Source organism: Durio zibethinus, chromosome 25 (assembly GCF_047325235.1).
Source record: "Durio zibethinus cultivar Kanyao isolate XHJ-2024 chromosome 25, ASM4732523v1, whole genome shotgun sequence".
NCBI classification, from domain to species: domain Eukaryota; kingdom Viridiplantae; phylum Streptophyta; class Magnoliopsida; order Malvales; family Malvaceae; genus Durio; species Durio zibethinus.
The window spans coordinates 13,160,757-13,303,113 of record NC_143186.1 but is presented as its reverse complement, the minus strand read 5'-3'; the positions used below and the strand labels follow the sequence as shown (position 1 = coordinate 13,303,113).

General features: G+C 31.0%; 14 protein-coding genes, 3 long non-coding RNA genes and 1 pseudogene across 26 annotated transcripts; 5 read left to right on the top strand and 13 right to left on the bottom strand.

Annotated features, from left to right (window-relative positions):
- Positions 1-21,053: 21,053 nt before the first annotated feature.
- LOC111276282 (receptor-like protein 7) lies at positions 21,054-24,243 on the bottom strand. Its single transcript, XM_089754501.1, has one exon. The coding sequence runs from the start codon at positions 24,218-24,220 to the stop codon at positions 21,185-21,187; it is 3,036 nt and encodes a 1,011-aa protein (XP_089610627.1). The 5' UTR covers positions 24,221-24,243; the 3' UTR covers positions 21,054-21,184.
- A 3,521-nt stretch (positions 24,244-27,764) lies between these two features.
- On the top strand, positions 27,765-31,039 carry LOC111276283 (receptor-like protein kinase BRI1-like 3 pseudogene; annotated as a pseudogene). Its single transcript, XR_016333714.1, has 2 exons — positions 27,765-30,559; positions 30,672-31,039. The product of XR_016333714.1 is annotated as a receptor-like protein kinase BRI1-like 3 pseudogene (transcript).
- Positions 30,931-37,602, top strand: LOC111275932 (uncharacterized). The gene is made up of 4 exons (XM_089754368.1): positions 30,931-30,961; positions 32,229-32,990; positions 33,997-34,287; positions 37,247-37,602. The coding sequence occupies exons 1-4, from the start codon at positions 30,931-30,933 to the stop codon at positions 37,600-37,602; spliced, it is 1,440 nt and encodes a 479-aa protein (XP_089610494.1).
- Positions 34,710-37,239, bottom strand: LOC149511652 (uncharacterized). Its single transcript, XR_016333469.1, has 2 exons — positions 35,512-37,239; positions 34,710-35,423 (listed from the first exon to the last, which is right to left on the bottom strand). It is a non-coding gene; the product is annotated as an uncharacterized LOC149511652 (long non-coding RNA).
- Positions 37,603-39,174: 1,572 nt separating the features above from the next.
- On the bottom strand, positions 39,175-43,432 carry LOC111275935 (BES1/BZR1 homolog protein 4-like). 2 transcript variants are annotated; one of them, XM_022861577.2, is made up of 3 exons: positions 42,756-43,432; positions 39,709-40,466; positions 39,175-39,636 (listed from the first exon to the last, which is right to left on the bottom strand). In XM_022861577.2, the coding sequence occupies exons 1-3, from the start codon at positions 42,969-42,971 to the stop codon at positions 39,633-39,635; spliced, it is 978 nt and encodes a 325-aa protein (XP_022717312.2). In that variant the 5' UTR covers positions 42,972-43,432; the 3' UTR covers positions 39,175-39,632. The 2 variants fall into 2 exon arrangements, with proteins under 2 accessions (XP_022717312.2, XP_022717313.2); XM_022861578.2 differs by having other exon boundaries at positions 39,175-40,466; positions 42,756-43,404.
- A 1,567-nt stretch (positions 43,433-44,999) lies between these two features.
- LOC111275936 (craniofacial development protein) lies at positions 45,000-49,628 on the bottom strand. 2 transcript variants are annotated; one of them, XM_022861579.2, is made up of 4 exons: positions 48,852-49,628; positions 46,469-46,586; positions 46,131-46,371; positions 45,000-45,603 (listed from the first exon to the last, which is right to left on the bottom strand). In XM_022861579.2, the coding sequence occupies exons 1-3, from the start codon at positions 49,478-49,480 to the stop codon at positions 46,156-46,158; spliced, it is 963 nt and encodes a 320-aa protein (XP_022717314.2). In that variant the 5' UTR covers positions 49,481-49,628; the 3' UTR covers positions 45,000-45,603; positions 46,131-46,155. The 2 variants fall into 2 exon arrangements, with proteins under 2 accessions (XP_022717314.2, XP_089610188.1); XM_089754062.1 differs by lacking the exon at positions 45,000-45,603 and having other exon boundaries at positions 45,882-46,371; positions 48,852-49,626.
- A 291-nt stretch (positions 49,629-49,919) lies between these two features.
- On the bottom strand, positions 49,920-50,715 carry LOC149511651 (uncharacterized). Its single transcript, XR_016333819.1, has 2 exons — positions 50,528-50,715; positions 49,920-50,405 (listed from the first exon to the last, which is right to left on the bottom strand). It is a non-coding gene; the product is annotated as an uncharacterized LOC149511651 (long non-coding RNA).
- Positions 50,716-56,915: 6,200 nt separating this feature from the next.
- On the bottom strand, positions 56,916-57,619 carry LOC149511650 (uncharacterized). Its single transcript, XR_016333844.1, has 2 exons — positions 57,455-57,619; positions 56,916-57,299 (listed from the first exon to the last, which is right to left on the bottom strand). It is a non-coding gene; the product is annotated as an uncharacterized LOC149511650 (long non-coding RNA).
- Positions 57,620-68,281: 10,662 nt separating this feature from the next.
- Positions 68,282-71,870, bottom strand: LOC111275937 (G-type lectin S-receptor-like serine/threonine-protein kinase At4g27290). 2 transcript variants are annotated; one of them, XM_089754754.1, is made up of 7 exons: positions 70,364-71,870; positions 70,109-70,213; positions 69,794-70,008; positions 69,485-69,674; positions 69,124-69,361; positions 68,875-69,022; positions 68,282-68,758 (listed from the first exon to the last, which is right to left on the bottom strand). In XM_089754754.1, exons 1-7 carry the CDS (start codon positions 71,673-71,675, stop codon positions 68,447-68,449), a joined length of 2,520 nt encoding a protein of 839 aa, XP_089610880.1. In that variant the 5' UTR covers positions 71,676-71,870; the 3' UTR covers positions 68,282-68,446. The 2 variants fall into 2 exon arrangements, with proteins under 2 accessions (XP_089610880.1, XP_089610879.1); XM_089754753.1 differs by having other exon boundaries at positions 69,464-69,674; positions 70,364-71,866.
- A 1,565-nt stretch (positions 71,871-73,435) lies between these two features.
- On the bottom strand, positions 73,436-79,650 carry LOC149511649 (uncharacterized). The gene is made up of 4 exons (XM_089754367.1): positions 79,058-79,650; positions 78,968-79,001; positions 78,734-78,884; positions 73,436-74,491 (listed from the first exon to the last, which is right to left on the bottom strand). Exons 1-4 carry the CDS (start codon positions 79,141-79,143, stop codon positions 74,292-74,294), a joined length of 471 nt encoding a protein of 156 aa, XP_089610493.1. The 5' UTR covers positions 79,144-79,650; the 3' UTR covers positions 73,436-74,291.
- Positions 79,651-80,446: 796 nt separating this feature from the next.
- On the bottom strand, positions 80,447-84,691 carry LOC111275938 (LEAF RUST 10 DISEASE-RESISTANCE LOCUS RECEPTOR-LIKE PROTEIN KINASE-like 2.1). The gene is made up of 3 exons (XM_022861581.2): positions 83,571-84,691; positions 81,899-81,931; positions 80,447-81,775 (listed from the first exon to the last, which is right to left on the bottom strand). The coding sequence occupies exons 1-3, from the start codon at positions 84,379-84,381 to the stop codon at positions 80,622-80,624; spliced, it is 1,998 nt and encodes a 665-aa protein (XP_022717316.2). The 5' UTR covers positions 84,382-84,691; the 3' UTR covers positions 80,447-80,621.
- A 1,713-nt stretch (positions 84,692-86,404) lies between these two features.
- KU70 (ATP-dependent DNA helicase 2 subunit Ku70-like protein) lies at positions 86,405-98,140 on the bottom strand. 5 transcript variants are annotated; one of them, XM_089754755.1, is made up of 19 exons: positions 98,028-98,140; positions 97,860-97,937; positions 97,476-97,592; positions 96,615-96,729; positions 96,270-96,375; positions 96,028-96,145; positions 95,818-95,901; positions 95,666-95,724; positions 93,694-93,827; positions 93,553-93,596; positions 92,932-93,008; positions 92,085-92,232; positions 90,788-90,849; positions 89,653-89,713; positions 88,519-88,611; positions 88,326-88,446; positions 87,613-87,715; positions 87,326-87,503; positions 86,405-86,907 (listed from the first exon to the last, which is right to left on the bottom strand). In XM_089754755.1, the coding sequence occupies exons 1-19, from the start codon at positions 98,091-98,093 to the stop codon at positions 86,794-86,796; spliced, it is 1,878 nt and encodes a 625-aa protein (XP_089610881.1). In that variant the 5' UTR covers positions 98,094-98,140; the 3' UTR covers positions 86,405-86,793. The 5 variants fall into 5 exon arrangements, 3 of the variants coding, with proteins under 3 accessions (XP_089610881.1, XP_089610883.1, XP_089610882.1); XR_016333807.1 differs by lacking the exon at positions 87,326-87,503 and having other exon boundaries at positions 87,613-87,707; XM_089754757.1 differs by lacking the exon at positions 87,326-87,503.
- A 1,902-nt stretch (positions 98,141-100,042) lies between these two features.
- LOC111276559 (gamma-glutamyl hydrolase 2-like) lies at positions 100,043-106,336 on the top strand. Its single transcript, XM_022862306.2, has 10 exons — positions 100,043-100,616; positions 101,427-101,513; positions 101,740-101,829; positions 102,367-102,461; positions 103,450-103,510; positions 104,184-104,273; positions 104,399-104,461; positions 105,630-105,718; positions 105,871-105,963; positions 106,052-106,336. The coding sequence occupies exons 1-10, from the start codon at positions 100,155-100,157 to the stop codon at positions 106,101-106,103; spliced, it is 1,182 nt and encodes a 393-aa protein (XP_022718041.2). The 5' UTR covers positions 100,043-100,154; the 3' UTR covers positions 106,104-106,336.
- A 1,646-nt stretch (positions 106,337-107,982) lies between these two features.
- Positions 107,983-113,885, top strand: POLD3 (DNA-directed DNA polymerase). 2 transcript variants are annotated; one of them, XM_022861587.2, is made up of 8 exons: positions 107,983-108,181; positions 108,877-108,932; positions 109,053-109,177; positions 109,903-110,062; positions 110,516-110,949; positions 111,161-111,676; positions 112,154-112,277; positions 113,609-113,885. In XM_022861587.2, the coding sequence occupies exons 1-8, from the start codon at positions 108,113-108,115 to the stop codon at positions 113,745-113,747; spliced, it is 1,623 nt and encodes a 540-aa protein (XP_022717322.2). In that variant the 5' UTR covers positions 107,983-108,112; the 3' UTR covers positions 113,748-113,885. The 2 variants fall into 2 exon arrangements, with proteins under 2 accessions (XP_022717322.2, XP_022717321.2); XM_022861586.2 differs by having other exon boundaries at positions 113,606-113,885.
- Positions 113,886-114,748: 863 nt separating this feature from the next.
- Positions 114,749-118,383, bottom strand: LOC111275942 (uncharacterized). The gene is made up of 4 exons (XM_022861590.2): positions 118,060-118,383; positions 117,005-117,127; positions 115,163-115,282; positions 114,749-115,005 (listed from the first exon to the last, which is right to left on the bottom strand). The coding sequence occupies exons 1-4, from the start codon at positions 118,094-118,096 to the stop codon at positions 114,941-114,943; spliced, it is 345 nt and encodes a 114-aa protein (XP_022717325.2). The 5' UTR covers positions 118,097-118,383; the 3' UTR covers positions 114,749-114,940.
- Positions 118,384-119,445: 1,062 nt separating this feature from the next.
- On the bottom strand, positions 119,446-123,365 carry LOC111276560 (uncharacterized). Its single transcript, XM_022862307.2, has 7 exons — positions 123,137-123,365; positions 122,784-122,852; positions 122,526-122,693; positions 122,154-122,324; positions 121,802-122,011; positions 121,013-121,101; positions 119,446-120,538 (listed from the first exon to the last, which is right to left on the bottom strand). The coding sequence occupies exons 1-7, from the start codon at positions 123,219-123,221 to the stop codon at positions 119,894-119,896; spliced, it is 1,437 nt and encodes a 478-aa protein (XP_022718042.2). The 5' UTR covers positions 123,222-123,365; the 3' UTR covers positions 119,446-119,893.
- Positions 123,366-128,086: 4,721 nt separating this feature from the next.
- LOC111276284 (receptor-like protein 7) lies at positions 128,087-131,577 on the top strand. The gene has a single exon (XM_089754505.1). It carries the CDS (start codon positions 128,278-128,280, stop codon positions 131,254-131,256), a length of 2,979 nt encoding a protein of 992 aa, XP_089610631.1. The 5' UTR covers positions 128,087-128,277; the 3' UTR covers positions 131,257-131,577.
- Positions 131,578-134,795: 3,218 nt separating this feature from the next.
- LOC111275943 (DOMON domain-containing protein / dopamine beta-monooxygenase N-terminal domain-containing protein) lies at positions 134,796-137,969 on the bottom strand. The gene has a single exon (XM_022861592.2). The coding sequence runs from the start codon at positions 137,756-137,758 to the stop codon at positions 135,092-135,094; it is 2,667 nt and encodes an 888-aa protein (XP_022717327.1). The 5' UTR covers positions 137,759-137,969; the 3' UTR covers positions 134,796-135,091.
- Positions 137,970-142,357: the final 4,388 nt, after the last annotated feature.

The window sequence follows — 142,357 nt, the reverse complement described above, 5'->3', positions numbered from 1 at the left end:
CCTATCCCAAGGATGGTATCAATTTGATTCCAAATCATCCAAGCCTTAAAAATGTTTATATTTTACTAAAATATTAAATATTGAAAATTAGTCTTAAAATTATCCCAATAGTTTGGTAGCAATTTAAGATAATTTTCTCACCTCAAGAATATTTATGGGGACTAGTGTCATACTTTGAAAAGGCTCATCGTCAGATTTATTAATTTATTTTATTTCATAAAATTAGTAAAGTCTCTCAATAGTTTGGTAAAACTTACTTTGAAGTAGATCTCCCAATATTTGGATGAGATTTTATTGTAAAAAGATTTGTAAAATTTTTTTGAGAAATTCTTTAAATCTCGAAATAGTTTACTATGACTCAATTTGAAGCAATCATTTAATAGTTTAGAGGATAAAAATTATTATTCATTATTTATTTGCTTTTTTTTTAAAATTATTTTATGAAATTTTTTAATAGTTTGATGAATTCCATAACTTATTTGAGAAGATTTTTCTTTTTTTTCTTGGTTTCTTTGTTTTTCAAACTTATTTGAAAATATATTTTTTAATTCTTCCTTTTTTTTATTTGAAAAGATTTTTTTTATTCTTTATTCTTTTTTTTTGTTTTCCAAAAAGAAAAGAAACCTTTTTTTAATAATTATTGAGTTATTAAATAAGGTAAATAAATAAAAACCAGTAAAAAAATAAAATAATAAAAATTGAAAATAAAGCAAAACTTAAAATATGAAAATAAATGAAAATAAAAAAATGAAATAAAAATGGAAAAAGAAATCTTTGCAATCGGGTCGGGTCAAAGTGTGGGCTGGCGCGTGGCGGGTCAGCGTGTGAATCCTGGGTTGTCCAAAATGATTCCATTTTCAACGTTTTGCCTAAAAAATACCCTACTCTCTCTTTCTCTACACCGAGAAACTTTGACTTCTCTCTAGAAATTTCCTAAGAACATGCTAAAAACTTCAACAAAAAATTGAAAAACCTATCAATTTCTGAAAAAGTCGCTAGAAAATTTAACCGAAAACTAGAAAAACCACCAGTTTCTAGAAAAGTTATTGGAATCCCACCGAAAAATTCATCATAAACCCAAAATTTTTCAAAAAAACAAAAAAAATTTCAAATTCTTTCAGATTTTGCCCAAATTTCTCTGAAAATTCTCCAAAATCCTAATTCCAACTTTAGAAACCTAAATCCAAGCCCAAAGATTTCAAATCAAACCCCAAAAATCCCTAGTAATCGAAACTCACCCTTAAAAATTTTCAAAAAGTTTTCCTTTCACCCTCCAGTTAATCGTGTCCATTCTTCTAAGTTCAATTTATAGTTGTTCTTAGGAGAATATTTAGGAAACGAACAGAACCAATCCATGCTTGCATATTGGGATTAGATTTTGTCCGAGCGTAATTTTAGGGGTCTAATTTAATCCCAATAGTTACCTTGATTTGATTCGGTATTAAAAATTTTGACCATGGGATTCTAATTTGATTGATTCGAAATCTCAGTTTTCATATCTCAGTTTCCAAACTTCTCATCATTGATTGAACAAGAAATAAAATAAAATAAAAACAAAAGGCTAATAATAATAATGATAATCTAATAATAATAGTAATAACTATAATAATATAATATACCATAGTATAATAATAATAATAATAATAATAATAATATGATATAATACCATATAATACATTAATAATAATATGATATAATAATACTATAATAATATAATAAATGTAACAAAAATAAAACTCAACCCGATTGACCCCGGACATAGTTAGGTATCTATAGTTACCCCACTTTGCACATCACTGCTAGACAGAGATGATACAAAGACCTAAACACCCACTATGTTCAAGTCAAATCAATGAGTGAAAATGATCGGGGCTGAATCGCAAGTTAGGGAGATGATTTGGGCTGAATCAAGATCAAATGATTGAGATAATGTCATGAATCTGAAAGCGACCAAGACCAAGTCGAGGTCGAATATGAATGACTAGGAAAAAACCACGGGTCAAGAAAATGATCTGGATTGAGCTGAGATTGGGTGATTAGGATGACGCCGCTAGTCTAAAAGCAACCAAGACCAAGTTGAGGTTGAAAATGAATGATCAAAATGAAACTGCGGATCAAAAAAATGATCTGGACTAAGCTGAGATCAAATGACCAGGATGAATCCATGAGTCGAAGTGACAAGGATCAAGTCAAGATTGAATATGGCTAATCGAGATGGAATCGTGAGTCAAAAAATGATCTGAACTAAGTTGAGATTGAATGACCAAGATAAAATTATGAGTCAAAAGCTAAAGTGACCAGGACTGAATAGAGGTCGAAGATGGTTGATCGAGATAGAATCGTAAGTCAAAAAATGATCTAGATTAAGTCGAGATCAAAATAAGTAATCGGGATTGAATCGCAAATCGAAAAAATTTAATTCAAAATTTCACTCTAAATCCAAAGATTCATAATTCGGACATTCAAAAATTTGTGAGGTTCCATAACATAAGTTGAAAGATCTCCATATTCCAAACTTAACAAAATCATAGAGATTCAAGATTTGCAAAGGTTTTCAAATTTGAAAGCATGAAAGATTTGAAAGATTTCAAGTTTCACAGAGGTTTTAGATTTGCAAATATCTCAGATTTGCAAGGACTTTCAAATTTTCAGGAAAGAAAGATTCACAAGATTCTAAGTTTTGTAAAGGTTTTAAATTCACAAAGATTTCAGGTTCGTAAAGATGAAATATTCATAAGATTTCAAGTTTTGCAAAGGTTCTAGATTCACAAAGATTTCAAGTTCATAAGAATTTTAGGATTCGCAAGAATGAAATATTCACAAAATTCTAAGTTTCGTAGAGATAAAAAAATGATCTAGACTGAGCCGATATCGAAATGAGTAACAGGTATTGAACCGCAGGTCAGGAAAAAAGTGACCAGAATTGAGTCGAGATCGAAATTGAATGATCGAGACGATGTCGTAAGTCAGAAAATGACTAAGACTGAGTCAAGATCAAAGATGAATGATCGAGATAATGTCACGAGTCAAAAAAATGATCTAAACTGAGCCAAGATTGAAATGAGTGATAAGTGATAATGCGACACTATAATGCATGTCCTATCTAAAATGTAGATGTAAATACAATATATATAATACTAATGTCATGAAATTTCAATTATGATGACAAGGTTCTCAAGACTCCACTAGTTCTTCTCAGTTTCTTGGTATTAATAATCTTAGATTAAATTTTATCAACTGATTCATGTCGTTCTTCTTGTTTGGTCATAATTTATAAGTTGTGTCAACCAATTTGTCAATAAATTAGATCATCTTGTTTGCCCCTTGTAAATCATTTTCTCATGCTTTTTTCATTTATCTCATCTTAGATTTCTTTCAAAAAATAGAAAACTCTTTATGAAACATGTCATTCATTTATTTGCCATCATTCAAATCAGTGACAAACATGATACATTTTTTTCGTTCATTTAAAGAATGTTCATTTAGTGAAGGATAAGAAAAATGAGTCTTTATTATTAAAAGAACAAAAGGTATGGTGAATAACAACTCCAAAGGTAAATAAAGGTAAAATGCTATGATTCATTAAAATAGGATATTAACATCCAAAATAATGATTGTTCAGATAATTTTAAACTCAAACTTAAAAATCTCATTCAAAAACATGATTTCATCAGTATTATCCTCATTCCTGAAATGCTCATACAGAGTTATGTTTCTAAGTTTTTATCTTTACTTAAACCGTTATTTTGGGTTTTTGATCTAAGTTTCCCTTGTTCTTTTTTTTTCTTTTTTACTTCTCTTTTTTGTTTCTTTTTTTTTTTTGGTTTTTTTGTTTACTTTTTTCTTTTTTTTCTCTATTTTTTTTATTTTTTGCACACTTTTTTCTCTTTTTTTTTTCATTTTTCTTTCTCCTTTGTTCATTAATGACACTTTGATCAAAAGTTCAAACAATCCAATGATAAATCTACCCCAGTTCAATTCATGATTCTCCAGATCAAGTATTCACATTCAATCGAAATGGACTTTTAAGGGACGTGACGTAAGCTAAGGTAAAGGTTTCCAAAGAAATGGATAAAACAGGCCCAACTTGTATTTACAGAGTAATCAAACCAAGGATCATTTCTTCATATAGAGCACATTGGTATTTTGCCTTAATAATTTCTCTTTATTTTCTATTCTCTTTTTTTTGTGTTTTTTTTTTATGAAACATATTGGCATTTTGCCATTTCAATTTTTTTTTTTTTAAGAAAAACAAAAGGGCTTTGCCCTTGAAATTATTAAGGGTAAACAGACTTTTCAACTTTACCCTCCAATGTGAGGGTGATCCTTGGTTAGGGTTTTTCAAAAAAAAATTTCAACAGGCTTAAATGGGATAACAAAGGATAATTTTATTTTTTGAAGGATAGAAGGAAGATGGTCATTTCTCATTTTGAACATGAATACTCTCAATGAAGAACATTTATTAATTAAGTGCGAATTTATGAATGAACAATTGCAAGAATTATATGTTGCATCACTTTCGAAAATCTTTTTCAGATTTGTTTATTTATTCAACAGCCTCAATAGACCAACAATCTCAAATTTAATAATCAAATGATGTTCTTAAAGCCGAATCTTGAATTATAATCATAACTATTTGAACGTTCAATATTCAAAACTAAGAAATAGGTATGAAAAAATGTATGAGCAGATAAAAGTAAATAATGGGTATTTACACAAAAAAAAAATCATAAAAATGTATCAAGCATTTCACTTTATTAAAATGTTGAAAAACAAAACGAAATCTAAGTTTATAAAATAAGTTCATATTCTCAAGTAGTCTAAGATGATAAGTAGTTCCAATCAACCTCTCCTAAAATTATGCCCCTGGATGATTGGGCAATGAGTTTCTACTGACATTAGACATTGTGTTTCCACTAGTATCGAAGTTTATCAACCCTTCATTGATCAAATTTTGCACCATATATTTCAAAAGGATATAATTTTTAGTGGAATGGCCCGTCACCTCAAAATTATAGTCACAGTGAGCAGTTAAATCATACCATTTAGGATAAAGAGGTTTAAGTTGTTTTATAGAAATGGCAGCAATTAAATGGTTCTTATAAAGTTCTTGATATAGTTCAGTATAGCTCATGGGAATAAGGTCAAATGTATGCTTTTCCCTATTCTATGTTTTTATGCACCACTTGTTGGGGTAATAGGATGAATAAAGGGCCTAAAAGGGGATGGATAAGAAAGTCATGGAGTCGATTGGTAGAGTACAACAAAAATATGACTTATAGGAGAATGATATGTAAGATAAGCTGGCTGAAGGTAGTTTTTAGATTGCTACCTATCAAAACTCACAACTTGAGTCTCACTTTTTTTTGGTATCTTTTTGGCAACAAATGATTCTCCTTCTTTCAGTTTGTTGCTCTTGATTACAATTTTGATGATCTCCTTAGAAATCATCATGTTGATAAAATTCTTAGTCGCATTCCTTATCATCTTCTCATAATATGGCGACTTTAGAATGCTTACAAATAGCACTATTATTTTTTTTGTTAGCAGAAGTTATACTTGAGCAGTGACATCTCATCACCTTTAGGCATACTTCTTAAAAGATTCAGATGTTTTCTTCTCTATTCCTTACAATGAGAGACGATCATGAGCCATGTCTATGATATGGCAGTACTGGTTAATGAAAGACTGAGTCGAATATTTTCATGACTTAATGCGAGTTCTATCCAACTGAACTTACTATCTTGTAACGGACCCAGTTAAGTTATCATAGAACACATGCATTAGCAATTTCTCATTATTGGCATGTGCTATCATCTTACAACAGTACATTGTGATGTATATAATGGGGTACTTAATGCCGTTGTACTTTTTAAATTATGGTATTTTGAATTTTAGAGAAATTACAACATCTAAAACTAGATAAAAATTGGTAGCATCCATGGATCCATAGGAATCAATGCCTTCTACAACCCGTAATCTTTCTTCGATCATGCTCATCGTTTGATCAATTTTAGAGTTTTTCAGGGATACATCCACCTATAACTTCACTTCTTCTTTAGTCTCATCCATTTTAGGCATTTAGATGGGCTTATCTCTTTTTTAATGAAGACAAGATTAGTGTAGTTCTAAACATTCCCTTAATTATAATTTGGAAATGTGGTCGGTTGTTACTGAAAGGTAGGAATAGTTTGGGTTTGATGCAAGGTAAAACTTAAAGGATACAGTGGCTCAATATCTTCATGTAAGATGTTTTCTTCTACTGCTTTCCTTTTATTTATTTTTTTCAAAGCTTATAGAATCATGCTTAATTTTTCTTCAAGTATCTCCTAGGTTTTTTCTATCTTTTTTAGACGACTTACATTATCTTGTTCCATTTTTCTGGCTCTAGCTCAAGTTTAGTACTGGTGTTGATCTATCCTTGAACTTTAATTTCCCATAATGTCTAAATTTAAAATAATGTTTATGGAATCTTCAGATTATGCATGAGAATGAATGCAGTGACGCATGAATTCATGCATACATAATAAAAAAAAGGTTAGTATGCAATTTGCGTGTATGTTTATGAATATGCACAAAAAGAAAAAAATAAAAAGAAGACAAGAAAATCAGTTAGTTACCTCAAAAAAATAAATAATAAATACTATAAGGCAAGTAAAATAACAATATGACCCTAGATTTAGGTTAACTATAAAAGGTGGATGGACATAACTCTATCTATAGTTAGGCTTTTAAAGTTAACTATATGCGATTTGGATTACCTCTAAAAGGTTTCCAAATTATTTCTTACAGCATTGTCCATTACAGATTAGTAAAGCACCCTGATCTTCACCCATTATAGGCTACAAGCGAAAAAGATTCAATTTGAGTGAGAGTGTTTCACAGGCCCATACGAAGACACAAAATCTCATGAGGGCATATGTATTTCACCCCTCCTAAAGGTAAAGCTCAGATGGAAAGCTTATGTTATGCACATGCAAATGAATGATAGATATATACGGTGAATAACTAAACAGAATATAAACAATGAAAAGAAAGAAATAGGAAAGAAAAAAAATAATCTTGAATTTATTAAGTAAAGCTTGGATAATAAAAAATCATTTACCTGTCCATAGCGAAGTTGCCATACTATTATAATGTATAAATTCATGGACCTACCGCTAGACATAGATAAGAGGAATCGCTACCAATCTTTTTTGTTTAGATGTGATTGGCCACCTGATTGAATTTGATATGCAAAACCAAATTTTATGTTCAGAAGTATGGTTACTTGTGAGAAAGGTCATAGTGTCCATCCTAAGGATGGTATCAGTTTGATTCCAAATCATCGAAGCCTTAAAAATGTTTATACTTTTACCAAAATATTAAAAATTGAAAATTACTCTTAAAATTATCCTAATAGTTTGGTAGCAATTTAAGATAATTTTTTCACTTTATAAGTATTTATGGGGAACAGTATCCCAATCTAAAGAGGCTCCATCGTCAGATTTATTAATTTATTTTATTTCAAAAAATTAGTAAAATCTTCCAATAGTTTGATAGGACTTACTTTGAAATAGATCTCTCAATATTTTAGTGAGATTTTATTGTAAAAAGATTTGTAAAAAAATTTTAAAAATTTTCTTAAGTCTCATAATAGTTTGATATGACTTAATTTGAATCAATCCTCCAATAGTTTAGAAGATAAAAATTATTTTAAAAACTTATTTGAAAAGTTTTTTTTTTAATTCTTTCTTCTTTTTTTTTATTTGAAAAGATTCTTTTTTAATTCTGTCTTTTTTTTTCTAGAAAGAAAAAAAGCATTTTTTTAATAAATATTGAGTTACTAAATAAGGCAAATAAATAAAAACTAGTAAAAAATAAAAAAAAAAGTTGAAAATAAAACAAAACTTAAAATATGAAAATAGATGAAAATCAAAAAATGAAATAAAAATAGAAAAAGGAAACCTTGCGATTAGGTCAGGTCAAAGTGTGGGTTGACGCATCGATCAGTGGGCGAATATTGGGTTGTCTAAAATGACACCATTTTGGGTCACTATATAAACCATTTTTTAGCATTTTACCTCAGAAGCACCTTATTCTCCCTCTCTCTAGTTCAAGAAGCTATAACTTCTCTTTAGAAATTCCTCAAAAAAATGTAAAATTTTAACTGAAAACTAGAAAACTCATCAACTTTTGGGAAAGTCACCAAAAAATTTAATCAAAAATTGGAAAAACCATCGGTTTCTAAAAAAGTTACTAGAATCTCACCGAAAAATTTAAAGCCTGCCGAAAAATTCAACCAAAAAATTCATCCTTCGTCAAAAAATTCATTCCAAACCTAGAATTTTTCAGAAAAACCCAAAAATTTCCAAAAAAAACCCAGAATTTCTAGATTCTTTCATATTTTGCCAAGATTTCTTCGAAAATTCTCCAGAATCCTAATTCCAACTCTAAAAATCTAAATCCAAGCCAAAGACTTCAAATCAAACGCCAAAAATCCAAATCCAAAAATTCTAGAACAAAAAATCTCGAGTGACTGAAACTCACCCTTAAAAATTTTCAAAAAGTTTTCCTTCCACCCTCCAGTTAATCATTTCCGTTCTTTTGATTTTAAGTTCAATTTATAGTTGTTCTTAGGAATCTTTAGGAAACAGACAAAATCAATCCAGACTTGAATTCTGGGATTGGATTCTGTTCGAGCATAATTTTAGGGCTCTAATTTAATCCCAATAGTTACCCTGATTTGATCCGGTATTAAAAATTTTGACCATGGGATTCTAATCTAATTGATTCAAAATCTCAATTTCCATATCTCAATTTCCAAACTTCTCATCATCGATTGAACAAGAAAAAAATTAAAAAAAAAAAACAGAAAGGCTAGTAATAATAATGATAATCTAATAATAATAGTAATAACTATAGTAATATAATATACCATAGTATAATAATAATAATAATAACAACAACAACAATAATATGATATAATACCATATAATACATTAATAATAATATGATATAATAATACTATAATAATATAATATAATGTAACAAAAATAAAAATCGGCCCGATTGATCCCGAACACAAATGAATGTCTACAGTTTGGTAAGACTTAGTTTAAAAAATAATCTTCTAATAGTTTGGTAGGATAAAAACATTTCTATTTGGAAACTGATTTATAAAATTTTTTAATAGTTTGGTGGATTCCATAAATTTTAAATCCATAAAAATCCTCCAATAGTTTGGTAGGATCATGAATTTATTTGAAAAGTTTTTTTTTTATTATTATTTTTTAAAAATAAAATAATAAAAAAATTATAAAATATTTAATAAACAATAAATTGCTCAGCAAAAAAATCAACAAAATAAAATAAATGATAAAAATGAAATAAAAAACTTAAAATATAAAATGATAAAAAAATAAAAAAAAAACTACGATCAGGTTGGTTTGAGCATGGTAAAAGACGCAGATCTATGTGCCTCAAATTTCAGGCTTTTGTTTAGAAGTATTTGAGTATGCCTCTCTTTTTAAAATGATTACTCTTTTGTCTTCTCTCTAATTGATTTCCAAAAATTGACAAATAAATGCCAAAAGCTGACAGAGAATTTTTAGAAACCCAATAAATTGTCTAGAAAGCTAAACCTAAATATCTATAAAATGTAAAACCTTACAGAAATTCAAACTCACAAACACTAAATCCCAATTCTAGAAAATCTAAACAAACCAAACCCAAAATCTAAAACATTTTGGTTGCTAAGCAAATTTCACTCTTTTTCTCTCAAAAGTTTCTACATAATCTTTTTTTCTTGAATGTCCCATTTTGCGTTGATCACAGATTTATATAGGAATTCATGTTCAATCAATTCCCCTTAAATTTATGATTTTGTTTGATTTTCGTTTTTAATGAGAATTGATTTTAAAATTAAATAATAAAAATCTCTCCCCATCAATTTTAATGCCAATTGATTCTGCAATTAAATCCTAAAAATCTCTTAATTATGGTTTAAGCCTATTTTCAATTCTGAAAAAATATTTTCGAACAAAATGGGAGGTCTACAATTGCTCATTTTTCTGCATTTTCTATGGAACAGGAATTGCACAAAGATAAAAAGACATCCATTTTGTTCAAGTCTAAAAGTTGAGATTTAAAAAGTGATCAAAATATGCCAAAATGATTGAGACTAAACTACAAAATAAGAAATAAAATGATCTAGACTAAATCTAGATCAAAATAGGTGATCGAAATTGAAATGCATGTCAAAAAAATAAAGTTCAAAATGTCAACTCTAAATCTAAAGATTCATAATTTGGACATTCAAAATTTTGTGAGATTCCATAACAGAAGTTGAAAGGTCCCAATATTCCAAGTTTAACAAAATTGCAAAGATTTAAGATTCACAAAGGTTTTCAAATTTGTAAGAATGAAAGATTTGTAAGATTTCAAGTTTCATAGAGGTTCTAGATTCGCAAAGATTTCAAGTTCGTAAGGACTTTCAAATTCACAAGAAAGAAAGATTCACAAGATTTTTAGTTTCACAAAGGTTTTAGATTCGCAAAGATTTCAGGTTCGCAAAAACTTTCAGATTTGCAAAAATAAAAGATTCGTAAGATTCCAAGTTTCACAAAGGTTCTAGATTCGGAAAGATTTCTAGTTTGTAAGGATTTTCAGATTCCTAAAAATAAAATATTCATAAGATTCCCAAGTTTCACAGATGTTAGAAAAATATCTAGATCGAGTCAAGATCAGATAAATGGGACGATGTTGTGAGTCTGAAAGTGACCAAGATTAAATCGAGGTCGTAGATGAATGACCAAGATAATACCACGAGTCGAGAAAATGATATGGAGTGAACTAAGATCGAATGACCGGGACGATGTCGCGAGTTTGAAAGACGATCAAGATCGAGTCGAAGTCGTAGATGAATGATCGAAATGATATCGTAAGTTAAGAAAATGATCTAGACTGAGCCGAGATCGGATGACTAGGATGATATTGCAAGTCTAAAAGCAATCAAAATCGAGTGGAGGTCATAGATGAATGACCGATATGATGTCACAAGTTAAGAAAATGATCTAGACTGAGCCAAGATCAGAATGAGTGATAATTGATAATAGATAATTGATAATGCAACAATACAAATGCATATTCTATCTAGGATGCAAATGTGAACACAATGTATGTAAAACTGATGTCATAAAATTTTAATTGTGGTGATAAAGTTTTCAAGACTCCATCAGTCCTTCTCAGTATTAATAGTTTCAAAGTAAATTTTGTTAGCTGATCCATGTCGTTCTCCTTATTTAGTCATAATTCACAGGTCATGCCAATCAATATATCACTGAATTCATTACTAGCTCATCTTGTTTGCCCCATTTTCAATCATTTTCTCAGGCTTTTTCACTTCTTTTATCTTGGATTTCTTTTAAAAGAATGAAAAAATCTTTTACGAATAATGTCATTCATTTATTTACCATCATTCTAATTCATAATAAATATGATACATTTTCTTAATTTATTAAGGGGATGCACATTTGGTTAAGAATAAGAAAAATGGATCTTTATTATTGAAAGAACAAAAGGTATGGTTAAGAACAACTCAGAGATAAATGAAAGCAAAATGCTATGACTATGTAAATAGGATATAAACATCCAAAATAATGGCGTTCAGATAATTTTAAACTCCAACTTAGAATTTTCTTTCAAAAATACATTCCATAAGTATCCTCGATCTTTTAAGCCAATCATCCTTATTTATAGGACCTTCACATAAGGTTATTTTTCTAAGTTTTCATCATTACTTAAACTGTCTTTTCGGGTTTTTAGTCTAAGTCTCATTTTTCTTTTTTTTTCTTTTTTTTTTTTTACAATTTTTTTACAATTTTTTTTTTACCTTTTTTTTAACACCTCATTTCTCTTTTTTATTCATTTTTTTCTATCATCAGTGACACTTTCATCAAAGTTTCAATCTGATAACAAATCTGCCTTAATTCAACTCATGATTCTTCAAATCAAGTATTAACATTTGATCAAAATAAAACTTTTAAGGGATATAACATAGGATAGGGTAAAGGATTATGAAAGAAATGGATGAAACATGCCCAAACTGTATTTGAAAGGTAATCAAATCAAGGATCATTTTTCAAATATAGTACATTGGAGTCTTGCCTCATCAATTTCGCCTTCATTTTCCTTTTTCTTTTTTTTTTATAGAGCACATTAACATTTTATCCCATCAATTTTTTTTATTTTTTTCTTTTTTCATTTTTTCATTTGTCAAAAAAACTTGATCACAAAAGGGCTCTACCCTTACAAGTTTTTCAAACTTTGCCCTCCAGTGTGGAGTGATCCTTGGTTAGGGTTTTTCAAAAAACATTTTTTACAGGCTTAAATGGGATAGCAAGAAATAATTTTTTTTGAAAGGTAGAATGAATATGGCCATTTTTCATTTCGAATATGAATAATCTCAATAGAAAATCTTTATTAACTAAGAGCAGACTTGTGAATGAACAATTGTAAAGATCTTGTGTGGCATCATTTCTAAAATTCTTTATTAGATTTATCTTTTTTTTTAACAGTCCCAATGAATCAACAATCTTTATCTATCATTCAAATTATCATAAATGATATTTTTTAAATCAAATCCTGAATTATCATCATGATTGTCTGAACATTCATTATTTGAAGATAAAGAAATGATATGAAAAAAAGGTATAAAGAGGTAAAGTAGATAATAATGATTCACACAAAAGAGGAATGTCATAAAAATGTATCATATTTGTCATTTGTATTAAAATGATAAAAAATAAGATGAAATCCAAGTACATAAAAGAAATTCATATTCTCAAAAAATGATAATCAGTTTCAATCAACCTTCCGAAAGTCATACCTCTTGATGATTAGGTAAAGGGCTTTTATGGATATTTAGCTCCCCTAATTCATTAAAGCTCATTAAGCCTACTTGAATTAAACTTTGTACCTTATGCTTGAAAGTATGGTAGATTTTTATGAAATGACCCATATTCTCATTATAGTAGTCACATGTGGCATTAACATTGTACCATTTAGGATAAGATGGCTTTAATAGTTTTGAAAGGACTAGGGATACTAGGTTATTCTTGACCACTTTTGAAAATAGCTCAGTATAAGTTATAAGAATAAGATCAATGCGAGTTCTTTTTTTATTGCTTCTGGATCTTTTCAAACTACTTGCTTGATTATTAGGTCTTGGAACTAGAGTAGTAACATGATTATGCTTATATGTAGGTGCTTGAAAAGCTGATTGATGAATACTTAAAGTAATGTTATTCATGGTTAAGAAATAAGGCTAGTAAGAAACTTGTGCAACATTGTTGGTCGCTGGATGGTAAGTAGGATGAGCATATAGTGGATATAAAGCATAACTTCTGGGTTGCTACCCCTAAAAACTCATCGCTTAGGCTTTATCTTCTTCTTTCTTAGGCATTTTACATTTCTCGTCATTGTCAATTTTTTTTTCCTTAAGCTTGCCACTCTTTATGACATTTTCAATAATCTCCCTTGAAATCACCATATCAGTAAAATTCTTTACTGCATTCTTTATTATCTTTTCATAATAAGATAACTTTAAAATGCTTACAAACAGCACTGTCATTTTTTTTTAGTTAAAAATGGCTAAACCTGAGTAGCTATATCTCATCACTTTTGAGCATATTCTTTGAAATACTCAAATGTTTTCTTTTTCATTCCTTATAATGAAAGGCGATACATGGTCATATCTATAATGTGATGGCATTGGTTAATTAAAGATCGAGTTAAATCCTTTCATTACTTAATATGGGTTTTATTTAATTGAACATACCACCTTACAGCAAACCCAGTTAAGCTATCCTAAAACACATGCATTAAGAGTTTTTCATTACTGACATATGCTACCATCTTACGATAGTACATTGTGATATGTGTAATCGGCCACTTGGTACCATCAAACTTTTTAAAATTTGGTACTTTAAATTTTAAAGAAATTACAACATCTAAAACTAGACAAAGGTTGGCAGCATCCATGAATCCCTATAAATCAATACATTCTACAACCTGTAATCTTTCTTCTATCATGTTTATAGCTTGATCGGTTTTAAAATTTTTTAGGGACATAATCGTCTGTAACTTCACTTCTTCTTTTGTCTCATCTATTTTGGGAATTTGGATGGGTTTATATGCCTTTTCAACGAAGATAGGAATGATAAAGTTCTGAACACTCCCTTGATTGTAATTTGAGAACATAATCTATTGTTGTTGAAAGCTTAAAATGGTTTGAGCCTGATGCAGAGCGAAATTTAAAGGATATAATGGCTCAGTATCTTTATGTAAGATATTTTATTCTACTACTTTCCCATTATTTATCTTTTTTAAAGCTTTAAAAATCCTACTTAGCTTTCCTTCAATTACTTTCTGAGCTTTTTCTAGTCTCTCGAAACGGCTTGCATTATCTTACTCTATCTTCCTAGCTCTAGCTCAAGTGTAATACTAGTATTGAGCTATTCTTGCACCCTCGTACCATAATCTAGAATAACTGATCTTGACATTATTTGACATGATGAATAAATAGTCATGAATGAATGTAATGTAATGCATGTATATTTATGAATATGAACAAGAAGAAAAGAAATAAAGAAGACAAGAAAATTAGTTAGTCATCAGAATAAACATTAGAGAGCAAGTAACTAACAATATGACCTTAAATTTAGGGTTAACTACAAAGGGTGAAAGGACATTGTTCTATCTATGATTAGGCTCTTAAAGTTAACTATATGCGATTTGGATTACCTCTAAAAGGTCTCTAAATTGTTCCTTACATCATAGTCCATCACAGACTAGTAAGGCACCTCAATCTTTACCCATCATAAGCTACAAGCAAAAAGATTTCAATCTGAGTGGGAGTGTTTCACAGGCCCATGCGGAGACATGTAATCTCACAAAAACATAGGTACTTCACTCCCTCTTAAGCGTAGAGCTTGGGTGAAAAGTTTTATGTTATGTACATGTGAATAAATGACAGATATATATAATAAATAAATAAATAAATAACTAAACAAGTATAAAAAGGAAGTAAATAAGAAAAAGAGAAAATAATCCCAAACTTATTTAGCAAGGCTTGGATAATAAAGAATCATTTACTAGCTTGACTCTGGATAATTTGTTATCATTTACTGGATAATAAAGAATCATAACTTATAAATCTGTGGACCTATTACTAGACATGGATTAGAGAAGTCATCATTGATCTTTTTTTGTTTAGGTGTGATTGGTCACCTGATTGAACCTGTCCTATTTAAAAAAAAAAGTCCCAAGATTGACTTAGGTATCTTTAAATAGTAGATTCTGATATATGAAATCAGAGTTTAGGTTTGAGAATGCGATTACATATGAGAAAGGTTATAGCACCCTTACAGCGCCCATCCAAAGGATGGTACTAGTTTGATTCCAAATTATTCAAGCCTTAAATGTATTTATAATTTACCAAAATATTTAATATTAAAAATTAATCCTAAAATTACCCCAATAATTTGGTAATAATTTAAGATAATTCTCTCAGCTCATGAGTATTCATGAAAATTAGTGTCTTACCCTAAAGAGGCTCCGTCATTAGATTTATTATAGTATTTTATTTAAGAAAATTAGTAAAGTCTCTTAATAGTTTGGTAAGATTTACTTTGAAACAGATCTCCCAATAATTTGGTGAGATTTTATTATAAAAGTGTTTATAAAATTTTATTTTTTAAAAAAAATTCATTAAATCTCTCAATAGTTTGTTAAGATTTAGTTTAAGAAATAATCCTCCAATAGTTTGGTAGGATAAAAATATATATTTTTTAAAGCTGATTTATGAAAATTTTCAATAGTTTGGTGGATTCCATAAAATTTAAATCCATGAAAATCCTCCAATAATTTGGTGGGATTCATGAATTTATTTGAGAAAATTTTTTTTGTTTTTTTTTATTTTTCAAAAATAAAATAATAAAAAGGATTTTTATAAAATATTTAATATATAATAAATTGCTCAACAAAAAAAATCAACAAAATAAAATAAATAAATAAAATGAAATAAAAAAACTTAAAATATAAAATGATAAAATAATCAAAAAAAAAAAAATCTACGATCGAGTCGGGTTGTGCATAGTAAAACACGTGGATCTGGATGTATCAAATTTCATGCTTTTCTTCATAAGTGTTTCATTATGCCTCTCTTTTTAAAATATTATTCTTTTGTTTTCTCTCTAACTTATTTTCAAAAATTGATGAATAAAATACCAAAAGCTGACAGAAAATTTTCAAAAACTCAACAAATTATCTAGAAAGCTAAACCCATAAATCTCTAGTATGCAAAACCTTATAGAAATTCAAACTTAAAAACAACAAATCCTGATTTTAAAAAATCTAAACAAACCAAACCTAGAATCTAAAACCTCTTGGTTGCTAAATAAATTTCTCTTTTTTTCTCTCAAGAGTTTTTACATAATCTTTTTTTCTTGAATATCCCCATTTTGATTTGATCACAGATTTATATAGGAATTCATGCTCAATCAATTCCCCTTAAATCTATGATTTTTTTTTATTTTCGTTTTAATAAAAATTAATTCTAAAATTAAATCCCAAAAATCTCTTTCCATTATTTTTAATGCCAATTGATTCTAAAATTAAATCCAAAAAATCTCTCAACATCATTTTAATGTGAATTGATTCTAGAATTAAATCCAAAAAATTTTTCAATTACGGTTGAAGCCTGTTTTTCAATTCTGAAAAAATATTCTCAGATAAAATGGAGTGTCTACACTATCAATACTTATTCTATTATATAATAATGCATGTGTCTTTGGTTTCTATCAAATTATTTCATTATTTTTTTCTATGGTTATTTATGTTCATTTATTTTTTTAATTCACGTTTCTTTGTTCTTGTCTTCTTATTTCTATTTTTTATTTTTATTTTTTTTATTTTTAATTATGTTGAACAATTTTGCTATTAGTTCTATTATTTTTATCATGAAGTTAATCTTCATGATAATTTTATACAATAATTAAGATATTATTGATTTCATATCATTAATTTATTTTTCTAAGTATATAAGTTCTTCCAATGATGAAATTAAGAGGGGAACGTAAATGATGATCTCCTTAAGAATTTAAGGGTGAAGATCTGCCAAATTAATTTTGCCAAGGTTATTGAGAGGATTTTTTTTTGGAGATTTTTTAATATGTGAAATTTTATTTACTTTTTTCAAAATAAATTTAACTAAATTGTAATTTTAAATTGAGCCATATGATGGAATTAAGAGGGAAACATGAATGGTGATCACTTTGGGAGTTTCGAGATGAGGAATTTTTCAAATTAATTTTACCGAGGTTATTGAGTGAATTTTTTTGGAATTTTTCAATAAAATAAATTGTTCTAAAATAAATTTAGATTAATTAACAAGCAATGGTAAATAAATAAGATCGTTAAATTATGACCAATGTTTGGATAATATAACATTAATAAGTCTTATCTTTAGGATAGATGTTGTAGTAATGCTCTAACTAAATTTATAGATATAATTTTATTAGTAAATCATAATTTATTCTTTTTAAAAAATTTTAATTAAGTTTAAGATATTTAAAAAAAATAAATTTATTAGGTGACAATCACACCTAATCATACCTAGTTAAAAAGAAATTAATCACAACTCCTCATGTCCAATAGATTAGTTGTCACTTGGTTATCACATAATCATGAAAGATTTTTAAGGAATATTCAAAGCAGATATTAAAAGCTTGTGATATCCCTCATTTCCATTCCAATTTCCTTGATTTAATAATAACTTCCACAGCGCGTTTCCATTTGGTGACCTTAAAGAAAGCTTGAAATTGCTCGATGGAAAGCAAGCATAAAAAGCATCATAGATTCAATCCCAAGCTCATCAAGTAAATCTAAAAAGAAAACAAAGAGAAGTGGTCATATTATATATTAGCGTCGCTACCTCATTTTGTTCGAAGTTTAAAATTTTTATTTTATTTATTGTTTATTTATTATTTTAATAAACAATTTAAAAAAATATTAAAATTTTAATTGAAGAAAGATTCTTCGATTGGATAAAAATTTTTTAAAAAATAAAATTTAATTTTAATCTAATTATCAAATAGACTCTTTGAAGAATTTAATTTTAATTGAAATACTGTTTGAATTTATATTCTCATCTATAAATTAATTCCAATATACACAGAAACCATGCAGGGAGAAACAAAAAAGATAATAGTGAGGATATTCTGGAGAAAGTTGTCAACAATTCCCAACAGCTGTTTCGTGACACAGCCAAAGCCATATTCCTCCTATAGTCCCGAAACTACCATTGACCCTAAAGAAAAATTGACTCGCTAGAAGAGCAGAGATAGTAGAAGAAAGATTGAAGCTCAAAATCTGTCAACAACTGAAGAGAATCTCTTATAAAAAAATTAGGCGTTGCTGGTCCGGGGAGGAGGGGCTAGTTTGCTACAAAGGCATGAGAAGCAGACAAAGAAAGGGATAAAGATTTTATGAAAGCATCCAGACTTGAGGATTTGGTTCAAGTCCAACAATCAAACATTAGTTTGGCCCAAGGAATATTCAAGGCCCACAAACCTAAACTAAAAAACTTTCAAGCCCCAAACCCGTTGTTGGAGTTGGGTTTTAAACCCAAATTTCAGGTTCTTGTTTAGCTTTCCTTTTAGTTTCATTTTATTTATTTATTTTATTGACTTATTTTTGAAATATTTTGTAAGATTAAACTTTTTTTTAAGAAAAATTATCAGGGTAAGTTATTTCAAATTATAAAAAATTAATAAAGGTTAAAATAAAATTTTAATAAAATTTGATGATAAATAATAATTATTTAACGATGAAATTCTTAAAAATTACAAATGATTAATTTTTAAATGAAATTTTTTTAAAATTTGATCCAAATAGAGAAAAAATTTAGATAAAATTTCAATAAAAATATTTAATTTTAATTTTAATTTTAAAAAATAAAAACGAATAAAAATTTGAGATTAAATTAACATTTATCCAATGATAAGATTTTTAAAAATTTCAAATGATAAATTTTTAAAAAAATCTCTAAGTGAGAAATTTTTTAAAATTTAACCTAAATAATGGAGAATATAAAAATGAAACTTGCAATGTATTTCTAAATAAACCCAAATAGTAAAAAACTTAGAAATGAAATTTGTAAAATAAAATAATAAATTTCGAAAATAAAATTCTTAATAATCGTAAATGGATAATTATCTAAAAAAATTTTAAGTGAGAAAATATTTGTAATTAGGCTCAAATTGTGAAAAAATTAGATATATTTTCAATAAAAAAAATTTAATAAAAAATGATTAAATTTTTTCAACTATAGAACCTCTTCAAAAAAAAAACAAATGAAATTTTTTAATATTCTTGAGGTGATAAAATATTTTTCAAAATTTTATTAGATTGATGGATTTAAATATTAAAATAAAGACTATTAAAACTAAGATGATTGTTAGGATAATTTAAAATTAAATTGTACTATCTTATAATAAACATTGTAGAAATTTTATAACTTTCTTCACTCATAATCAAACTCTTAAATCTAGTTTTGTTCAAAATATCAAGATCTATTATTTAAAGACTCTTAATCAAGCTTAAGAGTTTTTTAAAAAGATAAATTCATTACGTGATAAATCACACTTTTTAAATTGTATCTAAATATAAATCTAAATACTCTTAATCAAATTTAAAATTTTTTTAAAAAGATAAATTCATTAAGTGATAAAATCACGCTATTTAAATTATATCTAATTATAAATTTACAAATACATAATGATAATTAGTAGCATGTGTATTTTCTTACCTTAAATTTTCTAGAAATAAGCACCCGTTAAGGGAAGCAAAATATATTTGGTATATATATATATATATATATATATATATATATATATATATATATATATCTCGGTGGAATCAAAACCAAGTACGTTCAACTTGAATTGGTATTTTACCGAACATGATTATCATCTTCATTATTGTGAGCTATGAGCGCTACAGATGGTCTAATGAGAGAAATGGAAGTGATTGACACGAGAGCTCCACTAAGTATTCCAGTCGGCGGAAAGACCCAAGGATGAATTTTTAAAGTCATCCACTTATCAATTAAATATTATATACTTCTGAAAATCCAGCAATGACTATTCTGAAACCCAATCTGATCAGTTCTTGCAACAATTTCATCTTCAAACCAGCAATGATGAAATTCTGTTATTATAACTCATATAAATTAAATAGCAAAATAAAAAAAACTTTGTGATCAAAGTTCAATTAACTTGGAGCAAACTTTTGCTTGTTCTCCTTCTGGACGGTCATCTAATTGTTATCATTGCAGGTTCAACGCAAAATTTCATAAACAGAAGAAGAACGCAGATGATGGTGCAACCAAAGACTTTGACTCATGATTGTTAAGAGTCAAGAACTCCATCCACCTATGCATCCTAATTGGGAGCAATTAAGTGTCACTGGGAGGGTTATATATTTTGGAAATAAGAAATATTACGGGGGGGGGGGGGGGGGGGGGGGAGAGGGTTGAAAAGTAGCTTGCTTGGGTTCTAACTCTGGTTTTGTGCCCCTCACAAATGGTGAAATATTGCTTTATACATGGTTAAGAAGGATGATCATTGACTTAACTTTTTAATTTTTTATCTGGTTTTATAGATTTATTGTCACATTTTTTTCTGACGAATTTTGTTAAATTTTAGGACGAAATTCCAATAAAAAGAAAACGGGTTACATATAGAGAGGGAAATTCTTGTTAAAATAATAGAATTTAACTGCTTTTAAGTAATTTTCTTTGATTAATTATTTCCTTTATGTTGATATTTCATTCACATTTTTAAAATTTTAGTTCTTTCCTTTATTCTCCAATCCTTTCTATTCTGCCAAACATGGTGTTGATATGACCAAAGATCGGAAATTAGCCTTATGATATAATTAATTAGCTGAACAATATATTGATATTGACCATTCGAATCTAATTGACATTGAATTCTAACCAAATGGCAAAATTATTTAGAACAGAACAGTAGGAGGATTAACCTTGTTCCAACATAGAAAAACATAACATGTCTAGGAATTATAGTCATCAAACAGGTTCTCCAAAAATTACAGCTAAATCGAAAGCAGTTAGCAACTTGAATCATCTTCCACTTCTACCAGGAGCTTTCTTCTTTAACCTTTCGGACTTCTTTTTTTGATCACCTTCAACCAACTTCACAAACCATTTGGGCTTCCCAGTTGTGAAGACAATATATCCCATGGAAACACCAAATATGATTCCACATCCATACCCCATGAACACAACTTTCCAACTGATGAATCCTTTCTCGGCGCCTGAATGGTCTTCTTCGGGCAAGGTTGATGATGGTGGCTGTGTCTCATTGTTGTTGTTGCAAGTTTTTGACAATGGGAAGCCACATAGTCTCAGGTTTCCTTCGAACGAGCCGTTTGAAAATGTATTGAACTGTTTACCAAGAGGGATCCTTCCGGTAAGATGGTTGTGAGAAACGTTTAAGACGGATAAAAACGTCAAACTTGTTAATTCTTGGGGAATGTCTCCAATCAAATTGTTTGAAGAGAGGTCTAACCATTCAAGATTTCTCAAATTTCCCATGGAAGGTGGAATTAGACCATCGAATCTGTTATGAGAAAGGTTGAGTCCTTTAAGTGAATGAAGTTCTCCAATTACTCCTGGAATATCGCCTTGGAACTCATTGAGAGAAAGATCAATACTTGTGAATATGGTTGAAATTTTCATCACAATTACCAATGATTTCATTGTCACAGTCATTGAATATTCATATGGATTAAATTCTTCCTTCATGTATTGAAAAGAACTGGCACCTTCACTGGCATTCATCATAGCTTTCATTGTTTGGAACAACCTGACTGGCAATGTACCAGTGAAGTCATTGTTGGAGATGTCAAAAATTCTTAAGCTAGAGAAAGAGTGTTCAACCCCGAAATCGGTTATGAAGCCATGAAGCTTATTAGACCTTAAAACAAGAACTTGTAGTTTTGGTAGCATTTCTAACCAAGCAGGATATGTATCATCTATTTTGTTGTTGCCAAGATCCAAAACTTCCAAGTTCTTACATTGGGACAAAGACTGTGGCAATGGCCCTTCCAATTGATTGCCATTCAAGTTGAGATTCCTTAATTCACAGCCCTCTGCAAATCGAGGAGGAATGCTTCCATAAAGCCTGTTCATTCGTAAATTCAACACTCCGAGGCTTTTGCTTAAGTTTCCAAAACATTGTGGAATGGTTCCACTGAAATTGTTATGAGACAAGTCCAGAACCTCAAGATAACTTATATTGCATATCCGAGAAGAAATTTCCCCACTAAAACTATTGTTTGAGGCTACAAAAAAGTTCATGGATTGTGGAATTGGAAGAGCTCCCCGAATCAGATTGGAACGGAGATCAAGAAATTGAAAAGTTTTCCAAGGGAGTTGCTCTAAATTTGTCAACAGATTGTGAGAAAGATTTAAGTACTCCAAATAATCGTTTCCCATATGCAACATCCATTTGGGAATTCCTCCACGAATTCTATTGTTGGAAAGATCTAATCGGCTCAAATTGTTTGAGCCTTCTAAAAATATTGGGAATTCACTGATATTGCAAGATGAAAAGTACAACTCCTTGAGATTTGGCAGGGTAAAATTGGCCCTGATGTTAGAGCTCAAGGAAAGACTGTTGTCTGAAAGGGAAAGGAAACGAAGATTTTGGAGCTTCAGAAACATGTCCAACTGAACAAGACCACTCAAGTTATTTGATGACATATCGAGGCGAGTAAGGTTTACAAGTTCAGATATTGAGCTTGGAATTGGACCTTGGAGCTTATTGTTCTCTAAGGAAATTTCTCTCAACGAATTATGTTGGAATTCATTGATATGAGTCATGAGTTGGTTATATCTGAGATTTAGGTACTGCAAGGATGGAAGACTATACACCCAAGATGGTATTGTTCCATTAAGAAGGTTTGCAGATAAGTCTAAATCTATTAAACTCGGAAAAGCTGTGACCTGACTAGGAATGGAACCTACTAATTGGTTTTCTGAAGCATCCAAAACTTCAAGTCGTGTTAGGCTTGCAAGTGAGGATGGAATTTGACCGCTGAATGAGTTATATGAAAGGTCTAGATAAGTAAGGAGTGAAAGTTTGCCCAAAGAACTCGGAATTGAACCCGAAAATTTGCAGAAAGCAAGATCTAAATGCCTTAATGACAATAGATCACCAATCGAATCCGGTAATTGTCCAGAGAATGATGTTATTGGGAGAATCAGATTTTCAAGAGGTCCACTCCAGTTGAACTTTGGAAGATAACCAACGAGGTCGGGATTTCTTTTCAAATTGAGTGACTTGAGATTTGGCAGGCTGAAAATATTATTAGGGAAATTTCCTCGAATACTACAACCAAACAGATTAAGAGATGTCAAAGAAGAAGACAGATTCATCAAGCAGCTAGGATTAACTGATGACATGTTTATTCCATACAGAATAAGCTCTCTAACCTTTGTCAGATTATGAACAATTCCTTCGACAGTTGGATCATCAAGTTCCAGCGTGCGTAGTGGGAAAGGTATTGAAGCATCATCACTAGAAAGATCAAGTGAAACCAATTCTGTCAAGTGGGAGATTTCGTTTGGGACACTTCCAGAAAACCAAGAACGGGAGAGATTAAGATGGCTTAAATTTGCAAACCGACCGAATTCGGATGGAATCCTGGATCTCTGGAAAAAATTAGCTGCTAGATTTAGCCTTTGCAGATGTGAAAGAAGGAAAAGACTGCTGTTGGAAAAGAAGGGGCCCCGAAGCCAGCTGCAACTTAAATCAAGGCCAATTACATGACCTGTGCTTTTATCACAAGTGATCCCATCCCATGAGCAACAGTCTGTACCTTCCTTCCAAGAATTGGTCTTCGGATACGATTTAACAGAGTGAAATTCACAAATCCGAGCAGCAGTCCTGTTGATAGAAAAGCTGTTCTTGAATTGCATCAAAGCAGCAGCTTCTTCATCAGAGCATAAATGTGTTGTTGAAGATAGTAAAGAAGCATGAGAATTCAGGAAAAATAGAAGCCACAGACATGGATAAAACCTTGGGACAAAACCCATATCTCCTTCCAGGGGGGAAAAAATATTGGAGTTAAGGATATACGATGGGTTCAGCATATAAGCAAGCTGTTATTGCAACCAAATTTACCCCCTCCAATTTTGTGCAATCAAGGATTATGTCTTCACAGAGCCTTTTAGAAGCTCAAAAAATAAAAACCAAGATAAAGGAGCCTTTGACAAATCAAATCCAAAGGAATTGACTGGTAGTGTTTGACCTGTAAAACGCAAGCGAATGTACGTTATGTTTATCTGATCGGTTCCGGTACTGCCACATGAAAGTCTTACTTGGACGGCCTTTTATTTTTTATTTTTTATTTTTTTGGGTATTGTTTGAGAGTTAACGTGTTAACTATGCAGGTAGAGAACGGATCACTTTAGGTTGAAAAAGAATTTGGATATTTTGAGTGTGAATTGCTTTAAATTCCGTCGTTTGGGTTTAACATTTAGATTATTTTGATTTAGAATATTCGGAATCAAATTGATGAATTTTAACCTTAAATTAATTTATTTTTAGATTATTTTAAATTATTTTGATTAAATATTTTGAATTCAAATTAATTCATATTTGAATTTTTTTAGATTTGAATTGGACCGTCGATATTTACACTTAATTTGTGAAATATTATTTGTTTTAATCCAAAAGTTTTACGATATTGTTTCATAAAAAATACCTCACAAATATATGTTTAGATCTCTAGGTATATGTTATATCATGTACTTACATATTTCTAATCCGAGATTGGAGGAATTAAAATTTTATGAAAATTGACACTCAACTCGAAGAATATTATCTACTTTAACTTTAAAGTTATACGATTTTATCTTACAAAATGTATTTAACAAATATACCATATCAAATTCTCATAATATTTCGATGTAAAATTGAGATATCATAAACTTCTCAAGTTAAAACTTGATATTTTCATTAAGCTCAATATAAAACACACAAAGAATCACATAATTAGGACTATATCAGACGTTGAAATTTTAAAGATGACTTTCACTATTTAGCATTTAGTTTTCTCAAAATTTTATATGTGACTTCTATCATATAATACTTAATTCTCATCTAATTGATAACTGTTTTAATATCACTTGTGAACATTCGTATCTAACCTACAAGTATTAAAAGTACTAATAATCTCAAGTCTTTTAATAACCATAATTTATATTCTGATAGCCTAAGTATTAAAAAAAATTCAAACCCAACTTTATCATTTGAAGAGGTGAAAAAAAAAAAGAAAATTATGCACGCAGTTTGACTCTTACCGAAAGAAAAATAGCTTAATATTCTTGATAAAAGTGCACATTTTTTTTATTTGTCTAATTATATGTAAATTTGTTGTTTGATTTAATAGTGATTGTTTAATATAAATGTAATATTTATCATGATTTTTTTTTTATATTTGCAACTTCACAAAAAGAAATGCACATTATTTTGCTTGAATTAAATAAAAAATAAAAAAAAATTTATACATAAACAAAGCTGAATTAAGACGAAATTCACCTTAAACCTAATTTCAATCCAACCTCAAATTTTTTTTTAAAGATTTAACTCAACTCAATCCAAAATTTGATTTTAAAAAAAAATTAATTTTATAAAATCGGATCAATTAGACGAATTCAAATATATTTACCATCTTATACGTAAATACAAACAATTAAGTTAAAATTAGCGTTTTGAGAGGTGGTTTTCAACTGCCATCGAATTCAAATCCCAAAAATGTGATTGATTAGTATTAAAAGAAACGTGCGTGGAAATTAACAAGGGTCATTCGAAAAATAAAGTTCCACGTTGTGGCACATGGAAGATTTTCCACAACTTGAGTTCCTAAAGTCAGTAATAGTACCGTCATGGCTTTTACTTGGAACCCAAGATTTTGTCCATCTTCAACCGAAAGTGTTGGAAAAAGAAGATTAGAAATTTGTGGACAGTTGAGGAGCAGATGCTTTTCTTTTTCTCTTTTTGGAGGAAATTTGGTCATCCACAACTAAAAAAGAAGGAGATGGATTGACTGGAAACGTTGATAGGAACGTTGGTGGAAAAAAATTCTTCTTCGATTTTGTCAATGGCGTTATGCACTAGTTGTTTGTGTTGACAGCAATTGGTGAATACCAAACTTCTCGTTTTTATTTTAGTTCAATATGAAATTTGTTGTTTTACTTTAACAGATAAATTTTATCATTATAATTTTGTTCATTTGAAATTTGAATGAAAATTAATGAGATAGCGTATGTTTCTATTATTATTATTATTTATGTATTTTTATGAGATTTTATATCGATTTAAATTTGATTAAATAATTAATAAATCAAATTTAAATTTTATTTTATATAAATTTAAATAATTTATGAATATTAATATATTATTTATATTTTTAATTTATAATTAATTTAATTAAAATTTTATCAGATATAAAATTTTTTGTTAATTTTTACATGAGTAAATAACGTAATATTAATTTTTAATTTTAATGATTAAATATAAATCTTTGAAAACCTCGAGAATAAAAAAAGTTACGCAACTATTTTGACTTCTCTAAAACTTAATTATTTATGTTCTGAAAATAAAACATTTTAGAAATTATTAATTCGCCGTAAAAATTAACCAAGGCGAAGTCTTTCAGCTTTGAGTTGTCAATGACGTTATGTGCAAGTTGATTATGTTGGCAGAACTTGAACCCAAAAGGGCAAAAAAATAATAATAAAACAAAAGCAAAGACAAAACTGGGATTTGGCCTCATTGGGTTAGAAAGTCTTGGTTTGCCGATAGCACATCGTTATCACAAGGCTAAAGCCTGAATTAAGATTCATAAAAAAAGAAATGGGAAAGCCCGATGATTAATTTAATTAGTTTATGTAATTAATTTTTTTAAAAATTGTTTAATTAATTTAAATTTAACTATCTATAATTTTTTATCTTATTTTTCTTTGTGATCCCAATTTTTCAAAATAAAGAGAAACCAAAAAAATTGAACAGTTTTTTACCTGTTAAAGCTCTTTTATTTTTCAATAATTTTATTTAATTTTGATGTTATGCCACATCACCATTTAAAAAAAATTAGAAAATGATATTAAAATACATGTCCTGTTGTTAATCAGTCAAGAAAAATATTATGTAATATGAACATAATATATTTTTTAATCAAGAAAACGACTTGAAGCTTTGGTTTTTCAATAAAAATGTACGCTCTTGCAATACGGTAACCTATTTTATAATTCTAGCTTATGTTGTTCTGAAAAATGGAGAATAAGGAGTCAATATCTCGGAACAAATTTGAACATTTCAGCAGAGAGTAGGTACTTTCCGAATACTTTAACCTTTTTAGAAATTCAGGATCATTGACTTGAATTACCCCAGACATGGGGTTTGTTCGTTTCAGATTCTACTGATCAGACACATTTGCTGACTAATCAAAAGATATATCCAACAATTCTCCTTTTTTTGGAGCATTTTCAATTTTTTAAAACTTCCACTGAATAATATGTGACGATAGAATATTGATGTTACAGTCTTAATGAGAGTCAAATGAATGTGACATTTCAAGAAGAGAAATTTCCTAGAAGTCTATAAACACTGCCACTGTAAATGAGAAATCCTGTTCATCCAAAATCTTAAAGAATGAAAATGAGAAATTTCTCGTCAGTCCAGAAGCATTGGATGCATTTCTTCTGCTCCTTTATTTTCATATTCCTATCTGCATGTTTCTCAGCTTTGGAGGCTAGCAATCAATACAACCTCTCGTTGCAGCAACAGAATCGTAGCAATGAAGTGATGGCACTGTTGGTTTTCAAGCAAAAATCTGTTGATGCTGATCCTGAAGGTTTCCTGAACGATTGGAGATCAGAATCTTTAAGTCCATGTTCATGGCGAGGTGTTTTCTGTTCTACTTATGGAAAAGTTAGCATGCTCAATTTCACTTATGCGGGTCTAATTGGTCATTTGCATATGGATGATCTCATAGTCCTGGAAAGTCTCCAACATCTCCATTTGAGTGGAAATTCATTCTTTGGTAATCTCTTCCTCAACAAGGCTTCTTATCCTTCCTGCATTATTGAGACACTTGATTTGTCATTCAATAATTTATCAGAGCCAATTTCTGAAACTTTTTTAGATTCCTGTGACCATTTGGCTTCTTTAAACCTTTCACATAACTCTATCCCAGGAGGTAGTTTCAACTTTGGAACTTCTCTTGTAGAGCTTGATCTCTCAAGCAATCTGATTTCAGATTCCTCAATATTGGATTACTCTCTTTCAAGTTGTCAGAATGTGAAACTGTTGAATCTCTCTCATAACAAAATGTCTGGGAAATTGGGTAACCTCTCGTCTTGCGAGAATCTATCGGTTTTGGACCTGTCTTATAACATGTTGTCTGGAGATATCCCTGCTGTTCTTTTTTCCGATTTCTCCAGGTCCCTTAAGGCTTTGGACCTTTCCCAAAACAACTTATCTGGTAATTTCCCAATTCTTGAATTCAAGAACTGTGATAAGCTTATGGCTCTTAACTTGTCTAATAATTCTCTTTATGGCATTGGAATTCCTCAAAGCTTGGCTAACTGTCAGCTTCTTGAGAACCTTGATGTCTCCCATAACAGCCTGCATGATAAAATTCCAGCTGCTTTGGGAAATTTGGGAAATTTGAAGCACCTGAATTTAGCTCACAACAACCTTTCTGGTAATATCCCCTCAGAATTGGGTTTGACTTGTGGGACTCTAGTAGAGTTTGACCTTTCAGGAAACAATCTTTCTGGGGGATTTCCTGAGACATTTAAGTCTTGCAATGCTTTGCAAAGGCTCAACCTTGGAAACAATCAGCTTTCAGGAAATTTCCTCTCTGAAGTTATTAGTACTCTTCCTAGTCTGCAAATCCTCCAAGTACCATTCAACAACATCAGTGGTTCCATTCCTTTTTCTCTAAGAAACTGTGCTCAGCTTCAAGTCCTCGACCTTAGTTCCAATGCCTTCACTGGAAACATACCCTCAGGACTTTGCTCAACCTTTCCTTCCTCCCTACAACGACTACTCCTTGCAGACAATTTTCTATCAGGAACAATACCTTCAGATATTGGCAATTGTAAAAACTTGAAGACAATTAATTTTGCACGTAACCACCTAAGTGGATCTATTCCATCAAAAGTGTGGAAGCTACCAAATGTTTATGACTTTGTTATGTGGGGAAACAACTTCACTGGTGAAATTCCGAATGACATATGCTTTGGCACTCGGAACTTGCAGAAGCTTATTCTCAGCAACAATCTCTTCAGTGGAAAAATTCCAGTATCACTCACTAAATGTGCAAATCTTTCTTGGTTGTCGCTTTCGTTTAATCAATTAACTGGAACTATCCCTGCAGCTATTCGGAACCTTCAGAAACTCAGTATTCTGCAGTTAAGTTATAACTCATTTTTTGGTGATATCCAAACCGCTGATCTTGGTAGTTTCCCGAATCTCATATGGCTTGATTTGAGTAGCAATCAATTTGCAGGTCATATTCCATCAAATCTTGCCACCCAAACACGCTTTGATCCCATATTTAGTTCAAAAGGGGGGTATTTGTTTTTGAGAGACAAAGGGAGAAGTGATTGTAGAATGAGGAATAGTTTGATTTATTCTGAGGGAATCAGTGAAGAAAGGTTGGCAGAAAGTTTTGATTCGAATTCTTGTTCATCAATAACAATATATAGTTGGCCAAATCACTTGGTAAAAAGAAGTAATGGCACTATTGTATTTTTGGATCTTTCTTTCAATCATCTTTCTGGAACTATTCCTGACAGCTTGGGTTTAATGTCTGATTTGCACGTTTTAGATTTGTCACACAACAGATTAACTGGAACTATTCCAAATACATTTGGGGGCTTGAAAGAAGTTTGCTTGCTTAATTTGTCTTATAATTCTCTTCAAGACAGGATTCCAGGATCATTGGGGCTAATCTCATTTCTCACAGACTTGGACGTCTCGAATAATAACCTCAGCGGTCCTATACCTTCAACAGGTCAACTCACTACATTTCCAGCATCCAGATATGAAAATAATAGCGGCCTATGCGGAATCCCATTGCCCCCTTGTGGCTATCATCCCAAAACAGACCCCATACAGTCTGACCAATCTCAAAATGGAAAAGACCACTCCATACTGAGAAATGTTGATTGGATATGGGTTATTGCTGTCATTGGATATATTGTTGGTGTAGCAATTGGAGTTTGTATTGGAAATATTATGTTTCAAGACAAAGAGGAATGGTTGGTCAAGACAAAGCTTATGATCATCTCAAAATGCAAAAGAACCAAAAAAACGCTGTAGGATAATAGACAGAAACATCCATTACGTAAGGGAAGTTTATAAACTAGGATTTTCGAGGGAATTTCCTGCTGTTCAAGAGTCCAACATATTCACAGGTAAGTCATCTTTCTTACACTGATCCAAATATAGTTAAATATCAGACAATTTGTTAGACAGGTAAATACTCTTTGACATTTACTAATTATCGACATATATATGGTTTTCTAGGCTTGGTTGTGCTCTTCGTCCTCTTGGAAGGTTGTCTAGAGTTTGACTGTGGAATGTGATCTACGTTTGGCACCAAAGTGATCACACCTCCTTCCACCATGTTTGCTGCAGGCTGCTGCTGTGCAGTGAAAGTAATGAATGAAGTTAATCAATAAAACAGAACTTTGTTGCATCAAGCAGATCACAGATTGATGATTATTTTTCTTTACATGTGTATAATCTTGATCTGATGTAAAGAGAACTTGAGAAGTCATGACTCATGAGAACTTATAGTGTTCTGCATGCAGATGGTTGAAAAGCTAAGTTCATCCCCAAATTATCATCATCTCATAAGCCATTTGAAATTCAGTTTTTGCATATTTTGATTAGATCAACATTTCAGTATAAACTTCACAGGGTACTTTCTTCAATTTTCAACTCTGGAAGATTAGGAGTAAAAAAGAAATAAAAGTTTCCGGGCTTTCAAGTTCTGTCCGAGAACAATGATTCAAGTAGATTAATTCTTGCATTTGAATTATATTTTTGAGGCATGTAAATCAGCACCGGTTAGCTGCCTAAAAAATGTGAGGAGGGTTGATCCACAAAAAATTAGAAATTAATGGTTTCATCTGTCCACTTCTGATTAAGTTACCAGTATCCAAAAAATTTAGACAAATTCAAAGGATTTGACAACATTAATCCCTCATTTCTCATGCTAATGAAAAATCTCCAACATTATTATTTACCTGCCTGAGAAATATCTTCGAAGTCTACTACTTCAACACCATGGAGTGAAGTATCAAAAAGGGCATACGATTTTGAAGAAAAATCAAAATCCTCCTAATTAGTTCTGCTGGCATTTTTTTTTTTCTGGATAAATACTCTTCTTCTAGGATTTTACTTCCAATCCCTGTAATCTCAAGTATAAAAAAGAAAGAGCCTTATTGATTTGTCATAATAAAAAATTTATCCTTAAATAGTTGAAATTTAAAATTTTATTATAAAATAATCTTTTGACACTCTGTGTACTTAATATCTTAAATTGTAATTTTGTTATCAATTAGTTTTTTTAGTTTGTTTTCTTTTGTAGGATTTATATTTAAAATTTGCTTTTATTTCATATTATTAGTTATTTTCCATTCCTTTTTTTTTTTTTTGGATATAATCAATGTAGCAATTTGTGTCTTGTAAGATTAAGCATAATTCTAACAGATCTGCTACCGTAGAAAAATATGCTAAACGTGTTTAATTAGATGAAATTTTTTAATTAGATCTTACTACTTTGAAATTCGTATTTTTCTTGATAGTCTAAGGATTGGTTTACTTTTGGGTATGCTTCGTTTGCTCTGTTTTTCTTGTTCTGACACATTTGCAATGGTGTTAGAATCTTGCTCAAATATGTTTCACTGATATCAATCCGGATTTCGATGCTTCAGTGGCATTTAGAGCATTCCAAAACTTAGAGATCCAACTGCAAAAAAGACAAGTATCTAATAAAAGATTCTTTGTTATTTTTTCTTCTATTTTTTGTTTGGAATTTGCCATAGATGGCTCAAAAATCTTGATTAAAATCGTTAGGCTATAAAGAACCGAAAACAAGCACGTACAAAAGCTTTTTTTTATATACTACTGTTTGTTTCTCCAAGCAGCTTACTAGTCGTACCGACGAGGATGCTCTTCTTGCCTTGAAAGCTCATATAATTCTTGATCCTCAGAACATTTTGGCCAAAAACTGGTCAAATTCAGTTTCATTTTGTAATTGGTTTGGTGTTTACTGCAGCTTTAGGCACAAACGAGTCACAGCCTTGACTCTTCCTGGAATGAGTCTCAATGGTACCCTCCCTCCACATCTAGGAAACCTTTCTTTCCTCACGACCTTAGACCTCCAAAACAATAATTTCCATGGTAATCTGCCCCCTGAGTTGGCCAATCTGCGCCGTCTGAAATCTATGATTTTGATAAATAACTATTTCACCGGAGGCATTCCCGAACAAATAGGCTATCTTCCACGGCTGGAGAAACTGTTTTTGGGAGGCAATTCTCTTTCAGGTTCCATACCATTGACGGTCTTCAACATGTCTTCGTTGCAAAGGATTCTTTTAGCTACTAATAACTTGGAAGGAAGTGTTCCCGGGGATTTGTGTGATCATCTTCCTTTACTTCAAGTGCTTGAGATTTCTTTCAACAATTTATCTGGAAAAATTTCGCCAACTCTGCAAAGATGTAGGCTGCTTCAGATCCTTGGATTATCAAACAATAGATTCACAGGAAGCATACCTAGAGAACTTGGCAACTTGACAATGCTTACGGAGTTGTATCTTGGTTTTAACAACTTGGAAGGTATCATTTTTTACCCATCTATTTTTTGATAAATTAGATAGATCACTTAATTTTTTAAAAATTTTATTTAAATCATCCACTAAACTTTGAAAATTCATGATCTATTGCACTAATGTTTATGAAATTTAACATTTTTGTTACTCAGTCATAAAAAGCTAAAGGCTAGGTGACGTGGTACATTTACCACGTAGCATTATTGATGACATGACCTCATAAAATCTTTAAAAATAAATAAATAAATTTTAGATATTAAAAAAAAAGGAAAAATAAGGTAATTGAATCGTAATTTTTTAAAATAAATTAGTGACTAGAATAAAAACTTTCAAAATTTTAACTAAACGTGTAATTTACTCTTGTCCTAAACTAATTGGAGACCTTCATATCTGATTTTATGATTTTATATCCAAAATGATAAATATATATATATATATATATATATGTATCCCTCACTCAAATAACTTGGAAAATATATATATATATATGTATTACAACAAAAAATATCTTATATTTCTTGTGGTCCATGCTTATTCAACCTTGGCTAGCTAGTCATTATTAAAATATTTTATTTTTATTTTAATTTAAAACATTGATATTTTATTTTTATAAATATATTTTTTAAAAATTTTGAATCTTTTAGACGCGACAGCTTGGACTTTGATCAAAATTTTAACAGGTTAATCAAACTTAATCCAACCGACCTTAATACACACCTCTATTATCTTAAAAAAAATAAAAATCTCACCTCTAACAGATGCTTAATAATGGTTAAAAATTTCACATATTTCCCGAAATTGATAAACACTACCAAAAGCTGCTTTATTTACTTAACACTATTGCAGCTTATACCTTAATACCAAAGCTTCTGATTCTTACTATTTTCAAGAATAATTTGAGCTTAATTATAATATATATAGCAAAAATAATACCAATAATCAAATGGAGTGAGTCTAATTAATTTGAATTTGCAGAAGAACAAAGTCACTGTTGTGATAATTAAATTTTGCAGGTGAAATCCCATGGGAGCTGAGCAGACTTGTTGGTTTAGAGAGATTTGCTGTTGAGAACAGTGGGCTGACAGGACGTCTTCCATTAGAAATGTTCAACATCTCTTCCTTGAAAGACTTTGTGGTGATGAACAATAGCCTATCAGGCAGCGTGCCAGCGGACCTCTGTCACCGTCTCCCTAATCTGGAAAAGGTTTTCTTCTATGACAACAAGCTCGATGGAGCTTTTCCTAGAGACATCGGCAATTGTACGTTGCTTAAGCAACTTCGGCTCGGCAGGAACAACTTCACTGGTAAGGTTTATGTCAATTGATCACTCGATCGATTCAGACGTGAATATATCTCATAAAATCCTTTAAACTTTATCCCTACTACATTAAATAATCTTATATGACATAAAAAGCTAAATTAGCATTACTGTTGCGATTATAAAAAGTTTGAATTGAAAAAAATGTATTTAAAAAGTTCCGTGAACAATTGAAATATTTAATAGGATATGCATAAAAATCATAAAATATTAAAAAATATAAAAATAATATAGTGATTCTCTATCCAAATTATACGTTTTCACTGCAAGAGCAGTTTCTTTTGTTTGGGTTTGCAAACCATGTTTTTAAACTGAAAATTTATATTTTTTTATTATTTAGCATTAAAGTTGAATCAAAAGCAGCTTTTGAACGCAAAAGTTGCCTTCAATAACAATGCTAAACTAGCGGGAAGTAATGCTGAAATAATGAAAATATATTCTTGTCAGCAAAGTTCTGCTGGTAGAGTTTTAATTGGTTGATCACTGATTAGAGTTATAACATCTACGTGCACATGTATTTGTTGTGCTTCTCTTTGGCCAGGCATAGTACCACAGGAGATAGGTAATCTTAAGCATCTTGAGATATTGAGATTGGCAATCAACAGTCTAACAGGCCCGATACCATCAAGAATCTTCAACATGTCAACACTGAAAGAACTTTCATTGGCTGCAAATTACTTTTCGGGCAATCTTCCATCTGATATAGGCCCAGGCCTTCCAAATCTTGAAGAAATAATGGTTGGGGGCAATGAACTCAGTGGACGCATCCCTGATTCGATCAGCAATGCTTCCAAGGTTGCTTTCCTAGAATTAAGTGAGAACCTTTTCACCGGTACCATACCCAAGTCCTTGGGTAATTTAGAATATCTTTTGCTGCTTGGCCTGGTAGATAATCATTTCATCAGTGATCCATCCACTCCAGAATTGAGTTTTATCACATCATTGACAAATTGCAGGCATCTAAGGACTTTGGGAATAGCACAGAATCCCCTAGTTGGAGTATTCCCACCTTCTATTGCAAATCTATCAACTTCTCTCGAGATTTTTGAGGCCTCTGATTGCAAAATCTTTGGTAAAATACCCAGTGGAATTAGCAGGTTAAGCAGCTTGTCCGCATTGAACCTAAACAACAATGAATTGACAGGATCAATCTCAAATATAAACCTGCAAAGATTGTATCTTGGTGGCAATATGTTAGAGGGAACAATACCAGATGAGCTATGTCAGCTGAGGAACTTGGGTGAATTGTTTCTGCCTGGTAATAGATTTTCTGGACCAATACCAAGATGCTTTGACAATCTTACTTCCCTTAGAATTCTGTTGCTAAACTCTAACAATTTGTCTTCAACAATACCCTCCACCCTCTGGAATCTTCTTGGTTTTGAATCTTTCTTCAAATTCATTAACTGGCTCTGTAGCTCCAGAGTTGTGGAATTTGAAGGTCTTAACACAAATAGACCTGTCCAAGAATCAGTTAGTTGGTGACATCCCAGCCAAAGTTGGTGATCTCAAAGACTTAACCAGTCTTTCTCTGGCACACAATAATTTGCAAGGTTCTATTCCTGAATCCTTGAGCAATCTTCTGAGTATAGAATTCTTAGATCTATCCAGCAATAATCTCTCTGGAATCATTCCCAAGTCCTTGGAGAGGCTTTCCTTTCTCAAATATTTGAATGTGTCTTTTAATAAACTGGGAGGAGAAATCCCTAATGGGGGACCTTTTGGAAACTTTGCAGCTACATCATTTATGAACAATTATGCACTTTGCGGTTCACCTCGACTGCTAGTCCCTCCTTGCAATTCCAGCAGCTCCAGACGATCCAAGACAACCGCTATGCATGTATTGAGATATGTTCTTCCAACAATCTCTTCAATAATATTGATAGCAGCCCTGTTTATTGTCTTCAAAAGATATCGAAATAAGAAAACAAATCTGCCGGTGAATCTTCCAGTGACAGAAGATCATTCATTACCTTTGGCAACATGGAGAAGAATATCGTACTACGAACTTTTACAAGCAACAGATAGATTTAGTGAATCCAACTTAATTGGTTCAGGGAGTTTTGGCACTGTGTATAGGGGGACACTTCAAGATGAGACGACTGTTGCCATAAAAGTCTTCAATTTGCAGTTAGAGGGAGCATTTAGAAGCTTTGATGTTGAATGTGAAGTAATGCGCAATATTCGCCATCGAAATCTTGTGAAGATCATAAGCAGTTGTTGTAATATTGACTTCAAAGCCTTGGTGCTGGAATTCATGCCAAATGGAAGCCTTGAAAAATGGTTGTATTCTCCGGAGTGTTTTCTTCATATCACACAGAGGTTAAACATAATGATCGAAGTCGCATCAGCACTAGAATATCTCCATTGTGGAAATCCAACACGTGTGATCCACTGTGACTTAAAGCCAAGTAATGTCTTGCTTGACAAAGACATGGTTGCTCGTGTGTGCGATTTTGGCATAGCCAAACTTTTGGGAGAAGGGATTTCTGTGACACAAACCATGACACTTGCTACTATAGGCTACATGGCTCCAGGTGATGTTTCGAATATTCTAATTAATTCATTATTTCAAAAATAATAATGTCAGGAATGGTCATTAAACTATAATGAAATATTTAATGTTCTAATTTGATACTTAAACTATAAATCTGTTAATTAATATAATATTTTAAAGACAGTTTATCAATCATGTGTCATCATTTGAAGCTAATCATGGTAGAAATAACTATCATATTAGTTATCAGATTCATAATTCAGATATTACATTAGAGATCTTTAAAATTCATGTATCACATTCGAAACATTAACCCTATCAAAAAAATATTTTCTTAGATCCCTGTAGGAGCATAAGGATTTTAGTGTTTGATTGCAAATTAGTTTTTAAGCATTTAATCTCCATGTCGATATACTTGTTTAGTAATTCAGTTGTAGTTAATTCACAGAATATGGATCAACTGGAGTTGTTTCAACAAAAGGAGATGTTTACAATTATGGTATTCTGGTGATGGAAACATTTACGGGGAGGAAGCCTACAAATGAAATGTTTGCTGGAGAAATGAACCTGAAATGTTGGGTGAAAGAATCTTTGCCTGATGCAATAACAGAAGTAGCAGATGCTTATTTGTTGGAAAAAGATGAGGACAATTTCATGGCTAAAACCAGTTGCATATCATCTGTTATGCAGTTGGCTCTAGATTGTTGTGCAGAATCACCAGCAGAGAGGAAAGATATGAAGGATGTCGTGGTAAGCCTTACAAAGATCAAAGATAAGTTTCTAAAGGATACTGGACGAGCCTAATCTCCTTATTTTGTAAATTTTGATAAGAACTTGAGAAAGTTGTTGTGTTTTCGTTATGGTTTCGAAGCTGCGGGCCATAGCCAAATATGTTGGCAATATTGATTTAAATTTTGAAGAGATAATTAGTTTGATATTTTTCGTGATTGATTAACTGTTGCTCAATGGATATCAAGATTTGAGAGGCACAAATTTTATGGGAAAAGCATTTTTTCACTAGATATATTTTAAAGTCATGTTTAATTCATAAGATTATAACAAAATAAGATAAAATAATATTATGAATAAAATTAAATTAAATAATATTATTTTATTTTATATTTGATATATGTAAAAATTAAAATAAAATAATTTATTTATTTATCAAAACTATTCTTCTTCAAAATTTATGCAACTTAAATTATTAATTTAATTTTTAAATGGTAATTGAACATGTAAATTTAATCTCATAAATTAAAATTAATCATCTCCACTTAAGGAGAATTGAATAATCCTATATCATAAGTATTAATTTTCTTTACAATTAATATTCCTCTTTTTAAATACAAATAAAATATAATATAAAATAATTATCGTATCTTATCAATAATTCTATACATCAAGATCATGTTACTTGTATGTTTATTTTCATAGTTTAAATTGATTTATTGTGTTATGTCATTATATGTATTCTAGAGTCATTTGAATTTCATAGAAGTTATAATTTTATGATTAATCTAAAATTTAAACATTAAAATTGCAAATTAAATTGCTGTAATTCATTAGGTTTCCTTTTAAATATGTAATTTATTAAGTCTGTATTCTATATTTATAAGTATTTCAATTCGCAAGTTAAAGCTCCATTGCATTGCTCTTGAAAGACATATTTTACGATTGGAATATTACAACGCAGAGATATTCCTAATAAAATAATGAAGTTAGACATCATCCCATAAAATTTTGAAAAGATCAAAATCAAATTGCTCTTGTTTTTCTCTATAATATGGCAAAGATCATCATCAGCTTGATAGGCAGAGCTACCAATAACCAATATCGCATAATAAACCAATTGTGACAAATTTATTTGGTTATATTGGAAACCAAAAAAGAAAAAGAAAAATTAACCAAACTAAGAAATCATAACACTCGAGTATGGGTCGCAACTCTTTTGTTTGCTAAAACCATTTATGTCAAGCTCACCAGCATACTACCAAAACTGCAACAGCTGCTAAAATTGATGGTTGAACCAACATGACAAGCAGGTAGTGGATTTTTCACCCCACATTTTCCATTGATTAAACAGCATTGGCTGAATTTTGCTAAGTGGAAAAGGGGAAATGGGGGGCCATATTCCCCAATGATTTTGGATGAACCTCATGCCAACAGACCATGAAGTCAAGAACCCTATAGGCTGTAGCCCCAATCTAAATTTCAAGAGTTTCATTAGCAAAAGTCATTGTGGTCTGGTCCACAACAATTGTCCTCGTCTCGAATGTGCTACTTTCTTTAAAACACTAACCAAACAAATCTGTTGGGAATTAGGCCCCCCCCAATATGTCAATAGAACAAGAAAGTAAAGTACTGAAAATAATCAAATAAAAAACCAAAAGAAGTGGACTTTGATATTGGAGCATGACAACATGATAATGTCAAGTATGTACAAAAGGAAATGGTAATAAAAGTCCAAGCTATCCTGATTTTCACAAAAAAGGTTTGGCCATTGAGAAACAGTAGAATTGACCAGTCATTGAGGCATTTCTTCCAATGGCAAACCTAACTTAAAGACAAGACAACAATCATACAAGTATGACAGTTCTTTTCAGCAAAATTAAGATTTAAATCTAGGTCTGGTCGCGAGGCTATGAAACCACCTCGGGAAGAACTAACTATATATATATTTTGGAAGCAAATTTTCAAAAATTAAATAAAAACTAAAACAAGAAAGCAACTGCTCATGCTCACCTTGATCCCTTTTTGTTCCTTATGTCTGGGAGCATAGATATGGAATCAAGTTCATAATACGAGGACACCAGAACTTTTTCACACAGATAGCCCTATCTGCAGGACAATGTGACACAAGTAAAAATGTAGTGGGCATAAGCTATCTATTCAATATGCTTACAAACTCACCTAGTCCTGGAACTGCCAAGAGTGAGCTCTAGGTCATCTGATCCACATTCTTCATGAATCCTCTCTCCTTCCCATGGCTTTACTAGCCCTGTTGCATTGCTTCCAAAAGCAAACTCATCTGAAATAACTTCAGACATTGGAACATCAGCGGTATGATCTAATCCAGCAGCTATTGCAGGAGAGCATGTCCCACTTTGCCCCGGAGTCCACATGTGGGATCCCCCACTAGCTAAAACTTCCTCCTTGAAGCCAAAGGGGTTTGAGGAGACGAGACTAAATGTAGGAGAAGTTGGCCCACTATAAGGGATTCGGAGCCCAGCAAACCATTCTGGATCAGGAACAATCTGACGACCAGGGCTAGGTGGAGTTGAAGAAGGCAGGAAAGAATGCTGTTGTGCACTCCAACCTGGAAGAGCTGACTGGTCCTCCCAGTCAGCTTTGATTCGTGGGGTTCGGGCAGTTGGTGAGCTCAATGGAGGGGTGACAGGAGCACTGATGGAACCACCATGAATATATATATGGGGAAGCTTGGAAGAGGATGCTGATGAGGATGCAGATGATAGGTTTTTGAGCCATGGGAGAAGAGAATTCCCATCACCATTGGGATTAACCACATATGAAGATGAAGCTGGGCTTGGAAAGGAGGATGACGCAGGGCTTGGGTTGTAAGAAGCACGAGGGCTTGGGTGGTAAGATGAACAGGGGCTCACTGTTGCAGATCCACCTACTATATCCATGCGCTCCACAGGTTTGCAACCCTGTGGAAATTAGATAGTTATCAGTACCCTAAAAGCACATGCAACAGATCAAATACCCAATACTGCAAGCCTAGCATCCTCAATTCTGGAAATAAGAAATTTAAACAAATAGCAGCTCAGAAACCAAAACTCATTCCATCATTTGATTACACATGTAATTTGAGTTCTTATGAATGTCATTTATTCCAACAAACTAGAACATCATTATGATAGCCTGCTCATTTTTCTTTTCCATGTCAATAATCTTATATTCCGATCCACCTAAATCATTTCAACTTTGAATATCTTTAGTTGAATTGAGCTTGATACTTGCGTTATAGTACACATGGTTATTCCATCACTCCACATATCAGACAATATCTCCCCAAAAACCTCATCTCAGACACATCTCATCTCTCATTGCTCTGAAGGAAAAAAACGTACTTATTTAGAAATACTTTGACAAATTTATCCTCAATTTGCTTAGGACAAAAATCCTCAACTGTTTTATACATGATAATAACATCAACTTCTCCGTTCTAAGCTGCAGTCTAAGAAATAGTCCACCTGATTCAAGACTGGCATTAAACAGGAAAACTTCTATACAATAGTAGACCTTATTTATTAACCATATAGTCTTTGCTTGGTTGAGTAATCAAGCTTAGAACATCAAAACAAGCTAAAATGTGTTGATAAATTGACATAAAGGTGGTAGTTAATACAGTCAAGCAACCCAAGAAAAAAAGGCTGGCTGGATCACCCCTCAGGTTGCCAGCTAAATCACCTACAAACTCCTAACCTAGCACGTGAGTACCTATAAGTTTTTTCTCTTTCCCTCTTATCTTAAAATGGTTCAAGTCAAGAAATCATCTCAAAGAAACTTGCTGCCCCCCCCTCCCATAGTTAAAGATAGTATCTAATTTCTCTGAGAAGACTGAGTTTTGACTCCGCACGAAACTTTCCCATTTAAACAACCTAATTAAAATCTTCCCTGTAGCTACAGATCAACTAAATTGACTCATTATTAGGAGATCGTTAATGGGTGTTACTATGTTCTTACTCAATTTAATTTTGCTAAATCTTGAATCATAAATGAGCAACCAGAAAGGCCAAATTAACCTTCCTAGTGACTCAAACTTACCCGTAACAATTGAACTCCAATCCCAGAAAATTAAAAAAAAAAAAACCAAAAAATGAAAAACCCATCATGAGCAACCGAAAATGAAAGTTGTCCCAAAGTGGGAAACTGTGTAAAATCCCTGTAAAAGGATCCTTGTTTGTTACCTAGCAATTACAAAAGTCCAAAAAAAAATATGAGCTTACTATAAAATTCAAATGATGCCAAAATTACCCTCATCAATCATCATTTTAACAAGGGTGGTTGGGTCTTTTTATTGAGAACTTTGCCAAGTTGTGTATTTTGATTTTGATGATCAGTCCCATGTTCTCTCATATGCAATTCAACCAGTTCACATTGTCATCAAAGAAAGAGAAGAATCTTTCTTTGGTGCTTCACGGCTCACGCGTTGGCTAAAGTGAAGAGTTAAAAATAGTTATATAAAAATAAAAAGAGGGCTGACGAGATCTAAACGTACAATGGGTGAAGACTAAAATGACACTTCTGACCAGATCTAACGTACAAAAAAAAAAAGTAGTACTTCAAAAATTACCAAAAAATAATAATAATAAAAGCAGTGAAAAGAATCTAAACACCATTTCATCAGCTGAAAGATAAAAAAAAACTAATGCTGCTAACGTGCGCCGGTATGAGCCGTGCATGTTAGCACCAGATCTTCTTGATGGTCCGATGTCAACATTAGCCCGCCGGAATCGGCGTATGCTAGCACCACGACTGCACTACCGTAGACTAACATGTACCGCAAAAGCGGCACAATTTAGCACACAGGCAGCGATTTTATTTGATTTCCTATTTCTTATGATGATTAATTTATTATTACTGCAATAACAAAACGACGATCTTCGTCGCGGTAATAAAACTATGATCTTCGTCGCGCTAAAATACGCCAGAGAAAGAAATCAATAGAAAAAGTAAATTTTTAAATCATTACGATCTTCGTAGAGCTAAAATACACCGGAAAAAAAATTTTCCGTTGCTTCCGATTTTTCAAAAATTGCAAATAAAAATAAATCAAACTGACTTTAAAAGAACTAAAAACAAACGAAAATTTCAGTGATTTTTCTTTTCCAAACAAAAAACTGTTCCATCTGCATTATCTTCATTATTTTCTACTCAGAAGTAATCAATTAAAAAACTAAGAGAAAAAGGTTCTGGTGAGGATAGTAATTTACCTTACGATAAGTAGTGCCATCGGGTTCGACAGTCCAGCCGGCTTCGTTACAAAGAGCTTTGAGAACTTCGTTGTTATCGCAGTGCTTCGGAAGCTTATAGTTACCATACATCCGAAGTCCGGAGAAGATCTTCGCCGCTATTGCTCTCCTCCGCCGCTCTCTACGCTTGTTGTTTTCTCTTTCTTTCCATGTCGGCAGCCTCGTCCCCGATGTCATTTCAAAGCAAAGAAAAAACGGACGCAAGATTTGTTGAATTTATAGCAAATTTTATTGTTTGGTTAAAAAGAAAAGGAAAATAAAAAAATTGAATAGGATTTGAGTAAAAATTAATGAAAAAAAACAAAAAATAATTGGGCTTGTGGTGAATTATGGGGGAGATGAGCTAAAACTGATGAAATTTACGCTGCAAAGGTAAGTGATCGGAGAAGGACTCTTTCGTTTCTAAAGGCTTTAGATCGACGACTAGAGATTTAAACGACAGCGTTGATGAGATTTCGTTGGAGATTGATTAAGATCGGTGGATTAATGGGGACGGAAACCGACTGGGAAACAGGGAATGGTTTTGGGCTTGGGTTGTTAAAGTTGAAAAACCGGGAAGAAGAAAAATAAGACTTGAATAAGAAGCTTAGTGCTTGTAAATTAACATGGATTTGCGAGGTGGTCAGCCAAAACTGCACTGATTATATCTCATTGCCCCTGGTCTTCTTTGATTTAACAAGTTTGCCACAATAATTTATATTTCCACCCATTTTATATAGTAGAATTAATAATTGATATTTCCACTCACTTTTTATATAGTAGAACTAAGTCGTTGGTGGTTTTATTATTTGTTAGTGTTCTCTCTCGCTCTTTACTCGGACAGAAGCGTCGATTAATAATTCGTAATAAACTAGATTTTTATTTATTTATATTATTTATTAAATTTATTAAATTTAATTATTTTTTAATTAAATAAATAAATTATAATATTTAAAATTTAATAAATAAAATATTTGATAAATAATTTTAAAATAAAATTTTCAATATTTATTTTTTAAAAATTATTTTTAAATTTTTTATTTTACTATTTAATTTAAAAAAATATTACACAATACATCTTCTCAAACTTACGATCTTTAATTATCAATTAATCCAAAATTCGATATTCATTAATTTTACAAAGATGCCGATATAACAAAATTCGCACTCTATTCATGTACCTCTTAATTTATGCATGACCAAAGTGTGATGTTAGATCGCCACGTGGCTACTTCTGCGGTATCGATTCAGTAACGGACCCTGTCGATGACTATCCAATAAGAAATGAAGGTAATTCCCACGTGTCAAAGTTCGGCGCACGTGCGAGATCCCTTCCCCAAACACACTCAAAATAAATAATTAATTAATTAAATGGTCTTTGTGTCCCCATGTGTGCGTGTCCAGCAAAAGATGATGCGGACCCGAGGGCCCTTTCCATTCCTTGCTCCCTTTAACGTGACCATGCAGCTTAGCGTGACGAGGTGGGCCCAGTCGGTGCATCCTTTGGCATCACGCTCTTCTGATGGGGCGTGTCCTGCAAGCATTTTCCTTTCACGGAATTATTAGTAAAAAGAAATTTTTTTCTTTTTTTTTTTTTTGTACTTTTAAACGAATAAACCTTTTAGTTGGAAGAGACGAGAAGAAAACGATTGGTCAAAAGTCCAATTTATGTTGGTGTTCTTGTGACTTGTATTAGCTTTTCTTTTTTTTTTTTACAATTTTAATTTTTACACGTTGCTTGGAAAAAATTTTAAAAATAAAATAAAATCAAATATAAAACTATAAAAGGATATTAAACTTGTAAAAATTAAACAAATTCATTATTTTGACAATATGTTTTTTAAACATTATTCCATTATTTTCTTAATTTAAATAACATTGAGACGTTAATTTGTTTTATTTCTTATATTTGAACTTAAATTTATTAAATATCAATTCTAAAAATTATTATTGTATGAATTAAATCTCCAGTTTATTTGCAGCAACCTGAAGCTGAAGGACACTGTTTTCCTCATCTAAATGTCATTGCCAATTATTTGTCAACCATGAAAAAGTTGCTTCTTTAATGGGAGCAAAAATGATGTAGATGAGGTAATTACCAAATTATGAGTTCCAAAAGCGAAGCTTCAGCTTTACCTTGACAAAAAGGTAAGTAAAAACTTAGGATAAAACCCAAGCCATCAAATCCTCTCTTCTCAAGTACTGTTGGCAAAGATATTCATAATTTAACATAAACTTCCAAAGAGATCTCAAGTGAATTCATACATACAATCCAACATTTGACTTTTACAATAATTATAATGAAGAAACAGTTGAACAACTCCATTACCTTTCATCACCCCAAAGACCCAAACCCCATGGAGCATGCCAGAAAACTTAAAAACATAAACAAGCATAGGATCCCTTTGGTAGCGTGGTGGGAGGGACTTCCACCCCGCCATGGCTGTGTTTTATTACCGGACCTCTAAGGGTCAAGTAAATAAAACAACATGCACATTGTCATAGTCTTAAAAAAGAGTCATAGAAAAGAGTCATGAACCCTATATCCGTTATATGTTAGAATTGATTTGTATATAAGTGTTCACACCACCTATATGCTTTTTGTAAAATAAAATCATGAGACCTAATAGATCAAAGTGGATAATACCTTATAATATGGTGTGAATCGTGACACAAGGTGATGAAAGAAAGAGAATTCTCCCGCCAAGCATCCAAACGAACTTGTAGTCAATGAAAAAAACTATTCTTCTAACTTGTTACTTGGATGGACCAAATTCCGGGTTGCTTCACTATTTGTATTTCGTATTCTAGAACTTCTAGATTTTGATTTCTAGATAACAAAAACCCAATTCAAAGTATTATCAAATGTTTGACCAACTGAAGCAAGAAATACTTGATTAAAATGCCTCACGCAATTCAATTGAATGATCTAGTACGTGGATTGGATTACTATCAGTTATATTTAGAAGATTGAATTTAAGGTTAACAACTATAAAAGGAAATTTCTAAGCTAATTCAATATCCCTGTTCAAGGGACATGAATATGAGATTGAAAGCTAATTCAGGCGTTGACCAACCTGACTCATCTAGAGCCTTCCAAGCAGTCAATCAAGGAAATACGTCATTCATGAATATAAGTTACCATTCCTGGACATCAGCCATCAATATTTTACTTTGAAAATCCTTCTTTAGACGTATGCTTGTCTGCCAATAGGATCATCTATGCCACAGGTAAAAACTTTATCCACGTTTCTTGCAATCATATCCACAATCTGGAATATGATTATCCGAGCAAATCCACGGAAACGACTTAAATGAAGATAATGACAAAGTTACAACTGAATTTACACTAAGTACCTGTAGGAACATTTTAGAAGCCTTGTCATGTGGTTTGACTTAGCTTTATAACCTCCTTCAACAGTCTGTTGGCTGAATCCTGTACTTCGTCAGGAACTGTGAGCTTTGGAGGCACTTCATCTAAAGCATACAAAGCAATAACCTTCATTACATCAACCAGAAGCAAACTCTGGGTACCAATTCCCCATACATTCTTATTAGCATACTCGCATGAATCCTTTAGCATGCATTGACTGCATACCTGAAGAGATCACAGATCAATAAAACAACATTAGAATATTTGCACTCAATACAGAATAAAAATGTTTCTTGGTAGAAGTATTGATATAATGGCTTACAATGTTTTCTTGAATTTTAAAGAACTTGCGCAATCTCTTAGCAGCATAGACATTATTTTTATCAAGGGAAGGGCAACCAAAGAGCACCACCTTTTTCAAGTGATTGCCTGACAACCACCTGCAAATACAAAATTTAAGGTTTTATTATTTTACAGAGTAAAAAGACAGTCATTCAATAAAGATTCCCCCAAAAGACAGTCGTTCCATAAAAACATGATAAAATGGCAGATAAACTGCATTGGTGTACAATATGGTTGTCAATAGCATATCAAGTTAAAAAAATTATGTTAGAATCAGTGAGATACTTTCATTATTTTTTATGCTTAAAAAAAAAAAAAAACCTTCTGTCATTAGCATGATTTTTTGTCAACCACATAGAAACCAACTTTGCAAAAGTTTAGAACACATAACTCTTCATATGATGTAGCTCTGACAAATATATGCTGCTATTCATGAACGGTACTTAGGTGAAAATTAAGTGTTTTTGCTCTTAGTTAGCTAAATGGTATGCCAAGTCCATGAATGCCAGCTTTGCAATACTTGTATATAAGACCCTATATTCTACAGCATGCTAAGGCAAAATCTCTAGACAATTAAAGCAGAATTACAATCATATTAGTCCTTATGATGTTATTTGAATAACAGATACAAAAGAACTCAAAATATCTTCAAAATAAGTCTAATGTTACTACAAGAAAAAGAATCAGATGTTCCATTTGATTGTCATGCTGATAGCACATAAGAATAAATCCAAGTGCAACCTATGTAATGACAAAGAAGGGTGTGAAAAAGGATCTTAACAATTGCTTCAGTAGAATTTTTTTGTGTGTGAGGGAGGGGGGAGAGAGAGAGAGAGAGAGAAAGAGAGAAAATAGTTTGTAATTTTTAATTAAATTTCATTAAATATGGATATAAAACAATTGGATATGCTTAGCTATACACTTGTTTGTATGAATGCCCATAATTTTGCATGTATACATGTATCTATGCACTTAAATAAGAATATCCCTATTTCCTTGTTTCTAAATGTGGTTAATATCATGAATGGCTCCTAACTAAAGTGAAATGTTCAATGTGGTACTTGAACTTTAAAAATCTTTAATGTGGTACCTGAACTATGACTCTGTTAACTAATGTGGTACTCATCCCTAATGTGGCTAGCTTCAAAAAATGACATTTGGTAGACAAACAACCTTCCAAGTACCACACCCCTAACGTGGCTCACTTCAAAAGATGACATATGGTAGACAAACAACCTTTCAAGTACCACATTAGCTAATAGATTCATAGTTTAAGTACCACATTAAAGATTTTTAAAGTTCAAATACCACATTAAACATTTCACTATAGTTTAGGGTACTTCATGATATTACCTTTTCTGGATTTTCATAATTGAAAAAACCATGTCCGCTGGCTTGTCATAGAGAAATAACAGCTTTTATCTGGTTTATTAGAAAAGGAACATAGGCAAATCAAAGACTGTTACTATCGTCTCATTTTATCTATGAAGTGGAACTTTAGATCACTCTCCAACATTGGCACAATCCTGGGCATATACACAGATGGAATCAAAGATAATTTTTTCATGAATAAAAATATGGTAAATTAATTGTTCATGGTACAATCCTTAATAAGTACTTGTTTTCTGTTCTTTTAACATTTTAGCGAGCTTCAGCCATTTTTTATGGATTGACAAATTAATCTCTTTATTGAGTTTCTAATTCTCATTAAAAGAACAAGAACAATTACCATGAGAATTTTCAATATCAAATATGCTAAACCTACCAACCAACTCACCAGAAAATATATCCCTCACATAATAAGCTTGAGATATCCATCAGCAGATATCAATTCACAAAACAATCTTAATCACTTATTGACAAATTTGAGAAGGAATTACTAAATAACCCATTAAAATGATCCTAAAAGGATACAAAAAGCCTTTAAAACACTATAAAATCTCTAGAAATAGAGAAGTAATACTCCATTTAGCTGTGGAGAAAAAAAATAAAAGATGAAAACAACGGCTAGTTCCTGTATTTTTCACTATTCTGTTAGGTATAAAGTAAAAACCTATTGTAATCAATCAACCTAGTTGCCATCAAAGAAACCATAATTCGTTTTTTGTTCCCACATTGCCCATTATTCCAATAACTCTAAAGTAAAAATCTAATGTAATCAATCAGCCCAGTTACTATAAATTTCATTTGAATATCCAAAACTAAAACTGAAAGAACCATAATCCTCAAAATCAATTTTCCACACCATCTTAATAACAACCAAAAACAACATGAAGAACATCAATCAGCCAACATAAATATAAATTATTAATAAACAATGTCAAATCCAAATGAAAAGGACAAAGGGGAAAAGATATTTTTACTTTGCAATCTCTTGATGATCTTTACCAAACTTGTAAGCAGCAAACTTGAGAAAATTCCTGCTATAACTATTATCAAAGTAACCAAAATCCAACTTGTTGTCTTCTAAAAAATTAGCCTTGTTAAAATACCCTTTTGAATACAAATGCCTGACGAAAATCTCAGCTAACTGTGAAAAATTCTTCAAAACTGTTTCCTTCCCCCTTTCTCCCCTCCCTTTCACCATCTTTTCCGCCTTTTCTTCTTTCTTTTCACCCCCAAACAACTCAACCAAACTCTTAACTTTCTCGGGTTTTTTCCTCTCTACTCTCTCTTTTTCTTTCTTTTTCCCTTTTGGCTTTGGGTTTTCTTTCAAATTCCTAACTTCTCTTTCTAATTCTCTTAATTCCCTCCTTAGCTCATTATTTTCGCCTTCGCTTTCGCTCTGACTTTCAGTTCCAGCAGCTTTTTCAGTTAAACCAACTGCTTCTTCAAACAATAGAGAAAGTGGTTTCTTGGTTGGTTTCTGGGGAGAGCAATTAAGGGTTCTGATTATGAAGGGTGGTGCAGAAGGGTGGAATTTGTAAAGAGGGTTCCGGGTTTTGAGAACTTCGGTTTGGTTACGAAGTAAGAAAGTTTTGATGAGAGACATTTGGAAATGAAGGGCTTTAGAAGGGTTCAAGGTTCGAAGGAGAGATGGTTTTAGCAGAGATACTATTGAAGAGCTCCGAAACAGAGAGAGATCAATCCGAGGAGGCAATAGTCAAATTAGAAGCCGGGGTTTTAGGGGTTTAAGAGAAGAAAGGAACCAAAGCTGGCGCCTGACTGCCTAAGCATTGAGCTGGGCCATTACTTGGACTAAATCTTGGCCCGATTTCAAAAACTAGCCCTCTTGTTTAACTAGTAGTTATTGATTTATTCTTTTTTCTTTGGCAAAAGGGTAAATGAAAGTAAGAAACACCTAAATTAAAATTCAATAATCATTCAAACATTTATATTTTTTTGTAATAAATTAAATTTTTAATATTTATTTTCACTCATTAAGCCTTTGTTAGAAGAAATAAAGTAAATTGTTTCTATCCAATCAAAAATTTAACTTGATGAAATTAGATATTTAAAGGTTCATAACTCTTTTTACTACAAGAGGGAATATTACAACTCAAATTTAGAAACTTTACTGCATCAATTGAACACTAGAAACTTATTCCCTTCAAACAGCTATATATTATACGATGGAAAGGAAAATCATAAGTGTTCAAACATAAACTAATAACAAACCCTTCTCGAATGAAAATTGCAGAACTTCATCAATTTCACTGCTAGCCAATAAAATTATTAATGACAAGAATATTGACACAACCATTTCAGATTCTTGGTATCAGTGTTCATCTATTTTATTAACTGTAACAGCAGCACCAACTTTTGCTTTGTTAATAATCTTGTTAACGTCGTCAGTATCCAAATCAGTCCTAGGAACTACCTCCTTAACGTCAATGCTATTCGTTGAAGCTTCAGGCGTGGGGTTGATTTGTCCACCGCCCCCGCTCTTGGTCTTTGGCCTGGATGGTGTAGCAGTTCTGATTAAGAAAAACAACAAGAAGAAATTTGCAAGTAGGATTGTTAGATCATCGGGGAATAAAAGAAAAAAAAATCAACTGTCAGGAAACATATAAAATCATAATCATCTAGCTGAACTTACAATTTCAAAGTTTTTACATGTTGGAGCCTGGATATATTGTGCATAGGGGACAGAAATTTTCTCATGAAACTAACCACTATTAAAGCCATGAACAACAATATTGAAGAGCTTTACTTGGTTTCTCTTCAATAAGCTCAAGAGCTCTAAACTAATTTGTGGTTCTGACTTCTGAATTGAACCCCAGATCATTTATACCCAAAAAGACTTGAATAAGTCAGTTTTTGATTAGGTACTACACTATAAATATTACTTTTCTCATGGACTTTGACTCTTTTGAGTTTTAACAATTAGTCAATATGCATGTTCACATTGTCAATTTGTCATTTCATATTTGGATCAAGTGGAATTGATAAGTGCAAATATATATGAAAATTTCTAAATTTTGGGAGGTTGAAAGAATTGTTGATTTTATTAATTGTGAATTTGACACGTTTTGGAGATTATGGTGATAATTAAGGGAAGGTTTGCTTGTATATATTGGTATTATCTCTATAATGCAAGGTTGTTATAAGAGAGATTCTCTTCAACCTTTCATTAAACTCGGAGGAGAGATAGCTCATTTTATTCTTCTTTGGTGTTAAAGTGAGTTATTCTACATTTAATAAATTTTCAATATCTTGTAGTGTTATATTCAAATTGGATCATTCAACTTACTGTCAATTAATTTTAAATTCGATGTTTAACATGGTATCAGAGTCAAGACTTTTTTTCCGTTGCCCTTTACTAATTTGTCACAATGATGCAGGCTTGTTAAAGTGGATTATCTCAAATCTAATAAATTTTTAATATCCTGTAATCTTATATTTATGTTAGGCCCCAGCACTTATTACCAATTGATTTTAAATTGGATGTCTAATATTTGGAACATCTCATCAAGGACATTGATGAAATTTTTAATGAAATTTTTAACCTGTAATTCATTCGTTTCTTGGTCTTTTGCTATGCACATGATAGATAAGAACTCTTGGTATAAGGTTATGTAATACTCCAGCCCAATTATTAATTGGGCTAGACTAATACTAAAGCCCATCAGTTTATTAAGATATTATTTAGTAAAAGAAAAAATGCTGAAGTATTAGATGAAAGAAAACCTACCTATCGTAAAACAAAAAGGAAATATAGTTCTTCTTCTTCATCTTCCTTGGGGTTAGAGAATATGAAAAATTAAGTTGGAGATTCACAATCATAGGCTACAATCAAGTTAATCCCTTAAAGATGAGTACATGCCCTCTTTTTATTTAAGAAGAAATATCAAGTTGATTGCTATTATTTGGAGTTGAAGTTTTGAGAGAAAAACCAAGAAAAATCATGAAATCTTTCATTAATCTTAATGATCTATTTGGATAAATTACTGGGCTTTGTTTATTTCATGTTCTTAAGATTTATTGATGATTATTGAATGGAGTTTGTTGGTTTAAAGTAATGATTTAAGTTTTTAAAGATTGAAGGAGAAATTTTATTTTTGGATGAGATGTTATGATCTGTAATAATGAATTAAAATAGAATTTTGTATTAATGGATAGATTATTGCTGTGATTATTATATATCATTGGAAAGCATGTTGAATCTAGTTTCTAATGAAATAAACAAAAGTCAAATCTGAGTTTTCTATGAAGAGTTGTCTAATTTTAACTTAAGGATATGCAGGCTGTAAGATAATAGCATCAGGGTTGAATTACGAAATTCTTCTTAATTTGTATACAAGGATTTACAGATTAAGCCATATATGTTTGGAAAGCTTATTGAGTCCACTTTCCAATGAAATAAGCGGAATTGAATTTGGAGTTTCCTGTGAATAAATATATAATTTTTATTAGAAGGTATACAGGCTGTTTGACAGCAGTATATGATGTGGATTTCAAAATTTGTTATAACTAATCTACAAGGAATTACTAGGTGTTCCATATATGGTTAGAAAGCTTATCAAGTCTAGTTTCTAACGCATTAAAGAGATCATAATTCCGATTTGGATATATTGAGATATGACTGTTTTAATGAAAAGAGGTCAGGCTGCCAGTATTAATTAGTTAAGTTAACCCTTTGTGTAACTTAGTTGATTTTTGTATAAATTGTGTCAAAAAGGGTTGATTAAATTTTGATATGTTGAAATGATCTTGGATAGGCCATTAATTATTTTTGGAGAAAAACTAAGTGGTGGAATCGAATGGAGGTAAGTAGAATCTCATACACTTTGCTTGTTTTCGAATCTAGGTATATATTTATATATGTTTCTAAATGAAAGAATGTTTTATTTCTTTATTTTCGATATATGAAAATAGGATCAAGCATATGATTATTTTGTGTTTCTCTATATAAATGATGGATCATGCTTATGAATGAAATGAGAAAATAATTTTTGTTTAAAGAATTATTTTGTGATGGCTACGTTTTTATATCCTTGGGAAGTGGGATCATCGACACCAGAACTAGTTCTACGACCCTGGCTAACGGGTAATAGTAGTTAGCAAAGACATGATCATACGACCCTAGCTAACGGGTAATAGTAGTTAGTGTAAGCCCTGGCTAACAGGTTATAATAGTTAGCAATGATCATGAGGACTAGTTCTACGACCCTGACTAACAGGTAATAGTAGTTAGCAAAGATATGATCATACGACCCTGACTAACGGGTAATAGTAGTTAGCGTAAGCCCTGGCTAACGGGTTATAATAGTTAGCAATGATCATGAGAATAAAATTGTCGATACGGTCAATGTCACGGGTTATAGCAGTGACCGTAGCTAACGATTTGAATGATAATGATGATTTACGATGATTTTTAATGATTGATCCATGATTTGATTTAATTATGATGTTTGAATGATACCATATTTTACAATGATTTATGAAGTGACATATTTTGACATTGATTTATGAATTTATGAAATATTTGACAAAACGATGATCTTGAAATGTTTTGATATTATGATTTGATGAATGTTTTGAATGATCTATATGATGTGTAAAAAAAAATAATGCTTGATCTGATAAGGTATGTGAGCCTATACTTACTGATCTGTGGTTGCTCATTCCCTTTTTACTTTTTCTTTACAGATGACTAAGTGATAAGTTTGGTTAGTCTTATGTGAAGCTAGAAGATGAAACGGGTATGATTACTTAATCGTCAGAGAATATGTTGGCCAATGAGATTTTAAGAGGCAGTTTTGTATTTTATATGGTTTGTATTTGGATATATAAAGATATATCATCAGTTGGATTAAAGATATGAATTTTACTTAGTATATTGTTTTATTGAAGAATTTTAGAATGTTTAAGAAAGAAAGCTTCTTATTATTTTGAGATTCTCTTAAAGGTAATATGACCGTGTTATGCCTCGATTCGAGGCGTGAAAGGTTATGATGGTGAAAATTGATGATTGAGATGTTGAAGGATAACTGCAAGTAGAAAAAAGTTACAAAGAAAACAATTCACAAAAATTTAGATAATGGTAGAATATGATTATTGAATTAAAAAGAGATAAAAGTTAATCTCCAAAACTAGAAACTAAAGGATACAAAAATATCATTATAAGAATTCTAATTAAAGATACAGAACAATAGAAGTTAACCACTCTAGAAAATTTATCTAAGAGATATAAAACTTGAATAACAATCTAAAAGATTACTTAAAGATTAAGAAAACTCTATTCTCCCTTCTACTAAAGAATAATGGAAAATATATATGCTAAGAACATCCCTCCAAACATAGGAACTTTGAGATTGAATTATTAGAATCGTGTCTAAAATCAAAGGATATGCATGTAAACTCATTTACTTTTACAAATTATATAATAATGAATTTGACCATAATCTCATCCGTATTCATGCTTTTTTTTTTCAGCTAATGTGAACACAATCTCTTTATTTTAACCCGTTTCATTTTTGTATTTATTTAGTGGATTTGGACTAAGGATAAATTCATCTTATTTTTGAATAAACCATCCTTAATCTCAATCTAAGTTGTAAGATATCTTGACATTTCAGTGTTAGGTCAATGCATGAAATATTCATATATTTTGAATATTGAATTGTTTTCACTCTTTTAACCTCATCCATACTATTAGATTGATTAATTATGGAACTTATTAATTTGACATTTTTTTTATGTTGATGAGTTATTAAAATTGCTTAATCAATACAAGTCTTATGTTTTTTTGTGCATAGGAGGTCATGATGAAAAAAAAAAAGATTGTATATGATAAAATTCAAACCCCAATATTAAATTTCACGTTTTAAAAATACCAGCCTACTTTAATAAACCATTGATATCATTATGAATGAAACCAATTAAATCATCTACAGGAACAAAAAGTTTGGAGATTTGAAAACTGCAACTAATGTCCAACGTGTCAATATTTTATTGAGATTATTGTGATAAATTCGAAAATAGTGAGGAAGATTATACTATATACTAAAGTTAAAGTGATTAATTACCCTACCAAAAAAAAAAAATTAAAGGCCCTTCTTCCTTAAACAATTTAAGTAACATTAAGGATCCAAATGGAGTTCTTTGTATGTAGAGAGTCAAATAATAAGGTACCCCATTAATAGAAAGTTAGGAGACCAGTGGCTCCTTTGTCTTTTAAAGCCATATATATACCAAGCTTTGTATATATTCCCCAGCTTCTTCCAAGCATATTCATGTTGGATCCGTAAAATTAAACCAGCATTCCCATTAAAAATCGAAGAACCCAATCCCTCTCCACCTTGCAATTTTTTATAGGAACTTCCCTCATAATAAATATTTGCATCATGGTGATGACGAGGAAGTGATGGTGATTTTTTTTTTCTTTTGCTGCGGGTGGTGATATAGCTTCAATGAGGCACCTAATTTCCTGTTTATTTTATCAGATGATCTGTTAGGGTTTAATTAATGTGTAAGAAGTGATTAATCATTCGTTTTATATTATAATGTTTGGCGTGTTATTCATGATTGAATCATAAAGTAATCCCTTAAATCTATTGGGTCTAAAAGTCAAAAGTCTTTGCTCCATCAACAACCTTTGGTCCCTTCAACTTAAATCTCTAACAATCAGTGAAGTTAGTGATGATATGAGGCGAAGTCTAAGATAAAGAAGGGACCAAACAGTAAAGTGATTATAAATGTATTAGGCATCTTTCCTTTTTATTTTATCAAATAATTTGCTAGGTTTCAATATTTAGGAAGTGACTATTTGTTTTGAACTACTGTTTTGGCATTTTTCATTATCGAATCATAAATTAAGAACCCTTAAATCTATTGCTGAATTGGTCAGAAGTCTTTGCTAGGTAGCTCCAACAACCCCTTGTGGTCCCTTCGCCATAAATTTCTGATAACAATCATTTTGATGCAATGAAATTTTCCAAGAAAAAACTAAAAATAGAAAAATGACCAATTCTCACTATTGAAAACTCATGTACTAGCTAGAGCAAATAATTAAGTTTAGCAAGCTGGAAAAGGCAAGAGATGGTGAAAAGATTGGGGAAGAAATGGTGTCAGTGTACAGGTTCTTATTCCTCGGGATAAAACCTAGGTGAAGATATTTAAGTAAAATTTATAAAAAAAAAAATTTAAAATGATTTAACAAAATTTTTAATAAAAAATTTTAACTAATAGATTGATAAAATTTAATGTAAAACTTAATAATATGTAAAAAATATATATTAAAAACAATATTTATAATTTAAATTTGATCGATACTTATTTAATGATAAAACTTTTATCAATATTATTACTAAAAATATATATTTAATAAATATATTAAAATTTTACATACTAAATCTATGTAATAAAATTTTTTAATTTATCAATTTTTATTTTTATTTACTCATTTCTTATAAAAAATTTTACAAACTTCACCTATAAATTTTCATTTAAATCTGTCTCTTTTGATAAATCAGTAAAATGCAGATTTCAACTTGGTGAGAGGGCCCTCACCATGCATTCAAATGAAGCCTCAATAATTTAGATGTAACAAGGTACCTTAAATTAATTAAGGAGGTTCAAGTTAATCAACTTAAATCCTTAATATTTTTCTTATTTGATCATCAAGATATATACTTTATATATATATTATTTTGGGATTGAAGAAGTTTGAAATTAACTTTTTGAGTTTGAAAATGTTACGATATTTTATTTTGTGCCTTTATGATCAATATCGATGTATTTGTACTTACATAGTTTTATACTTAAATTATATATCTCTAGTTTTAATTCATCTCTAGGCCTTCTCTCTCTCTCTCTCTCTCTCTCTCTCTCTCTCTCTCTCTCTCTCTCTCTCTTTTGACATGTATTTGTTTGACTGGTAGATAAAGAATTTGTTAGGGCTGCTACACTTTTCTAATCAAATATATATAACAAACTTAATTTATAATCAAGTAGAAAATTTTCCACTAGCTGAGCACAATAAATTGAGTTCAAACAGGCACTAATATCAACTGCATACACATGGAATTAATACGTGACAGATGAAATTTTTTACAAGAAAGAGAGGAGACCAAAAGGAAACTGAGATTATTTATACTGCAAATTTAAGATTCTTTCATAATGATGGAAGCCATCGATATTCTTATTAACATAAAACCTATTATGACTAATCAGTTGGTTCAGATCCCTTGTTAGTAGCAGCATCATCAACATTTGCTTTACTCTTCTGGTTATCTTTTCCAGTATCCAGGGTATTGTTGGGGGTAACCTCCTTCACCCCTACTACGGTCCTTGTTGAAATCTTGTTGGACCTGTTGATTTTTCCGCCGCTGCCACTGCGGGTCTTTGGCCTATCTGGTGTAGCACATCTGATCCAGGAGGAAGAAAGATTAATCATACAAATTAACATAATGATAAAAGTTCAATATACAAACTTGTACGATAAAACCAACTCGGAATCATTATTGCTTTCAAATTAAACAAAAAACTATAGAAAGTAGAAGCTGAGGATTGATTCACTTACAGTATCATAGTTTTTGGTTTTTGGAGCTTGGAAATGTGCATGGGGAGCATGGTGGCCTTGGGAAGAAAGTTACCAACTAAAGCCATGAGCAAAAAACTGAAGGAGAAATCCGATTTCTTTTCAATAATAAGCTCAATAGCTATAAGAAAAAAGTGTGGTTTCCAACTGAATCCCAAAGGGAACATTTTATAGCAACTTCACCAGATGGTCTATGTATATAATTCCTTTGTATATTCAATTTAGGATAGTATAATAGTAACATAAATGTCGTGATCCCCTCTTTTTTTTTTCTTTTTTTTTTCTGTCATTGATTTTGACGCTTTGAGTCTCCAGTCGCCACCATGCATGTTCACAAGGTTTATTTTTTATGTTAATAATTTGCTTAAAAAATTTCATGGATTTGGTAGCATTTCAGTTCCATATAATATTTTTAAGAATAAACAATCCATACACATATTAAAAGAAATTAAAAAACTAAATATGCATTGAAACAGTTTTCATGCATCAATTAATAATTGCGTTCGTTGATGTCATCTCAAAATATTGACTAGAAAATGTGAGTCATCGCTGGCCCCAATTGCATGAAAATGCTAGAGGTAGTCCACCCTACAAGCCCCAATTGCATGGAAATGCTAAAGGCAATTAGTAGATCTCGCAATATGCTGATATAAAAATAAAATATAAAAATAATATAATTTAAAATTTTAATAATTATTATATAAAAATTTTATAAAATTAAAAATATATATTTTATATTTTTATATCAATATAAATTATAATATAATTTTATATAAAATATAATATAAATATATAAATTTTAATATTTTACATAACTTAAATACATGAATTCGTCAAATATGCCCTACACCCTTTTCAACAGGAGGTCTCCAAAAGAGCCACGTTTCCTTTGTTAAAACTCTTAAAATTGACTTTGTTGACGAAATTTGGGCTCAAAGGAGATAAAGGAAATTAATGCCATGCAATAAACTGGAGATATGCAAATGATGTTTAGAGTTCCAGAGATCAGCTCTCCATCTTTGACTTCAATAGATTTGGGCCAATATGGAAGGACCAGATCTTCAATCTCCTGCCTAGCCCAAAAGCCAAAGCCTCATGTTGAAAAGAAAAGAATATTAGAAATATTGACAGTCTGAGTGCCTTATCGGATTAAAAGAAAAAAATTTTTAATAGTTTTTAAAAGAGTTAAATATAAAAATAACCCTTAAATTATGCACTTTTATTATTTTAATACCTAAAAAATAAAATTATCAAATTAGTTCTTAAATTTTTATTTTATTATTTTATTAATAATTTAGACTAATACCGTTAATCAACTTTATTGACATGACATAAATATCTAATAAAATAATTATACATATAAAAAAATTCAATTAACGTCGTATAATTAGTGCCACATCATCATTAAAAAAAATTTTAAATCTAAAAATTTTTAAAATTTTTTTAAAAAATTCTAAAACAAAATTTTAAAAATTTTACAAAATTCAAAAAAAATTAAAACATTAAAAAATTCTAAAAAATTTTTAAAATTAAAAAATTCTAAAAGTTTTAAAAATTTTCAAAAAAAATCCAAACAAATTTTAAAAAATTCAAAAAAAATTAAAAATTTTAAAATATTGTAAAAATTTTTTGAAAAAAGTATGGAAATTTTTCATATTTTTTGTATCTCACAATTTTAACTTGAGTAAATTACATAAATATACCTTAAGGTTTAATGTGATTTGAGTTTATCTCTTAAAGTTTAAAATGTGATACTTAACTACCATATGATTTGTTTTATTATATTTTTACTCAAAACCATTACTTTTTCTTTGTTTAAAATTTTTTATTTTCAATTCATCTTCTCTCTCTAAAATCATATGAATATCTCTAAACAACGAAACTTAAAACCACCAAAAACTCTCTTTCACAAACCTAGAAAAGCAACCTCAAACCAAGACCTAAAATTTTGATTTTACTTTTAAATTTATGGTGTTCTTTGGCTGTGTTAATTTTTTTTGTTCAAACTTTCAATATTTTTTATTTATTTGTTTATATGCAAATTTTAATTTTTGTGTCTTTTTGGAAATGAAATTTTTACTATTAAGAATTTTATCAAGCATCAAACAAACAACCAATTTTCATTTAGCAACCACCAAAAACCTAGAGATAATCATCAATAAACCCAAAAACTTAGAAACAAATCTAGAAACCCAGAAACAAATCAAGCACTCACCAAAAAAACTCATAGAATTCAAATCTATCATAAATTACTCGTACATAGTAAATCCACAAAACAACTATAAATTCACATAATAACCATAATAACTCATCAACAATGATTTTTTTATAGGTTTCATTTTGAATTTTTTTAAAATTTTTGGGTTTTTAAAACAGAGATAGAAAAAGAAAACGAAAAAAGATCAACTGACGTCACACACCATAATAGCATACTTTTCCAACATTTGATCCCCCACTTACTGAACATTGAGAAGAATTCATGTTTCCAATCTAATTTTTCTTTCAAAAGTTTGAATATGAGAAAAAACAAACAAAAAAATATTTCATATTTTATCATTTTTTTGAATTTTTGGATTTATTAATTTTCTAGTAATTTTTTTATTTTTAAAATTATCATAATTTTTATAATTTTTAAAAATATTTCATACTTTATCATTTTTATTTTTTTAATGTTTTAAAAAAAATTTTAAATTTTTTTGAATTGTTTTAAATTTAATTTTTTTTCAAAATTTTAAAAAATTATAAATTTATAATTTTTTTATAATTTTCATAATTTCTAAAAATTTTGTAGAATTGTTTTAAATTTTAAATTTTTTTAGAAATATTTAAAATATTTTTAAATTTTTTAAAAAAAATTTAATATTTTTTAAAATTTTTCAAAATTTTTTAGAAATTTGAAAACTTTTTTAGAATTTTTTATAATATTTTAAAATATTTTATAATTTTTTTAGAATTTTGTAACATTTTTTGAATTGTTCTTTTTATGATGTGACATTGACTTGACTTTTTTTTACATAAGTCAGTATTTTATTGGATGTTAATACCATGTCAGTAAAGCTGATTAAAAACGTTAATCTCAGGTACCAATGTGACAACAAAATAAAAATTTAAATATCAATATGATAATTTTATTTATTTAGATATCAAACTGATAAAAAATTATAATTTAACGACCACTTTTATATTTAACTTGTATTTAAAAATGTTGCTCTCATTTGTCCTTGTCCTTTTCATGAAAAGATTTTCCCAAGTAAACCCAAAATATAAGAAGTTTGCCCTAAATTAGTCCAAGATATATAAGGATAATCATCAAGTCTTGATATATAATTAAACCAAAAGCCCTGCAATCCTACTCATTATGAATTGTTGTGCCTTGTATGCCCCAAACCAATGTAAATTCTTTAGCCTTCAGTGTATAATTTATGTAGTTTGGGATTAGGAGGTAAGGTCCTTGTTACATTAAGTTGAGGCTTTAACACCTAAAGATGGTTGTATAAATTAATTAAGTTAAACCTTAGGTTCAACTCTAGTTTATATTTTGGCCTATCTGATTTTTTTTCAATAATAAGCTCAATAGCTAGTAAAAAAAATATGGTTTCCAACTGAATCCAAAGCGTAGATTTTATGGCAACTTCACCGGAAATTTGATGTATATAGTTCCTTTGTGTATTCAATTCAAGATAGTAACATAAATTTCATCAGTTGCCACCATGCATGTTCACATGGTTTATTTTTTACTGTTAATACTTTGCTTAAAAATTTCATGGATTTGGTAGCATTTTAGTTCAAATATCTACTATATAAATACTAAAAATGTATGGTTATACGAGTTAATCTTTTGTTTTCTGTTTTTTTTTCCTATTTTTTATTTTTCACTCTTTTTATTTTTTATAATTTAATAAATTTTTAAAATTATAAAAATATATACTTTTAAAGATTTTTTTTTTTTATGAAAGATCTACTTATATCAAACTTTTTTTCCTTTTTGTCCTTTTTTTTCTCTTTTTTTTAAATATATTTAATTTTTTTAGATTTTGTTGTGAGATCCAGTTGATATCAAAGGTATGTTACATATTTTATTAATTTTTAATTTTTCTTTCTTTTAGCTTTTATATATTTAATAAATAATTATTTAGATTTTATTTTCTTTCGAGAGGCTCATTTGATATCAAAGTTATGTCACATGTTGAGTTATTTGATTCTTTTTTTCATTTTTCTTTCTTTAGATATTTAATTAATATTTTTTAGATTTTAAAATTTCTTGAATATGGGTCCATTTGATATTATTATTTAAAAATATTTTTTTAGTTTATTCTTTTAATTTGATAATTGTAAAGAAAAAGACATTAGCAAAGGTGTCGATGTCAAATTTTATTTTTATTTTTTTGTTTTTTGATCTTTTCTTTTTTTAATCTTTTCTTAGTTTTATTTAAATCCATGATATAAATTTCTCAAAAAACTCATCGTTGTTAATTTCGTGTAACAATTCTTTTTTTTTTCTTTCAATTTTTCCTTTTTTAAGTTTTTTTTCTTCCTTCATTTTTTCTGTTTTCTTAAATTAGATTTAAAAAAAAAACGAACATATACACATGGAAACCTATTTCATTTACATTTTTTTTATTTTTAATTTTTTAATTAGACAATTCTTGCATCAAGAGAAACTGATAAATAATTTTTTGAAAAAAAAACAAAGATATATATCACAAAACAACTCGTATTCGATAGATTTCGATTTGTTCAAATCTAAAATGTGCATTCTTTTTAATTTGAGAATGGATCCAATTCAAAATTTGAGATCAAGTCAGTTTCAAGTTTTTGGTGTTTCATCCTATATTCTCATAAATATAAATATATATTAATATTTATTTAATTTTATATTTATATATGTGTGTATTATATTAATAAAATTATTATTTGATGCTTTAATTTAATAATTTTTGTATGTAAGACCTAATTATATCAATCTTTTCTTTTTTTTGTTTTTTGCTTTTACTTTTTACCTTTTTTTCCTTTTTTTAAAAATATATTTAATAAATTTTTTTAGGCTTTTTTTTGTAAAACCTATTTAATATTGTTATAACGTATATATCCGTAGACTCATCATTAGACATAAACTTTAGAAATCACCACCAATCTTTTTCGTTTAGGTACAATTGATCACCTAACTGAATCTATCATATTTAAAGAGAACTTTCAAGATAGATTTTGATATCTTTAAATAGTAGATTCTAAAATTCACGAAATCAGATTTTAGGTTCGAAATTGTAATTATGTGTGAAGAAAGTTATAGCACTCTAATAATACTCAATCAAAGGATTGTATCAATTTGATTTCAAATTATTCAAGTCTTGAAATATTTTTATAATTTTATCCAGTAATTTAATTATTAAAAATTGATCTTAAAATTACTCTAATAATTTGGTAGCAATTTGTAATAATTTTTTCACCTCAAGAGTATTTATAAAGACTAATGTCACACTTTGAAGATATTTTATCGTTGAGTTTATTAATATATTTTATTTAAAAAATAATTAGTAAAATCTTTCAATAGTTTGATAAAATTTATTTTCATGTAGATCTCCTAATAGTTTGGTAAAAAAAATTTTTAAAATTATTTATAAAATAATTAGTAAAATCTTCCAATAGTTTGATAAAATTTTATTTTCATGCAGATCTCCTAATAGTTTGATAAGATTTTGTTTGAAAATCATTTATAAAATTTTATTTTGATACAGATCTCTCAATAGTTTGGTGAGATTTTATTTGAAAATCATTTTATAAAATTTTACTTTGAGAAAATTTATTAAATCTTCTAATAGTTTGATAAAATTTAATTCAAAATTTTGATCCCCCAATAGTTTGGTAGGATTAAAAATATTTTATTAAAAAAATTATATTATGAAATTCTCTAATAGTTTGATAAAATTCATAATTTAAAATTTATAAACCCATGAAATAAAAAATTCATAATTTAAAACTCACAATCTTTAAATTTTATTTTAAACATACATAAAAAAAAGTGAAATAAATGAATAAATATATAAATAAACCAAATTTGAAAATTACAATGGAGACACACCTAGGTGAAAATATCCCTTGATTTGTAATGACAGAGAATTATAAATTCCAACCAAATAACTCTGCCACTAATTCTAACCAAAGAGTTTGGGTATAGGTTTTTACTCATCCATTTCTTGATGCGTTTCCCCTTTTTTTTCCTCCATTTTTTTTTGTGTGTGGTTAATTGGTGTTTATATATAGCCTTCTGTATGGATTTTGCATTGAATGGAAAAAATTATAGATTTGATTATGATCTGAATTGATTCTTTTTATTCTCTTAAAATTTTGTTCAATTCATTTCTAGAATTCTCTATATTTTTTAATTTTCATAATCCCTCAAAAACTCTCAAGTTAAATTTAACTTTGATTTCCTGATTTGATTTCTTTTCAACCTTCTTTTAATATTTGAAGAGATCATGTTTTAGTCTTAATTGCTGAGATCATCCTTAATTAGTACTTAAATTATTCCACATGATTTATGATAAAAATTGAAAACTAGATAAATAAATAAGATATAAAAAAAATATAGGAAATTGGACAATTGTGCTTAGTTCAAATCTGAGCCTAATTGGTTTGAGCCACAGACTAAATAAAGTGTTTTACAAATATCAAAAGTAGGCCATGTTTTTTTTTATTTTTTTATTTTCCTTTCTTTTATTTTTTATACATTTAATAAATACTTTTTTATATTTTAAAATATTTTTTCATACTCACTTGATATCAAAAGTATATCACTTGTCAAGTCATTTGATTTTTTTTTCATTTTTTTACTTTTTTTCTATTTACTTTTTAAAAAATGTTTAATAAATATTTTTAAAAATTTTAAAATTTTTTAAATATGAGATCTATTTGATATTATTATTTAAAAAATATTTTTAATTATATTTTTAATTTAATACTTTTTTTAAAAAAAGATATTAGTAGAAGTGCCAATATCAAATTCAGATTTAATTTTATCTTTTTTTTTTCTTTTCTTAGTTTTTTAAAATCTATGATATAAATTTCTCAAAAAAAATTTCATCATTGCTAATATCGTATGCCAACTTAATCTTTTTCTTTTTTTTTTCTTTTCATTTTTTAAGTTTTTTTTCTTTCTTTTGCTTTTTAAATTAGATTATCTTTTTGAAAAATAAAAAGACGAATGTGTATATGTGTCACCTTATTTTATTAATTTTTTACATCTTTTTTATTTTTTAATTAGATAATTCTTGCAAAAAAAGGAACTCCTAAATAAATTTTTGAAGAAAAATGTCATTAAATGTATGTTTCACAAAACAACTTATATAGATGGATTTCTATTCGTTTGGATCCAATATGGGCATTTTTTTTTAATTTGAGAATGGATCGATTTTTTTTTTTAAATTAAGATAAAATCAAATACAAAGTTTGAGTGTTTCGTCTCGCCCTACTATATATAAGTATATGTTTTGTTATTTATTTAATTTTATATTTATATGTATTATTTTAATAAAAGTATTATTTTATACTTTAATTTAATCAATCCACATGCAATCTCCATTTGATTTTCATTTTTTATCATTTTTTTAAATTTTACTTTGTTAAATTAGATAAGTTTTGTAAAAAAAAAAAATAATGGATATAAATATGACAAAACAACTCATATATGAAGGATTTATCTTCGATCTGATCTAATTTGTGCCTATTTAAAAAGAAAAATTCATGATCAAATCGAAGTTTTATCATTTTAATAAACGAGTTAGAATAAAGGCTTGTTCAAAGTCTTTTATACTGTCCTGAGTATATATATAATTATATTTGCAATTATTTATTTTAATTTTAATTTATATATTATTATATTAATAAAATTATTATTGAATATTTTAATTTAAAAAATTTTATATTTATACATAATTAAGATTTAATCTATTAATTTTATAAAATGTTACTTATTTTCACTTTTCTTTTGACTTTTATTTAAAGTATGGATATGACACCTTATACTTTTTTTAATTAATTTTATTTCTTTCAAGTGGGGCTCTTTTTTTTGTTGTGAAACTCAATTTTTTTCAGTTTTGTTTGTTATTTTGCATTTTTATATTTTATGTTATTGTTTTAAAAATTTTTTTAAATATATAATATTAGGAAATTATTTTTTTTGCAGGACCCACTCTTTTTAAATGGTGAGACTATTTTTTTCCATTGAGTTTTTTTTTTTTTTTTTTACCATTTCACTACTTAAAAAATTATTTTTTATGGGACTTTTTTTTATCATAGGTTCATTTTTTTTATTTTATATATTTTATGTTTTTGTATTTCAATAGGGATTATATTTTTTATATATCAACTTTTTGTTTTGTATTCTTTTCGATGGCCCATTATTGTTTTTCATCTTGAGCCATTTTTATGAGTTTGTTTTTTCTTATTATTTTTTTAATATATATATATATATATTATAGATTGATTTTATCTTTTTTTTAATTTTTTAAAAATTTATATTTTTTAAAATGTGAGACCTACTTTTCTATTATATTTTTTGAACTTATTTTTATCTTTGTTCTTCCTTTTTTTTTTTTTGGTGTTGTGTGATTTCTAATTTTTTTGCTTGCTTAATATATAATTAATTAATTAATTAATTTTGTTTAGGCCCAATTAATACTATTTTTTTCCTTTTCTTAAAAATCTTAATCTTTTTATATCGTATTTTTTGTTAAACATATTTGATACTAAGAGCATGTCACGTGTTAAATCAATTAACCCCTAAATAAACTTGAATAACTTCTAAAGAAAACCCTACACAAAAAAATAAAAAAAATTTTAAGAAATTATTAATATAAAAAAGGAATTTTTAAAAAAAAAGTAATTAAAAATAAATATAAAGGTATAACTCCATGATATACATTTTGCAAAGAAAGCTCATCATTTCTTTTATTTTTACTTTTCTTAAATTTTTGCTTGCTTTCATTTTTTATTTTTTGATTAAATAAATTTTTAGAATAAAAAAAGTGTAAAAGTAGCATTTTTTTTTGCCTTTTTGGTTTGTTTTAATTAATTAATTTACAACAAAAGAAATCAATAATTTTTTAAAAATGTCAATTAAGATGTACTCTACAAAACAATAATATATGATGGATTTTGATTTGTTTAGATCTAATAGGTTTATTTTTTTATTTGAGATCAATTCAAATCTTTTTTTTTTTAAATCAAAGTCAAGTCCAAAGCGGGTTTATAGTATTTCATTTTGTCTTGACTATTTATATTAAATTATATTTTATATTAATATACTTAATTTTATTTATATATATGTATTATATTAATAAAACTATTATTTAAAGAAAAATACTATAGTTATAAATAATTAAGATATAATACATTCATCTATTTATTATATAAATTTTACTCATTTTTATTTTTATTTGACCTTCATTCAAAGGTTCAACGTACCACCTTTTTTTTTTGTCTTTAGTTTTTTTTTTTTCAATTTTTTTGTTTTTAATTTTTTTATTTAGATAGTTTTTGTGAAAAAAGAAATTATGTTTCAACGTGGCATCTTAACTTACTTTTTTATCTTTTAATTTTTTTAATTAGATAAATTTTGTAAAAGAAAAAGATGGATAAGAATGTTGAAACAATTCATATCCAATGGATTCTCACTCAAATATGATGTCTATATAATACCCAATGAACCTTTTTTTCCTTTTATATTTTATATTTTTAGTTTTTCGTTCTTCCCCTTTTCTTTTTTTTATTAAAATTTTTTGTAAAAAATAATAAAAATATCCCTGTGGCACTTATTTGCCTTTTTTTCATTTTATTTTTTTTGTTTTTATTAATTAGATAAATTTTGCAATGAAATGCATCAATTAATAAATAATCTAAACTATCCATATCCGATTGATTTTGATTCATCTCAATTTAATAAGGGTTGAATTTTTTAAATCGGGATTAAGTTTAAATGAATTGAGATTTTTTTAAACAAACAATATTGTGTTAGAAGTATGTTAACGATACTTTGCTCCAACCAATTTCGCGGTATATATTAATGTATATATTTTATAATTAATATAGTTTTAGACATATATATACACACTATATTTATAATATTATTTTTAATCTTAATTTAAGAAATTAAAATTTTAAACTTAACATACAGAGTCAATGTAGCATATCTATAAACTCTTTTATTTTTCTTATTTTTTAGTTTTTTTTTTTCAATTTTTCAATTTTCTCTTTTCATTTTTTTTGGGGTCTTTTAGTTTTTAATTTTTAATTTTTTTAATTAGATAAATTTTACACTTAAGGTATTCACATGTTATTCTCATTTGGTTTTTTTAATTTTTTTTTGTTAGATAAATTTTTCAAAGAAAGTATGATAAATATAGATGTCAAAATAAAAAAAAATGACCTGCGACAATATGTTTCTAGTTGTTATTGTATCTGCATTCCTTGATGCTTTATCTGCATTGGAACTCTTTTCTGTGAAAAAACCTGGCTTTCTCGGATGAGGCAAAATCGCTTCTTCTTTTGTAACATAAAATTTGCAGAGGACATTGTTGGCCTGTCTTCAGGGAAGTTCTGAACACATACTAAGCCCACCTTTATGCAACTTAGAACTTGAGATTCAACATTTGAATTTGAGATCAGAAAGGAAGAAGTTATTATATGGATTGAGAACAAAAAATTTCCCTTGCTTCATCTTTAATTCATATACAGACAGGATAGAGCTAATTTTCAGTTTGAAATCACTACTTGTTTCTTGTCATTTAAATTATAGTTTGATCCTGAAACAGATAAATGTCAAGAAAATCTTGTTTTGTTTCTTTCAGAGGAAACATTTAGCTAACTAGGACTTTTGGTACATGTATTTGAACTGTAATTGACAATAGCAAAGAGAAGGTTCAAACAGAAAAGACTTGGAACTAAGCATTTGAAGTTTTGAACTGTAATTGAAAATAGCTATCGAGGTTCCATCAAAGAAACTGTCACATCATTCACTGAACATGGTTCAGGCCTGCTTGCAGGTTCATTTCGATTATTTATCGCACTTCTTGCATTTGAAAAAGCAGGTTCTTTAGGAGAATTTAGAACTGTGAGCTCATTAGTAAGCATGGAGACTACTTCAGACATCGTCGGTCTATCAGCTGCGATTTCTTGAACGCAGAGAAGAGCCACATGAATGTATCTGAGCAGCATAGGATATGATACTTGATCTTCCAACGTAGGATCCATCAACTCAAGAGCTCTACCTCCTTTCCACAATTCCCATGCCTAAAGTAAAATGAACATGTTTGAATGTCAAAGAAGTTATAATGAAAAGAGGAAGAAAATGGGGGGAAAACAAGCAGGATGAAACACTTGAAAAGCAGAGATAGTTTGTCACTCACATGTCCAAGAAGGTTAAGAGAATTTCTAAGATAAAAGCCAGTATTCTTCTTGCCACTCACTATCTCCAGTAGCAACACTCCAAAGCTGAATACATCAGATTTAATGGAGAAAAGACCTTCCAGGGCATATTCAGGCGACATATAACCACTATATTCCATCATTTCATCAAAAGTTGATTAGATTCTTCAGTCAAGGAGACTTGTCAAACAGGTGATATTTTAAGTTATGGAGATTTGAACTTCACTTACTAAGTTCCTACAATCCGATTAGTATTTGCTTGTAACTCATCACCACCAAACATTCTTGCCAAGCCAAAATCAGATATTTTGGGGTTCATATCACTGTCCAGCAGGATATTGCTTGCCTTCAGATCTCTGTGTATAATTCGTAATCTGGAATATTGGTGAAGATACAGAAGCCCTTGAGCTATCCCCTCAATTATGCGGACACGTATTCCCCAGTCCAGTAACCCTCGATTGTTTGGATCTGTTACAAATGTCCAAAATGTTACATACCAAAGTAATTTTGGAACAAAATTACTCTTGAAGTTAGTAAAATGAACATTTTCATAACACACAAATCACAAACCAAAAAGAAATGCATCCAAACTTTTGTTAGGCATGAACTCATAGACCAATATCTTTTCGCCTTGTTCGAGACAACAACCCAATAGTCTAACAAGGTTCCTGTGCTGGAGCTTTGCTATCAGCATTGTCTCATTTTTCAACTCTTCTAGCCCTTGGTCTGACCTTTTTGAAAGCCTTTTCACTGCTACTTCTTGTCCATTTAATAGTTTTCCCTGCAATTCAAATCACATAAACTTTCATTGGTGGTACCAACACTGTAAAAAATGAAAACTTTACTTTAGTACTTTAATTCAATTTCTGGTAACAACCTTAAAAATGATAGACATGATACCTTATAAACAGGTCCAAATCCCCCCTCCCCTAGCTTATTCTCTAAGGAGAAGTTTTCTGTAGCTACAGATACACTAGCAAAACTAAACAATGGCAATGCAGGATCCTTCCTCTTCCCTTTTCCTAATTTATCCAAACCAGAAAATTCGCTGCTACTAGCTGTGGTGCTCATCTCCATATCAAAGAGTAGTATATCCTGGCTTGTATCTGTCTCCCCTGGTTTTGAGGACATAGAGTTGAGCATATGTAAGCACATCTATTCACATAAAAGAGAGAATAGGAATCTATTTACAAAGACTAATAGAAAATAAAGTACCTTTGTCTTTAAGACTTTTCTTCCACAGAAAAAAAATGTAGAAAGCAGGAAGAAGCACCACTAGAGCACATGCAATTACAATTATCCACAAAAACTTCCTGGCTCCTAGAAATCAAACTTGAAAAAGTAAGAATCCAAAAGCAAATATTTACTAAATATTAAGTTCTGCGGAGATTTCGCTATCCATTGGTGACTGACTATTTCTATTCAACAAAAATGGTAATAATAACAAATTAAGATTCAAAAAACAGGTACCTCCACCACTGTCAAATTCAGAAGCAGCAAGTTTGATAAAAATTGTTTGTCCATAAGGATCGTTTGCTGAAAGTTGTTGAAGATTTAGAATTTCTCCATACCATCTTAAGCAATGGCCACTTCTGTTATATGCATATGCACTGCAACTACAGTTATTCAAGCAAGCTACCTTGCATGCTTTTGCATCAGAGTTCGAAACTTGAGGGCCTGATACGTTAAGATATGATAAATTGCTATCCACAGGTGAACTTAGAGGATAACTTACATCATCCATCCTGAAGAAGCTGTCTTTATCTCCAATCCCACATGTTAGGGGCATTGTCCTCCTACACCCATCAAATTGGCCTTGCCTTGTACTCGAGGCAGAAGAAAAGCCTCTCAAGCACTGGCAACTCTCAGTGCTATGCTTACTGCAGCTGCTGAATGGACCACAAGAATTAAAAATATCGCATAAAAATTTTGGCTGAGCCCAAATCAGCACCCACTGTTGGGAATTATTCACCCATATAAATTCTCTGAGCTGTCCGGACACGTCGATGATGAATCTACATATGATAGAAGGATTATACAGAGAATACCAAAAATATGTTTCATTTTCATCACTATATATGCTGTAATTGAAGATGTAGTTCAATCTCATTTCAGGAATCAAACTAAAACGCTCACCATCCCAATCCCCAGTACTAAATAATGTTTCAGAACCCCTTGTAAGGAAGACTTGATTTGATTTTGTAGGATCCATTTTTAACTCAAAACCCCCTTTATTGGGGTCTTCTTGATCTAACCAGGATGTTAAAGACCACACTTTTCCTGTCTTCTTGCTGTAGCCAAGCTTCATTCCAGGTAAAAAAGTATTTGTAGGAGAGTCAAAGCTCTGCCAAAGTACATCAAAGTTCACATTTCTTAAAACCAAATTCCCCGAATCCAACAGCGTTGCAGTCACGTTCTGGCTTGATGGATCATCACTTACTCTATAGGTTGTCCTGCCATCCACAATCACAAGGTATCCATCATCATTGATAGTAAGAACTGGAGAAGAACCAGTGAAAGGACGATCTCTGTTGGCGACCCAGACAATATCCTTGGTTGCAACGTTCTTCATCCAAATTCCAACATAAAGATTTGTTGAGGCCCCTGGAGAAAAGAATCCTAATTCAAAGTTATTGTTAGCAGATGTTAAGAGCTCGGAGGCTGTCAGGACTTGACCATGAAAAAGGGTATCATTAACTGCAAGTGTTTCATTGTAAAGCTGCAAGCAAAAGCAAGAGAGAACAAGCAAGTAATTAGATGGAACTACTCTCCTGGTTGCCATGTTTTAGCTAATACCATAGCCGTTTCAGTTTTCAGAAGAGAGAAGACACCTCTTTCACTCCCTCTGGCTTGGTTTCAAGTAAAGCTCCGGGTGTCAGGCCAGCGTTGACTTAAATGACATTTCTTATTTTCCAAGGCCAAATTGTGCCGCCATCTCTCTGGTCAAATTACGTAATTAGTCCTGTCAAATGGTATATCGTCTTTTTATCTTAAAATTTTGAAATTATATTTTCATATATTAATTAATTATCGAATTTAATTACATTATTAATAATTAAAATTTTTTCATTAAAATTAATCACGTGATATTTAATTTTTTTGACATAATATTTTTTATTTATGTAATCATTGACTGTGTTAATATATCAAATTTATCAACATTTTGTTCAAATCAACTTTTTTCAAATTATATGTTTAATTAATTATCAAATTTAGAATTTTAACTAAGATAAGAATAAAAAAATCATATTTAATACAAATGGGTTGGTTCGTAATTGAATCAAATAAATTTTAACTTTAATCATGGTATTTTTTCCACATTTAGATAAATTTTTTTAGACATTTAAATTATTAATTGTATTTTAATTTGATAAATCAAGTTTTAATCTCTAATTGGATTTAAAGTCCAACATTAATCGGATTATTTATTTTCTTTTCTTTATTCTTTTTTCATTCATTTTTTTATTTTCATATTAAGCTTTTAATTTTTGTTTTCAATAATTATGAGATATAAAGTTTAATTTATTGTTATTCATTTTTATTTTCAATATTTTTAAAATATAAAAACAACAAAAAAAGACAATTTTTAAAAACATTATAGAAACACATAAGCTAGATCAAAATACCCCAAATCAACAAACTAAGCAAACCATATGAACAATCAATAATAAAAGTAATCAACAAAAAAATACAGTGATACTGATGATTAATTTTTAAATATTAGTGGTTTTTGGATTTTTTAGATAAATTTTTCAGTAATCATTGAATTTTTTAATTATTAGATTTTGAAAATCCCATCAGAATTTAAATTCGTTAAATTTTTTAATAGGAACTATAAAAAGAAAGAAAAAAGAAAATGGAGAAGAAAAAATGAAAAATAAAATTTTTTTGATTTTTGGTTTCTATAACATGTTGAAACAGCATTATTTGGGTGGCAGGTCCGGTGCACCCCACGCTGATTTACTTACAAACTGACTTGTTTGCACTAAAAATATTCTTTAATTTCTTATTTGTGCTTATCTTAGGTTAAATCTTAAATATGATAATTAATTAATGTAAAAAAATTTAATTTGAATACATTAATGTAAAAAAATTAATTTACATTTCGATGTAAGTACAAGGATGAATTATACAATTTTAAAAAAAAAAATTGGCTTAAAAAAAATGCTAATGTGATAAAATTTTATCATGTCATTATAAAAAATTTGATACATCAATAAAGTTAACAACAACGAATTATACAAATTTAAAAATGTTAGCTTGGAAAAAATGCTAATGTGACAAATTTTGTCACGTCAATAGAAAATTTTTAATATATTAATAAAGTCAATCACCACATTAATAAAAAAATATCACGTTAAAAAAATTAAATACTATGTCATTAGTCTTGATGAAAAAAATTTAAATCATTAATAATTAATTAAATTCAACAATTAATTAATACATATAAATTCAATTTTAACATAATAAAATAAAAAGACTAATTCTACCCTTTGATTAAAGTAGAGGAATGGCTAGCAAAATTTGACCTTTCCAAAAAAATAAGAATTTTTCTTGTCCTTTTCTTGTAGTTATACTTGTGCTTGTCTTCTAATGTCTGTTAGAAGTGGCTTAAAATTGCAAACAGGCATATACTTCCCATTGCAATCCCAAAAGACTCACCATACATCTATCCATACTATTAATTTTTCAAATTTCAACAAGATTTACAACGTGAAACTTATATGGCCTCTCACATGATTGGTTCTTGCTTGAGTGGGTATCATGTTAGAGCTTATAGTTGAAGATTGTAAGCTTAAATGAATTTATGCGTGTAATATTTTATTTAATTAGATAAATTTAAATATAGCAGTTTATAAATAGATTAAAAATGAAAAAAAAAATTAACCGTTCAATTAAGACCATATTAGCTCTCAGCTCACGTTAGCAATTTTCTTGAGCTAAGATTTTTCTCACTTTTCTTTCAATTTTCATCAAATTTCTTGTAAATTCGCATCATAATTTAGGTTATCATTAAGTTTTTCATCGATTCTTGTTGCATTATCATTGATTGACTATAGTTGTCGCATTATTATGGATTAATTGAGTTTTGGAACTTGAAATGAGCTCGTCGAGGAAGATTACAAATTCGCCATCTTAAATGAATCAGAAACAAGAGGGATCTGGATTAAGGGATAAGAATATAATGTTGGTGAGAGATGGGGACGCCATGAAAAACTAAGATCAGAAGGAGAGTAAAGTAGAGGCTAAAAAGCAGGAAGATATGAACTGAAGCCAGCTTTTCTCCACTTCAACAGATCAGGTTTTGGAGTTTTTTCCACCAGCAAAAGTAGGAAGATGAATAACCGTTAAGACTTCCAATGAAGTATTTGAAGAAGGGTTACTACAACGGCAAAATTCACTGGTTACTTAACTGATTGAGAAGATACCAAATTATGGCCTCTTTCATATGGTCAACATTATATGGGGAAAAGAAGGCCCAATTGAGATAAAGCCAGCAGGTATGAACTTGTTTGTGATTCAATTCCCAAATGGAGAGGTTAGGGATTGGGTCCTTGAGCATGGAGCATGGCACATTCAGAACAATCCATTGATTATCTGCAAATGGGAGCAGGTTACGAAAACATTAGAGTTCAATATAGAGAAGTTACCTATCTGGGTATATTTGCGAAAAGTTCCTTTGGAGTTATACTCCAAGAAGGGATTGAGCTATATTGCAAGTACTTTAGGCAATCCGTTGTATATGGATTCTATGACAGCGAAGCAACAGAGGCTGGCTTATGCCAAAATATATATTGAGCTGAAGGCAAGCCTAGAAATTCCAAGGTTTATTGATGTGGTGTTAGGGAATGAATCTCTTTCATCTGTTTCAGTTGATATACCGTAGATGCCATACAGGTGTTCAAATTATTGCATAATTGGGCTTTCTAAAAAAGCATGCCCACAGCAGGTTGCTAAGATTGTCACAAAGGTTTGGGTGCTTAGGAAGATAGAAGAAAAGCCTAATGATATGACCAGTAATTCTATGTTGGAACAAAGAAAGACTGACGAGGCAGAGTTGAAATCAACTGATAGTAACAGTAAAAAGATTAAACCAGCATAGCCTTCTTCTACTGCTCGAGCAGGCTCAATAAATAGATTTGCCATACTTGCATCTGTTCAAGATCCTGAGATGTTAGTCGATGAGGTAATGGAAATAAAGGACATAGTAGATAAATTGATTCTAGTTGTTTAGTAAAAAGCTTCAATTTAATTGACAAAAGCGAAATTAAATAATCAATCAATCATACAAAAAGTAATAATTTAACGTGATTCGGTCCAATCGATTATGTCCATAGATGAAAAACAAGATCCACTAGTTATAGAGAATTACAAATATATAAATCATATCAACCACTCAACAATCAATAGACATAGGCTTTCTCATTTTTTCTAGTCTTATGGAGTATTTTTAATTTAAACAAACACATATTTTTGTACATCCATACATCATATTTATGTGGATCATCTCAGTCTCCTCTAGTTTATTCACAAACATTCAAACATATACACCTATAAGATGTAAATTTCAATAGTTTTATAGAGTTGTCTATCCCATAAAACTTGACAATTTTCTTACATCTTTTTTTCATACCTAACTCTATAAAGACTCTATCTATTTATAAGCATATAAAATTGCTTATCAAGAATCCATTTCTTCTTAAAAAATTTTTTCTACAAGTTTTCTTGTCTGTCAAGTAATATCTAGCTAATCCAAAATAAATATGCTTTGTGATTTGAGTTACTGTTTAAAATAATCTCTACATTGACTTAAATTTCATCAAATAATTTGTTTTAATGTTAAATATGTTTGGCTCCGCTTACAATAGAAGTCTCATAATAATTTCTTTTGTATGTCTTTACACTACACGCAAACTAATTTTCAAAACACAAACTCGAACTTTTTCCTTGAGTTGAGCTCTTCTAGACTTGTTTTTTTCTCAAGGTTCGAACCATGCTTTGATACCACTTATTAAAAATTACCACAGCTCTGATACTAATTGTTAGAGATCACCATAGGTTTAATATCATTTATTGGGCTAAAAGCCCCAATTCAATCACACCAGCAGAAATGAAATTAAATAATCAATTAATCATACAAGAGATAATAATTTAAAGTGATTAAATCTAATCAACTTATGTCTACAGATGAGAAACAAGATCTACTAGTTGTAGAGAATTACAAACAAATAAATCATATCAACCATTCAACAATTAATATCCATAGGCCCTCTCAATCTCTTCTAGTCTTATGAAATATTCTTAATCCAAAAAAATACATATCTTTGTACACTTATGCACTATACTTATGTGAACCCTCTTAGTCTCTTCAGTCTACTCACAAACATTCAAACATATACACTTATATGACATAAATCTTCAATAGTCTTATAGGATGTCTATCCCATAAAACCCTATAACTTTTTTTTTTATACCTAATTCTATAGAGATTCTATCTATTTATAAGCATAAAATTTTGCATATCAAGAATCTATTTCCTTTTAAAATTTTTCTTTTATAAGTTTTTTTATTCATCAAGTAATATTTAACTAATTTCAAACAAATATATTATAAGATTTGAGTCATTATTCTCAAGAGCTGCACTTGCAGGTGTATTAGACCTGATGAAGGCTTTGAAAAATAAAAAGAAAAGGCCTATTGATAAAGGAAAGATAATTAAGGTAGGATCCATTGCCTTCGAAGGTCAACCTTGCTTGAACAATTTAAGTAACATTAAGGATCCAAATGGAGTTCTTTGTATGTAGAGTCAAATAATAAAGTACCCCATTAATAAAACGTTCGGAGACCAAGGCTCCTTTGTCATTTAAAGCCATGTATATACCAAACTTTGTATATATTCCCCAGCTTCTTCCAAGCATATTCATGTTGGATCCATCAAATTAAACCAACATTCCCATTCAAAAATCGAAGAACCAAATCCCTCTCGACCATAAAATTTTTTATAGGAACTTCCCTCATAATATACATCCGCATCATGGTGATGACGAGGAAGTGATGGTGATTTTTTTTTCTTTTGCTGCAGGTGGTGATATAGTTTTAGCTTCAATGAGGCACCTAATTTCCAGTTTATTTTATCAAATGATCTGTTAGGGTTCAATTAATGTGTAAGAAGTAATTAATTATTCGTTTTATACTATAATGTTTGGCTTATTATTCATGATTGAATCATAAAAGTAATCCTTCAAATCTATTGGGTCTAAAAGGCAGAAGTATTTGCTCCATCAACCACCTTTGGTCCCTTCACCTTAAATCTCTGATAACAATTTGTGAGGTTAATGATGATCTGAGCCGAAGTCTAAGATAAAGAAGGGACCAAACAGTGAAGTTAATGAAAAAAGAAGGATCGATATTGATATTAGATGGACTAAATTACTATACTACAATGATGAAAAAGAAATTTTTGAAAATACCATGGCTCATGTCTACCCTCTTTGGATTCTCCTCTCCTGATGATTAATTAACTTACAGTATCACAGGTTTTGGTTATTGGAGCTTGGAATTGTGCATGGGAGCATGGTAGTCCTTGGAAGAAAATTACCAACTAGAGCCATGAGCAAAAACTAATGGAGAAAACTGATCATTTATTTCTTTTCAATAATAAGCTTAATAGCTCTGAAAAGAATGTGGTTTCCAACTGAATCCAAAGGGTAGACTTCATAGCAATTTCACCTAAAAGTCAATGTAAATAGTTCCTTTGTGTCTTCAATTTAGGATAGCTACGTAAAATCGTTGATAGCCAAAAAACAAAACCTAAACTATATGGTTGACGGTCAACTTTAATGTACTAGGCGTCTTTCCCTTTTATTTTATCAAATAATTTGTTAGGCTTCAATATTTAGGAAGTGATTGAGTCATAAATTAAGAACCCTTAAATCTATTGGTCAATTGGTCAGAAGTCTTTGCCAGCTAGCTCCAACATCCCCCTGTGGTCCCTTCGCCTTAAATTTCTGATAACAGTGCAATAAAATTCTAAGAAAAACCTTATCATAGAAAAATGACCAATTCTCACTATTGGAAACTCATGTTCTAGATAGAGCAAAAAATTAAGCTTAGCAAGCAGGAAAAGGCAAGAGAGATGAGGGAGAAATGGTGTTGGTGGACAGATCCTCTTTGATAGGTCCACAAAATGCAGATTTCAACGCGGTGACAGGGCCCTCACGATGCATTCAAATCAAGACTCAATAATTTAGATGTAACAAAGTAGCTTAAATTAATTAAGGGGGTTCAAGTTAATCAAGTTAAATCCTTAATATTTTTCTTATTTGATCATCAAGGTATATATTGTACATATATTATTTTGGGATTGAAGAAGTTTGAAATGGTACAAGATTTTATTTTGTATCTTTATGATCAATATCGAAGTATTCGTACTTATATAGTTTTATGCTTAAATTATATATCCCTAGTTTTAATTCATCTCTAGGCCTTGTCTCTCTTTTTTTTTTCATATGTATTTGTTTGACTGGTAGATAAAGAATTTGTTAGGGCTGCAACACTTTTCTAATCAAATATATATAACAAACTTAATTTATAATCTAACAGAAAAATTTTCACTAGCTAAGCACAATGAATTGAGTTCAAACGGGCACTAATATCAACTGCATGATCATGGAATTAATACATGAGAGATGAAATTTTTTGCAAGAAAGAGAGGAGACCAAAAGGAAACTGAGATTATTTATACTACAAACTTAAGATTCATTCATAATGACGGAAGCCATCGATCTTCTTATTAACATAAAACCTATTATGACTAATCAGTTGGTTCAGATCCCTTACCAGTAGCAGCATCATCAACATTTGCTTTACTCTTCTGGTTATCTTCTCCAGTATCCAGGGTATTGTTTGGGGTAACCTCCTTCACCCCTACTACGGTCCTTGTTGAATTCTTGTTGGTGCTGTTGATTTTTCCGCCGCTCGGGCCCTTGGCCTATCTGGTGTAGCACATCTGATGCAGGAGGAGGAAAGATTAATCATACAAACTAACATAATGATAAAGTTTAATATACATACTTGTACGATAAAACTCAACCCCGAATCATTATTGCTTTCAAATTAAACAAAAAACTATAGAAAGTAGAAGCTGAGAATTGATTCACTTACAGTATTATAGTTCTTGGTTTTTGGAGCTTGGAAATGTGCATGGGGAGCATGGTGGCCTTGGGAAGAAAGTTAACAACTAGAGCCATGAGCGAAAAAGTGAAGAAGAAATCTGATTTCCTTTCAATAATAAGCTCAATAGCTATAAAAAAAAATGTGGTTTCCAAATGAATTCATGGATTTGGTAGCACTTCATTTCATATATCATATTTATAAACAACCCATACGCCTATAAAAAAATTAAAAAACTATAAATGCATTAAAACAATTTCATGCATCAGTTAATAATTGTGTTCATTGATGTCATCTCAAAATATTGACTAGAAAAATGAGTCATTGCCGGGCCCAATTGCGTGAATGCTAGGGGTAGGCGACCCTACACCTTTTTTCAACACAAGGTCTCCAAAGAGCCACGTTTCCTTACATTTTAAAATTGAAACCTACAAATATTTCTGTTGCCTTCAACTGTCCTTTGTTAAAATTCTTAAAATTGACTTTCTTGGTAAAAATTTGGCTGAAGGAGACAAAGGAAATTATTGTCATGAAATAAATGGGAGATATGTAGATGATGTTTAGAGTTCCATAGATCAGCACCCCACCTTTGACTTCAGGGGATTTCGTCCGATCTGGAAGGATCAATCTTCAATCTCCTGCCTAGCCCAAAAGCAAAAGCCTGTTGTCCTATAGTTGAAAAGAAAAGTAGATTGAAAAATTTGATAGTCTGAGTGCTTTATGGGATTAAATAGAAATTTTCTTTTAATCGTTGTTTAAAAATGTTGCTCTCCTTTGTTTCTTATCATTTTCATGAAAAGATTTTCCCTTTCAAACCAAAAATATAAGAAGCTTGCTCTAAATCAGTCCAAGATATATGATGATGATCGATGAGTCTTGAGATACAATTGAACCAAATGCCTTGCAATCCTACTCATTATGAATTGTTGTGCTTTGTATGCCCCAAACCAATGTAAATTCTTTAGTCTTGGTTGCATTATTTATGTAAACTTTTATCTACAAACCCCTCTTTAAAGAATTCGGGAGGTTGAGGATGAGGAGGTAAGGTCAAGGTAATTGTATGAACTAAGTTAAACCTTCGGTTCAACTCTAGTTTACTTTTTAGCCGCATGAAAAGTCATTTAAAAACTTAATACTGTTACATATCAACATTTTTTTTTTCCTTTTATATAGTTGAGGGGAACAGATTTGAAAACTGAATTTAGAACCTACATTTAAAGGCCATAATGAGGCACAGTCTTAATTATCTTTTGTCAATATGCAGTACTACAACTAATGAGAGTAATAAACACAACTGAAATTGTAACTGACCAGAATGAAGATCTCTGCAAAGGTTTTGAGAAACTGGTTGGAACTCACTAGGTCTGTAAAAAGTGTATGTACAAAACGAAAAAGCTACACTTGCTATAGAAAATGGTTTAAGAAGTTCACTAATAATAGTTGTGATCACAGGTTGAAAATTATCATCTAGACACACAAGAGATATCTTTAATTTTTATACAATATCAAACAGTGATGATATATATATATATATATATATATGTATAATCCCTTATTATTCAGTACTCATGGTCGTGGATGATGCAAATAATGATGCTGTTGATGAGGAGTTTGGAGGCGATCTCTGAGGAGAAAACAGGAAAGGTCTTGGTGGAATTGGTAGAGATTGAAGGCTTCCTTGCAACATCTCTAGCACCTTTGTCATTGATGGTCGATCCGATGGATTAGTTTGAATGCACCACAAGCTCACAATAATCATCTTCTTAGTTATTTCTTCATCTTCAGCTGTGATTCCTTGAAGATTGAAATAAGCTTCTTGTTGGAGATGCTCATAAATCCATAAAGGAAAATTCATTTTACTAGTTAGAGACTCTTCAATATGAACATTTTCTTTTGCTCCAACCATTTCAAGGACCATCATCCCATAGCTATAAACATCAGACTTGTATGAGACTCCTCCAAAGTTTCGACAAAATAGTTCCGGAGCTATATATCCAATCGTTCCTCTAGCACTTATCATTGAAAGGATGCTCTCCTTCCGCTCACATAGCTTAGCAAGACCGAAATCCGAAATCTTGGGACAAAAGCTCTCATCTAGAAGGATGTTATGAGGCTTTATGTCCAAATGCAAAATCCTTGTGCTACAACCTCGATGCAGATATTCTAGTCCTCTAGCAATGCCAATTGCAATCTCAAACAATGTTTTCTGCTCTAGTACATGACTTTTATCCGGGGATCCTTGATGACAGATGAACTTATCCAGAGATCCATTGGGCATGAATTCATACATTAGAGCTCTCACTGAGCTCTCATAACAGAAACCTAGAAAAGCCACTACATTGACATGAGAGGTTCGACTAATACTAGCCACTTCATTGATGAATTCCTCCCCACCCCCATTTGTTTCACTTAGGACTTTTACAGCAACAAGACGACCATCAGGTAATTTTCCTTTGTAGACAGTGCCAAATCCCCCTTCCCCTAGCTTGTCTTTGAATGACTTGGTCATTTTCTTGATGTCTGAATAAGAATATCGATGCGGAGCAAGATCAGAACCATACCTCATAATAAATGCCTCAATCCTTTCAGTGTTCTTTTTCATTTGCTGGAAATTCATCAGCATTCCTCTTGACAAGGGTACTTTCTTAAGCCTCAAGATAAACACCACAACACAAAATACCATAATAGTAGCCCCAACCACTGCTAATCCTGCATTTTAGAGAATTGCCAGTTAGCTTGGTTAGAAATATTAGTTGCTTTTCAGTATTCCAAACAGATATAAAATATGAGTAAATGCAAATTAAATTTTATCAAACGAGTTTAATATAGTACCTATGATTAGTTTAATGTTCCCATTGGATGACCCTGTAACACAAAAGAAAAGAAAAAAAAATTAGTAATTAATAATTTCACTTTTTTTTATACTTAAACTTGTTAAAATTTAAAAGACTGAAAGTTCAAGATTCTATTAACAGATTATGCAACTATTTACAATAATTTTACTTTTTGATATAGGAAATTTCTTAAGAAAAAGAATTGAATATTGCAATAAACAATATTTTGGAACAGATGATTAGAGGCATCTCCTTCACAAATGGAAAATTGACAACCATATTTTAATTTTAAGTACAGAAGGTTCCATAGTTGAAAATGTCAAAGTGGGCTTTTATAACAGTAAGGATATAGTTGTTCTTTGACTGTATATAAATCAAAGCAATTTCCTTCTTCCCCCTTTTCTTTTACCTAAATTCCTTAGTTTCTCTCAAAAGTTATTATATATATTATTCTTTATTTTATATATCTATTTAATATATAGTAATAAAAATTATTGGTATTTAAACATTACACTTTTTAACTTAGATTTACTTCTTATAAATGATTTTTAATTTAAAATGAATAAGTTTATTGTTATTATATTTTCACAAACATATAGATTTAAGCTTAAAATATTTACGAGTACTATAATAATTAAAACCTAATTGACAAATATTCAATTGTGATCATTATTATATCCTTCATTTTTTTAAAATTATTATATGTCAAAATAATATTACATGCTTAATATATTTGTTTTATTATACATATATTTACTTGTTAGTATATTTATAATTGTAAATTTTATTTTTATATGTTGTATCTAAATTTTTTATATTAATAGATTTGATATATTGAGAAAAAATTAAAAAAATATTATTATAAAATATTGTTTTATTTGAATATTTGAAGATTTTTTTAAGAGTAAAATAAATTTTAAATGAAATTTTTACCATAAAAAAACTAATTATCCTGTGAAATTCAAAACTTTAGGATGAATTGTTTATTTTTTAAACAAATAAATTTTTATTAAATTATATTCAAAACTCAAGGTCCTGAACAGAATACATCTTTTTCATATCTAAAGGAAGAACTTTAGATTAGAATAATTACATGGTCATCATCTGTCAATTTAAAAGCTGATTTTTTCACATAAACTAAATTTCAAAGTGACATATAGGCTGTCGATTATTGAATATTTTGCATTTAATAGATATTATAAGAATCAATATTATATTCAATGATATGGATAGGTTAAAAAAAAATTCAGGCGGCGCCACTGATTTTCATGGGAGCACATAGATTGTGACTCCCATGGTCAGAAAATGTTGGAGGTTTGAAAGAAAATTTTTAATAGCTCCTTTTTCCTTTTCTTTTTTTTTTTTTTGAAGGAAAAAATGGATTGGGGAAGAGAAATACCAAAAAACAGAATATAGTGATTCCGAGCCCTGACTCTTGAATTTCCAAATGCTTAAAATTTTGTAGCTTGAGATAATTTTGTATGGATGGAATTCTAGACTTGAAAAGGGGCTGATGAAAGATATAAAACAACAAAAAATCCACCAAGGAATTTCCAGAAATTATTGGTATGTAGGGAACCTTTGCATCTATGAAGCATTTAGTCCAAGAAACTTGATTTAATCAGCAAACTCTAATTAATCAAAATAATCTGTCTGTTTTTGTTGCATACCTGATAGAAGACAAGTTGATGCATAAGCATGATCTGAGCAGTAACAAGTGAATTGACCCAAAGTGTTGTTATAGCCACACCTCCCACCAGAAGCATTGCATTTATCACATTGAGAAGCAATATTTGCATCCCATTTCAGCCCAAAGCCATTACCAAGGGGTAGAACTAATGTTTCTGGGGTTGGGTTGCTCTCTATTGTCTGAACTGCTGTATAAAAAGCTGGAACAATGACATTGGTTTGACAAGATCCCAAGCCCCCTTTTACTTCAGCTGAAAGATTGCCAAAAGCAGATGCAGTAACATAGTAATTCGCACCGGTTCCATTGTTGCTGCAGTTAAACTGACTTGGAAACCCTGAAGACAGGTTGGCAATCGTAAGACAACCATAGTACAACGTTATGTTCTCAAGATTCCAAGCATAACTTAAAAAGCTGAAGTCCAAGGTGGTGTTGACAAGCTTCTGGGGACAAAGATTTGTCAGATAATCTGTTCTAGCCACAGTGAAAGCTTGTATATCCAAGTTGATCTCAATCACTTTGTAACTTATTGACAGGATTGTAATCTGGGTTTCTTCTCCCTGGCAAGTTAACTCCATCCCTGGATACCCACAATACTCCGGCCTATCACCTCCCCAAAATGGATAGCTAACATTTAGGAGGTTTCCGCACTGAAATGGTTTGCTGCATACCACATAGCTGTCATTACCTTGACATAAAAAGGTTGGAATTTGAACTGACAAAAGGATTATGACGAGAAAAACCAGGGGTGATGAAGTTGCAGAAAAATTGAGATGCATACTGGAGTTTGACATGGGGAGAGAGAGAGAGAGAGAGAGAGCTAATTTGTTTGCTAACAAGTAATTTCTAGAGGGGAATGGGAGAATTTGGCATTTTTATCAAGGTGGAGAATTTGGCAAATGGATGTAGGGTTTTGAATTTATCTTTATTTCTCACTAAAGTGAAATTAAAAAAAAAAGAAATTTATATTAATGACTTGACAAACAAACACTGCAAAGAATAAAAACAAAGGAAAAAAGGACTATGAATGTCACCAAGAGACTTTTTATGATTAAATTAGTTAATGATTCTAATCACTTCAAAGACGTTAGAAAGAAGCTTCCCATTTTTTATTAATGATTGGACTAAAATTTTGAAACATTCTTACTAAGATTGTGCTTTGTTTTGATCGTGCTGGGGGCCTTTCATTTCCCCAGTGATACCGTAACATGACTTGTTATGGACGGCAGCCATTAAGGAAAGAAGATAAGGATTTGGTATTTGTCACTTCTTCCTTCATTTCTATGTAGAAATGATTCTGGGTATGACTTTGCAAAAGTAAATGATAATTCCCCAATACTGTGCATAAGAACGTTGGTTTAGACACCAATAACAAAATTTTTAGATTTTACACAACGAAATTATAAATTTGCTATATGTCCATTTAATTATTTATTTATTAATTTTCATGACATATATCAATTCTTCAACTTTAGTAATTCATATATATAAAGAAATTTAAATATCATAATTTGAAAAAAAACATAATCATACCATTAAAACAAATGTTCAAATATGCATTTACAAATCGTGTTATTGCAAGTTGTTGGACTATTTGCAATCCTCAAATCTCAAAATAATAATAATAATAATAATAATAATAATAAAAAAGCAGCCAAAGTTGGTGGAATAAAATGGGACTGAAATCAAACACTAAGTTTCAAATTTAGGTGATATCAACGACCTATGCCAAAGCAGAGCAAATATTATTCCATTGACCGACTTATCCTAGTTGGTATTAAATTAATCACTACATCTAATTGGTTGTTCAAAGAGCTAATGAGGGGATGAAAAAGAGGCTAGTCAAGCCGCCAGTCTAATCTTTGCAAATTGCTCGAGATTCCTTCCACTGGAGGGCATGTTAGCATTATTTGTCACATGATATTTGTCTAGAAAAGTATGCTGATGACTGACGAGATGCCTCAATCGGCATCATTCGCTTTCCAATAAATTTGTATTTATTATTGATGTTAACATTTATTTTATCCCCAACATATATAAAATATAAAATTATTATAGCATAAATATAAAATAAATTTATTCTATTTTTATTAAATTTTATATCATATAATTTTTATATTTTTTTAAAATTATTTTCGGATCATATTTAAAATTATTAAATTTAAATAAACTCTTTTAAAATTTAATAATAACAATCGATTACTAAAATGATTTTCTTTAACAGCCAAAATACGCCTAAAATAACTTGTGGAATGGTTCTAAACAGAAGCAGAAGAGAAAGGTCTTTTGTACAACTATCAACTATGGACAAACTATGAATAGCAGTTTTTAATTTTTTTCTTTTTTGGGTCAGCAAAGCAGCATTCATGGGTTAAAACATAGTGCTATACGCCACAATCCCATTAGATGCAGCTAATATAATAAGAGAAACAAAAGACTTGACTTGATAAGAATAAAGAAAAAAAAGGATAAAAAAGATGAAAGTAAAAAATTATTAATCTAATAATTAAACTATAAAGTAAAAAAATAATTAGAAATTTTAATCATTAAATTAATAAAATTTTCATTTTCGTCCCTTCTTATCTTTCCTCCAAAGTAGAACCAAAGTCTGGAGCAACAGTAAAAATTTCAAAATAACAGTTATTTGAAATCTTATTATATTAGAGTTCGGATAAATTTGGTATTTTCAGTTTCGAAAACAAAACGAAAAATATTACCACTAACCAAGCAAACCAACAATTTGGGCTTGCATAACTAAATCAACACGCTCACGTGCACTCGCACACATAAACTCCATACATCAATTGCACGGAAAAGTATAAGCTCAAGGTCTAAAATCAAAATATTATGGAATCATCTTGGGTAAAGACAGATGCATATCAGCCATTTGGTTGAAAGACGCAAACTTTTTGCCATACATACACAAATGTACCATGGAAACTAGTTAATGTGCACACATCTTCTCGTTGATCTTAAAAATGCGTCATCAGAAGCCTAACTATGATGCACCGACAAAACCTAATATGTGCAATAAAGCTTTAAAATCTACCCGAAAAGACATGTTTAGCCTTGAAAAATACAGTTGCATCATGCAAAACCAAGCATGTTTTAGTATTACAATACGAGGCCTACATAATGCGGCAATCAGTAGGATATTATAGCTTATCTGATAGCAGTCTACGATTTTTTATCAGCTTCAACTTTGCTCATTTGCCCATGTGGGTTAAAATTCTGCTGATCAAAGCTTCCTTCTTCCCGGTGACAGGAAGGTCGTGTGCATTCAAGTAAGTTTTCAAAGCTGCTACAGTTAAATCCTTCAACTGCAAAATGAGAAATCATGAGTAAGATAAACTTCCTCATAATTGTACGTGAAATTAACAAGCAAACTTGGGATTGAGATATAAGGTTTCAGTTCTCTTTAAAGTTTAGAAAGTATCATTGACACAGATAGCAAGGTTTCATACCACATCCGTTTCAAAATTAGGGGAAGATAGAATCAGAAACACCAACTTACACTATTTCACCTAACCAAGAGTTTCCAACAGAATCTGTTTCAATAAATTAGGAAATGGCTTTTTAATAAGCTTGAGGAATGAAATATTGTGACTGCTAGAAGTTGGAAGTTCAATTATTCTCATAAAGAGGAAAATTCTTTCCTTTGAAATAGCGTTTACTTAAATTTTGATGATTAAGAGATTAAAAACATTATTGAAACATAGACAAAACATTTAATTTCACCTGCCCATTGTCAGCAAGGTCAGCCCAATCATAATCCTTAGCTGCATTTTCTGCAATTTCTTTTCGTTTTCTAGAGGCCCCACCCACTTTTTCTTTACCTAAATGGTCGTTTTCCTCATCATAGTTGTCCCCATAGACAGAAAGCTTGAATTCTTCTATTGCCTTAACTACAGCTGGTCTGTGCAAAAAAATTATCTCACAAATGACCAATTGATAAGTCAATGGATTTTATAAAAGGCCAGAGGGGGATGAAAGAATTTAAAAAATACAAGGCAAAACTTTATTACCTAGCCAAACCTTCCTCATCAGGTACTGTCTCATCAATGGTCTCAGGAATATCATCTTCTTCTAAAGCTAGAGCCTGCAGTACTGCATAATGTCTCTGCAAGGCTTCAAGGATGTATCAAGAAATAGTGAGCGAGTCAACAAAGTTTAACACAAGTACGAGATCAATGCAAATTGACACTCCAATTTAACGGGGAAAAAAGAGAGTGAGAATAAAAAGAGAAAGAAGTTTGATACCTAAGAATTTATTATTATCAAACCTTAAAAGTACCCATATTGCTTGAAAAAGTGGAAACTGACTATTTGACAAGCTGCAATTATATATACTTGATCATACAGAAGAATAAGCAAACAATTGATATTATATAAATTCATATGTTTAACCTTGTCCACATTGTTTTCTATATTATGGATAATGTCATTTTGGTTCCATGACTTGAATCCAGAGTAACTGATGTGAGTTTATGATTCATATTACAGCTTCATGGTCTCAATTTCAAACTGAACTTCAATCATGTTGAAACAAAATAATGCTTTTGGCGCACTTGGAACCATTCTAAAATTTCAGGCCAAATCTAAAGGTCACAAATACTAACATACCATATTAACTAATAAAGAGCTATTTAGTGATTTATTGATTTTCATAAAACTGGAAAAGAACACTGCCTATGAATGTCTAAGCAGTGGAATTACAGTGTATAACATGACAGCTTACCAGGGTTAGCAAATTGGAAAACTGAGAAATCTTTCATTTCAATACGTTTTATTAAAGCAGCAGCTTTTTGAATTTGATCCTTATCTGCTCGAGGTGCATCATCTTCTGTATCTGGAAAAATCTGTGAAATAACCCCAATTTTATCAGTGATGACTTGAAAATATTTTGCATAAACTCATCAATATTCCCTTGCCTCTTCAGCATCTCTGATGTCATCAGAGTATGGAAGGTATATCATGTGCATCCCTGGCGGCTCCATCTGACCACCAGCTGTAGTAATCTCATCCTGAGAAGTTTCAAGAAGATTGATAAGCTTTGTCACAATTGTCCGTATAAACATAAATGTGAGGCAAAAAGTTCCACTGTATCCTTCAGTTTTGGTTCAAATAGTATAATTCGCAGTTCTAATTGTCATTTTTACAACATGATCATTAAGAAACATAAAGTACTTGTCCAAGTTTCTCATAAAACAAATTTAATTTCTCTCCGCATGTCAAAAAGTAACACTATCAGCTGCATAACATATACATGTAGCACATTAAACCTGGTCCAGACTTTGTTTATACATGCCAAGAACAAGTAAACAACTACAAGTGCATCAATAATGTGCACTACCACATACAAAACACTGCAGTGTCTTTCTGAGAGTTCTTTGAAGTACAGCACCTTTGGGCCAAGATTCAGTGGAAAATGCAGGTCATTTGCAAGCAATTAACAATGAAACGAAGATACAATGATGCCTCCAAGTTCGCCTACTGGGTTGGGATATTGTAACATTATAATAATCCAAAATCATTTCATGATACAGCATTTAAATTCTACTCAGATTTATATTTATCACTTAGTCTACTTTCCTAGAAATATTAAAATGTCACAGTTTGTTCAGTTTGAAAAGAAATGTTTGAGCAGCCTTTCAACCTTCCTCTTTTCCCTTAAAAATTTCTTCTCAACCTTGGTGAAGCTGAGATTCAATCCAAACTCCATACAACAAGCAACGGACTTCAGCGGAAAAACTAGGACACCTTCCTCTATCCAGTTACAAAGCTTAACACCCATACAACATGTGATAGTAGTGTTTTAATTTCAATCATATTTGTGTATCATATTTCCCACTGTTGAGAACTGAATGATTCAAGTCGCATGTTAGAGAGCTTAAGTCCACCATAACGCTTGTATTAGCTCCACATTTATGATAAGGGAAAACAGAGAGAAAAAACAAGTTGACAACACATAGCAAGACAAGCAGTGAAGCATAATTTCCCAAATACAGACTTCACATCAATGATTAGGCAAGATGCATTAGTCGAAAGTGTAACAGAAATCTTACTCGTGCAACTAAGGCAACTAATTGAGGACGTGATGAGCCCCCATAAAATGCAACTGCAAAACTGCAATGACACAAACACAACCCTTACATATTCACCATTATTTGCAATGTGTTAGCATAAAGCTTAACTTCAAATACCATTCAATATCAGAATAATGAAAGTAATCATAGCAAAGCAAGGCTTTGATCAAAATATCAACTAAAACCAATCAACAACAAAGCACAATCATTAACACTTGCCTTGTTCCTGTCTAGAAGACTAGCTTAATAGGGATTGGCATACTGTCCCATGCAAACACATTCAACAATTATTCATCCAGAAAGCAACAAAGAGAACAGAAGCATATAAGGTTTATTAGGTTTGGTCACAACAATTCTATTTTTCATCAGAATTTTGTGATTTCATTAATGTAGTTGATTATCTCCACTAACTTAGCCAAAAAAATGCTCAGCTATAATGAACATGATAATAATGAAAAGTAAATAAAATAAAATAAAACAGCATTAGATGTAAATTTTAAGCATGATACCTGCCGCTTAACTTACTGTTTGTTGTCCATAAATTTTACAAACTAAATGCTTTGCAGAAGCAAAGTAAAATAAATGCAAAATATTATTCTTGAAAGAGTTGTTTCTAAAAAACCAATAGTAAGAAGCAAGTCATAAAACTTTCCTGTTTTACAGTTGCAATTGTTCAGGGAAATGCGTTCATATGGGAGCTTAATGCATAGTTAAGTAGAATTCCCTTCAAAATGAAACAAAATTGGTAAATGGTTTTACTTTCTATTTCCTCTCAATTATTCATTGCCTCAGAGTTACATTAGTCATTCATTACAAGAAACTTTTGAAGCTTTCCCTTTGTCTCCTTAGTCTTGCAAATGGGAACCCATGAAATGACTAATATGTATGTGACAATCAAAATGACAAAAAGTATAAAGGATACAACCACATGCAAAAAACAAATTCTGAAATCCAATTTAAGAATTACTTATGCTCACTGAGATGAGAAAATTACCAAATTAGATCAAATGATATGATATATACTCATAACAAGAAGAATGCATGTGACACTCTTAGTGGTTCAGTTTGAAGAACAGCAACCAGCACACAGAAGGTGAAGTTGCAAAGTACTAACCGTTTGAGCCTTAGCATAGATCTGTGCAAGGCAATAAAAATGCAGGAGCTACCAACCACTTCCTATAGTGGACAACCAGCAAAAGTTTTAGTAATTGTAAACAATAGAAAAGCAAGGTTCACTAAACCAAAGGACACTAACTAATAAACAGCTGCCTGAATAGGTGTATCCACATCATAACACCAGTAATTACCATCTTACAACATCATATGCTGCAACTAATTAAGCTGAATATGAACAGGTTGGTTTTGGCTCCTAAAGATGGTAATTTAATTCATGAACAAGAAAGGCCAACTAGAAAGACACTTGACCTGCACAAAAATTGAGATGAGTTTGCACCACCCATGTTCCCCTAATATGTTCACAGACGTATATATGCTTTATGAGGAGCACATATTGTAATCTTGCGTCTTCATTTGAGGATATTGTCAATACAACCACCAATAGATTATCAGAATGGTATAGACTCAGCAGTGACACCTTACATTAGATCCTCGCAAACGAGCTTGGGCCACTAGTATACAAATTTTTATAGGTTCTTTAAAAGTATTCTTAATTAACTGTTGCATTTGAAACACTACAACGATATCTTACAAAAGGGATATGCAGGAAATTATTGACAGTCAGTAGGATGGATAAAGAAGAATCAAGACTCATAACAAAATATTAAATATTTTAGCAACATATTTTTCTTTCACAAGCACATGGAAATGCATTATTTGTTTAAGTATTAGAGTAAATAACTAAATAAAACAAACTCTGAACAAATCTGTCAGATTTTAATTTGATAAGTCATCAGATCCTATTATTTTGAAGGAGGAACCACAATTTAGTCCTCCAAACAATATCAATTTATGTCAAATACTCAAGGTCCTTCGAAAGAACAGCATGGCCTTTGAAAACCTTTCATTTAATCTGTGCAGCCTTTTGTGTTTAGACCATCTTCTCATTGACTCTTTTCTGCCTTTCTAGAACATTAACTCATTTTTCTTTTTCTCATGATTGCAGCATAGTTCCAAACGTTTAGCAGAAAACATCTAAGAAGCACTAGATATACAATTATACTTCCAAAAAACTTGTCATCTATAGTCTTGATAAAGCAGTCCTAATCAACATTATCTTTCAATTTGTAGTACATCACACTTCCCTTTCTTAATATCAACAACTGAGAGAGAGAAAGATAGTGGGGAAAAAATAACTGTCACCATAGAAAAGATCTACAAGATCAAGAGTAAAGAAGATGCAAAAAATTCAAGAAAATAAACATATATATCATTTGAGTTAAGACTGAATCAACCTGGTCAGTGGGATATACAAACGTGGATGGCCTCAAGTTGTGGTAATCTTTTAAGCAACATAATGGCTTGAATCCAAGAAGACGAAGATGTCCTGTTGATATTCTTTTTATCTCAGATATTTCATCCATCGAGAACTTCACATTCTCACTGGAAAAGCAGGGAAGCAAAGTTGATTAGGATAGAGTTACAGGAAATGAAACTGAAATATTAACAAGCACAACATATGAACAGATTTCAAGAGCATCTATTAAACTATATCATTCCCTGATGAATCAATAACCAACCATCATGGTGACATGAAGTTCCCTCTAAATTAGAAAACTTCCTTTCTTAACCGTGATGGACCAGCAACACAACCATCATGATGACAGTAAGATACTCTACATTAGAAGACTTCTTTCATTAATCAAGGACATATGCTGCCATGTTTGCCCCATAATGTGCATCACAAATATCATCAATTAACAGAAATGATGATTTTTCCTGAACCCTTTTGATGAATTATTTTCTATTAGAAAAAGGCTTTTGGTCTCTATTAAAGAAAATATAAAGAAATGTCTTGTATTGCCTCTTGAATAAAATCGTCCACAAATAGAAATCCCAATATCAGAAGCAATTCTAATAAAATGAGGAAAAGGGAAATAATATATTATATTATATTTTCCTCAAGAAAGGAAACAAGATTCATAAAATATTCAATCCACTAGAAAGGTCAATATCTAGTAAGAATTAACTGTAATATTTTACAAGCAACAGGACATATGTATGAAGCCTTCAATGATTAACAAGCATGATGTATTTCCTTATTTTGTTAGATAAAGCACTATAAATAATAGCTATGCTTACTTTCTATATGGCTGAAAGCGTTTAGGAGGTTCTTGAATCAATGCACCTGTATCCTCACAGATCAAAGATCTTTCAATCTGCACCATGTCATTAAATAATCAAACTACAATCTATGAGATACAGCTTCACTTCCATTCTCTGCAAAAACCATTAACAAAATTATACAGCTTAATAGCAAACACACTGTTTCTTCTAAGCTCCATAAAAACCCTATTCAAAACTCTACAATGATATCTTACTCCATAGTACATGCATAAAGCAAAACAAGCACCATTCAGTTAAATTAATATGGATCTATACTTACATCCTAAATTGTCAAATATCTATTAACTAAAATCACTCACGTGTGTCCCAAAAAAGGGGAAGAGGTGGACAGAAACACACACAGAGTGAGAGAAAGAGAGAAGAGAATAAAAAATTTGTAAGAGGGAGAAAAAGTTGAACATAAAGAATATAAAAGCTTAAAATATAAAAGGCATTCCAAATAAAACTTAGATCACTGATGCTTATAGGTGTACAAATGGTTGTTGTCAGTTGTCATGCAGAACATGAATCTTTTCAGAATTACCAACTATTAAGAGCCTATGCACTACCTGAGACATAAAGAAAACTTGTAATTACCTTTAAAGGACGATTAGTGACAGAATCAAGCCATGTAATTGCCCCTAGGAACATAGAAGAATGAGGGAAAAAAGTTACCAAGTATGGTACCTGATGTCTGATAACATCCAAAATTCAACTAGAACATGGAGAACTGTCTACCTGGAACTGTCGGACGAATTAAAGCATAAGTATTCAGCTGAATTGACAATCCCTTGACAATATGAAATGTGATCCTTCTAATTATCCGCTTTGTGAACATACGCTTCCTCAGTTGATCTTTCATATCTTCCAATCTGAAATTAGATTATGAACATATTCATAGAATGGAAATGTCAAGACTAGATGAATTGTGGATGTAATTATAAAAATCTATATCTTTTAATACTGCTACTGTGACTAGTTATATATATATATATATATATATATATATATATATATATATATATAACTGATCCAGAGGAAATCAGTAAAGATTATAAAATTTAGAAGACAACCGTCCATTGAAAGTTAATATGATCTCTATGCATGAAGAAAGAGTTCATAAACAGTGCTTAAGAGGTGCTAGAAATACCAACTCGTTGTCATGTTTTGTCTGGACTTTTTTTACTAAAATGGACAATTATTTTATAGGTACTCAGAAATTAGAAGTTAGTGTAAGTGCCAATAGAGCATAAAAAAATGTTTTTTTTTTTTCTGCAGTCACAAGAAGTTTGAGTTAGATGTAAGCAGAAAGTCGCCAATTCTTCTGTCATAAGAAGATGAAGAAGAAGAAAGAAGCGTGGGACTTCTAATTTAGTATCCAACAACAAAAACAGGTCATAATTCACGCTCAAATTTTTTAACAAGATCAACTCATTGCAACACTCAAAACACTCTGATTCTGCAAATTCTATGTTAGCATTCGGACCACTGACCTGCACACACATATATATATATATATACACCAATACATAAGATAGCCTTTCTCTTGTGACTTTGAGTTCGCTTGATGATAATGGTCACAAGTTACACTAGCAAACTTAAACAACTAAGTTATGCCAGATACTGATTAAGCCCAAGCAGCCCACTTCAAGTGGCCAGTTTATCCCTCTTTATCCTAGCAAATGCTCCATTCAATTGCTTCATGATGGGGGTTGTGCATAAAAAGGCCATTGGCAATTTTCAAGAATAATAACTAGACAATCCTATTCCCACAAGTAGAGTTCTATAATTTTCATGCTATCACCACGTTATTCTTATGGTTGTTTCCATAGCATTATTTCGATGATGGATTTTCTTTTGCAATTCTTGAATACTGCAACCACTTTTCGACACTGACTTGGACTACCATTCTTCTTTATTCATCACCAATTATTCGGCTCTTTCCATTTATTTTTTCTGGAAAGTGAACAAAAAAAAGTAAAACTAAAAGGGACCAAGAGAGTGCCAACCAAACTGCAACAACAATTTAGTAATTGAACACATTCAAAAAATACACTGATCTCTTTTCAATGGTTGATCCTCACATATATATTCAGTAGTGCATTTTAAGTTTACTCTCTTCTCTTACAATGGTCCAATTGCCTAAAGTTAAATCTTTGCCTCAAGCTCCACAGTTTGACCAATTAGGAGTGGGTAAAACACAAGCCACCAGCTTCATATTCATTCAACCTTGCAGAAATCAAATGGTAGACAGAAAACAAAATCCGATCATACTCAACCTTCATTGTCCCCAATCATAATTCCTTTTAAATCCCTGAAGTGATGATCAACAAGGAATATAAAGCCCTCAATCAAACTCCGTAAAGATCAACGCTATGGATTTTATTTGAGTGCATCAAAGAAGAACGAAACAAGAAACTAGATCAAAACTTTTAAGCTAATAGCAGAAACTTTGCTACATACCTACCAGGAGAGGAATCAAAAGCATTCAAGAAATCACATTTTTCAGGTTTGGAAATTGAATGTATTACAGGTGAAACTGATTGCAGAACTCAGAAATTCATTATAATCAAACAACATCAGATTTGCATAAATGGCCGGTTCTTTGACTTAAAAGTATAATGCCTGATAGATATCCAAGTAATTGCACAATAGAGATAAGGTAAATGTAAAGAAAATAATAATACAAAATGAAACAAAAAGTACATACTTCTGGCCTGCAGATGGAATGAATTGAGCAAGATCTTCACTATCTAACCCAATCAAATCCTGAAAGAAATAAAAGATTGGTGTCCAAAGTAAATATATAAAAGCACCCACTCAATCCGCACAAGAAAACACAAAGTGAAGGAATAAACATACTGAATATAGAACAGAAACATTGAACTCCTCATCTAGACGAATTAAGGGGAGAAGTTCAATTGAGATTCCAAGATCTTGTATGTCCTGGAAAGAAAAAATAAGAGAGGAAAAGAAGAATGCAGGTGACACAATCCGGTAATCAAATGCAGTTCAAATTGCATTCATAGAACACTAAACTGTAAAGCATGTGCAACTTTATATTTATTTTACTTTAGCTCGCTGCAATGTAGCTCTTGTCATATCTGCTTTTGCAGCACCCTGGAGACTCCCAAAAGGATCATCTTCATTAGTAAAGAGAAGAATTCTCTTATCAGCTGTCTTAATAGACCTGAAAGAGTTTCGCTGTCACAAACTAACAAAACCAGTTGCAGGAGCCTTGGGAAACAAAAGAAGAAAGAAAACAATCCCTGCTTAGTCATAACTCATAAGACAAATCCAACATGTAAGCATACCCTTTGCGAAGAAGAGCTTGGGCAACCCAGAGAGCATTGTAAAGGGAATTCTCTCGAGACCCAGGCACAATACCATACTGACTCCCAATTTCTCTCATAAATGATTCTGAAAATAACTCAAAAGAAAGGTATGTTAGTGAACCAAAATTTTGTAACTTCAAATTTTTAACATAAAAGATGACATTAATGAATTGATTAAAACATGGTGTACTTCAAAATGTAATACTTTAAGATTGGTTTAAAGTATTGTAGAAGCAATGTGGAGTCAAAGAAGACAGACTAAGCTTAGAATCAGATTTTCATCGTTGATCACCAATAAAGCAAATTAATTTGACTAAAAATTACCTTCTATACAGTCAAATTCTTTTATAAGCCTTGCTGTTGGCCTGTCTAGTTGCTCCCTTTCAGCAACATTAAAAACAAAAACACCATTTAAATCCTGCAAATTTTTCTTTTCCCTCTGCAGTCACCAAAAAAAAAAAAAAGATAGTAAGAAAACATATCATAGGCAGCATACCTAAAACAAACTAGGAGGAATCAACTAAATTCTGCCAAAATTGACTAGTATAAGCGGCTAATATCCATAACTTGATTGTAGAGTGACACAAATAAAGATGTACGCATAATGAATTCTTCTGTTTCTGATCACTATCTGAGTATGAAGTAGTAAGAAGCTTTTTCAAGCCAGATGCCAGATGTTTTAAGGTGGTTACTTGGGGCCTTAATGCCAAAAAACCAGGAGACAATTGCCCAAGATCCTATTTAAAGAAAGTAATATCACCTGTATTTATGTAACTAAACAATGGCAATGCATGATTGTATTTGGGAAATGCCTGTGGTAAGAATAGCAAATATCTCTGCATGCTACTTAAATCATGCATCGTCCTACCATATTGAATCAGTTAAAATACAAACTAAGGTCATTGCAGAATATCCACATTAATTATTTAATCTCTTCTTTATCCTTTAGTTTGAAAGGCAAAAGTGTAATGAGTTACCATTACATCTTTTGCCAATTGTTATCTATGCAGCATCGTGAAGTTATGCAGTGCTTCTTGGATATTAGAAGCAAAATTCTTTACCCTATGCTCTAAGTGAAAGCCCCACTCTGGCTTTTCTGTACAACAGGACTAGAGATTCTAATTACAGCAAATCAAACAAAAAATATCAACCTAAACGGCACAGTTTGCTAGAATTGCATCTTACAGTGTTAAAGAAGCAAATTGCGACTTCATCATACGATCTGCAAATGATTTGGGTCTTGAGTGATTCTGCAATACAGCTGATGGAGACATGGAAATGAATTTCATCCTTTTGATCTTTCTGTCAATATTAAAAAAAAAAAAAAAAAATCAACAACTGCTAGTCAGATTGCACTTCAAATAGCTAAACGCAATAACATGTTAATCAAAGAATATAACCATTAAAGGATAACTTAATTACCATATTAAGCCGGGAAAAGAAAATAAGAAAGAAAAGCCAATTAATTTATTGATGCTTAAAACCCAGACATTAACACAATAGGAAAAAGAAAAAAGTAAAAGACATTAACATAATGGGGTTTTTTTTTTAATAAAATAGAAAACTTACACCAGGACATGTAGTGTTAAACATTTTGGGAGAAGCGTCGACCAAGTAAACAACATACTCTTTGGAGCTCTCACTTTGCTGCAAAATTGTATAAAAACAAAACAATTACATTTCTCATTTCTCATATCTTTACCGTGGAGAAGAAAAGAAAAGAAAAAGAGAGGGAACCTGGAAGAATTCGTTATCTGGGTCGTCTTCTTCATCCTTGAAAACATCCTCTGGGTCTAAATCCATTGTCAAAGATGAAAATTTTTTGAGGCTTTTGAAGGGTTTTTCTTCCCAGTTCCTACCCAATACCCGCCTACGAATTTAAATAGATTTCGAAATTGGGAGGTGTCTCGGACAAGCTGAAGGAGTCTGTTGGGTCAAACGTTGAAGAATCATTGGGCTTTTCAGCCCTTTAGACTCATTTGGGCTTCTCTTTTGAAATTTTCGGCCACAATTAAGCTGACGTTTCACGTCCGACGAAATTTCAGCCAGGTTGGGCTAATATATTTTGAAGCCGAAGCTCGGCCGGCTTACTTTTTAAAATATTTTTATCTATATATTTTTCATTATATAATAGGAAAAATCATATTATATAAGTAGATTTTCAGATTTGTCAAATTTTGATCTTCCCAAGTAATAACCCGCATACCTACACAAATACAATCACAAAAGTAATTTTTTTTTGTTAATATTAGAAATCCGAAATTAATTGTATTCTTTTGTGAAAAACTCTTAAATCTCAATTAGTTTTAACTATATATTTCATGAAAAAATTATTTAATTTCAACGTGCATCTTATTTACTTACAATAACAAATTTTCAAAATAAGTAAAAATAAAAAATATATATTTCTTTCGTCTCAAAATATTTGTTTCATGGGGTTTTAAAAAATTTTAATTTTAATGCATTTAATATTAAAATTTAAATTTTGTATAAAGTTAAAATTTTATGATTTTTAATATCAAAAAATAAAAAATCATAAAGAATAAATTTAAAATATGAAAATTAAGAATTTTAGATGTTAATAAAAAATAACATAATTTTATAACATCCCATAAGGAAAAGATAGATAAAGAAAATATGACAAAGGGATTATATAATTATATTTGCTAAATATTTGACTAAAGCTATAAATCAAATATATGTAAAATAGACTATCCCGACATTGGTGTCTGTGTCTGAATCATTTGTATATCTGAATGGGATTCGTTCAACTGAAGAAGTAGCAAGTGTTTGAGCCACGCCACCATTGGGTCCGACCATTAGGAAACCAAAATAAGCATTAGCAATGTAGAGATCACATGTTGCATTGTTGAATTTGAGAGCCACTGGCTTTCCACAAATTGGTTAAAGATTAGGATTTGTTGACCCATCGCGCAGCTTCCTTTTCCTAATCCAACAAGGAAACCAACAATTAATCAATTCGTTGGGTAATTATTATTTCAATAATTAATCAAAATATCATCTATCAAAAAAATTTTTAAGTAAAAAAAACCGTAACATAAAATAAAAAAATATATGCTCTCAAACCTATTAAATGCTGATAGTTATATAAACAAATCGTTTTAAGGTTTGGATTTAATTTTATTAATATTTTAAATAAACAAAATAAATATCCTTAAAATTAATTACATTAACAGATGACATTCAATAATTTTAATATTTATATTTTTTTAATGTTTAGACTGTAATATTTTTTTATTAAAATAAACTAATTTAGTAATAACCAATAATCTTTTGCACTTCCCCAATAGCTTGAACAGAATTCCCTTCCATAATAATCCTCTTAGTCGCACTTAATGACGATATGAAGACCAAAAACTCAGCCTTTGTTGCAGTTAAAGCACAAAGCCTTCACCTTGTCCAAATGATCTCCAACAACAACTCCTAACCTGGCTAACCTGATCAAAAGCTGCATCCACATTCATCTTCAAAACCCTTGAAACCATCTTCTGTCTGCAACTATTCTAGTTTGAGATTGTGTTGCTTCTGCTCTATTCACCCCCACATTCTTCCAACCACTAATTGTTAAAAAAAAAAAAAAAAAAAAAAAAACAACCTTTGGAATAGAAAAACAAGCATTTGGGATAATAAACTTCAATTTGCAAGGCAACGAAAAGAATGACTATGGAAAAGTATTTGACTGACATTTTCAAACTATATCTAGATAATTGTGGACTATTGATTTTCACGCTCACATTTAAAAGCTCCCTCCATTTCTCCAAATTTTATAAGGCCGCTTCTTTTTTTTTTTCTCTTCCTTTCCTTTCCCTTTCCTTTCCTTTCTCTCCATGTCAATTCCCCAAAATGCCCTCACTCTATCTCTCTAACCCCTCTTCCGACCCTCCACACGACACCGCCCCTTCCGCTTCCGCTTCCGCTTCCACTTCCACTTCCACTTCCTCTGCTGCGTCCCATTCTCCCGACATGTGGAATTACCTTTTCGTACCCATACTCCTCTACCTCTCCAAAGACCTCGCCATCGCTAAAGCTCAAACCTCCACTCCACTCCTCCTCCCGAGCCAACGAGGAGACGACTCCTTTCCCGACTCACTGAGTTCGGCTCCGAGTTGCACGACTCTTGACCCGAAGCTCTATTATCGGCCGGTGATCGGGATACTCAGTCATCCGGGAGACGGCGCGTCGGGGAGGCTGAACAATGATACGAATGCGTCGTACATAGCGGCGTCGTATGTGAAGTTCGTTGAAGCGGCTGGTGCTCGAGTGATTCCTCTTATTTATAATGAGCCTGAAGATATTCTTTTCGAGGTAACCACAATGTTTAGTTAGTTGTAAAAATGCTAAATCTTGACTTAATTTTTGGGGGTTTAAGTTAGGTTTAAAAATTTGATAGTTAGGCTAAAAATAATTTATTTTTAGTAAGTCTATATTTGGAAAGAGAACTTCCCACTTTGGTAAAAATTACAGTAACTGCTTTTGGTTTAGTTTAGAATCTTTATTCATTTATATGCTTTGTGAAGAATTAATAAATGGGTGACAATTTTTAGTAATAATGGTACTAATTTGTTGATATAAAGGAGGCTATGGGAACGGATTGTAGATGCTAGGATTTGTACTCTAGATCTGTTAGATACGTCTAGATGTCACACATGTTTACATGAACCAAATGGGTTAAGCTCGGATTTATGGTAATAATTTTGCTACATTAATGAATAAAATTATCTTTGTCTTTAATTTAAAAATTAGTTAATAATGGCAAATGAGTGCACCAAGGGCACTTGTTTATTTTGGAAATATTTTTATATTTAATGTGTTGAATGTGCTGATTTTCAACATAAATTCCCTTGGGACATTGGCTTGCAATACCTTGTTACAAAGGTCTGTTGGTTGCATTTTTGTGGATGTTCTTTTGGGTATATTCTTCAGGTTCTTAATATTTGAAAAGTTATTTCAATTGCCTTGTTGGTTGCTATATGCATTTCATTTTATTGCTTTGATTTGCTATGATTCGACAATGGTATCTATGATGCTAAGATACCTGCTTTAGCATTCATGTTGTCTTCCCTTCCCAAAAAACTGCCATCTCGCTAAAGTCTCTACTCCACCTTTGTATTGCAGAAGCTTGAATTGGTTAATGGCGTGCTTTTTACAGGAGGGTGGGCTAAAGCCGGATTGTACTATGAGATGGCTCAAAAAATATTTAAGGTAATTTGTGTTTGTTTGTCTATTTTAATTTACAAAACTTGGATGACAGTAACAAGATTATATGCATGAGAGTTATTTTACCAAGTTATTTTTCAAATGTTTATATCTCCATTCGTTAATTATAAAGAAATAGAGATCAAGTTGGTTTTCCCCTTATATTCTGATTGTCTCACAGCAAGAATTCTTCATTTGTATATAAAATTATTTATTTCTCTGTTTCTTGCAGAAAGTTCTAGAGAAGAATGATAAGGGAGATCATTTCCCATTGTATGCCATTTGCTTGGGTTTTGAACTTTTAACAATGATTATCAGTGAAGTAAGCATCCCTTACATTATCTTACCTCTATTTTGCCTCTGTTTCTTTTTTAAAGGAAAAACAATTCACTCTTCTTCGGACTTTTATTTATTTACAAGGCTTTTCTTAATGTAGTTAACTTTAGTTCTCTATGTTGGACTTGGCTCTGTACTTATATTCGTTCATCTGTCATTGTGAAATGACAAAATAAGATGCTTAATTTCTTGATTTTAGGCAATTCTTCTGCCCGTTCACTTTATTGTGAAAACTGTAGTATTTGATCAGTTAGGTTGGAAATTCATGGTTACCTTGTTCATGGCATCCAAACCAAATAACCAATGGTTCACCTTACTGGAAAACATTTCTGTGAAAATTTGAAATCATCATATCTCACTCCAATGGTTTTTTATGCAATCACTTCATTTCAAATTAGCTTAACTCTAGCCACATTTACTTTGTCTGACGAGCTATTTACTTCAGGGTTGTCTTTGTTAAATTGTAAAAACTTTAACAAAATCTGAACTTAATGAATACATCAACTTTTCTTCTTGATGATAGGACAGAAATATTCTTGAATCATTTAGTGCTGACGATCAGGCATCTAGTCTCCAATTTGTGAAAAACATTAATATCAAAGGAACAGTATTTCAAAGGTACAAAAGCTTTATTACCTTCCTAAGGTACTTTAATATTGTTTGGTTTTTGTGTCATTATGTTCTTATGATATTAATGCTACCTATTATACATGATTATCATAACAGGGTTAAATATTTGTGATTTCGAATATATTTTGCTGGTAGCGATTAGATGCTTAATAGGAAAGTTCAAAATAGTTAAGCCCTGGAAGTAAGAAAGGCCCATGCGTATGCATTGCTAAGCAGGCAAAGAGTTTCATGGAACATACGTGGTTTGTGCTTACTTATCTCTAATTTCATGATGAGAATTAGGAGTTTATTGCATGTGACATAGAAAACAGGAAGTCAATTAGTAGCATGTGATTTTCTGAAGTTGTTCAGGTGAAGTGATGATCATAGCATAATATTTGGTGTGAAATATTGGTGCTGTTGCTTTGGGCATCCTACATTGTCCTTGTTATCTTTTGTTTACACTGTGTTAAACATGACAATAAGATGGTACCAGAACTGTACAACTTTGAAGTTTATAGTGAAGCACCACAAAAACATTAGGACTTTCCATCTTAGCCTGATGTTCTTACTCTACTGAGGTTAGCTTTGGGATGGATTTTCCATATATCCTTCTCCAAACTTTAGATTCACACCTTTGATAAATAATAATAGCTATGAATGCCAATAATAATAGACACTGATTTCTGTTATTAGAGGGCTTTATGCATGTGTTATAATTGATGTTGTAGGTATATGTGTTTGTAATGTATAACCTTTCAATCATTAGTAGAGATGAGGTGATTTGAAGCTGATGATTTATAATTTTGGTCCAAGCAATTGCAATCACATTTTGATAGACTAGAAAGATAGGGATTATCAGCAGACTTTCCCTCTTAGCCCAACCTGACTGAGATCTATTTTGAGGGACACTTATGTAATTTCTTATAGTTAGTGTAATTACATGTTAATTGCTCCAGTCACACCTTTACATCTTCATATTTATATTCTTCTACAGATTTCCTCCAGATATGCTGAAAAAGCTAGGTACAGATTGTCTAGTCATGCAAAACCATCATGTGAGTTTCATGGCTTCTTTTTGTTGATTGTTTCAATTAGTCACACAATGTATTACTAATAGGTTTTCTTCTTTATCCTGGCATCTTTGGATGACTCCAGAAAGCATGACCTAATAACGAAGCACCTATGTTCTAATTTATTATGTTATCTTTTTTATTTTCGGCTGCCTCTGGTGACAGGACTCCCTCTAACTGGCAATTTAACATCTATGCAAGATAGGATATGTGATAGATGAAATGGATTTTAAGTTATAACCTTGCAAAGTAAATTTTTTATGTTTTTTATTTTCGTAATACTTAATTTGATTTCCTTGAAAGTAAAATTTTTCCTGGGTTTTGAGCCATTCCCACTTCTTTCTTGGTAGCTAAAATAGCAGAAATTCAAAGGACAAGATGTCCTTCTGGGAATAGCTAGCAAAGAACATAGGCCTAACAAAGAAGAAAGGAGAAAGATGCTAATATAATTTATAGGTAACAAGAAAGAAGCCCAAGCCCCAAGGACAATTAAATGGAACCTTAGTTGTTGAGCTTTAAAGATGATGAATTCCTCTAAAAATATGTTCTTGTTGTTGATGAAAGTGCACATAGAGACCCCCCCTCTCTTTGGTGTCACTGTTATGCTTTTATATAGAAGCTAATTAGCAATGTCTAAACCAATGTCTCAATGTAACAGTATGGCATTTCACCAGAGAGACTTCGAAATAATCCAAATCTATCCAGTTTCTTCAAGGTCTTAACAACAAGCACTGATGAAAATAATGAGGTAATGAATTTTATCCATCACTGTTTCCTGTTTACTATGCCATAGGACATGTCTAACTAGATTTATCTCATTAATTTTCATGGCTGTTTTAAAAATCCTTATTTCTGTAGAAATGTTAATTACAGGTCTATGTCTCCACTGTACAAGCATATGGCTATCCTGTCACTGCCTTCCAGTGGCATCCAGAGGTACTTCTTTTAATTTTGTCTGACCATCTTCATGTTTATGGCTACCAAAATGCATGGTTTTCTGTTACTTATTTTACCATTACATACTGCTATGCTGGAAGTTACTTCAAATGAAAGAGTTCTGGTAAATAAATGAGTTTTATTTTTAAAACGAACTTACCTCTAACATTGACACAATCAATTACAACTCGTGACTGCATGAAAATTAAAATTTACTTTTATCTTTTCGAAAAGCCTGTTCAAAATCTTCCTTTTAGCCTTTGTAATTTTAAGCATATCTGAAACAACAACACTCAACCAAATGTTAACAATAGTTGTTTCTACCGGATGCTTGACTCTTCCAGAACCCTCCTAAGTTTGCTTTCTAGGAATATTTTTCACATAATTTGAATTTGTATAAATTATCATTTTCTTTAACCCCCTCTCTTTTTGTAACCTTCCATTCCATCTAAATAGTTTTTATCCTGTAGTAAAGAGTACCGAATAGCTGTCCAGTGTGAGCTCATGCCACCAGTCTATCCTCGAGAATTTTACTTTTTTATTGGCTTCCTAGATTTCCGAGCTAGTAAATATGAAATGCATATACTATTTGTTATTCATGGAAAAACCTTGTGAGAGTTCTTGAAGTCACAAAGACAAATCAGATTAAAATTAATTTGTAGATGAAGTACTATTTGTTCCTTTTCCTGGTTTTTGGTGACTTCATGTATGTATTTAGTAGAGGACTGGAGTTTGCTTTGGAGGTGCTCTTTTCCCATAATCCTCTCAACTAAAAGCATAATATTATATTCAAGTCTAAAATCTCTTAAAGGATGCAATCAGAGTGGAATTGTGTGTTTTGGAGCATGCTTCTACAGGGTGCAGTACTCTGGATGTTTTATTTAATTAAAATATTTGTTTAGATTTTTCCTCATAGGAGAAAATGCTGAAGTAATTTCTGTCATTTACTCGAGTTTTGGCTTGAGATTTGACTTCCATATAATTTTTCTTATAAAATAATAGTCAAATGTATGACCAACTATAAGGAATTGGTGTCTCCTTATTTTCTTATTAACTTTTTTGTTTCTCTTCAGTTCTTTTAACTTCGTTTGCAAAATTATTGTGTTATACTTTGGTCCAGCAATACCATTCCCTTTCAATGTGAATAGTCTGACCATATAAATTGCAGAAAAATGCTTTTGAATGGGGCTCGAAAATGATTCCACACTCGGAGGATGCCATTCAAGTGACACAGCATGTCGCAAACTTTTTAATCAGGTTAGCAGTGTTAAAAAAGTTATTAATGGTTTGTTCTCTACATTGTTCCAACTCGGTGAACAGAAAATTGAATTTATGACACACCAGAGGGCTCCACTATCTGTCGCCTTTATCTGTTCCCAATTGAGTTCATTTTCATTTTTCTGTTGCAGTGAGGCAAGGAAGTCGACAAACCGGCCACCTGCACGAAAAGTGCTTGACAACCTTATTTATAATTACAGTCCCACCTATTGTGGGAAGGCTGGGTAAGCTGATACCATCCTTTTGAGACTATTAACCATTCATATTCGAATGTAATTAAGCCCATCGATATGTTTCTTGTATCAAATGCAGTAAGGGATTCGATGAGGTCTACATCTTTACACAGCTTCAAACCCGAATTTGAAAGGTTTGTGCGCGTACATAGCCATTGTTATCGGAAGTTGAAGCTATGTTGTTGGAAATATATATATTGTTGTTATTGTAAATGTTTTCACTGATTTGTACGAGTTCTGAGTCTGAATGTTGTCATCATGTAAGCTGTGGTCTGGATACTTGCTACCCAAGAAATAAATCTTTTGTCAGACATGAAGCTGTATTGGTAAATAAAAATGCGAGAGCAATGCTTACTCATTATTAGCTCAGATTCTTATTTAAAAAGTTTGAGAACGAGAATTAAAATCCAAATTTCTTACTACTATTATTATGGGGGTTCAACACTTAACCACAATAATTTAAAATATTATTTGTATTATATAATGCACTTGATTAGGATTAGTATTACGAACTAAGTGACATTAAATCAAGTCAATGAAAAAAAAATAAAAAAAAAATAGAAATCATAATATATATATATATAATTCTTTTATGGTTCGCATGCATTGATTATTGAAAAAAAATTACTTTTTATTACGCAACTTTTCTAGTGCTGTAAAACATGATTTGAAAATTTTTAAAATTATTTTCTCTTTATTTTTTTGGCTAAAAAAATTTAGGTGAAGGGAGATTTTAATGACTAGAGTATATGGTAAGTTTAATAAAAATTTATATTAGATTTACATCACTCATTAAAAATTAATTGACAACAAGAATCAAATTTAGACCTCATTTAGAGTTTATTGAAGTCATGGTGATGTAGTACCTAAAAGTCCGCTGGACATCTATTTAGATGTCATTCTCCACAACTTTTAAACGCCATTAAAGCTAAAATTTTGGTTAAACTTTTAAACGCCATTGGAGGGTCGAATGGAATTTTTGCGTTCTCCCACCGTTATTTTGTTCTATTTTTGCCTCTTCTTCTCTTTTTTTTTTTTTTTTTTATTTTGTTACCTTTCTAATTATTAATTAGTTAAGTGATAAATAAATTTATATTGTTGGCTTTTTATTTGTTATTTTATTTTTAGTTTTTACTTAAATATTTTAAATTATTTGTTCTTGTTAAATCTTTCATTACTTATTATTTGATATAAAAATAATTTAATAAATTTAATTATTTATTAATTTTATAAATATTAAATAATTTAAAGTTTTTGTAACATATAAATTTTAATTTATATTTTTAATGATCATTTTATCATTTCATAATACTTAATCTTATCTCATTTTTACCCTTTCATTTAAGTACATATCCCAACAATAATTTTAATTTTATCATTAAGTACTCAATTTTACATTATAATAATCAATTTTACTTTCATTACTACTTTTAATTTAATCGAAATCAATCTTATCACTTATTCAAATGAATCTTAAATCTTATAAGTAAAGTAATTTTATTAGTTTTTTTTCTCTTTCATTACAGAACAAAGTGTCCAAACTTTGATACATATTAAATAAACAACTGTTGTCTACACATTTATTTAATAAGAAATTATTCGATATATTATCAGTAAATCTTTTTAATTTCATAGGTGAGATTAATATAATGACATATATTTTATTTTTTTATTAATTTTTTTATTTTTTAAATATACCTTAAAGAACATATATCATCTTGTTAACTCCCCTTATAAAATTAAAGAACTATATTGCTAATGTTATTTGATATTTTCTCTATGATTAAGTGGTTAGTATACATAATGAAGAAATATTTATTTTCAAAAAAATACAAAGAACTCTATGTTGAGTCCAAAAAGTTCCATTAACCAATCAAGTGGATCCAACTGGATCAAACAGCCTAAGCCCCACGAACATTTCATTTTCAAACTTAGCCCAACCTCCCAAAGTCATGCACCAATTGGATCCAGTTTGTTCTTATAAAGTCACGTGCAAACCCGAATAGTCACGTGCGAACAAGAACCATTCCTATCCCTCTATAAATTCCCCCAGTACGCAAGGAATGGCGGGAAAATCAGCGCCCTTAATAGAGTGAAAATCTCACAATTCTGACTTCAAAACCCTCCTAAGAACAAAAAGATGTCCCAAATTGAAACCCTAGGTATTCTTGAAGAGATCCAAGCTCTCGTCTCCGATAAACTTCAAGTAGTAAGTTCTATTTATGTTATTATTTGAATTTACGTTCATATTGACTTAATTCTTCGATTTTTTTCCCCTGGGTTTGTTAAATTTTCTCCTTTTTCTTTTGCAAATTTTTCTTTTGTTTCTTTCCCTTTCTTGGTATTAAATTCATGGGGTTTGCCCAATTTTCTTGCTTCTTACTGATTCTATTGATAAATTGATTTCTGGGAATGGAGCCTCTTTTTGATTACTCGGTTAACTAGCAGGAAAATTTGTTCTCTTTCCCTTCTTCTTGTTTTTATTTTGTGTGTTTTTATATGTTAGGATTTGGAAATTAAAAGATGGTAAGTTTTGAGAGTGAAATCAACCGAATTTACAATTATTTTAGAGTGCTTTTTTGCGTGTTCTCTCATGAAAATGAAGTTTACAATTTTGTAAGATAGTAAGTCTGTTCCAAGGTGGAATTATATAGTATAAAGTTTTTTGGTAGAAATGATTCTTCGTTGTAGGTTGAATGAATATTTTGATTAAAATGTAGGATTTGGATGATAATTCGCCTTTCCTTGTATTACCTTCCTGACTCATATACTAAAAGAAAATTGTTTTGGAGTGAATGGGAAAGTGAAAATTACTTTCCTTTTTTTATAGGCGAGAAATTTCGTTTAAAACTGGGACTTCATGTAAAGTTCTTTTTCTTTTGGTTCAAAATGAATTCTTTTCAGGTTTCCTACAAGTGGCTAAGTCGTAATTTCTTGGTCTCATCCAATGTAGCGAAGAGGTAAATTTTCCCCACCAAAAATGTAGTTAAAGTTTGTGTGCACACAGATGGCCATGTATATTTCAAGATTCATACAAGGATAATATCTGCCAACTTACCAATAGTTGTACTTATAATTAGATTGCTTGCCGAGTTTGTTGAGAAACATGGAAGTGAGTTAGAAGTTGTTTATAGTTTGTCTGGCTGGTTGAAGGACTCTCCATCAAACTATCATATTCAGCTGGTGACAGGACCTAAACTTTCAGGTTAGACTTTCTGTGACAATTTCATCTGGTTCCACTTTTTCTAATATGTATGCAGTTAAGGGTCTGTACAGATTTACATCTGTGCTTGTGTACAAGTGGCAGGACTATTCTTGGAATAGATGACTAATGTATGATAGGATAGTTGTAGTCAAAGTAGATAGCAGTTCATTCAACTGTGGATCTCCATTCTAGCCACAACGCTATTTGTAATATACCTTCTTCTTCATATTATTCTCCTATCATGCCAACTTTCCTCTTCTTTCTCTTTTTTTCCCCCTAAAATAATAGTTATATTATGATAAATCTTTATCCAGTTGACTAACTGACCTAATTTCCCTTTTCATAATTAATACTCATGAAGTGGCATTTTAAAACTGTACAATGGAATTTTAAGTGCAATTATATACAATGAATGAGATAAATTGCCTTTTAAGTTTTATATTTATTTTGACTTCCTCATTCTCAGTATTGCTGGTAAAGCTTCCTTCATATCAGTTTCCTTTTACTTAGGAAGTTATCTTATATCAACCAAATGACATCTCCATGTGCATAGACTCAATAAAGTGGAGTACATCACCATTTTAAGATGTGTTAGGTGGTTTTGGGTATATTATTAATCCTCTAGCTGTATTTCCTTTTCACCCATAATTATAGTTATGTTGTTTGGCTAACAATATTAGGTAAAAGGGATTAATGGTAATTCTCTTTTCCTGAATTCCCTGCAGAAGCCAAGCAAAAATATGACAGCAATTGCGGAGTTCATGTGTATAGTGTGCAAGGTTGCATCCCAAATGACCCAGCTGCACTTTGGAATACTGAATTTATACAAGCTGAAGAGCTCTTCAAGCAGCCCACCATAGTAGATAATTGCTTGAGAGATAACAGGTATCCTAATTCTGTTAAGTGATCATTGCAGCTCAGGCAGTGAAATGGATTTTATGTTGCATTGGTGCTTCCTTCATGTTAATTTATTTTTGCTGATCCCTGTAGTTACTGTTGAGATGTTTTAGTTACTTATCTATATATTTAATAAAGGAGCTTTAAGTAGCCTGTTTCTTTCCAGTTTTTTTTTGGAATAGCAATTCAAACAAGGGTTTTAGTAAGAAACAAAAACAATGCCTTTTTTTTTTTTTTTTTGGGGGGGGGGGGGGGGGCGTGATGGGAGTGATTAGGTGAGTTTAAGAGATACAAGTCATGTCATTTACTCATAAACTATTGGCCAAAAAAAAATTACTCATAAACTGTTGGTGGAATTTTGCTTGCCAGTTCCTTAATCAGATAAACATTTAGAAAACTCTAGATGTGATGTTTATCTCTTGTCCTTAATGTTTTCACCAGGTTCTGTGGGATTTCAACTTCATTCATCAAGCGCAATGTCGATGGAACACCTGCAAGGGTTGCAGCTGCGCAGCCAAATAGTGTGGGAATCTCAGGACCATCAAAACATAATTCTGCTCAAAGCAATGCAGCTTTGCTATCTCAACAAAATAAAGCTCAGCAATCAAGCTTAAAAGTTGCTCAGCAGCCTTCTAGTGTGGTAAAAGATGTCAAAAGTGACAGTATTGGCAGAGGAGTTCATGACCTGGTCAGGAAGCCTTCTGCCGAAAAAGAAAAAATTCCTTCCTTGCCTTCTAATAAAATGAAAGGCCAGAATGATAAAAGCTCCACTGGAGGTGGAGGTTCATTAGCAAATTTATGGGGTCGTGCATCTACAAAACCAAAGCCCGGTGGTGTTCCAGCAAATGATAGCGATTCTGTACAAAATCCCAATGGTTTGTTTCCATTTGATTTATTACTAGAGTTTCCTTGGTATATACTTTTTATGTGCATTCTATAAATTTTAAACGAAACTTATATTCAATAACTTAGGACTTGCATTGCTTGGGTGGTGCTAATATTTAATTTTTTTCTTTCCTAAAACACGATTTTATATTCTTAGCTGACTCGTTTTCTTATTTCTTTAATTTCTTTTTAAATCATTAGTTAGTGCAGATGCACAAATTTGTGCTCGTGAAGCACTAGAGGATGAGAACAGTGACGTTGATGTTCAAGAAGTTAATTTTAGGAGAGTCTCCAATGGTGAAGGCAATAGGAAACAACGGAGGGTAGTTTTTGATTTCTCAGATGAAGATGAGTATGAAGATGCTGTCAATCTATCTTCACCTGATCCCCCTAAAAGGAAATCATCTCTAGATTCTGAACAAAATTCTAAAACCTTGATTCCGGAGAAGCCCAGTTTGATTGTAGAGAAACCAAACAAAGAAGAATTAAAGGTTAAGGAAGAGAAAACTACTAATAGAGAACCCAGCAGATCACTCGGGGAAGAAAATTCACTTGTCAGTAAAAGTACAAATGGTAGACATTGCTCTTTAGTTAAGCTTGAAGGCCATCTTCCTGAAACTGATCTAAGTAAGAAGGATAAACTGCCAGATGCTGCAGCAAATTCACCTAAAAGGAGAAAAGTGTTGAAGACACGAATTGATGACCGTGGGAGAGAAGGTAAATCCAAACCCGAGCCTCTCTCCAAGAGTGCTATTTTTTTCTTTGTCAGTGCATCATCCAATTTAGATAATTTCATCACTTGCTCTTTCTTAGGTTAATTGGGATTTGAAATACTGAAAACGATGTTTAATCTTGACTTTTATTTATTTAGTTTATCTTATCTGTCATCATGCTTCATTCCTTCATGCCAAAGGTATACTCTTCTGAAATTTCATCAGTTTCTACGTTTTGCTAATGCAATTAATTTTTCTCATGGATATGCCAAATTAAAACTTGACTACTGGAAAAGTTTTCCTGAATAGTTTTGTACATCTTGCTTTCTATGGGAGATGTGGATATTGGTGTTTGTGCCTACATATCCCCTTTTTCTCCCCCTAAAGTCACTAAATTGGAGCAGACAGTATTAGTAGTGCTACATTCGGCAGAATATTATCTCATTTTAAAAATTCTTTTTCCCGTTTATGTTGGTATTAGTAACTGAGGTAGTTTGGGAAGGCGAGGAGACAGAGGTGAAGAAAGTTGAAAGTGACATGCCAGAGAAAGTTGGAAGTGGAACAACCGATGCTGACGCCAATATTGTCTCAAATACTAATAACAGGTAAAGTTATTTTCTCTTCAATGTATTTTTGCTAGTTCTCACTTTGCCTTTTAGTGGAAGTAAGTTTTCTCTTTTTTGGCCTCACAATGCTTATCATGTCTGATAAAACACTTGCTTGTCTGAAAAATGGCCAGCTGTTTGGTTTTATTTGTGTTTGCATGCTAATAAACATCCTGTTTAGTTGTATTGGTTCCTAGGTCTGGCAGCAGTGATTCGAGGGTAATTAATCATCTGCTGCTGCATTCCAAGAGAAAAAAGGGGAGGGGTAAGGATGAAGAAAAAATTAAAGTAAAAAATTGTTATAAAATCTTCCTGAATGAGAGAAAAATGCCCCCTTTGTTCTTGTATACTGTGCCCCATTTATCATATTATTAGTAGTAAATACTGCTTTTAGTCTTATATAAATTCAGTTGGCATCCTAGTTATTTGAAACTCACCATCCCAAATATGAAAATTTTTTTCTGGATTCTCACTTTGGATAACCAATATAATCTCTCCTTTTTTTCCTTGTTTCTTCTCCCTCTTTCCTCTTGCTAGGTAGAGGTAGCCATGGGTTGGATCAGGCTCAGTTGGCCTTTGAAAATCTGCCCAAGGCCTAGAGCAGCCAGTCAGGTCCAAGAGGCTTGAAAATTAAAAAAATAAAATATTTTAAAAGTAGTAAATTATTATTTTAATATTTTAGATATATTTTATAATTAAAATTTTTTAAAAAATTCATTTTTATTAATTTAATGATATTTGGTTGGATTCGGACTTGAAAATCATGTCCAAGGCTCGACCCGAGTCAGGCCAAGCCTACTCGGCCGATGGACAGGTCTACTACCAAGCTGGGAATAAAAAAAACTAAAGCAGAGTTATTTGCTAAATGCTTGGTCCTATGAGGGGTATGAGGGGTTAACAATCTTCACCAGAATAACAAAGAGGACATTATGGCTAAGGGGGATTTGTATTGCACTTCTAACTTTCAAGGATAGTTCATAGTTAACACAAATCTTGAACTGGATTGTGGTCCTACTGAATTGTGTATCCTACAAGTAAGGAGGGAAGAAAACAGCGGGAGAAAGTGGGGGAGGGGGTTGTATGTAGCTCCTTACTGCCATGCATAAATATATTTTCGGTGCTTGTGTTGCATCTTGTTTGCATTTTTCTAGTTCAAGCAATTTAAAGATTGATAGGCTTCTAAGCTATGATGTCAATGAGATTGCTTGCCTTCGATGAGGCCAGTATTTGTTCCTATTCTCTATATCTTTTATTTCATTCTGCAATTTTAGTGGAACATTAATAGCCAGGGCATCGCTGTGACCTAACCGTTTGAATTGTTGATGCAGCAGGCCTGCTGCAGCCAAGAAGTCTCCTGCAGTTGGAAGCACTGCACCATCTAATCCAGGAGGCAAAGCCGGAAACAAGAAAACTGGAAATGCAAAGGATCCTAAGCAAGGCAACATTCTATCTTTCTTCAAAAGGGTTTGATCAGATTTGATGATGTCAAGCGCCTTTGCTTTTTTTCTTTCTTTTTTGTATGAGCTTTGTGGTAATGAAAGGTTGCTTTAAAAGACACCAACGGATATTCTTGCATATTATAATGGATTATTATGAAATATTTCTCAATTTGCATCATCTCTTCTCCTTCTTTTTATTTATTTATTTTTTCACAGAACAAAATTAAAACTTCAGACAATAAAAAAAAAAAAAGAGCCAGAAGATCAGAGATGTTTACCTACTGTTTCTCACTCTTGGCAGAGAATCATATAGTCTATGGTCTGAAGGTGTTTGATTTTTAAATTTTTTTTGTGTAGATACAATCTAAACAACAAAAAAACTACTCAAGAGAACAGTATTTTTTTAATAGAAAATTATTATATTACTTTATATTTATAGTATTTTATTATTTTAGATATTTTAATTATTTTTAATATTTTTCACAGCAATACTAAAAAATTAAAATTTTTAAAACATTTTTTTCAACTTAAATTTTTCTCAAACGCAACAATATTATTAAATTAGTCCTTGGGTTTCGGATGGCCGGTGAGAAGAGAATCTAACAGTCCCTCCACCCAATTGTGTGTGTCATTTCAGGACTAAACCTTGTGGAAAAGACACAGCAAGGATTAGAAAAAGAAGAATACCATAATCCCCATTGTGTATGTCGTTTCAGGACTGAACTTTGTGGAACAGACAAAGCAAGGGACAGAAAAGGAAGAATACCATAATCTGAAACGTGTACAAAGACTTGGCGATGCTCTAAATGGAATATTATGCCATAGCATACTCTCTTGATTTAACTCAGATATTTTAGTTTTACTTTGGTAATCAGAATCAAATTCATTTTGTTTAGGTAAAATCTCGTCATTGAAAATATTATATGAAAATATTATATATAGAATCTTCAAGTTGAGACAAGGGTCAAACATCTATCTCCCGACAAACAACATTTGCCTATGCAAGCCCACAGAAAAACTGAGACATCTTACTCAATTCAAACCAATGTTTATGCCCTTGATCATTTCATCAGAGAAACTTACAGCAACCTAGCGAACGTCGAAAGTAATCAAAAGTTAAAAAGGCACAAAAGAGGCTATAAAGGGTTTCAAAGAAGATGAGAGAGTAATATACATGATATACATTCAACCTTGCACACATCGTTCTCAATATTCTCTCTATTTTCAACTATCTTGGATCAAGTTAGTTGGCTCACTCAAAACATACTTTGGTAGTTCATACTTGGCACCTGCAAAGAAAAGTTGGTGGAAGGTGTGTTAGAAGAAATTTCAAGCCTCAGAAAGCCTCATTTTCTCAGTTAATTGTTTTCAGGTAGGTTGAATCTTAGTGGTATAGAAAGGAGGCCCAAATAGATATCAAAATTTGATGCGGCAAGGTTTGTTTACCCCTTTCGTCATAGCAGATAGTTAAATCAGCATTTTGCACTATGACCCCTGCACTGTCCACGATAGCTTGAGCAAGGGTTAGATCAGCTTCAGCAGCAGCTCGAAGTGCATCCCAGATCTCTGGTGTCCAGGAAGTTGACATTACATTTCAGATCCATGTGAAAAAAAAAAAAAACCAAATTATTAACATTCATGCAGGGTAAAAAAAAAGGTTATATTGGAAGTAGAAGGTCAAGAAAATTACCTGTTGAAATATTTTGAATCATTTACTGATAATGTTCATTCTACAGTAAAACTTGATTGCATTTAAGCAAAATAACCAGATTTCTTGTTGAGACTAGAAATTAAAGATTTATAGCCCATCATGTTTGTTTCTATATTGTAAACGAAAAATGGTTTCATACACCACCTCAAGTCAGAAATATAATCTTCCACAGAATCTTTGTTAGAGAACCACCTTGGAGTTTATTAGATTTCAATTAACTGTGATATATTTGGAACTTTGGATTTATGTTGAAGTTGGATGCGTTATATATACTTTGGTTGGTTATTGGCGTTCAGCTTCAAATTACTGAGAATTGAGAATTGAGGTCTTCCCCTTGGTTGTCTCTTTTTCTTCCCCCAATTCTTCTAATTCACCCCTAAGTTCCTCTGTTTCTTCTTCCTCTGATTGTCATGTAATTTCTGTTTCTCTCTTTTCCTCCCTTGGTTCTACATCCATCCAACAACCATATACCGATCAGCAGTCATATATCAGAATGCCAACTACCAACATGGAGTGTTGAGAGCTTGTATGCTAAATCTTGTCATTTGCAAAAATCATTTAAGGCTTTCAGTAACATCTAATTTTAATTAAAACAAGTGCAGTTAAAAAGGCTGTTATCCTAAAACCTTTCATAAAACTGTGATCATCTTTCACTCAGTACAACTTCCCCGGTCTTCGTATTTAAGAAGGATTTAATACAGTTATCTAAAACTCCTAAATATCAATGTTTAATTTGATGATCACATCTACGGAGAACCTTCAAATGAAACCTTTAGTTCACATTAGTAACTTTACTTGGTCAATCAAAACACTAAATCTAAGTTATCTATAATGTGCAGTTAAACCATCTGAGAATTCACGTTTTTAATGACCGTTGACGTGTTTCAAGGCTGATGTAATTTTCACATCGTAAAGAAATTAAACCTAAAGCCTCCTGTCCTTAGTTCTTAACATTCACAAGTAGATTGCCAAGGGGAACCTAAAGCCAGCTAAACATTCATGTCTTTGTGTCAGTTTTTATTTTCTTTTCTTTTTGGGCTATAAAACTTGAAATTAATCTGATCAGTGAAAGAGTTGGGCTGTATAGTTTACACTTATCAGTTTCAGTTGATTCCTATGCATGCTTAAGTAATATTACACATTATCCAAGACCTTAATGTCATATTGCCCTGGGGATGTGGACTTAAAGGATGAGCAAGAAAATGCCTTATTGCATGAATCTTTGTATCCAAGTACAATATTTCATATGTATTGTTCTTTGCCTAACTTCAGAACCAACTCAAGTTGAAATAGATCGATTCTGTATAATTAAGTTTTCCACAAATAAGGATTCACCACATAACTAACTCGCATATTGGTAAGTTTGTTGCCTTCATCAGATTATCCACTCAGTTTTTCAGAATTTTCTGAGCTTGTCCTAACTCAAACAGAAAAGAAAAGCTTCTATATTTGACCAACTCAAGATCAACAAATTTTCTTCTCACTAGCAGAATTGGGAATATCTACATGCAAAGATATACGTAATCCTATGTATGTTAACCTAACAGTATTAGTGGATATAAGTTAAAGATAACTACCTTTCCTGCCACCATAATGAGGAGCAGTGTCCCAAAACTCTTCACGCATCTGCACAAGTTGAGACTTTGTTATCTGCTGAGGATGTTTCCAGGGTTTCGGCTTCCGGATATTTTTCACATTCCCTGGAGCCAAAATGTTCAAAGTATTATTTAGTAGATATAAACTTCCAACGCGAATCTAAAAGCATGAGTTCATACTGCATTTTTACGAAGAGTTAGTTGCCACATGGTGAGAAGAAACTAACAACCCAAAAGACTCAAATACTACTCTTTTGAAGATATCATCCTTGGAGCTCAAACAACATGGGATTATAATAAAAGTGTCCTAGATGAATTGTGCTAAATTGATCCACAAATATACCTATCATATGAATGAATTTATTGCCGATTTCATGCAGCTGACGGATTAGTCCTTTTATATATATATAGTTTAACCATTTATCTCCAAACTTTCAAATATGTTTCAAAACAATAGCCAAATAATATAGTAAAAATCATAGAACGCCATTTTGTCTTCATTGAAAAGTTAAATCAAGAAAACATTCCAAAATTTTCAAAAGCAGATGAGTACAAATTCCAAGTTAATGATTAAACATTCAAATGGTCACCCTAGATTTAGCAAATCCTTTTCAACTGACCACCCATTTCCACCCCCCCCCCCTTTTTTTGTCTATAACCATACGATTTATTTATTTTTTTTTATAAATAAATCAGCAAATTTATTCTGTTATACATATATATTACTAAATTTTAGAAGAAAAAGACCTTTTTTTTTTGTTTTTGACAATTTGTCAAAAAAGAACAATAATAATCACAGAATTGAACATCGAATAATGCTGATAATCTCTAATATTTAACGCAATAAAACAAAAAAAAATGAAACAAATATGATAACAAATGAAATTCAAGTGGCATCCTTCTAGCAGTTCAAAATATTCTTAAGCTAAAACAATTCAAATATGAAATCATTGTTCTTTAAGCAAGCTAGAAATTTTCTCAGTAACCAAACAGAAATTTCAGAAACAGAAACAAAGGAACAAAGAGAAAAGCCTTACCTTCTCCTTTGGCCGGCGTCGATCCAGCGCAGCCCATTCTGCTTTTCTTCTAAACCCCAAAAGCTCAAAATTTTCAAAACCCCGAAAAAAAAGTTAAAACTTTTTCGATTATTTTCAGAGCAAATTCTTCTTCATTGAAATTCAAGTCAAAGCTTCTTAGAAGAAGAGAGAAAGGGCGAAGAAGTGTTTCCGATGATTCGAATCAAATTTTTAAAGGAAAAAGAAATGACGATTTGATGATGATTGGTTAAATAATAATGTAATGATAAAAAGATAAAAATCGTGAATCGACTGACAGTGGTGGTTGGCTGTCATGTTCCTTGTTCCACACTTTTTTTTCTATTTAATTGATCTTCCAATAATTTTATCCTATACTTTAGAAAATTTACAATTCAATCCCTTAAGTTCAATGTTTCACAATTAAGTCCTTCTCCTCTCCTTAAGAGTTAAGAGTCCCAAATGTTTGAATCTTCAAAATTGGAAATCTAATGTTTAAATTTAAATTTATAAAACGAGAATTTGTTTTCATACCCAAATTACAGAATTCCAATTGATTTTGTTGAACATAATTGGGCCCACTATTGGCGGCTTTGGGCAAACCAATTGGTGTTGGAAGTGTGATGCTCTTTCCATTACGATTATGAAGCTCATTTTTCAGTATGAAATTTATATTTCAAACTATAGATTTAATTATTCCTTTTTCGGTATTAATTATGTATCCTCAACTATATGTGGATTGGATTTTTTATTCCATGATTAATATATGCAATCATTAAATTCGTGATTATATTATGTAAAAACCTAAAATTTAATTTTTTTTATCAATAAATACAAATTTGACTTTCATATTTATCATATCCCTGTTTTGCATTAATTTTTTCATTAATTGATTCAAATATAAGGCTTAACTTAGTTTATTGATATAATTACCCTAAAAAGATATTATTAAGTATATTCAAAGTTTAAATTTCAATATCTATAATTTTTTTTACGGTCAAACGACAACTTTCTTTATATAAAAAAAATCCCATATTCGTTAAAAATTTATAATTTAATTTTGATCCCCAAATGTAATTTCATAAAAAATAAGTATTATTGGTTAAGAATTGTTTTCAAAAGTTTAATTGATAATTAACCTATGTAAAATTTAATTTAATATTGAGGGAACCCTCTTTCTCAAATGTGAATATTAATGAGCTTTGAATCCTACTAAACCACAATGAGGTTTATATGGTGAAGGCTGTTCTTGTTTTAAATCCTTCATAATGGAGCGGTAAAGTTGATTCCACTGCACCCACTTGTGCTCAAAGAGCCTAAAGAGTCATAAAAACTCATTCACCCCATAAGGGTTTGATTCTGCTTGCCTTAAAATTATTGGAAATGCACTTTAAGAATAAACTGCTTCTTGGCAACTACATTGACATTTTGGTTCTACAGAGTCTTCTGCATTGACAAGATTTAAGTTTACACAAAGTCTAATTCTCTGCATGATGAGTTTCTTAACCACTATGTTTTTAACAACAGATCAGTTTCCTTCCAAAAGGGATAGCAGCTCGACACAAGATTTCATACTAATCGGTTATATGCAGGTAATATAGAACCTTACATGTGTTACAGCAGCCGGCCAAGAAACAACTGGTACTAAGTTGCAATTCTCATCTGCGTAGATCTGCGTAGATCTCAAAGGTACAAATTCCTGCCAATACAGAATTCAATTATAGACTAGGCTTAAAGAGAAATATGGTGATACATATTCAGGATGGAGAATGTAGACATAGAAAGTAGGGTGAAAATCAGTAACTGGACGAGCCTAAAATCAGTAGCTGCAATTACTTCAGAAACGGAATGAATCACTGGATCCATACTTGCTCCTCATATTGTAATGGTCAAACTTTGAGTTGTCATAATCCACTGGCTTGGTCTCAACAGATTTTTGATCTGCCCCACCAGTTCCAAAAACCACCTCTCCTGTTTTATCGCGTTGACGATGTCTTGTTCTTTCCTTCTGAGTTTTAGACCTGCTGTAAGGAGGAACCTCACCTGGCCCATAGAATTCTGCATATTCTGGTCGTTTGGAGGAACGATGCTTACTAGACAAAGGATCCCTAAAACTGCTTGATTTTATCTTTGGAGGCTTCATTTCTGAATAATTATCACTTGTATTAGTTGTATGTGTCTGCCGTGTCTCAGAAATGGGAGCTGGAGTGGTCTGCCTTTGAACTAATGGAGGCGGGGCTTCATCTTCAGGCATCCTAAGGGAATCCTTCATTGGTGTAAGACATTTCTTGGAGCCATTTGATCGGAAACGGGAGGGGACAAAATATAAGAACATGCTGGCCATTGCTTCAAGTGCAAGCTTGAACAGATCCTTGATAAGTTGGCCAAAAGATGGCCATCCAGGTTCCTCTTTCATGCTTTCTACAAGAGGAGTGGACTTCTCCTTGCTTGCTTGTTCTTTGTATTCACTCTCTGACGGTTGCTGCATCAACAGTTTATGCTTCACATAAATGGAGAAAAAATGCATGAAAATAATTTCAAAAACCATGAAAAGAAAATTATTTTGGGGTACAAGGCTGACGATGCTTTGACCTCCACAGACCAGTAAAAAGAAAATCAACAACAATAACAGTGGGATAGAAATAGCAATAAGGCAAACTCAGTGCTTGTTAACACACTACCTACAAATCAACTTGACACCACAGCTAAAATGGCAGCAGAGCTTATTGGTACATGTATGAGAAATAGATATGGAATATATTTGGCAGTAAGGGTGACAAAATTGTATTCTTATGAAAGCTTGATGAAAGAGAGAAACTCATAGTTCATGAGACCGTATTTGCTTGCAGAAAAAGCTGAAAAATAAATAAAACTGGTAGGATTGTCAAGGTTGTTATAATTGTCAGCATTTAAACTTTTTACATTACATGGTTGAAACAAAAAGGAAGAGTCATACCATTCTTGGGAAGAAAGAAGGTCCAAATCCCTGCTGAAGCAAGCATGTAGCATATCCAGCCAAGACTGCGCCAAGAACCATCAGGATATCTGCTAAAAGGCCATTGTGTAAAAGTCAGTAAGTAATTTGACATAAAATGCACAATTGTTCTGTTAAAATTAACAAGATAACCACTTGTTTAAAACACTTCAAATGATCCCGAAGAACCCACGATTCTAAATAAATAAAGTGAGATTTAAAATCATGAAAACTTCTATGTGACAATCAAAAGGCTGACATCTAAAGGCCTGTACTCGCAACCATTAATAAGGTAGTTACCATTTACTTCAACTGTCGCACCTAGCACCTTAGGTTACCTAAGTAACAAGACTGTCAACAGCCTGGATTATGGGCAATCATATTCATATTGTAGGGGCAAGACTTATTCCCTGTTTTGACAACTTTGAAGTTTTGCTAGAATCTTCTTGGAGGGTTTGATTCTTTTATTCTCAGAGGTAGGCTTATTATAATTTCTGAAATAATCTGAGTGACTGTTCCCATTAGCATTTTAGGAGAAAAAATTACATAAAAAAAAAAAAGAAGGTGCCGGAAGGGAGGGGGGTGCACTCAGCAATGTTCCAGAAATTAACAATGCAACAAAAAGTATTCAAGGTGGAAAAAAAGGCTATGCATGTTGTGATGCATATGATACATGCATCGGAATCCAATTCTTTTTCCACACCAGGCATGTTGTTATAATGATGTTCCATTTTGGAAATCATTGCAAAAGCATATAAATAGAAGTACAACCTGTGGGAGAAACTGAATTATACTGATAATCACAATCGTCTTGATTTAGGAAGATTTGTCGAAGAGCAGCATTTCCTCTATCAATTACTAACAACGAACAGGTGGGTCGAACATATACCACATCAAAATCATTTGAGAACTTTGCATCCTCACTGGGCCCATCCCTATATCCTGCAACATTTGATTTCCCTCCAGCAATAGTGGTGACACCTGCAAATAATCCCAGAGTCAACAACTTCTGCACAGATGGATAAGATATTTATGAATTAACAAACTTTACAAAGACAATTCAACCTAATAATCAAGTTTATTTTTTTATTTAAATATATTCTTTATCATTATCTGCATATACCTGCATCTCCTATCTTCCTGACAGCAAGATTCATGGTATCAGCAACATATACATTCCCTTTATCATCCATGGTTACACCTTTGGGATGATTGAAACGAGCATCACTTGGCTTTCCATCCACATGCCCAGTGTAACCCTGAAATGACCCAGCAACCAATCTTCCCCGACTATCTGCAATAATAAGCAATCGCAAAACGAGACAAGGTGTATATATGTCACCAAATTAATAAACGAAAAAAAAAACAAAACAATGCCAACAATCCTATAGCATAAGATGTTTCCCATTCGACATCAAACTAAATAAAAGGCTTAAGAAAACCACAGATAAAAAAACAGTTATAATTCTCAAATTCAGTAACATTGAACACATACATTGGGACAATGGTGGAGTAATCTTAACAATGTTACTATTAACTTCATCAACAGCAAATAATTCACCATCCTCGGAAACGCGAATTTTGTAAGGAACAACTCCTATCTCATTGCCTTCAACCACAGTCTCAACTAAGTAACCATTCTCAAATTGAAGAACATTGCCATCTGTAAAAATTAAAAAGAAAACCCACCGAAATATTTTTTAAAAAAATCATTAGACAACGAAGTAAACATAAGAAACAATAATAATTTTACCTGATTGAGGGGTTTTGGTGGAAGACCTGGTCCATTTAAGTAAAGACGACAAGTGCTTTATCAATGGCCCTAAGTAAATCGCATTACATTTAACCAAAGCATTAGAATCTATAAATAAAACCCAATAAAGGGTTTAACAAAAAAAAAAACCCATTTGAGCAAATTGTAGAACAAAAGAATACTAAAAGCTAACAGCTTTACAGCAAGAAATGAAGCAAAATAAGCACAGAAAAGAAATGTAGCATTCAAAATAAAGCTTAACGAAGTAAAAATAAATTTAAAAAATACCCATTAACCAAAAGGATGAACAGAATCTAAGATCATAAAAAAAAAAAAGAAAAAGAAAAGGGTACCAGCAGGGGCAGCATGAGCTTTGAAACAAAGGGTGTAAGGAACTAAAAGAAGTATTAGTGTGAAAAAGAGATGCGTTTCTTTCATTTGTCTCTAACTAAGCTGGGGAAGCTATCGCTTCTGCCACAGAGAGTAACTAAGGAGAGAAAGTGAGAGAAAAAGGGGAAAAGAAAGAGAAAGAGAAATTTTTGGGGTTAAAGAAAAAATAGAAATGAAAGTATGCTAAAGTGTACTTTAAAAAAAATCTTCCCGTTTGCTGTTTGTAGTACCAAAATGAATTTTACAGTCACAAGTTGGCAGCATTTGTTTAGTATTTTGGAATGAGATTAAACTTCATGTGCTTTCCAAAATTACTTTGTGGATGGGTTTAAAGATTTAAGTGTCCGATTTTGTTTTTTAATAAGCAATACTAGAATAGGAATATATAATAGGTAAATATAAAGATTCGTATAAAATATTAAAATTTTATATTTTTATATTATAATTTATATAAAAATTATATTTTATAATTTGTATTAATATAAAAATATAAAATAAATATTTTTTATTTTATTAAATTTATATATAATAATTATTAAAATTTTAAATTTAATTATTTTTGTGTTTTATTTTCACTTTATATTCGAGTCGTATTGTTATATTATATTTTAAATTATTGATAGGTGATATGTAATCACTAAAAGATATAAAAATATTTATTAAATTTGATTATTAAAGAAACGGACCATATGTATAAGCCTTTATTAGATTTGTTTGTTTATAAAATTTTTGGCATAAGTGTATGTGAACCATAATATTTTTATTTTTATAACATTTATATTTCGTTGGGTTAATAAACTAAGCTTTTTTTTTTTTTTTTATGTTATTGATTCAATGAAATAATTGTTAGATACTCAATTCACTTTTGTAATTCAAGGACAATTTCTTAAAAGCCTTCTATATTTTCTTTTTTATTGTATTATTTTATGAGGAAATTCCCTTTTATAAGGGTAGTATTGGATTTTTACTTTTTTACTCATATTTTATAATTTTAGAATAAAACAATTTTAAACATTAAATTTATTGATATTATCTTTTAAAAATAATTATATAAATCAGTTAAATTAAATTGTGATTAATTTAATTGATAATGTTCTCATTCTTTGTGCCTAATGCCACAGTCTCATGTAAAAATCATGTACAGTCTTTAAGAACTCTTTGGACAACCTACTGTAAAAGGTCTGCAAAGATTTTTTTTATCTTTAATAATCCAAATGTCAAGCCACATTATAAACATGAAAATTTTTTTTTTTCAAGTATGCTATTTTGCTATATGCACATGTTGCTAAATAAGTAAATAAAAATTAATACTTATTACTAATTAAATTGTTTAATTTTCATTGGTTAATGGGTTCAGACTCTTATTTTCTTGTACATATATTTTTAGACTCTTATTAAAAAACATTATTTTAATGAAAATTAAATGTAAATATAATCATAGAATATGAATCAAACAACAAATAACTATTGTAACTGGTGAAAAAATGAATTGATTGCTTGTTTACATTCAACAAGGTAATCAAATGAAAATGCATGATATAGAAGCATGCTATAGGAGGAAAGTGTATAGGTTGCAAGTATTGATCATATTTTGGTATAAAATTTTGGCCAATTCTATCAAATATATGCTCTTATTTGAGTGTTACCGGCAGCTTGGGTTTTGGAAATGCACTTAAATGAATGGAAAGTTTTTAATTCCAACTTTTAAAGAAGTAAATGATAGATGATGTTTTATAAATCAAATTCAAGGCATAAACCATTCAAATATTATACTATTTTCAACAATTATACCTAACAAATAAATTAAAACCAAAGGAAGGAAAGAAAAATTAGGAAAAAATATGATATAAAATTAAAGATAAGTAAGAAAATTTTATTATTAAAAAAATCATCAAGAAATTAGTAGCATAGATTGTTACACAATAACATTATGTTAATTAAGACATTTCTGTCATCATTCAATTATATATATAAATTATTATAGAGTAGGGATCCATTTATATTAGTATAACTCTTATATTTTTACCGTCGCCTATCGGTCCAAGTGGTAAACAGTTCAGTTTTTCTTAAATAAAATTTCGATTTCGAATTTTGTGAATTGAAAAAATAAATTTGAGAGTGATTACCTTCTTTATAAGGTCTGATTCAGTTCGATTTTAAATTAATCGAGATCTAAAAGTGATTACTGGATAATGAGAGAACTCAGACAAAAAAAAAACTCTTATATTTTTTTAATTCTTGTATCAAAATTAAATTTTCGGTTCATTTGAATTTAAATAATTATTTTAAATTTAATAATTTTGATCAACAAAACATAGGAGTTATCAAAATAATATTATTAATTTAATAATAATTTAATCATCTGTCTCAATCAGGTCTTGAAAATGATTCGTTTACACTAGGTGAGATGCCTTCTTTTTTTGTCAAATTTAATTTCACCAACCTGATTCTAATCACTTGGTCACAATAAATTTTGTTACTCCAGAGATCCCTTCCTCTATAGCAAAATTGATTCATCTGAAGAGATTGGACATGCTAAAGTTTGGTTACTGGTTGTTTCCCAATTTGGCTGACAAACTTGACCCAAGTAAGATATGTAGAGACCTTGGATTCAATGAATTACAAGGCCAACTTCCAAGTTCAATCTCAAGACACAAGAACCTTCAGTGTTTGGACATGGCCTCAAACAATTAGCGTTTTTTACTTTATCCAATTCAATAATTCAGTACCGCCCAGAGCTAACCACAACTAGTGCAAATGCCAACATCTCCAAGCGTATGAAATTTCGATTAGCTTCATGCAGTATAACAGAATTTCCAGGCTTTCTACGCAACCAAGGACTAAGGACTTCGTGTATCTTTCCTTCATGCAATATAACAGATGTCTCAGTGCGGAGCCATTGAAGGAATAATAATGGATTTAATTTGTGCATGTCTTAGAATTGTTTACAGGTTTTGATCTTTCATGTAATAGATTTCAAGGAGAAATTCCATTGTCAGTTTGGAATCTAAAAGGGCTTCAAATATTGCTCAATCTCTCCAATAAACAGCTTCTCATTTGCCAAATCCCACCAGTAATTGGATCCCTGCAAACCCTGAAGCATTGATTTTTCCTGCAACAAGTTGGCGGGAAGAATCAGAGTCTCTTTGCAATTATAATGCCAGCAATAATGTCCTTGCAGTCTTCAATATCTCTCGCAACCTTCATGCAGGGCCTATACCGCATGGTCAAAAAATTTTATACGTTTATCAATAGATCATTTGATCGGAATTTGAGATTTTATCACCTTCATCATCAACTGCGGATGAAGATGAAGATTGAGATTCCATTTTTCTATCTGGGTTGGAGAGTAGTGGTGATTGGTTATGGCTTTGGCTTACTAGTTAGATTAATTGATGATAGGGCACATCAAAATCACAGGAAAACAAGATTAATTGGTTAATGAAGACCTTCGAAAAGAAACGATAGAGATGGTCTATACATCAATCGCCTATCAAGGTGGTAAAGAAAGGTGGCAACACAATGAACCTTGTCAAATGTAAGATGCCTTGAGCTATTATATATAGGTGAAATAGGCTTTTTGTACAACCTTGAAAATGTTGATCTACTTTCTAAATCAACGATAATTCTAATTTGAACCTAAAATAATTGATTGATATAATCATTTTTAAAAAATAAATTTAATAAATTTAAGTTTAAATCTTAAGAATTATAATCTTTTTTATTATTATCTTTAAGTTAAGGTTTTTTTTATAAAAAAATAATAACTCTAATTTTTTTCTTTTTAAATTTTTTTACTCGTTAATTTAACTTGATGCGGCCAATTATAAATCATGAACTGAAAAAAAGTGAATTTTTAGATAATTGTTAGTTTTACAATTTGAGGAGAATTATTTCCAATACCCATAGTTTATTTATTGAAATGGTGAAATGATGTATTAACTCTGAATCAACTGCTTACAATTATGCATCTTGAAATGTGTTCAATAAAAAAATTGGACATTGTTTCTCTATATATCACAAGCTTTAAAAGTGTACATATATAGGTCCAATTATTTCATGTCTCTGTCGTCCTTCACCGACCAAGCATTCAATAGCCTTTGATAAATCATGTTCAATGCAATGAATCAATTCAGTAGCAATAGGATCATCAAGCCATGTCAGAATGGGACATTATTACATAAACATTTAGTTAAATATCTTGTCAATTCTTGCCTAACCTTAAATGATCAAGTGTTCAAAGGAGCAATGACAATTGTAGAATTGCCTAAGAAGTTATGAATAAGATGTATTAGTAACCCATGCATGTTCTAAAAAATTTTCAATAAACAATAAGGGACCCTAGATGGTGACCCCCTTAAATTGATCATGAACAATATACAATATTTAAATTCAATTGTTATCTAAGTTTGACTTATCTTATTGATGTTGTAGAAAGAAAAATTAATGGAGAGTATGCATATATTATCTCCTATATGAAAAATGAGGAGAAAATAATTGTACTATAATATTTTGGCATATATATTTCAAGTAATAGTTCAATCAAATCTTTCGATTTCTTATTTTATTATGTTAAACTTTACGTATTAACAGAGTTTATGTTATTACGAGGAATGTTATCATAAGGTGCTAATGATTAAATAATTATCTTTGTAATGCTCTAAAATGTTTTAGTTTATACTCTTACATATTATATGAATCAGTCAAGAAAGATGTTTGTTATCTTTTTCTAATTTAAAGGATAATTTAAGATCGAATCCTCACTTTCTTTTTTTAAAAAAATTTTTTGGAAATAAATTCATTTTTCTTGTCAATTAGAATTTGATTTTAGTGAGATGCATTCTAAAAATAAAATCTTGAATGCACATGATTGTTATGGAAGTACACGTTTAATTTTATCTAGAGAGGTAGGATACTTATGACTAGATTACCATATAAAAAATAGTATAATTAAAAAAAGACAATACTTAAGTATGTTGAATGTTGACCGTAATTAATCAACCTAAAAATGCAGGAAAATTAAGTGGAGTTCAATCCTTCGCTACATTGCTATGCAGACTTTTAGCAGTATGTTTAGCAACGTGTTGGTGCAAATATATATAATATGCCTTCATCTGGATATATATTTTCAAAGAGTGCAAATTTACCAATACAACAGACAGATATGGGCCAATACCTGATTTACTTCTTGCTCTATTTTCAACTCAGTACTCTTTCCTTTCTATCAGCACAGCCACTCTGCCATGAAGATGAGCGTCTTGCCTTGTTGCAATTCAAGGAAAGCTTTATCATCGATAAGATTAATACTTCTGCTGATCGTTGTGTTGTCCCTAAGGTTGATCAATGGAAGTTTCAAGGGGTTGATTGCTGCTCCTGGGAAGGCGTCGAATGTGACCACAATACTGGCTATGTGATAAGCCTTAACCTCAGTAAAAGTTGCCTTCATGGCTCTATCAATTCCAGCAGCAGCCTGTTTCGTCTCGTTCATCTTGAAAAGCTTAACCTGGCATTCAATAACTTTAGTTACTCCGAGATACCATCAGCTTTGGGCAATCTTTCGAGGTTAACATATCTGAACCTGTCTTATTCTTCATTTTCTGGTCAGATACCATTTGCAATTTCAAAGCTTTCCAAGTTATCTACTCTTGACCTGTCCCTTAATTCTGGTGTTAATCCTTCTGAAGGATTGTTGGAACTTAAAAGGCCCGATATGAAGAGCTTAGTACAGAATTTAACAAGGTTAACATACCTTGATCTTTCTTTGGTAGATGTATCTTCTCCAATTCCTAGTGTCTTGGCAAATTTGACATCATTAACATCTCTTAGTTGCCACAATTGTAAATTGTTTGGAAAATTCCCGGAAGATGTTTTCAATCTACCAAACTTTCAGCTCCTTGAGGTATCCAGAAATTATGATCTTACTGGTTATTTGCCAGAATTTTACTTCAGCAGTCAGCTTAAGGTATTGTCAATTTGGATGACAAATTTTTCTGGTGAAGTACCTGCCTCAATTGGGAATCTTCATTCATTGGAAATCTTGGCACTTAGCCATTGCAAATTTACAGGATTATTGCCTCCTTCACTTGGTAATCTCACCAAAATCACCCATTTAGGCGTTGAAAACAATTCTTTTAGAGGTGATGTACCTTCCTTTTTGTCCAACTTCACGAACCTGGAATTTTTATCACTTGGCAATAATCAATTTCATGCTTCTGAGATCCCTTCCTCTTTAGAAAATTTGATTCATCTGGAAAGGCTTGACCTGGCTCAAAGTTCTTTTACTGGCTGTTTCCCAACTTGGCTCACCAACTTCACCCAACTAAGGTTTATAGACCTTGGATTCAATGAATTACAAGGCGAACTTCCGAGCTCAATTGCAAGACTCAAGAACCTTCAGTATTTGGACATGAACTCAAACAATTTGAGTGGTGTAGTGGAGCTAAACACATTTCTACAGCTTCAGAATTTAGAGTTTTTGAGTTTATCCAATAATAAGTTGTCGGTGCTGTCAAAAACTAGTGCCAACGCCTCTCTTCCAAAACTTGTCAAATTAAGACTTGCTTCATGCAATCTAACAATTTTTCCAGACTTTCTCCGCAACCAAGAAGGACTTCAGATTCTTGACCTTTCCTTCAACCACATTCATGGCCAAATACCCAAGTGGCTGTGGGAAATGAGCAAGAAGTCTTTGTTGCTTATAAACCTTTCACATAACTCTTTAACCAGCTTTGAGGAGCCTCCATTAGTTCTTCCTTGGTCTAGTCTAATGCGGATAGACATTGGCAACAACATGCTCCAAGGTTCACTTCCAATTCCTCCCTTATCTACAGCTGTATATTTAGTCTCCAACAATTCACTCGGAGGGGAAATCTCACCACTTTTTTGCAACGTTACTTCTCTTCAAGTTCTTGATCTGTCTTACAATAACTTGAGTGGCATGATCCCCCAATGTTTGGCCAACTTCAGCAATTCTTTGGCGATATTGAATTTGTATGCCAACAACTTCTGCGGACCAATCCCTAGCACATGGGAAAGTGGAAATAAATTCCAGTTCATCAACTTGGGTCATAACAAGTTCTATGGACAAGTTCCAAGGTCAATAACTCGGTGTACAATGCTACAGTATCTTGATCTTGGAGAAAATCAAATCAAAGACATTTTTCCATCTTGGTTGGGGGTTCTTCAGAAGTTGAAAGTTCTCATTTTACGTTCCAATGGATTTCATGGTACAATAGGGGCTCCAAAATCTGATTTTGTGTTTCCGGGGTTGCACATTATTGATCTCTCGAACAATGAGTTTACTGGTTTATTGCCTTCGAAGTACTTCAAAACATGGAATGCAATGAGAAATCTCAATGTGGAGTCCTGGACATATATGCACTCCGTTGGCATTGCGTTTGCTGTTGAGTACAATTACAGATACCGCAGTGTGTATAATTACTCGCTGACATTGACCAACAAAGGTGTAAATATGAAGTTTACCCAAGTCTCGGAAGTGTTTATTGTTATTGATCTTTCATCTAACAGATTCCAAGGAGAAATTCCTGATTCAATTGGGAATGTAGAAGGGCTTCAACTGCTCAACCTCTCCAATAACCTTCTTGTTGGTCAAATCCCACCAGCCATAGGATCACTGTCAAACCTTGAAGCATTGGATCTTTCTCGGAACAAATTGGTGGGAAGAATCCCTTGGCAACTAAAACAGCTAAATTTCCTTGCAGTCTTCAACGTATCCCACAACAACCTGACAGGGCCAATACCACAAGGTGGACAGTTTAATACGTTTGACAATAGTTCATTTGATGGGAATTTGGGATTGTGTGGAAACCCATTGTCGAAAAAATGTGAAGATTCTGAGACCTCATCATCGTCACCTCCATCATCAACCAGCTCGGAAGAAAATGAAGACTTGGTGTCATTTTTCCATTTTGGTTGGAGAGCAGTGCTGATGGGGTATGGCTTTGGAATGGCAATAGGAGTGATCATAGGGCAGATCACAGTCACGAGAAAACATGATTGGTTCATAAAGATTTTTGGACATCAGCGATGGAGAAAGCCTATCAAAAGCCTAGCAAATTGGTAAAAAAGCAGGTTGCCAAAAGTGAGACTAGCCATTATAGGTGAAATTAATTAGACCTGCCAAACATGAAACTAGCCATGAAAACAGTGATGGGAATGGTTAACATTATTCATGGAAGGGTGTACCATTTCAATATACTTAGCTGTATAATGAAGTTGAACCAAATATTGTACTATATACTAAGGTTAAAGAGATTGGAATCATTCCCACTTGAATACATCTTGTGCTTCCTTGTTGTGAGATTTTTAAAATTTTAATAACCTTAATTGAATGGTTAAAATTTTATTGTATAAATAATTATGTATTTGCAATAATTTATTGGATATTATTTCAATCTTTTTTTTTAATAATTAATTTTTATGTATTTAACAATTAAAATTGAACATTTCATAATAAAAACTTAATCTAACATGTCATTTTTTATTTTCTTTTAAAAATTGAAGTATGCATGCATTCAAATATTTGAAAGTTACACTCAATAATTTACTCATAATACAAATTATAATAAATTCATAAGTAGAAGATCTTAAATGGAAAAAAAAAATTAAGTATAAAGGTTGCGTTTGAAAATTGTAAATAGAAATGAAGAAAAGATTTGATAGAAAAAATAATTGCATAAAGTCAACCCCCATTGTCCCACACTTTGTTAATTTCATATTAGTTTTTTATGATCCAAAATTTTTTCATAAAACTTGATTATTTGATATCTTTTTAAAATTTTTTAAAACTATACTTTCTTTAAAAAAAATCTAAAATGAAAATGAAATAAATAAAAATAAACTTGAAAAAACAAATAAGAATAATAGATTAAATACAAGCTTTCATTTACTATTTTTCTTTCAAATTACTAAGTATATTTTTCTTCCTAATTCGGTCTTTTTTTCAAAAAATACTTTAACTCAAATCATAAAAAAATGATTAAAATGTACATTCTTAATTTTTTCTAAATTATTATAAATTATATTATTTTAATTTAGGATACTTGAAAAAAATAAAGAAATGAAGAATGATCCAAAAGAAAAAAAAAAAAAAAAAAAACCCTAAAAGTTCTTTAATCCTTTAAGAGACAACTTGATAATTTTAGGATAATTGAAAAGAAAAAATAAAGAAAAATAGAAAAGATCCAAAGTAACTACTCCTCAATTCAACGAACAAAGTAAAAAGAAAACGCAAATAATCGTGTGGTTTATTGATATAATACTATATTTAAATAGTTAGTTTCAGTAATTAAAAAAAAATCAATCTCAATAACTTGGAGTGAAAAAAAAAAGTAAGAAGAGGACCCCTAAAGCCTAAGTCTTGGAATGGGACATTTAGTTGACCTGATGAACTACTAAATGGTTAAACATCTTTTCAATTCTTGCTTATTTGACCTTAACTCATGGTTTTCAAAGGAGAATGGCAAAAGCATAATTGTATCTATCAATATAAAAGACAACAGTTGCAGCATTTGTTGAATTTTCAGTGAACAAATAACAAGGGACCCCAACGACTTTCTTAATTTGATGAAAATAAGATAGTACTTAATTTCTATTTTGTCTTACTTTGATTATTATTGTTGATTTAGATATAATCATCTCCTGATATGAAAATGAGAAGAAAATAATGTGCAGTCAGCATTATGAATTTTAACGGTTAGGCTTTGCTTGCTAAGAAAGATGGAAAGGGATAAAGATAAAAAAAAAATATATTAATTTAATAATTAATTTAAAAAATAAAAAAATAGTTATGAATTTTAATTATTATATTAACAAATTTTTTATCCTCGTTCTTTTTCATCCTTCTTACCTTGCAAAGCCTGTCGTAGAAGTTTCAAGTTCGAATCTTGAAAAACAGATTATATATCTCCGCTCGTGTAATGCAAAATCATATTTACTACAAAAACAATAGAATGCAAATAAGGCAAAATAATAAACACAAATACACTTTATATACCTTTTTGCACATCTACGTTAACAGCTCCTCTCCATTTATCCTGTGTTTGAGTACTACATAAAGATGCAATGAGAGGAAAAGAGGTCCAAACCAAGATGCTATGTAATAACAACCAAAAGTGTTTGTATTAAGATAAACTTTTTCAGCTGCAAAAATGAAAGCTCACAAAATAATTCTTGGAAACTAAACAAAACTTTCAGTGTATACTATTATCTTATATTATTAATGTGCACAACAGCTCAAACTTGGGATCTCTACCTAAAATTCGACCCCCCCCACCCCATTCCCAACCACCACCTAGCATAAGCCTCTGAAGCAAAGAAATAAGTTTAAATCTGAGATCACATGCATCAAGTTTATATCATTGGCAAAAACATAATGACAGTATGACCTGGCTGCATCACCTGGTGAGATTTTTTAAATCATAGAACTATGTTAAATGCAGTAGATATATACAAATGTTGAGATTTTAAACCCTAGAACTATGCCAAATGCAGCAGCTACATACAAATGCTTTTCGGCAATTGACTGGATAACTTCTCAGTTCTTAATTCAATTAAACTTTGCAGCTAATTTATTACTGTTGTTAATTAGGAAAAAAAACCTTATCAGTTCAACATAAACAAAACTGGCATAGAAAGTTGGTCATACCTTAGAACCAGAAAAAGGCTGAGTCTCAATTCTTTCCATTTCCATTGAACATTTTTATTGTTTTCAAAAATCAACCCAAGTCCCAGTTCTGCCTTTAGGTCTTTGCTGCAATAGGCCTTTGTAATTTCTAGATGAGTACCAAGCAAGTGTATATGGGTAAAGCAAACACTAGGCTGTTTACAAGTTGAAGAAGACAGCTTATGAAGTCAAACAAAGTAAAAATATAATCCCAACAGTCACAATGGCATATAAGCTGTTAGCTTCAAGATTTTTGACAGTAGAAGTGAAGAAAAATAACAAAAGCAACATAAAGCAAGAATTATATAGTTGCATATAACATCCTCCATACCACAACATGTCATAAGCCGAAGCAATGGAATATCACATATGATTTCAACAAAACTACATGCATCAGCCAAGATAAATTAAGGTATCTTCACTTACTTATCAGGGTATCTTTAACTCCTCTGAATTTCTGCTAACAATTAGATTTTACCTATAAATTTGATATAGACATATATTACTTTGAAATGCCTTCTTTTTCTCAGCAACAAACAATATTATAGGTATTTAATTTATTGCAATCATTTCAAATTTCCAATTATAGAGCCACTTCTTGAGGGAAAAAACAGATGTAATTTTTTTCCTAACAAAAGAAATGGTGAACGTGCACTCACTTTGACATAGAAAAAGGCTTCAGTAGCTAAGCTAGTTTCACACGCTATAACATATTATTACTGGGACACAAGATAACAGAAAGGTCGTCACTGGTAACAGAAATAACACATGCATCGTGAACTATTATTGGTTGACTATTATTTTGCCACCAAAAGCAAAATGTTCTGAAAGAAAGAGAAAAAGAAACTTGATTGTATGTTAGAGTATCCATGAATCATTTGTGAGTACGGTGACTTCAAGACAAAAGAAAATTTGACAATCTAATGGCTGATCTCATCTGAGAAAAGTAAGGTCTATTTCATTCAAGAGAAATGAGATTGATAAATTGATATAACCTTCCACTATGCTAAAAGGTGTATCAAGTGTACAAATACATGCTGTAGACAAATTACTCTTCACAGGAAATGGTCGGAGGCAGAAAAAATTCCCAGTGTAAAGCCCTCCTAACACTGGGGAAAGGCATCCAAGAAAATAAACAGCTCTGCTAACCTCCATGTTGGTAGAAAACTTTCAAAACTGGTGAAGAATGGAGCTCTTATATCCAAACAGAAAATATTTATATGTATCAATAAATCTATCTGTTCAATGGCTCTAACTGAACTTCCATTAGTCCAGAATTCTGCAAACCATTTTGTGCAGAAGCCCGGTTTGGGCTTAAAAGGTCAACAGAATCCTCTTCTTCAACATTACCCAGAACCCAGTTGCCCCTTCCTAATAATCTGTTCCTTCTCCGCTGTCTTTCACGATACTCCAAATAAATGACCATCAATGCACCAATTAAGAACCACATTGTTAATGCCCAGCTAAGTCCGTGAACATTTTCTCCTCCATATCTTTCTCCTAAATGCTTCATTCCAGTGAAAAGTGCCGCGATTCCTACAACAATGGTACCTCTGCCAACAATTACATGGAAATACTCCCAAAGAAGCCTCTCCGAGGAAGCCTCCTCCCCAGTAGCAGGTTTCTTAGGCCTGAGGTACGCATTCACTGGTTGCACAGAGGCAAAAAATATAGCAGCAATGCCAAACTTAACATGTAATGAGCTGACAAAGAAACCCCGAAGTTCAGCTACTGCAAAAAGAAGGGCAAGTAGGACAATTGCTAATCCTGAATACTGTAGGTAAACGTGAATTTGGTACCATCCATCACCCTTTACATGCTTTAGGTACCTAGCAGCCAATATTCCACCAGGAAGCAAAATACCCCAAGCAAGGAACATCATAAACCCATGTACAGCTAGGACCGGGCGTAAATCTTGCTCCGCCTCAGATGAACCTCGCATAAGCAGCACCCGTACGGGCCTTTGACTCGTGACAGAATGCATATTTCTCTCACTAAGGTGTTCATCAGTCCACTTAGCACCCATTGCCCATATTACTCTAAGAGGAGTTGTTGGATCAAGAATGTTTTTGCACTCTGGCCTATTATTATGACTGCATGATGGCTTAAAGGGACGTGTGAATTCCAAAGTAATGATGCCATTTTCTGATCTGCACCTGACATGGGTCAGGTTCTCATTCGTTGGATGCACATTAGAGGCATCCTTTCCGTCAATCCAATATGTATTTACACGCCCTTTTCCAGTATTGTCAATCCAGCCCACATAAGCATAGCTATTCACCATTCCACTACCAAAACCTATTGCAAGATAGCCACTCTTCTTTACACCACGGGCAGCAAAAGATATTGAATCCTCTAACAATGTCCAAAAGAAAGTAACTTGTTGATCATCTAAAAACACACTACTGTTATACATATCAGATAGACCACCATCAACAACTTGAACTCTCCATCCCATCTTCTGCTGGTACAATGACTGATAATACACTTGATCAGGGGTATTCCTATCGGGGGCCCAAACCAATTCGTAAGGGCTTGCTACAACTCCTTCCGCTGCCGGCCCTCCAGAATAAATAGTCTCAGTTGCATTCCTCGATGTTGCATTCCCACCTAGACAATCTGAAGTAACATACAATGCAACATCATGCCCTGCCTGCACCGAAAACTTCACCGGCACCCCTCTTTCCACTCTCAACACCGGAGCTTCCTTCTTGTTAATATACAAAACCTTAGACGGATTTGGCGGATTTGGATAATGCCACGCCTCCCCTGTTGTAACAACAAGTGGAACATTTGCATCAGCAATAATCAAATCTTGATCCTCCTTATCCTTGGCATCCAATGGCCCAAAACAATCATCCACACTTTCTGAAACATTAATCACCAAATGTCCATACATAACCTTCTTCGGACCCCCATGATTTTGGGGCAAATAATACGGGCGAATAGTATCCGGCGGTTTCATCATCCCTAATGCCCAAATAACTGTCATTTCCTCTGTAGGATTCACGGGCAAATCATATTTCTCATCAGTCGATTTCAACGGTCTCCTATACCTAACAAAGGAAACTCCATCTCTCCTATGTCCATAAACCAACCTAGTATTATTTACCATCATGTTATTTTTTGAGTTCTCATAAACTACATCAGGACAAACACCTATTGCTGAACCATCTTTAGTATCCAACATACATTCACTATACCTTGTAATGTAAAAATCATCAACAAACGGCCTACCTTCCTCTGTAAAAGCGGCCACCGCCACGTCAGCTCCGGACATCAGCTCCTTCGTCCTATTCGGATTCGCCCACCCAAACGCCATGTAATTCATCGTCCGTGTCGCTGCTTCTAACCCGATCTCGATCCAATTTTCCTCCACATTCAAACTCCAACGAACTCTATAATTATCCGACAAGTTCTTGCAGTTATCGAACATTGTATGTACCAGGTCCGAGTCCTGGTCCGACCCGTTTAAAGGGAGGGTAACGTGGCCGAAGTCTGAGGTGGTGGTGATGTCCCAGATGGAGAGAACGTTGATCTGATCCCAGGTAAGGTTGGGAAATAATTGGACGGAAAATGATGCCTTTTTATAAGTTGTTTGATTGAGTCGATGATCGGAGATGGGGAACCCACGGGTGAAGTTAGAGAAGTCGAGGGAATCAGCGCCCCAGAAAATGACGTCGGATGACCCAGATAACATGTCGAATCGGGTGACTTCAAAAGAGCAGTCGTCGAGGATTTTGAGATGGCCTCGGAGTTGGTGTTGGACCATCGTGAAGTTCGATTCGAACCCGTTTAGGGAGCTCGTGTTGGAGCACTTCCGACCCGAATCGGCATCGGAAAAGAAGAGGCAATTGATTAGGAAGAGTAGGATTAGAAGGGAAGATTTGGAATCGTACATTCGGATCGGATCGAGGGTGATCAGAAATCCGAATTGGGTGAAGATGGATATAAGTCTTTAAAAAGGAAAGGGCGGAGCGAGTTAGTGGGTGGTGGTGACTCGATGGAGGCGGAGCGAGCCGTCGACTCGTCGTTTTATTGAAGGTTTTTGTTTTGTTTGTTTTTATTTTTTTTCTGGTTGCTTTTTGTGGGGGGGTGGGGGGGGTGATGGGAGACACGGAGAGACAAAGAGACGAAGGGGGCAAAGTGAGGTGAGTGGATGGCAATTTCGTGATTTTATTATAAATTTTGTCCAAAGTTATTTCGTCATGACTCGTGATGCCGATGAGTGCATTAAACCATCGCGTTGGTGTTGACATACGTATCGCTGAGGTATATATCATCGATGATGCCATGATGGAATTTTTAGTAGTTAGTGGATTCCAACTTTTATCAAATTTTATATTATTTAATTACACGAATTTGTTTTGGATTAGGAAATGGCAAACTTGGTAATATTTATATGATAAAAAAATTAAAATTTTTAGTAATTATATTATATTTTATATAAAAATTATGTATTATAATTTACATCGATATAAAAATATAAAATATATTTTTTATTTTATTAAATTTATATATAATTATTAATAAAATTATAAATTATATTATTTTATTATATCATATTTTAAATTATTAAATTTATTTAATTGGTAAAGGATAAATTTTTTTAAAAAATAGATTTAATTACTATGACAACTGTTTGGAGAATAATATTTGAATGTATGATATTGATATAAGAGAATATATTTTAGATTAAAAAAATTTAAATTCAAGTAAAGTATGAGATATCTTTAATCTTTTTTGCAAAAAATAATTTACTTAATACATTTAAATAAAAATAGACATATTGTTTGTATTTTATGCAAGATGATAAAGTCTTGGAGATAAAAAAAAAAAGGAATTATATTTATTGATATGTGAATATTACTTTTTAAAAATAATTATATGAATAAATTGAATTAAATTTTATATTTATATACATATTATATTTAAACTCAACATTAACTTAAGATTGATTTTTTTTTATAACAAAAGAAATCAAGACTTAAATGAGAATTGGAAAAAGAGAATTGCAAGATTACCAACTACAATTTTGTAAGAATCCAACTCTTGGGGAAAGTAAATGAACCATTTGGGTTAAATCCAATTTTGATATATTATTTTTCTTTTAATTTTAAGTTGCAATACTAAATCAATAATTTTAACACATGGCTTGATGTTATTAAGGAAAATAAAAATTCTATGCAAATAATTTCACTTTTAATCTTACCCAAAACTAAAAACTTCACAAGATGAAGCTTTGTCATTTTTTTCATATAAAAATTTTGTATTCAATGTTTTTCATCATAAATTTATTTCCAAAAAAATTATAATTTTTAATTCGGTTCATAACTTTTATTAATTTTAAAATTAACAAATACATAATTTTGATAAATTATTTTTATAACTTTAAATACTAAAAGTTCCCAAATTCGGCTCATCCATTTTGCAGTTTTCTTAAAATTATTAGGATTTGCAACATTAAAAAAACAACTCTTCATCCACCATTTAAGGGCTAGATTATCATCCACGTCAAGTTCATGAAATAATTGGTTAATTTACATGATTTATGTGGATGCCATTGGGGTAAAATGGGCCTTAAGCCTCCTTGGTTTTGTTGTAGGATAAATAAAAAATCTTATTAATAAGTCCACTAAATTCACACGTACGGCACTTAAAAAGTTAAACCCTTGATGCTTGCTCTCTCCCCCAATAAATTTGATTGTAAGTTAAGAAATTCTTCAAAAATTAAAAAAAAAAAAAAAGAATACACAAATAATGAATGATGCACCCACCAACAACATATTCATATATTAAAAAATTAAATTATTATTTTATATTTCATTCATAAAAGTTTTAAATTTTTCATGTAGAATTAAAATATTGTCATATAACTTTTTTTATTTATCATATTAATTTATTGATTATATTAATTATATCTTAATAAATTATTCAATAATTTTCTTAGAGAGCGTTTCGATCATAAATTTTAAGATTTCCCTAAATTTTTTTTTGTAACTTGATTTTTTATATTTGATTTATAGAATGTGATTCCTTAATATTTTCTAAATTTATTAATAGTGTCAAAAAGAGGGAAAATAGCTTGAAATAAAAAACCCTCTCTCCATGGGGTTTTTTAAAATTTTTAATAAAATATAAAATTTATCTCACTTTTACCCTCAATAATTGATATTTAGTGTTCATCGTATTTTTTAATATCATAAAAAATGCTCCATAAACCAATACTTAATCTATCACCCATAGAGGCAATGTAGTCTTAGCATTTGACATCTAGCATCACGTATAGGAAAATGTCATTTTATAAAAATAGAAATTAATTTAGTAATTTTAGTTTATTACTTAATTGAGTTTTTTTACAAATAATTTGATTTGATTTAATAAATATATAATAATAAAAATTATTAATGTATTTATATTATATCGATAATATTTTAATTATTTGGAATGAAATAAATATTTGTAATAAAATATTTATTTTCAATTAATAAATTTTATTATATTATATATATTATTATCGTATATATATATAATATATCAAGAGCTTTTTACATGGTAAATTATTTACTATTTAATCAAAAAATTGTTTAATATATAAAATAAATATGTGATACTTTGCATGTTAAATAAGTATGAAATATAACTTTTTACATATTTACTTATTTATTTATCATTTTATGGAATAAATGACATTTGTTTATAACAACCGTAATTTATTCCATAAAAGATGATGGTTGTTATAAGCAAGCATCATATATTCTATCTTTTATTATATAAAAATATTGAAAATAAGATGTGTGAAGGGAAGCAAACCCAACCCATACATTGTCTGCTATTAATAAATTATATTTACCAATTATTTTATTAATAAATTACAAAATTTGATGTAGTATGATCATAAAATTAATTTATATTATTCACATATCATATTAATATTTCTATTAGTTATTTATGTGTTAAATAAATATATTTTGAAAATATTTAAAAAATTATTATTTGAATGTAATGTATTGTATATGTGTCTGCGAACTAAATATAAAAATTTTATATTTTTTAATATCAATAAAAAAACAAGAATTATTATTTTCTTTTGACTATCACTTTCATTTGAAATCACTTACCCTCTCAATATTTAAGAATCCATAAATCAAATTCCCTCTTATAGAGTTCAAAACTTTCTCAAGAGATGTTAAAATAATTTTCTTAAAGAATGCATGCATTTCTTATTTTTGTTCTTTTAATAAAAAAGCTACAACCTTAAGATAAGGAAATGAGTTGAAGTGTTAAGATTTAAATTCAAATCTATTAGATGTCAACTCTTAAATTTAACCGTATAAATCAACTAAGTTGAATTTTAAATTTTTTTAATTACTCCTTTATTAATTTTTTATGTTTTAGTTTAGAGGTTAAAAAAAAACACACACACACACACACTTGATACAAAAGTTAATAATTTTAAAAAACTATATGTGAAATATGTAATTTTGTTGCATTTACAAAATGGATATTTCTATTTTTGTATAAATTGATTATCTTATACTTGATATTATATTTTAAACAAATTATTTGATATATGGATAATAGAGCCTTTTAACTCCACAAGTAAAGTTAAGATAGTAACACATGTTTTTTTTTTTTTTCTCAATTACTTTTCTTATTTTTTAAAATATACACCAAAAAACATGTGCTATCAATTTAATATTACTGGTAAAATTAAAAAACTTCATTATCAATATATTTAATAATTTTTTATATTTTAATTATTTGTCCAAATCATATAAATTATGACTTTAATTTTATTTCCTTACTGGTTTTAAACTTGTACTATGCACAAGAGTGTATTCATATATTAATAAATTTATATATAATATAAGTTTTTTTTTAAATGATAATATAAGTTTTTAAGTTTATGAACAATTCAAACTATCTATATTTAGTTTTTTATTTAGATTTTGTAAATTTCAATATAATAAAATAAATTAATTATGTATTTTATATACTTATATAATTATCATCAAATTAAAAAGAAACTCAAATGATAATTTATTAAATCCAAGTAATGTCTAAACAAAAATCAATTATGTCTTTGATTTCGAGAAATTAAAAATTTTGTCATCTCAAAATCAATCTCGTTTACAAATTTTTTTCATTGGAGATCATTTCATAAATTTTTGGGCGAAAATATGGCAATTGATTAAGATTAAAATTGTTAAAACTAAAATTGTTAAGATATAATAACATAGAATTATATAGTGCTTTAAAAGTGAATTTTTAACTTTAATAAATCAACAATTTTTAATTAGAATTAAAAGTGTATTAAGTGAATTATGATAAGAATTTTAAAATTATCCTACATGAATAGCCCACCTTCTTGACATGTGGATAGTTTTAACTATGCATCATGTGTCCTACAACCAATTTGCAATCAAAATATATTTTATTATTACTCACCTTAAATCATTCTCATATGGTGTTATAACCTTATTAATAACATTTTTAA

Bases quoted from the DNA above. Each gene is read 5' to 3' on its own strand.
- LOC111276282 (XM_089754501.1), bottom strand. From the start codon at position 24,220: ATGCTGAACCCATCGTATATCCTTAACTCCAATATTTTTTCCCCCCTG.
- LOC111275932 (XM_089754368.1), top strand. From the start codon at position 30,931: ATGAGAACTTATAGTGTTCTGCATGCAGATG. The intron at 32,991-33,996 runs GTATCATTTTTT...TAAATTTTGCAG, and splicing joins TGGTTTTAACAACTTGGAAG to GTGAAATCCCATGGGAGCTG. The intron at 34,288-37,246 runs GTAAGGTTTATG...GTTAATTCACAG, and splicing joins CGGCAGGAACAACTTCACTG to AATATGGATCAACTGGAGTT.
- LOC111275935 (XM_022861577.2), bottom strand. From the start codon at position 42,971: ATGACATCGGGGACGAGGCTGCCGACATGGAAAGAAAGAGAAAACAAC. The intron at 40,467-42,755 runs GTAAATTACTAT...TAATTTCCACAG, and splicing joins ATGGCACTACTTATCGTAAG to GGTTGCAAACCTGTGGAGCG.
- LOC111275936 (XM_022861579.2), bottom strand. From the start codon at position 49,480: ATGTCTCTCATCAAAACTTTCTTACTTCGTAACCAAACCGAAGTTCTC. The intron at 46,587-48,851 runs GTAAAAATATCT...TTGTATTTGCAG, and splicing joins GATCATCAAGAGATTGCAAA to GTGGTTGTCAGGCAATCACT. The intron at 46,372-46,468 runs GTAAGCCATTAT...TGATCTCTTCAG, and splicing joins TTAAAATTCAAGAAAACATT to GTATGCAGTCAATGCATGCT.
- LOC111275937 (XM_089754753.1), bottom strand. From the start codon at position 71,675: ATGGCAACCAGGAGAGTAGTTCCATCTAATTACTTGCTTGTTCTCTCT. The intron at 70,009-70,108 runs GTACTTTATTTT...CCTCAAAACCAG, and splicing joins GAAAAGTCTTAAAGACAAAG to GGGAGACAGATACAAGCCAG. The intron at 68,759-68,874 runs GTGAGTGACAAA...ATTTTACTTTAG, and splicing joins CTCTTAACCTTCTTGGACAT to GCATGGGAATTGTGGAAAGG.
- LOC149511649 (XM_089754367.1), bottom strand. From the start codon at position 79,143: ATGGCTCTAGTTGTTAACTTTCTTCCCAAGGCCACCATGCTCCCCATG. The intron at 79,002-79,057 runs GTAAGTGAATCA...TTAATTTGAAAG, and splicing joins AAACCAAGAACTATAATACT to CAATAATGATTCGGGGTTGA. The intron at 74,492-78,733 runs GTAAGGGATCTG...TCCCATTTGCAG, and splicing joins TGTTGATGATGCTGCTACTG to ATAATCAATGGATTGTTCTG.
- LOC111275938 (XM_022861581.2), bottom strand. From the start codon at position 84,381: ATGTCAAACTCCAGTATGCATCTCAATTTTTCTGCAACTTCATCACCC. The intron at 81,932-83,570 runs GTATGCAACAAA...TTTGTGTTACAG, and splicing joins ATCAACTTGTCTTCTATCAG to GGTCATCCAATGGGAACATT. The intron at 81,776-81,898 runs GTACTATATTAA...TCTAAAATGCAG, and splicing joins GAACATTAAACTAATCATAG to GATTAGCAGTGGTTGGGGCT.
- KU70 (XM_089754755.1), bottom strand. From the start codon at position 98,093: ATGGATTTAGACCCAGAGGATGTTTTCAAGGATGAAGAAGACGACCCA. The intron at 97,593-97,859 runs GTAAGTTTTCTA...TAATATTGACAG, and splicing joins TTAACACTACATGTCCTGGT to AAAGATCAAAAGGATGAAAT. The intron at 93,828-95,665 runs GTATGTACTTTT...ATCTAATTTCAG, and splicing joins ATTCCATCTGCAGGCCAGAA to ATTGGAAGATATGAAAGATC.
- LOC111276559 (XM_022862306.2), top strand. From the start codon at position 100,155: ATGCCCTCACTCTATCTCTCTAACCCCTCTTCCGACCCTCCACACGAC. The intron at 100,617-101,426 runs GTAACCACAATG...TTTGTATTGCAG, and splicing joins CTGAAGATATTCTTTTCGAG to AAGCTTGAATTGGTTAATGG. The intron at 102,462-103,449 runs GTACAAAAGCTT...ATTCTTCTACAG, and splicing joins AAAGGAACAGTATTTCAAAG to ATTTCCTCCAGATATGCTGA.
- POLD3 (XM_022861586.2), top strand. From the start codon at position 108,113: ATGTCCCAAATTGAAACCCTAGGTATTCTTGAAGAGATCCAAGCTCTC. The intron at 109,178-109,902 runs GTTAGACTTTCT...AATTCCCTGCAG, and splicing joins GACAGGACCTAAACTTTCAG to AAGCCAAGCAAAAATATGAC. The intron at 110,063-110,515 runs GTATCCTAATTC...TGTTTTCACCAG, and splicing joins AATTGCTTGAGAGATAACAG to GTTCTGTGGGATTTCAACTT.
- LOC111275942 (XM_022861590.2), bottom strand. From the start codon at position 118,096: ATGGGCTGCGCTGGATCGACGCCGGCCAAAGGAGAAG. The intron at 117,128-118,059 runs GTAAGGCTTTTC...TTTTGGCTCCAG, and splicing joins GACGCCGGCCAAAGGAGAAG to GGAATGTGAAAAATATCCGG. The intron at 115,283-117,004 runs GTAGTTATCTTT...CCTGGACACCAG, and splicing joins TCATTATGGTGGCAGGAAAG to AGATCTGGGATGCACTTCGA.
- LOC111276560 (XM_022862307.2), bottom strand. From the start codon at position 123,221: ATGAAAGAAACGCATCTCTTTTTCACACTAATACTTCTTTTAGTTCCT. The intron at 122,853-123,136 runs GTACCCTTTTCT...CGATTTACTTAG, and splicing joins AGCTCATGCTGCCCCTGCTG to GGCCATTGATAAAGCACTTG. The intron at 120,539-121,012 runs GTATGACTCTTC...CTGTTGATGCAG, and splicing joins CTTCTTTCTTCCCAAGAATG to CAACCGTCAGAGAGTGAATA.
- LOC111276284 (XM_089754505.1), top strand. From the start codon at position 128,278: ATGCCTTCATCTGGATATATATTTTCAAAGAGTGCAAATTTACCAATA.
- LOC111275943 (XM_022861592.2), bottom strand. From the start codon at position 137,758: ATGTACGATTCCAAATCTTCCCTTCTAATCCTACTCTTCCTAATCAAT.